Raw genomic sequence first — 144,179 nt, forward strand, 5'->3', positions numbered from 1 at the left:
TAATAGATGCACCTCCATGCTGTGTGGTACAATTGCCATGGCAACTGTACAACACCCAAAGAATATCTTGCACAAGTCCAATTCTAATTAATAGGACCCGTGCAGACTACTCACTGGGCGTCATATGGTTGTCACAGCAGCTGTATCATCCAGCATGCTGGAGCGTCTCTCAGCAATTGATGTCAGTGTCAGTACAACTAGAGGGTCACTTTAACTTCCCGAGCCATAAGGGCGCATTCACACATAATTTTATATATTTGACCTCAAATATGCCAAGACTGAATTTGGCTAATCACTTGAGATTCTTTAACATAAACTGGAGCACAGTTTCAAAGCAACTGTCTCTACTACTGCATACTGATCACACCCAATGCAATGTTAAGGCTTCATGTAATTTTTGCATAAGACCTATTTTTAAACATTTTTTTAGATTTGCCAATTTTAAGGGCATAATCAAAATTCCTTGTGTATTGAGTTCTCAGTTAGGTGAAATGCTTCTTAAGTCTACTTAGAGCTGATACTGACTTCGACCAAACTTTTTTCTCAATGACTCTAGCTATTATTTGGGTTGGCCCGATGCAAAATGCTGTGGAACAGCAAGTTTCGGCAGTTGGCTCCCAATTATGCTCAATCCACAGTCCAATGGAGCATGAGAATAGAGAGAATATATTGTTGTGTGTGTTGATGGTTGGGGTGTGTGTAAAGGAATATATGTGATTTTTGGGGTATTTTGTGACGATTGGTGAGGGTATTTGTTATGTTCTTTTCAGCAGATGCGATGTTTCTTAAACCTAACACAAACAATGAAAAGAGTACTAGACCTGGTAAGCCAACTTTACCTGTGAAAAATGTCCCACAGCTGACTGTGACAAAACCACCCATTCAGTCCCAGCTGATAACAACCGCATCTACTCAGAAGCTTCAAGTTAATGCCATGAGACCGCAACCAGGCAGAGGTAGAGGGCGAACCTCTTGAAATATTGAGCACCAAAAGTCATTGAGATTGGTCATGTGGTTATTGTTATATTACTTTGTAATCTATTTGGCTAATGTTAATAAATAAATTAAAGTAACACGCAGATTTAATTAAATAAAAGTGTTCGAATTTGTCAAAACTTTACTGTGGTCAACCTGTCCTGTCAGCTACCACTTGCCACCCACCACTCTCTGCGTGGGACCCACACAGACCTGCTTAGTTACACTGACCATATAATAAATGAACAGTCCTCATATAGTCCTGTGTCCGACCCTGTGGGACCCAAGAAAGAGAACTATGGGCCTGCAAGGGGGTATAAAGATCATATTACACATTTTCATTACCACACAGCGGCAAACTGCCACTGAGCAGAGAAAGAGATAACATGATCATTATGCTGCATAATGAACAATATGGATAATGGGCAATTACTACATTTATGGGGCTTACATATTTAAAATGGTGGCTCTGCCCAAACAATCATATCTACAGTATGTAACATACAAATAACACATAAATGATCATATCTGATGATGCAACAGTATTCTATTATTCTTTGATTGGTCAAATACATTTTTTACTTTGAGAGATTAATTCTGACCTTTATAAATGTAATATGTCAATGACTGCTATAAATGTCATCCCATATTTTGCTAATGATTCCTTTTAACTTTGCAGCTCAGAGGCAAATTTTGCGCTCCTGAGGGTTTAATCATTTTGTAAGAATGTGTTCTTGTCGATCTACCAAATATGTAGTATATATCTATTTCACACAGCCATAATTAAAGGAAAATCTCCACTGAGGATCACGTCCCCGTTTCTAGTCAGAAGAAAAACGCCTTTTCTGCCTAAGAAACCGGTTGCCTTGCCCATCGTCACTGATACCACTGCTGTTTCATTATTCAAAAAACCTACATTAAACATCTAGCAGAATGTTCCTGGTACATTGCATAGCATGAATCCAAGAATGCACTGGCTGTCAATATCTTCTGCTGTTGCCACTGAATCTTCTCTGTAGATAATGTAAACCATTTGCCAACCATCTCTGCCGTTCCCTGCAGTGAGCTGGAGTTTGCACACATCCCGTGACATGATGGTACTACATAGGGCACAGTCTACAGCCATTCCTGTCCTTTTCCTGTATCTGTGCCTATCCAGCATCCTACTTAAAGTGACCCTCCGGTCTCAGAACAAAATTATAAATGTGATAGGGTATATGGAGTAATATTATCTGGTGCCCTCCAGTTACCCTCCTCTGCGTTTTAGGGTCTCGACAGTGTTGTCTCAAAATGGCCACATCGCTTCTCAGAGTCTAAGACACTCCTTCTTTTCACATGAGTAGCTCTGGCCAATCCGAGAGCAGTAAGAGTGTCTTAGATTCGTAGTCTAAGAAGCAATGCAGCTATTTTGGGACACCACAGAGGGGACCCTAAAAAAGCAGATACACGGCAGAGGGGGGCAACCGGAGGGCACCAGGTAATATTACTCCATATACTCCATATTTAAAATGTTGTCCCAGGACTGGAGTGAAACTTTAATTATTTGGAATGATCTTTATAGCTATAGCTTCTCATGATATGATATATCATCTTTGTGATGTCTGGATATGTTGTTACCAGAGCAAAGGCCATTGATTTCCACAGTTAAGTGTTTAATAGGTTATTTAGTTGATTAAGAGATTTAGTCATAAATATAAATAAAGAATATATAAAGAATTTTCAGGTAAGTTTCAAACAAAACCAATTCTAGATTGCATGACAATGCTTGTGAGTTCAAAGTACTGGGTGGTACTTCTAAAACTACTGTTGCCTATAGTCAGAGATTATATGGTTTGTGGGTTCGGCTAGTGTTTGAGGGTAAAATCCCTCTTCTATTTTAATTTTGCAGCTAAAAACATAAATTCTGCGTTCATGTTGACCTTAATATATGTGAAATGTATGAACTGCAAGTACTATCCTATGAACTTAAAATTCAGAAGTGCATAGGAGGTCTCGGCCACCAGAGGTGTAAAATGAGCACGAAAATATGCAAAAACAGTTTTGCACGCAGACAAATAAACAGAACAATTGTTCCTCAAACCTAGCACTCAGCACCTCGGGAGTCTTACTACATTACTGGAACATTGGCAAAAAATATATTTTCCCACTGCAAGCAATCGGATATATCACTAATGCTGTCTAGTAAGTAGATTTTTCTGCTGGATATCATATATGACCCACTCAATGTACTCAAAGTAGCAATTATATTTAGTATTTGTCTGAGAAAGTATCCCTATGAGAGGAGTATTATTACATTTACAGACTATAATACCAATAAATAAATAAATAGGAAAACTCATGAAAATCTAAAAAAAACAACTTACTGGAATAAATCCAAAAAGACAAAAGCATTTGCTTTATTGGTGTTCAGAATCCAGTTGAGTTGTCAGTTACAACAGCAATTAATATTCTTGGCAAATATAAATCTTCCGCTTATATCTACTGGAGAAGTAAATTAATTTCCAAGACCTACAATTATCATTATATTATTATAGCAAGTTGATTTTTTACTGTACCATTTAACATAGAACAACACTTTCATTTCTAGGTAAAAGTAAACTACATGGAACATACGTACAACACGTGATGATTGTTTTTTGATTTTTTTTTCTTATTTAAATGGACAAGAAAGATCTGGCTTATAAGATGTTACTCCACATGAACATATTAATGATATTTTTAACTGTCGGGGAAAGGTACATCACATATTTAGGAGTTCTTCTGTGGGATCTTCATGGTAACTGTTTTTACTTCAGTGTAATCATGGAGGCCATATTCACCCCTAGGAAGAGATAACATTCACATTTATAACACAATACATTGATAACAAATGAAGCGGGAGATTTCAATGGCAGTATCAATATTTAAAATTTACATTTAAATGAATGTTTTTTTTATTTTAGTTCCGAATATATATGTTTACTGTACATTTCGGGTAAGAAATTTTTCAGCACATTCTTCATTAATATCAAGTGTATAAAATATATTTTTTAAGTGGCAAGTCTGCTTTTACGTGTAGAATTCAACGTCATTTTTCAATTGTTGGGCAAGCATTTGATTCCAGTAAAATGAATGGACTTTTTATATATATATATATATATATATATATATATATATATATATATATATATATATATATATATATATATATATATATATATATATGTATATATATCTATATATATATAGATATATATAGTGACCTAAAGATGCATTCACCACACACTAGTTTTGGTGCTTCTTGGTCGCTCCCATTTTATTGCATCAGCCACATGTTACAGCGCACATAATCTTAAACATTCTTGTCCACACAATGCAGTAAAGAATCATGTGGTTTGGAGGTAAAGTGGTTTTAGATTTTTTTTGCTGGGCTTTTTTTCAGACTATTGACCTTTAAAGGGGACAAAGGATGGAAGCAAATCTGCACATAAAAACAAGTATTTCCACGTTGTACATGGGGTACTGCGATCACAGCTGCAATAAGCTCAACATTGCAGAAACTGTGTGAACCAGATACCCACTTTAATTATAGCATTGGTGACTATTCTGCCACTAGTGCCCAATCTGACATTTGTATTATCACCATATCGAATGTATTTATCCTTCAAAATCAATGAAAGATAATAATGGTTGTAGAGATTGACCTTGTTGTGTTTAATGCTAATTCTAGCTCTGGCCTAAGGTAAAGATGAAAATTATACCGTATTGACTGGATGTTCAAAATACCATATACTATTTTTTGAATCAAAACATAAACGACGACTAAAGTGCATTGGAATATGTTGGTTCTATATAAAGATTATTACTATTATTATTATTATTATTATTATTATTATTAATAAAGCATATTCACCATATACACTTAATCTATAAAAAAAAAGTAAAATTGTGCCTTTGTAAATACAAAGTTACTTAACTATTTATGTACATTGTATCTACATGTAAAATGGACTAAACTATAAAATAGTTTTCAAATATAAGCAGATGCTTAAATGGTATAGCAACATTTTAATAACTAAGACTTTACCTACAAGTATGCTAATTTGTTTATAAATGACCTTGTAGAGGGTTTACGGAGTATAATTTCAGTATTTTCAGATGATACTAAGCTCTGTAAAGTAATCAACACAGAGGAGGATAATGTAATACTACAGAGGGATTTGGGGAAGCTGGAGGTTTGGGCAGAGAAATGGCAGATTAAGTTTAATGTGGATAAATGTAAGGTTATGCACTTGGGCCGAGGAAACAAATTTTACAATTATGTATTAAATAGCCAAACACTGAGTAAGGCCTCATGCACACAAATGTATTTTTTTCCTCTCGTAAATACTGGCGTAAATACAGGTCCTTTGTCACATGTATTCGACCCGTATTCCACCCGTATTTACGGACCCGTTTTCTCTGTACTAATTAGCAGCCCCTTCTCTCTATCACTGATGGATAGAGAGAAGTGCAGCCCTTTCGGGCAGAGTTTCCGCAGCGATTGAAAGTAAAAGAAGTTCATAAGTACCGTTGTCTTGTTGACGCGTCCCTATTTTGACTTCCAGTCCGACCTCCCTGTATGACGCGGCAGTCCATGTGACCGTTGCAGCCTGTGATTGGCCTGTGATTTGCTGCAGCGGTCACATGGGATGAAACGTCATTTCGGGAGGCCGGACTGGAGGAAGAAGCAGGGAGTCCTGGGTAAGTTAACTTTTAATACTATTAACTCCACCTGTAGTCACTGTACCGGGTGCTGAAAGAGTTACTGCCAATCAGTTAACTCTTTCAGCACCCTGGACAGTGACTATCCCCTGACGTCGCCTAGCAACGCTCCCGTAATTACGGGTGCACACACATAGCCACCCGTAATTACGGGAGCCCCATAGACTTCTATGGGCCTGCCCGTGCCGTAATTACGGCCTCAAATAGGACATGTTTCATATTTTTCAACGCCTTGGGCACCTTCTCGTAAGCAAACAGGAAGGTACCCGTGGCCAATAGAAGTCTATGGGCCTGTAATTACGGACCATAATTACGGGCGTTTTTACGTTTGTGTGCATGGGGCCTGAGACTATGGAATTTTCTGCCACAGTATGGTGTGATGGTTGATTCATTGATCATGTTCAAGAAGGGCCTGAATGCATTCTTGAAAAATATAATATTACAATTTCTGGGTACTAGATTCTTTCTGGAGATTAGATATTGATCCAGGAATTTATTATTAAAGAACATTTTTGGTATCGGGATGGAACTTATTTCCCTAATATGGGGCGACTGGCTTCCACCTTTATAGGTTTTTTTTTTGCCTTCTACTGGATTTACACGGCGGGATTATAGGTTAGGCTTAATGGACCTGTATCTTCCTTACCAACTATGTAACTATGAAATATGGGATAAATAGCTGCTGGGTTCTGTAGTCTATATAAGGACAAGTGATCTTTAGCATCATTATCATAGTGCTCGTTTGTGTCTATTATTACATTTTAAAAATCTCACAATAGATTTTGTATTATTATTCTAATACTATTATTATTTAGAATGTTAGCAACAAAAATTAATTCACTCAGTCTATTTATAAACCAGCATTTAATGACTTACATTTCACGTCCATTTCCTGACATCTTAAACCCTCCAAATGGGCACTGAGGGGACATTGCACTATAGCAATTTATCCTGTAAAATAAAATGATATATATAAAAAAAATATTAGAGTTACCATAATTTTCTTATAAAATTTTATGTAGTTTTGATACTATAAAATGCCAGATAATCATTCAGGTCACAATTACCTTTTACCACATCAATGAACAGCGCCTATACATGCACCAACTGTGAATGTTGACTTTGTTCATTATAGCGGGATTGCAGTGCTGCTGTTTAGAGAGGTCTCTGAGAAAGCAATAATATGGCTCCAATAGCAAAGCACGAAACATCCTCTAAAGTCTTTATATACTCTCTATTAGAAAGACTGTCTGCCAACTTTTTTTGCATATAAGGGTATGCCAAGCCAATAGAGGGAGGTTCTCCACTAATCACTCAACTCTTTAAGACAGAGCCAAGATCCATTTTTCGCGTGCCACTTTGTTCTGAAAGACCATTGTTGTACAGAGAAATAAATGGCTACCCATTGATTTTATTGGGCACCATACAATGCTTTGGTATTCTTGTAGGGCTATTTTCCACAAGTGGTTAATTTGAGCACACATGATACAAGTTTACATGAGTACAGTTAGTCTATAAAAATATCTTTAAATATGCTAGCCTTGGTTCAGTTATCTGATATTGCCAACTTTCAAATCCTCTTCTCTGAAGTTCTGCCACACTGCTTTATATGAAAGCCATGAATTGTCAAGAGATAAAAACATTATCTCTTTGTCCATGTTGTAAAGAATATATTTTCTCTTCTGCGAACATGAAACTCATTTATTAAAACAGATATTTTAATAACGTTTCTTTTCTAAATTGTTATTCTGCATTTGATAAAGGTTTGGAATGGACATCAAAGAACATATTAAGAAATAGGAAAGACTAGACTGGTACATGATCCTTCCTATAAGACGCACATGAATAGTCTACACATTGATAGATCTAACCTTTCCATCACTCATTGCCGCACAACTGAAGACAAAACCTCCGAATGGAGAAAAATTTAACTTTAGAATTCTATTGTTAAATTACAATTTCCAACCCTAAATGTGACAAATGAAAATGTAAGACTTCATAATTCTATGTAAATACCTTGGTACGGAAGATATACTAAGCTGTAAAATAAAAACTGGTATTTGCAGTTCTTTTGCCACCAGGTACGTAAGTATCTCGGTTTAAAAATCTAGAACTGCACTGTAATGTCAGGATAGGGAGATAGACAGGTGAGCCCTAATCTACACGCCACTCAGTCCCTGCCTACTTGCACAGCCCGTCCTAGGCGACGGCGTACAACTGGGCGACGGTCCCTACGCTCAATATATGCACGACAGACAAACAAGACAAGGGTACACAAAAGCAAGGGAAGTGTGGCAGTTGCCCACGGCAACACCGTGAGCAACAGAGTAGTGGACGAGCCGAGTAAAACCAGGAGTGTACGTGGTAACAAATGCAGAGCAGGAGAATAGTCAGTCAAGCCAGGGTCAAAATGAAGCAGAGGTCAATGGTAACAGCAGAGCCAGGAAACAAGAGAATCACAGGCAAAGGACAAGCAGCAAATGAAGGTATAAGTAGACCAAGGGCGGGAGCTAGAACCGTCTGGCCAGGCTGCGATAGGCTCTCCCACTCCTCAGCCTACTAGCCTGAGTGGTAGCAGATCGAGTCACTCTAGCAGACCTAGGAACAGATGCAGGCTGATTAACCACAGGCGTCGACACAGAAGGTGTGTCAGGCAAATCCTTTACATGCACATACTTGGATTTGTACAGTGAACCTCAAAGCCTAACCAACTGGTGGGGACTAGTAAATCTCGAAGTTAGGTCACCGGGCTGTTTTCACATTTACACAGAAGTTAAAAATTGCCTCCTTATAGGTGTGTGTTTTAATGTAAAGGGAGAGGATCAGCATGCCATGTAAGAACAAAGCATAAAATGCATGGCAGTAAAGTAAATGCAATACGTAACTGGCTGCTATCTTTATTAGGGACACATCGAGGCATCTCAAAAAGGGGCATGCAAAAAGTTTGCCATAATGTCCTCCATGTGCCACATGTACCTGTCCCTGGCCCCTGGTAGATCACCTAACTTAGGCTCCAGAATCATATACTAAAAAAAGACTGGCCTAACCAGTGCAATGGCCTTTGGATGTATGACACAAATAGTTGTGGTGACCAGATGCCAAGCTTAAAGTGAATGACCACCTTTATACAATGTTGTTAATGTCATTTTAGATTCAAAGTTCTATGGTGATTAATTTCCTAACAAATTAGTAGTTGGAGCTTCAATTTTCTGATTCAGAGCTCCCAATCCCCTGCGCAGATATACATTTAAAACATAAAATTTTGTTTGCTTACATTGGTTACTAAGGGGGAATTAGGAGCTAACTACATGCTGTGCTATTATTAAAAGGGTTGTCTTATTAATCATTTTCATACCAAAAGTCCTGAAATTATAGTGATACCTATTTTTAAAGTAATTTGCCATGTATTAGCATAAAAAAAAAATATGATCTCTTTCATAATTTTTCTTCCCTGTGTCTCCCTTGGTGCTGCTGCTAATCTGTACTGCTGGGGGAGGAAAACTGAGCAGAATCAGCCTCCTTCCCACTCTGTCAGCTGACAATATAGTCCCTTCTTAGGGCCCTTATACAATGGCCAATTATCGGGCAAACCAGCTTTCACAGCGTTCACTGTCCAATCCAGCTTTACAATCCTAACAAGCGGAGAAGAAGGAGTCTCCGCAGCTATACTGCCATAGGCTCTGCTCTGTCCCTAACAAGCAGGGCAGAAAATAATTTATTTTGGCTGCTCTGCAGTGAACAGAGGATCAATATGCAGAGTCATGGATGTGGGGAGAGTATGCGTGTCCACCAGCACTCAGCTCATTATGTGAACATGGACATTGCTATGCATTTTGAACACCAGGTAGTGCCATACTATAAGTATAAGTAAATGTCATAAAACTGCACTGGATTGTTTTTGTTTTTTTAATAGATTTAAATACAATATTTGTTGATAATTTTATTGCTTTATTAAAAAAAACAGCAATATTCTTTGTGGGATAAACCCTTAGGCCCCATGCACACGACCGTATATTTCATCCGTCCGTAAATACTGTCCGTAAATATGGATCTGTAGTCATCCGTAAATCATCGCCATATGCGGAAGGGTGTCCAGAATTACGGTCCATAATGCATCCGTATTTACGGATCCACAAAAAAACAGGAAGGAAGCTAGGCTAATCCCCTGGTGTCGCATAGAAAGGCTTCCGTAATTACAGATTCACATCCGTAGTCGTCCGTAATTACGGAAGCTCCCATAGACTTCTATGGGGAGTCGGTGCCGTAATTACGGACGAAAAAGGACATGTTCTATCATTTCTACGGCATGTACACCCATCCGTAAAATTACGAAAAAGTGTCCGTAGCCCATAGAAATTAATGGATTCATAATTACAGTCCGTAATTACGGATTAAAAATACGGTCGTGTGCATAAGGCCTTAACCTGTTGCCGACACATTACGTCTATGCCCAATGGACCATAAATAAAAAGTGAACACCACTAGAATGAAAAAAGGGGTAAAATACAATCATCACGAGACAAAATCGTATACAAAAAAGCGACAACTCAAGAAAAGAGAGCACACCCACAAGAATATCTAAAAAAACACAATGGCTTTATTATATAACACAAAAAATATATGTACGTACATGTACAGATGTAGCCATTTTTATCTTGACTTTAAACGCATTAAATACACTGTGTCAAGAAACTTTAACTTGACTTTTTCAATGGCCTTTGTTGTGTGATATCACGCTGCAGCAAGTTATCAGAGTCAAGATAAACTTGGCTACAGTTGTACACCCACAAAGCACACATACAAGGATAAAAACACAATTAAAATGAACGGTACTCAGAGGGGGTCATTAACAATAATGTGACCCTCTAGTGATGAGCACCATTATAAGTTATGAGCACTGGATGTCATTGCACAGTATGCAGTGTATGGAGCCTGGAAGCAGTTGGCTCCGTACATTGCATAGCGGCCGTGCTGCAGAACTGCAGCTCTGTTCCTATTCACTTGAATAGGAGCAGAGCTGCAGCTCGGCCGTTATTGCATAACTGGAGCCATCTGCTTCCGGCATGGACGTCCGATGCCCGGAGGCAGCCGGAGCGGCTGATCGGTGCGGGGTACGGGTGTCAGAACCCCACAGATCATATACTGATGACCTATCCGGTAGATAGATCTTCAGTTATCTAGTTGTCCGGTAGTGGACAACCCCTTTAGGGGTAAAGTTCAATGTATAATAGTGTGCAGTAAGCCCATAAGTACCCTCTAGTGGTGACTGCATGAATGCACAATTCTATACTTTAAATCTACTGTATGTTTAGGCAGGAGATTTGGTGCTCTATGTAAGAAAAGCAGCTCTCTCACGACATAGATTTATTATTAAATTAATCAGCACAGAATTTTGAACCTATTTAGATTTAAAAAATAAATAAATGGTGAACTCACTTTAAACAAAATACCAACGTCAATAAAACGCCAATAAAAAAAATTGAAGTTTGGTTTAAAGGGGTATTCCCATCTCAGCAATGACATTTCTTATAGTCCCTAATGCAAAATGAAGAAAATATGCAAATACCTTCATTGTTTTTCTGCAGCGTTCTCAGAATATTCTTCCCTGGTCCCTTATGTTGTATATTTCAGGTTTCCATTGGAAACAGCCACTGCCACAGTCCTGCAGTGGTGGCCGCATTTGCGCAGGGGCATCTGAACATATCCCTCTGAGCCTGGCCAGGTTCTCGGGAGCATGCTTATTTTGAGCATGCTCAGTACCTTCTGAGCTGGCTGTCTTTCTGCATCACTCTAGAGTTGAAAAAGACGGCTCTGGCACACGCTCACTAGTGTTTGAGCCACGCTCTACTCAGCAGATACCTTTAACCCAGAGTAAAGCAGAACCTTTAAAAGGACTATCACAGTGTGCTTGTTATCTCTACATGTAAATAGAGAGATTTCAGTGTGTACTTTGCGGCACGCTGTTTCATTGGCATCATTCCCCTACTATGATAAACTGTGCGGTACAGTTACGGGGACAGCAGCCAGCAGTGTTACACTAGGTGAATGTGAACAATGAAACATAGCATCGCTCTGTGTGTCAAACTCTCCCGATTCTGGAGTCAGCAGTACATTTCATCACGAAAGCCTTGGAGACACAGAGCGGTGCTAAGTTTCATTGTTCGCCTTCACCTATTATGTAACACCGTTGGCTCATGCAGTATGAAATATATATATACGGTAACACAGGACTAGAAATGTAAGGAAGGAAAGGTAAGGAGGGGTAAACAGCAACCTCTCCTACCATTTACTTATGTAGCAGATAGTGTGTGGTACTAGTGTTTGTCTATAGACAAGTAGAAAAAAACAAAAAACACCCGGCGCACATCGTGCATCATCTCTTGTTTAAAGTGACAAAGGGTCAGGCGTAGGCGGTTGTGCTTACCTTGTGGTGCTGTGCTAGGAGCACAACACCCAGAAGTGCCTGTATGGTCTCAAAGGACTGCAGCTGGTAAATCCGTGGAGGGTCTGTTAGGGCTCCCTCAGTAGATCGAGATAAATGGAGAAAAAAGTGGATAAAATTCTCCAGCGCTGTCCAAATGTTGTGGAATTGAAGGATTCAATCCAAGGCAAGAAGTTTAAATAAGATATATGCTTAATGGATAAGAATGCTACGCGTTACAAGATTGGACCGATCTCTTCATCAGGCAAAGAAACTTACAACTGTATGTTTCTTTGCCTGATGAAGAGATCGGTCCGATCTCGTAACGCGCAGCATTCTTATCCATTAAACATATATCTTATTTAAACTTCTTGCCTTGGATTGAATCCTTCAATTCCACAACATTTGGACAGCGCTGGAGAATTTGATCCACTTTTTTCTCCATTTATCTCGTACTAGTGATTGTGTCTTTTTCACCCACAGCAAAGGGGCAGCCAGTCAGAAGAGCCTGAAGATCACGCCAGTGTGTACCGCAGCACAGAAAGCCTGATAACAGTGAGTATGGCTGAGCTTCGGCGCTGTACATCCATGTCTTTTTATTAAACATAGAGGAGGATGGACCGTGGCTACTGGTGCTGGCCATCGAGTTAGAGAGAATTGGAATCTACCGAGCGTTGGAGGAGGGCGGCAGCAGAAGCAGACATAAAATGAATCCCCCCAAAGTAAAATTTCTGGGTGTGCGCATGATGCACACTATGGATGTAGCTACGTTGATCTTAACTTGCTGCAGCTTGATATCCCACAACAAAAGCCATTGAAAAAGTCAAGTTAAAGTTTCTTGACACTGGGTATTTAATGCGATAAAAGTCAAGATAGAGATGACTACATCTGGACATCCTGCTTCATTGCCATCTCAGTTACTAAAGTGTCCATATAGTAACATTAGATACTATATTTAATAAACTACCAATTTTATTATATAGAGGCATTATATAAGGCGAAGTTGAAATTTTATACAGGTGCCTGCGACCTATCATTACAGCTACTTGCTGCCTGCCGCTATGTGAGTAAGCCATGCTGTGCGGGCATCATATCTCCATCACCCGCCCACATCCTGCAGAGTGTGTCCGCACCAGCACAGCGGAGACAGCAGGAAGACAAGAATCCCAAAGTGTCTAACAGTGACTACAGCGACCCCACCAATGACCCCCCATAGAACTATAGCTAGAACTAGAACTTCAACCAAGCACCCGGTATGAGAAAGACTCTCCAACTACAACGCCCAGCAAATTCAGATAGCTGCAAACTTTCTGTGCATGCTAGGAATCGTAGTTTTGAACACTACAACACCCAGCATGTCCTGAAGATCTATAGCTCCCAGGATATGCTGGGAGTTGTAGTTTACCAACAACTGAACAGGTAACCACTTTAGCCGCTGGCGCCATAAAAAGGTGTACTGATGAGTCATGAGGGCATGCTGGTATTGTACTTTTCCTAAAAGTTTGTGAGCCACATTGTATGCCACTAGGAAGCCTAGTTCACTTTTTTACTGTGTTAGCCACAACTCCCAGCATACCCTAAGAGCTGCATACCTTTAGGCCATTCTAGGAGTTGCAAATCTCCTAAAAGTTTGTGATCTACAAGTATATTGTGGACACAGATACAATTGAATCCAGGATGGAGCCTGGTTGCCACCCCGTTTCTCCCTGGTTCTGTGTATAAGCTGTTTGATACCAGAATCAATTTCACTGGTGATCCCTAGGCACCCCTGTCCAACACTGATAAAAAAAAAAAAAATTACATCACTTTACATTTACTGTGTAGGCAAACAATTGAAATTGCGAGATGAGAATAACCCTTTAAGTTTGCCTCAAATGACAGTAAAAGGTCATATAAAATGCTAGCTTAATACGCATTCTCAAACCAGAGCGCAGTCAGGACACTCAGGAAATCTCCATAATGAAATTAGATGGGTGTGCAAGAACCAAATAAGAGGGAATGAATGACATTGGGGGCTGTCATAAGGTTGGTTTTATATGAAAGAGTATAATTGGCTGATATCACTGTACTTCAATGAAGGCTGGAGATTGCGGAAAGACCTATTGATATCAATGGTTAACAAATATATCTGCTTGCAGCTTCAGTCAACTCATGGCTCTGGGAAAATATGTGACCTTCTAACATCACTATCAAGCAAACAATTCAGGTTCGATAATAGTCAAATAAAACTAAAGGCAACAATTTCATAAACTATTTAAACTTGATTATAGTTTTTTTCCAACTAGAAAAAAGGAAAATGTTTCGGTGTAGCCATTCCAAAAGTACATCATTTCTTATTTAACACTGGATTTTATGACAAGCCCCAGTAATAAACATGATGGTTAATTGTGAGCTATGTATGTACAAATGTGTCCACCCTTACCTTTGCTTGAATTAGGTTTAGGACCAACTTCTCATGAAACCACTTTAATCTAAGGCTGGATTCACACGAGCATGTTCGGTCCGTAAAGGACGGAACGTATTTCGGCCGCAAGTCCCGGACCGAACACACATTGCAGGGAGCCGGGCTCCTAGCATCATAGTTATGTATGATGCTAGGAATCACTGCCTCTCCGTGGAACTACTGTCCCGTACTGAAAACATGATTACAGTACGGGACAGTTGTCCCGCAGCGGGGAAGGGACTCCTAGCGTCATACATAACTATGATGCTAGGAGCCTGGCTCCCTGCAGTGTGTTCGGTCCGGGACTTGCGGCCAAAATACGTTCCGTCCTTTACGGACCGAACATGCTCATCTGAATCCAGCCTAATATTGCAACATGCTAGCAAAACCCTTAACAAGCTGCATTTCACATCACAACCACTGGGTGGTCACACATAGACACATCTCGTGACAGAGTATCGCAAAATCATGTTTATTTTTAAAGCTACTCATCTCTCCTCACACATCTCAGGATATGTTTAGATATGAGGCAAGGTAAGGAAGGACACAGCTGTATTGTAATGCACATTAAATGAAAAATTATCTCTGCATTTAGAATCACAAGGTGCTCCAGATCATGCAGACTGGCAAACCTTTATTGCAGTTTCTAAACACATGACCGGGAAAATGCTAAGATGTGTACAGATGTAGAAACATGTAAAAGGATGTCTTCCTTTCCCTCAGAAGAAACCCACTCGGGAAAAAGAAGTCTCAATACATCACCTACTGCAAATCGTTTTGTGTATGAGTTTTGGTACCATGTAAGGGTAATTTGAAAAAAATAAAAAAATCATATATACATGGATGTACAGTTCAGTAAAAAGAAAAATCATCAGGTTTGTCCGACATTACTCTAATATGCATGGCCAGCTTAACAAAGTAAAGAACTGCATGCCAACCAGTGCACCAGCTAGAGGGCAGAGCCCAGGATATCAAACAAGAAAGGGAGCAAGCCTTACTGGCCTGGACAAGGGGGTTGGAGCAGCATGAACCAGCACCAGGAGTGCGATCCCTTTTTAATTTTTTGGTATGAAGTTCTCTTTTTTGTGTACACCCCTGTTGTCTATAGTACATGTCCATTATCATGATCTGCTATCACTGTACACAAATGAAGGTTGGATATTGAATAAAAAAAATAAGATATCAGTTCAGACATCAAAGTTCAGATCTGTAGACAGTTTCTAACTTATCAACTCTTATGCGTCAGGGAAAATATGTGCCCTGCTAATAAACCATTAAATAAACAATTTGGGTTCATTTTGGTTCCCACTGCTCAATGCCACATGAAACTAAAGATAAGAAATTTGTAAACACAACTTCTATTGTGTAGTTAGAACATTACAGAGTAGGCAATGCTTTACTTTACTGTTATCAAGAACGTCTCTTTTTACACTGTATTTGGATACAAGTCTTAGTACTACAAAAAATGGTTAATGATACATATACAGAAGACAGACATTAAATTAGATTGCATCCTCCACCAAAAATCGAATGGCTACGAGAAGTTTTACAGTAGTAGCACCTCTGCACAGAGACTATGTGTAAGAACACTGCAAGAGATATAGTAAACCAAGTATAGTATGTCATATTTAGATATAGGTACATTGTAATACTAAGACTAAAAAATTATTTTATGATAAATGCAAGGTTTTTGTGTATGTTTTCATTAAATTGTGTGTGCCCATTTTCCATGTCACAGTGACTTCCTTTATTAAGACATACTAGGATTAAGATTAATAGCACTAATAATACTCATATTCTATTAGCTGTATGAACTAGGTAATAAGTAAATCAGTTAAACCATCACTAAAATTAACACACAGAATAGTGTTTTAATGGTAGTGTGAACAGGGCCTAAACGGTCACAACAGGTTAATGTGAGTTATTTACTCCTATACTTTTGTCTTATTTAAATAGCAGGGCAACACGTTAGCTATTGTGATCCTCCATTTTTATCCTATTCCAACTGTGTACCATGTTGCTGGAAAGATCTTCCTACAATGAGTCTCCCGGATTTTTACTTGACCTGAATACTATGCATACACTTCCAAAATTGCTATCCTATGCAAATACAAATGTAGGTATATTCAGTATCTTAGTGTTCTACCTTTTTCCAGTCATTGATAATTGTACCTTGATCTCTTACATGCAAAATGTATTACTTACCAGACAGTTCCTGCTTGAAGAGCGGCAGAAACGGTCATTGCTTTGTCAAGATCTTTGGTGAAAACTCCAGCAGCCAATCCATATGTGGTGTTGTTTGCCCTCTTAATGACTTCATCGATAGTTTTAAACTTCATAACTTGCTGAACAGGCCCAAATATCTATTGACAAAAAAATACATAATATAAATATATCACTTTCTGTAACTTCCGTTCACTTAATAGAGATCAACTGTGTGTGTGCAGCCTGGATCAATGGTGGTCCCAGCAGCAGAACCCCGCAGATTTGTGTCCTATTGATTTGTCATAAAACATTTCATGGGAAAGCTACTTCAACTGTGATAACAATGGTTACTACCAGTTCTTTTCTTTGTTCATTGATGCTTCCCTATAAAACAGATCCATGTGTACTGTTCATGTTTATCCCATCTGCAAGGATCTTTATCCTTATTATCTCATTAACCATGATACTGCAATATCTATAAATCAAGTTATTGTTTATAAAGCCTATAGGTCTGCATTTTACATTTTTTTTATCCTGATCTTGAACTTCAGGATATATTCCTTTTTTTTTTTAGAATTGACTCATATAGACACTCCATTGTAAATAGAAGCTGGTCTGGCAATCAGCTGGTCGCCACAGTTCTGGCTTCTCTATCCCGTGAAGCAGGATTTGGCCATTTAATTGGCTTCTGTAGGGAAAATGTAGTATTAAATGGCAGCCATTCCCCTCTTTGTTAGCTGCTCTCCAGTCTCTCTCATAGAGGGGAGACTTTCCTCCATCATGTCCATATACCCTAATAGGGCATATGGAAAGCGTTTGTCTTAGGCCCTGTTCACATCAGCGTCAAGCTTCCATTCATGAGTTCAGTTCAAACTTTCCGTCAGAGGAACTCCAAACTGAAACCATAACTTCCGTTTGCATTACCATTGATTTCAATGGTAATTCTTCCGTTGCAGTTCGTTTCCATTTGTTTCTTGTTCTGTAAGGTTTCCGTTTTTTCACAGAAACAATAACGTAGTTGACTACGCTATTGTTTTCGTGAAAACAATGGAAACCTTACAGAACGGAAACCAATTGAAACGGAAGAATTACCATTGAAATAAATTGTAATTCAAATGGAAGTTATGGTTTTCGTTTGGCTTTTCATTCATCGGTTCCTCCGATGTAAAGGATCGAACAGAACATATGAACGAAAGTCCAACACTAATGTGAACACACCCTTACTGAGACAACCTCTTTAAAAACCATCATGTTCTTTAGCACAGATGAAAACACTTTTTTTTAGGAGGAGCCTCCACCATTCTGAAATGATATAACAAGACAATAAATTGTGGAAGGAGAAACGAGGCTCAGCATTTGAAAAACTTTTAGAAAGAAAGAGAAGATTCACCCTTATTTACTGAGATACATACCTCTTCTTTGGCAATGCGCATCTCATCCTTAACATCTGAGAAGACAGTAGGCTCGATGTAGAACCCTTTATTGCCCCATGGGCAACCCCCACATTCCAATTTAGCTCCATCCTTCTTTCCACTTTCAATTAACTCAAGAATTCGGTCATATTGCTCCTTGTCAATCTAAAATGTAGAATTATGAAGAACGCCTATTATTTTTACAAAACATTTTCATTGTGACAAAGTATTAGAATCTGAGAAAGTGATCACAATGTAGCATACAAAGGATTTCATAGGTTTGAAAATGTTTTTTTGCTAGAAGCAGCAATAATATAATACTCCCACATGCCTTTATTGTTTAATTGATCTGGATTTTTGAGAAGTGTTTTGACGTTTATGTAAATTTCATAAAAGTATTATTGATAACACCTAACATTTAGTGGAGGACAATAAAAAGCTGAAACACAGTTTAACCAGTATCGTGGACTGGACCAAATTTGTGACAAGGCCAATAAAAGGCTCTTTACACAGGATCACTTTTCAAACTGCAGACAAACTATTGATGGTCTGAAAAGTTATGTAGAAAGGATCTGATGGTAATTTCCATGAGAAAGATCCTCCTAAACGCTCTCTAGGGTTTCTTTTAACCATGGTTACAGGGGTGTAGCTATAGCGGTGCAGAAGAAGCAGTCACCCCTACCAGTATTCAAGATGGCACATGGTTTGTGGGTGACCCCGTTACAGATTTTGCAATGGCGTCCAGATACTTTACGATACGCCACTGCATGGTTGTTAAAACATTTTGGGCCACTGGTAAGGATTACAGGTACAACAATAAGATGTCCTTTTATAGACTACTTGAACATGTTGGAGTATATAATTCTTAGGCAGTTACCTTCCATTACAAAGAAGATTTCTAGGCTTAATAAAAATTTAACTTTGAGCTCACCTTTTAATCCTCTGCCTTCCATACTATAGTATTTTGGAAGTAACTCTTGCTAAATAGTATTATTATTATTTCCATCAATAAAAATACTTACATATATGTTTATACTTGCATGCACATTATATACACTAGCAACAATTTAAAGTAATATATTTTAATGTATTATCAATAAATTGTATTAACATCAGGATTTCTGGTCATGACATTCACTCTATAATCACACAACACCTATGGTGAGTACATTAATTCCACTTTATCACAATAGTTAACAGAGCATATCATTATTTTTCATCACAATCTCAGGTTTCTTTTTTTTTTTCTTTTTTTAACTTGTTTATCCTGTAACTTGAGCCAAATTCCATAATGCAGAATCGAGACCCAAGATAATGAGAATGGCTATAAAAGATTTACGCTTGACTGAAATACAAGTGAAATTACTCCCTTGAAGAAATTGGTAGGCCTTGTGCTTTTCTTCTACCGTTTATGTCATGCATAGTGAATTCCTCCCAGGCTTTATCAGGATGTGTGTTGTCTAATTGTATCTACACAATGTAATTAATGACAAGGTAATACAACACTATGTTCTATTGCATTTTAATTCACAGCAGAATGTTAGAAAGAAAATATGAGCGGTATAATGTTTCATTTCAAGAAGGATTTATCAGTAAAATATTTCAAATATGATGTTATTTAGTTCTTCCTCACACAAAAAGCACTCTGCCATACAAGAGAGCATTCAATAGCTGAACTAGTAAGGATACCCGTGTTCAGAGATACAGAGCCCCTGTATTGAACCCCGAGTGGGGTCTCAGAATTAGTTTTGAATGTTTCCTGCAGAAGAAAGTAAATTTAACAAATAGGGCCACAAAATGTATAGACAATCTCTGATCAACAGATATTCTGGAATTTGATGCCCTAATGACAGCTTTAGCTCTAATTTGGGAGCACATGATATACATTAAAGAACACGTCCTAGTCAGCTGATTGGCCAAAAAGAATCATTTAAACATGTGACCAGGGGCGTCGCTAGGGTCTTAAAAGATCAGGGGCCCAAGCCCCGAGACATATATTTACCCCCCCCCCCTATTTATTTGTATTTTATTTTACATATATATCGGAGGTAGCATATCTATAAGACTAAGGCTCCTATAGCTACACCGCTGGATAGAATTGGATACATTGTCTCAGCAGACAGTATCATACATGATAGGCTTAGATACATGGCCCCAGCAGACAGTATCATACATGATAGGCTTAGATACATGGCCCCAGCAGACAGTATCACACATGATAGGCTTAGATACATGGCCCAGCAGACAGTATCACGCATGATAGACTTAGACACAGTGCCCCAGCAGTCAGTATCACACATGATAGACTTAGTACAAGGATAGTTACTGCTGGGGCCCTGTATCTAACATATGTCCACCCCCCAAAAAAATATGTGTACGTGTATGTATATGTGTGCATATGTATGTGTGTGTAAATATAAATAGATGAGACAGCATATCTGTTGCACTCTGACCTTATAGCTATGGATAGGATTAGATACAGCGGCTCAGCAGACAGTATCACACATGATTGGATTAGATATAGGGCCCAGCTCGCTGACATTGCGGCTCTAGTGCTGGACCCAGGAAAGGTAAGATAATAATTGTTTTGCTTTTTTATGTGTTACAATTTTTTTTTGTGTTTGTGTTTTTTTACAGGTTCGTTCATTGGACTACGTCGGATTCCAGGACTACTTCGATTGCGGCTTTTTTTATTCTCAATAAAATGTTTAATGAGGGTTGTGTGGGTTTTTTTATTTCAATAAAATATATTTTTTTATGTACTTGTATTTTAAAAAAAACGTTATTACTACTGCCTTATTAATAGCTGTGGGCTTATTGACAACGTCCATTACTAAGGCGGGGCTTAGTGTTAGCCAGTGCAGAGGCTAACACTAACCCCCATTATTACCCAGGTACCCACTGCTACCAGGGGTGCCGGGAAGAGCTGGTTACAATCCAGTACCCGATCATCTGTAGTGATGGCCGGTAAATGGGGCGGCCGCAGGCTAGTGTTATTAGGCTGGGAATGGCCAAAAACAGTGGCCCTTCCCACCCTGGTAATGCTAGGTTGCTGCTGTTATGTTGTATCTGGCTGGTTATGAAAAATGGGGGGGGGGGGATGTCGTTTTTTCCAATAATTTATTTAAAGAACCAGCCAGAGACAACAAAGCAGCAGCAGCCTAGCATTACCAGGGTGGGAAGGGCCACTGTTATTGACCTTTCCCAGCCTAATAATACTAGCCTGTGGACACCCCAGTGCCCGAACATTGCTACAGATGGTTAGGTACTGGATCGTACCCGGCTCTTCCCAGTACCCCAGGTGGCGGTAGTAATAAAGTTTAAAAGAAAATACAAATACACAGATAAAATATTTTATTAAAATAAACCCCCCCCCCCCCCCACAATCCTCATTAACTATTTTATTGAAAATTTAAAAAGCTGTCATCGAAGTAGTCCTCGAATCCGACGTAGTCCAACGACCGAAACTGTAAAAAAACACAAACACAAAAAAAAACATTAATAACACATGTGGTAAGCTTAGATACAGGGCCCATATGTGATACTGTCTGTTGTACCATGTATCTAAACCTACCACAAGGTAGGCTTAGATACAGGGCCCCAAAATACAGTAATCTTATAATGTATAAGATTACTGTCTGCTGGGGCCCTGTATCTAAGCCTACTATGTGGTAAGCTTAGATACATGGCCCATCAGACAGTATCAGACATGGGCCATGTATGTAAGAATCCCATGTGGTAGGCTTAGATTCAGGGTCCATGTGTGACACGGTCTGTTAGACCCTGTATCTAAGCTTACCACAAGGTAGGCTTAGATACAGGACCACAGCAGACAGTAATCTTATACTGTATAAGATTACTGTCTGCTCGGGCCCTGTATCTAAGACTAAAGCGTGGAAGGCAGCTCATCAATTAGTTGTAAAAAAAATGTAATTGCACCATTTAGTGTACCATTTAATGTACAGAATTTTTTTATTCCTGGGGTGGAATGGAAAAAAACAGCAATACCTCCATGTTTTTTGGGTTTGCCTTTACGGCGATCACCGTGCGCTTAATGTTAACTTTATTCTGTGGGTTGATATGATTACGGTTATACCAAATTTTTACCACTTTTACAAAATAAAATAATGCGTCGCTATTTGTCACCATATTCAGAGACACACAATTTTCTTAGCTTTGCGTCTGTGGAGCTGAACTGTGTGAGGATTTGTTTTTTCAAGTTAATCTGTCGTTTTTAATGGAGGTGAAAAGATGGAAAAACAACAGTTCTGGCATATTTTTTTTCATGGTGTTCACTGTGCGAGAACCGTAATGTTATTTTGCTATAGTTCCAAGTTTTACAGACTTGACAATACCAATTATGTTTATTTTACTTTTGGGGAAAATGGCAAATGTTTTAAAAAAAAGAAAAAAAAAAGCGGCTTAGGACAGAACTGCTCTAATGTTATTGCAGCACAGGCTTCAGCTGCAGCCTAGTAGGAGGAACCAGGGGATCTCTGTAAGGGTATGTTCACACGCAGTGAGCAAAAACGTCTTAAAATACCTAGCTGTTTTCAGGCGAAAACAGCTCCTGATTTTCAGACATTTTTGTAGCAACTCGCGTTTTTCGCTGCGTTTTTTACGGCCGTTATTGGAGCTGTTTTTCAATGGAGTCAATGAAAAACGCCTCCAAAAACGTCCCAAGAAGTGTCCTTCACTTCTTTTGATGAGCCGTCATTTTACGCGCCGTATTTTGACAGCGACGCGTAAAATAAAGGCTCGTGGGAACAGAACATCATAATTCCCATTGAAAGCAATGGGCAGATGTTCGTAGGCGTATTAGGGGCGTTTTTTCAGGCGTAAAACGCCCGATTTATGTCTGAAAACACTGCGTGTGAACATACCCTAACGGCACCATTTAGGTACATTAAACTTTGGGGGCCTGTAGAGTTTCTTAACACTTGATAAAATCTGAAATCTTAAGTAAATAAAGGTTATTCCCTTTTAAAAGTTTTGGAATTTTTTAATATTAGAATAAAGAATGTAAAAAGTCTATTAGTGTTAACTGTTTAATAGTCCGCTGTCTCTCTCTAAGGGGGGATGTTTTATTGTATAATATTAAAATTGTACTGGATACATTAGTTGCGTTAATTATTACACAGGAAATTATTTTGTTTTTAGCAGCCATTAGTTCAGGACCTCAAAACCTTCTGACCCTCCAAAAAAGCAACATAATTATGTGTTGTTTATGAAGAACAATTTACTTCCTAATTCTTTATCTTACAAAACAATAGCCCACATTTACAAAACAGTTCACACCAGATTTAGGTAAAAACTGTAAACAAAAAAAATAAATTGCAAACTGTGAAATGCAACAAATTTGTTGTAAAATTTGCAACTTTTCTTGTGGCTCATCAAATTTAGTAAGTGATGGAAAATATGTGTGGTTTCCAATGAGATGTAAGTAGTTGAGGCCAAATTCATTAAGAAGACTAGTTGAAAACAGCACAAATTTTGGCCAACTCTAGGCCTATTCATTGACAAAAATTACAAGAATTCAGAAGATTTTGCATAAGAAAATAAGCCTCGTGCATCTAGGAACTAAAGGGGGCATCTTATCTGTTGTAACAATTCTAAAGGGGGCTTTAGATCTTTTTGTTGTGGAAAATGATAGTACGCCTAGACACCTAATAGAAAGGGGACCAAAAAAGTGCATCTATATTTCTCACTCTGTGCTGCTTGTTAAAATCCCATGAACAACAGACTCAACGTTGTACTGTATAATCTCTTTCTGCTAAGATATGGGTTTTTTTTTTCGTAAAAAGATGTACACATCAGAATTCAATTTAGTAGCAGCCCGAGCGGTATGTTTAATCATGTGTCTAGGCCAAGGACTGAAAACAACACCTTGGAGTCTTGCCAAGAACTAGACTAGTTATTTTCTTGCGCATTTTGATCCTTAAGCATAGAAAGCCTGGGAACCTGGCAAATTCACATAGCACTAATACAGCAGCTCTCACTTGAATGTATAATTATAATACTCTGTGGTATCATTATACACAGCACTCTTTTATTAAGGTACACAAGTGAATAATTCTGGTTTTACTGGGAAACTAAATGTGGGATATTTGACAGCGCACGTCTTCAAAAAAAACAAACATACTAAACTACAAAAAATCCTACCGTTCCCCATAATGGTATATAATAATACATGGAAACAAAAAAGTGTCCGGAAGGTTCAGTCAGATAAATTCCTTAGATGAAACAAACTATAAAGATAAGAAATTTCAATGTCTATAGCATTGTGTGTCATAATCCTTTAGTTTATGACTAATTATGACCTTTACCTAATTACGTAGTTACATTTTTTTTTACCTGTGGTCCTTGCTGTGTTGCAGGTGAGAGGGGATCCCCTAGAACTCGTTTTTTGGCTTTCTCAACACTTCTGCGCACAAATTCTTCATAAATTGGTTCTTCCACAAATATTCTAGATCCAGCTATACAACACTGTCCTTGATGATAGAACAGCCCATTGTGGGCCTGCTCTATTGCAACGTCCACTGGGAGAAAAAATATATAACAAATATTATTTGAGAAATAGATGAAGTTTAGAATACATGGCTGAAAGGTTCATGAGTGAATGTTTTAGCAATGACAGTAAAAAAGCTGAAGGGGGTTTCTGATAATAATCAAACATATCTTAAGATTCACATCTGTAGCGTTCAAGGATATTGAGAAATATGGTTTCTGTACTAAAGGCCCTTTTATACTGCCAATGATCGTGCAAACAAGCGTTCATATGAATGCTCCTTCCTGATCATTGCCCTGTTTAAATAGGGACACGATCAGCTGATGAACGAGTATTAAAGACAACTATCAGAAATTATGGAAATAAACTTGAAAATATCTTAAAGAAGACCTCCAGTGGAAACACAATTTTCCATGTGTGCACCCCCCACCTGACTGTATACCACACTCTACACTTCTTTTATGTATACTCTACTTAGTTTTTGAACTGCTGCCTCGTCTGTGCTTTAAAAAAAGCCTCCATCTTGACTCTTAGATTTCCCCAGCTTTCTCTTCCTCTCTGCTTTACTATCAATCCCACGATGCTTCAGCACAGCATCACATGACCAACTAAAGACCATACCATTCCTGCATGCTGGGGGACACTGTGATTATCATTCTCTGCAATATTCTCCTAAATAAAGCTGAGAAGCCATAAGTATACAGACGGGGAGGCTGCACTATATTCTTCTACATTATACGTCTGTGTGACAGGAACCTGTCTGAGTATCAGTGGTGGCTAATGATAGAAGTTTTTGTCCCCCCCCCCCTTGTATATAACTAGTATGGTACCGGAACTGCTGAAGCCAGTGAAGGGTGACAAATAGATCTCCATAGAATCAAGTAGAGAAAGCGTGTCACCAAGCCTGATTTACACTGCTGCTAAGCAACCTTCCCAGTCTGATATATAGCGATAGAAGCAGCAAGAAAAATAACAGGTGATGGACTGACACAAAGTTTCATTTTGGCCAGTGTCCCTTTAACCCCTTAATGACCAGGCCGTTTTGCGCGTTAATGACCAAGGATTATTTTTATTTTTTTCACGGTCGCATTCCAAGGGTTGTAACTTTTTTTTTTTTCTGTCGACATAGCCATTTAAGGGCTTGTTTTTTTGCGAAACGAGTTGTGTTTTTCAATTGCACCATGTTTGGATGCATATAATATATCAATTAACTTTTATTAACTTTATTTCAGGAGAGTGTTGAAAATAAGCAGCTATTCCAGCATTGATTTTCACGTTATAAATTTACGCCATTTACTATGCAGCGCAAATAACACGTTATCTTTATTCTAAGGGTTGGCTTGATTACGGGGATACCAATTATATAAAGGTTTTATGTGTTTTCCTATGTTTGCACAATAAAAACCCTTTTTAAAAAATTACTTGTTTTTGCATCGCCGCATTCCAAGAGCCGTAACTTTTTTATTTTTCCGTCAATGTGGCCGTTTGTGGGCTTGATTTTTGCTGGGCAAGGTGTGGTTTTTATTAGTACTATTTTGGGGTACATGGGACTTATTGATTAACTTTTATTTTATTTTTATATGGAGGGAATGGGAGAGAAAAAGGAATTTTGACGTTTTTTTTGTATGCCGTTCATCCGGCCGTTTAATTAATGTCTTTATTTTCTTGTTCGAGTCGTTACGATCGCGGCAATACCATATATGTGTATGTGTTATTTGTTTTGGCACTTTTACTAAATAAAAACACTTTTTGGGGGAAAAAAAGTGGTTTTATTTTATTTTTACTGTAATCGTTTTTGTTTTTTTTCATAAACTTTATTTGACTATTTTCCTGTTTTTCTCTGTCACACTAGGGGACTTCACTTTGCGATCTTTTGATCACAGATATAATGCTTTGGTATACTTAGTATATCAAAGCATTATTGTCTGTCAGGATAGAACTGACAGGTAATTTATGGCCTAATAGACAGTTGCTAAAGGCATACCTGGGGGTCTTGGTTAGGCCCCCGGCTGCAATAGAAACCAAATGGCGCCCAGCGATTTCTTTGCGGGGACGCCAATGGGGTGACAGAGGGAGCTCCCTCCCTCTGTCAAACACATTAGATGCCGCTGCCGCTATTGACAGCGGCATCTAATGTGTTAAACTGCCGGAATCAGAGAGCACTTCAATTCCGGCAGTTGGGGCAGGAGCCAGACTGTGTATAACAGCCATGCTCCTGCCGCTGATTGCGTGGATAGAGTGGCAGTACCCACGCAATCAGAGGATGGATATATCCGTCCTTATGTGGGAACTAGCTCCTGTATAGGACCGATATATATCCGTCCTTCGTTGTAAAGGGGTGATTTTTAAGAAATTGCTACAATGATATAGAATTATGGGAATTAATCTAGGGGAACTGGATGTAATAAAGGATACAGGGCCCATGCTTGTGTCTTTCTGCAGGATAGCCGTGGCTATGAGAATTCCCTTACCAAGCAGTGCAAAGTTATAAGGCCTCATGCACATGGCCACATTATGGACTTGTAATATGTCCTACATAGCCTGCTATAGGTCCATACTGCACCTTAATGTGCCTTTGATTTTTATGCACAAGAAGTCAGCGTTCTTTGTCTCATGGATTCATACTAAATGTATGTGAGAAAAAAATTGTGACACTGTATCCTCTCATAGCATTTTACACAAATATTCTTCTCGAGAAGCATTGCTTCAAGGGGAGAATGCTATGCCTCAAGGCTGCACATGGTGAGTTCTCTCTAATATGAGGGAAACAAGCATGTTGGATTTCAACATTTCCCATCCTATGTTCCTCCTGGACATAACAAGTGCCAGAACAGGAAAAATGCTTTGAAGGCTATGGTCACACTAGCCTATGGCTTTAGTTCATAACAGAAACCACAACACTTTGCCGGATCTGCCGTATGACAGATACCACCGGCTCCTGAAGGACGTCATTGGCGCAATGGGGTAATTGGGTTACGGCAATGTGTCCGTCATTTTGACGGAACCAACAGCACTGCATTCAATGCTATTCTTCCTTTAAATTTAATAGAATCTGCAATGGAAGCTCCGATGCATATGTGAACAGAGCCTTAGTCTCCCTTGCCAGCCCTCCACTACCTAGAAACCATATATTTTGGAATTGTGTTATTTTGTACAATTAAGTGTAGCAGTGATTAAAATTAAGATTCTATACAAAGGCATACAGAGGTACAAATCTGACATTAAAAAAAATTGTGTCATGCTCCTATGCCGTATGTAAGGAAAGTATTCTCATCTAGAAGCATTGCTTCTAGGAAAGAATATCTCTCTAAAAGAAAAGAGTACAACAAGCCCGTAGGGCAGTGCACGGAGGCTGAACGGCCTCTGTGCACTCTGGTATAGGCTCAATGCACTGGGCTCAGCAGTGTGTATGAGCCTTATGGCTGTCCCTGTCTAAATCTTTTGCGACAGCAGCCTTTTACAGGTTTAATTCAGGCGCAGCCCTAATTTATTGATGATGATTGCAATAAATACTAACGGTAACAATAATTTAGTGATACTAACAGTCTGCATCAGCAAAAATGATATTTGGACTTTTTCCTCCAAGCTCCAGTGTAACTCTTTTGAGGTTACTCTTTCCAGCAGCTTCTTTTATTAGCTTTCCAACCTGGATACATACAAGAAAATAAATACATTCAGTGATATGTATAGACGTTTTTTCATCAAATTTAATGAAACTCAATCCCCAAAACAGCCTCTGTTCACATACATCTTTCGGCTCGAATGGCCATTTCTATTTTAAACCGTTCATGTACCAATGTTTTTAAAGGGTAAACTAGACCATTTTTTTCCAAGTGTGAAGTGATTAAAAAACTTTGGTTGAAAAACAGGCTATGCACCAGACATGCCACCTAGTCACCTGTGTAGGATATCATTATTAAAGTGACGATCCTCTTACAGGGCATTATTTCTCTGGCTTCTTCCAGGAGGAACTCCAAATCCTATTAACTATAGACACTCATAAGCCAGTATTGTTTCATTTTTATTGCTCTAAAAAAGATGTCCAAAAAGAAGGTTTAAATTGTAACTATTCAGGCAGTATATCACCTACTTGACCTATTGGATCTGGATCTTGCAGACAAGCGTATTTTACATCCGTATTCCATCCGTTTTTGTAGACCGTAATAATCAATGAGGCTATTCACATAGGTGTAAAAAAAATACTTGCATAACACAGCAAGCAGTACTTTTATCCGTATTGCAGGTGGAAAACGCCCATTGACGTTTATAGAGAGTGATTCAAATACGGATGTATCCATATTTAATCCGTATGTCATGTCATCAGTATTTCATCCGTATTGCATCTGTATTTCACAGTGACTGTCTTATTTCCTTTTTCCTAATACGGATCTGTAATACTGATGAAATACTGATGCAATATCTTCCGTAATACGTCCATATTAAAGTTCTGTGTTACGGACGTTTACAAATGCAATGTTCACATCCGAGTGTAGAACCGACAGCATATGGACTTAATACCCACTATAGTCAATCAGCTCATTCACATGACTAGTTTTCCGCACAGATCATCGGTCTGTGCAGAAAAACTTGCAGTGTGCACTACTTTGGTGCGATTCTCGCAATTGGCTTGCCCATTCAAGTCAATGGGTCCTTGAAAAAATTAGGCAGCACAACTTTAATGTAAAACCGTCAGTGTTTCACAGATGAAACACAGACTAGTTTTGCAACACTTGTCTGATTAGAGCTTTAGACTGGGTTCACACATCGCGGTCAAATGCGTTTTTGTTTTTTTGCTCCTTTTTGTTTGCCCGATTTTGCAGGAAATGGTGCGGTTTTGCTGTGTTTCACGGCAAAAAAAATAATTTGCATTTTGATCGCAATATGTAATCACAGTCTCTCATCTTTTCTCCAATAGCCCTTCATACTGCGCACCCACTAGGAAACCAGGAGCTTTTTTTCTCCCACCATTGCATGTGCATGGGTTTGACCCTGTGCTTTAGTACATGAAGTCCTTAAAGAGGCTCTGTCACCAGATTATCAAATCCCTATCTCCTATTGAATGTGATCGGCGCCGCAATGTAGATAACAGCAAAGTTTTTTAGTTTTTTTTTAAACGATCATTTTTGCCCAAGTTATGAGCAATTTTATATATATGCAAATGAGTTTTTCAATGGACAACTGGGCGTGTTTTCTCGTTTTACCAACTGGGCGTGTATTGTGTTTTTACCAACTGGGCGTTGTGAATAGAAGTGTATGACGCTGACAAATCAGCATCATACACTTCTCATCGTTCCCACCCAGCTTCTTTCACTGCAGACACACAGCGTGACGTCACCCACAGGTCCTTCAACCTTGGCGTCGGAGAGAGAAGATACATGGGCAAAAATGATCGTTTTTAAAAAAACAGAAAACTTTGCTGTTATCTACATTGCAGCGCCCATCACATTCAATAGGAGATAGGGATTTGATAATCTGGTGACAGAGCCTCTTTAAGGTTCTGTATTATTGAGGCACCTTAGAAGCAATGCTGCTATGGGAGAATAAATGCGTAAAACCGCAAGCAATAAAAAATGTCTACATGTGCTTCCGTGTAAAATAATTTTGCATAATTAATAACTATGTGTCGGTATATAACACATAATAGTATATTCAGCAGTCTCAGCATAGAATTAACTATAAATCTAGTTCAGTAGTTCTTCGCTAGATGCTTTGCCAGTAAGATTTTCTCACAGTATGTGAGATAAGAGTAATACCTGAGTTGATCCAGTGAATGCAACTTTATCAATTTCCATGTGATGTGATATAGCTGCTCCGGCTGTGGGTCCATATCCAGGAACTATATTCACTACTCCTGGTGGAATACCTGCCTACAAAGTAGAAAAGCAATGGAACATGTTATATTTCGCATCACAGTATGTGGCAATATTACAAACTATGATAGGGGATATAAAATGTAGACATATCTATATAATACCTATTCATAAAATAAAGTAATTGAATTCAAATGTCATATTGCTAAAAATAATCAGAATCTATGCACATTGCTGATGAGGACTGAAAGTCAGGAACAGATCTGCCCACAGATGGATGTCTCAAATTTTCTAATGCATTGTTCTTAGGCACCCTCTGGAGTAAGACATTGACATACAGGGTAGTCAAGCATATAGCACTTTAGAGATAGTTTTATTCCTTTTGGAGGGGAGCTTTTCACTTATTGTTGTTGTTGCCTGCTGGACCTCTATTTAAGAAGAGTCATTATTCTAGTAAGTCTGAATTTAGAATATCTTAGGCTATATTCCCGCTTTGCATTGTGGCTTGGTTTAGAGCAGTGCCACATACGCAGAGTAAAAAAAAAAAAAATATGTGATGGACAAAGCTGCTCTCCTATCCCTTCCTGCACAATGACCTCTGCACAGGTCACAGAGCATGCCTACTAAACTCTCCTATAGAAGTCAATGGGTCCTCTCCTGTTCACAGGCTCCTATGGTCCATGTGGCTGCTGTAAAGCATATTTCTAAATGCTGTTAAAATCCACTTAGGCCAGATCCTGCCTCCATAAACATGTACAGAAAATAGAATTAAAAAAATCTACAATAAAAAAAAACGAGATAAAAGAAAAAGATTATGTTTCACTATCTGATTTTAATTAGTGCAAAAAAAAAATATAGGTGATGCAGTTAGATCCAGAATTATTTGGACAATGACACAATCTTCATGATTTGGGCTTTGCTGCCACCACATTGGATTTGAGATGAAACAACTGAGATGCAATTGAAGTGTAGACTTTCAGGTTTAATTCAAGAGGTTGAAGAAAAATATCCTGTGAAACGTTTAGGAATTGCAACCATTTTTCTACACAGCCTCCTCATTTCAGGGGCTCAAAAGTAATTGGACAAATTAACATCATAAATAAAATGTTTGTTTTAATACTTTGTAGAGAATCCTTTGCAGGCAATGACTGCCTGGGGTCTGGAACCCATGGAGATCACCAAACGCTGGGTTTCCTCCTTTGTGATGCTTTGCCGGGCCTTTACTGCAGCGTCTTCAGTTGTTGCTTGTTTGTGGGTCTTTCTTCCTTAAGTTTTGTCTTAAGCAAGTGAAATGCAGCTCGATCGGGTTGAGATCTGGTGATTGACTTGGTCATTGCAGAATATTAAATTTCTTTGCCTTAAAAAACTCCTGGGTTGCTTTCGCAGTATCTTTTGGGTCATTGTTCATCTGTACTGTGAAGCAATGTCCAATCAACCTTGCTGCATTTGGTTGAATCTGAGCAGAAAGTATATCCCTGAACACTTCAGAATTCATCCGGCTGCTTCTGTCTTCAGTCACATCATCAATAAATACTAGGGACCCAGTGCCTTTGGCAGCCATGCATGGCCATGCCATCACACTGCCTCCACCATGTTTTACAGAGGATGTGGTGTGCTTTGGATCATGAGCCGTTCCAAACCTTCTCCATACTTTCTTCCTCCCATCATTCTGGTACAGGTGGATCTTAGTTTTATCTGTCCAAAGAATGCTGTTCCAGAACTGGGCTGGCTTTTTTACATGTTATTTGGCAAAGTCTAATCTGGCCTTTCTATTTTTGAGGCTTATTAATGGTTTGCACCTTGTGGGGAAGCCTCTGTATTTGCTCTTATGAAGTCTTCTCTTTATGGTAGACTTAGATACTGATACACCTACTTACAGGAGAGTGTTCTTCACTTGGGTAGATGTTGTGAAGTGGTTTTTCTTCACCATGGAAAGGATTCTGCGATCATCCACCACTGTTGTCTTCCGTGGACGTCCAGGCCTTTTGGAGTTCACGAGATCACCAGTGCGCTCTTTTTTTTCAAGAATGTACCAAACTGTCGATTTGGCCACTCCTAACATTTGTGCTCTCTCTGATGGATTTCTTCATTTTTTTCAGCCTAACGATGGTCTGTTTCACTTGCATTGAGAGCTCCTTTGACCTCATGTTGTGGGTTCACAGCAACAGATTCCAAATGCAAATGCCACACCTGGAATCAACTCCAGACCTTTTACCTGCTTAATTGATGATGGATTAATGAGGTAATAGCCCATTAAATTTCTTTTGAGATTATTGTCCAATTACCTTTGATCCCTTGAAAAAGAGGCAGCTACATATTAAAGAGCTCTAATTCCTCAAATTAGGATGTGAATACCCTCAAATTAAAGCTGAGCATCTGCACTTTAAGCCCATATTGATTATATAACTGTTTATTCAATATGTTTTGGTAAACAGCTAAAATGCCAAAACTTGTGTCATTGTCAAAATAATTCTGGACCTAAACTGTATATTTACTTTAAGCTGTATTAAGAAACCAAGTTGTAATTTTCTACAGATTTGTAACTGAGTTTGATACTGTACATTTAGAAGAAGCAGAAATAGGCAGCTACAATGTAATGTATAGTTCTACTCCTGTTTGGAAACGAAAACACACACTTAGGCCTCATGCACACGACCGTATTTTTTCCCACCCATAAATACTGGCGTAAATACGGGTCCGGTGTCACACGTATTCCACCCGTTTTGCACCAGTATTTACGAACCCGTGCTCGTAAATATGGGTCCGGTGTCACACGTATTCCACCCGTATTTACGAGCACGTTTTTGGCGGCAAAATAGCACTGCACTAATCGGCAGCCCCTTCTCTCTATCAGTGCAGGATAGAGAGAAGGGACAGCCTTTTCTGTAATAAAAGTTAAAGAAATTCATACTTACCCGGCCGTTGTCTTGGTGACGTGTCCCTCTCTTCACATCCAGCCCGACATCCCTGGATGACGCGGCAGTCCATGTGACCGCTGCAGCCTGTGATTGACCTGTGATTGGCTGCAGCGGTCACATGGCCTGAAACGTCATCCAGGACGTCGGGCCGGATGTCGAGAGGGACGCGTCACCAAGGCAACGGGCGGGAGACCGGACTGGAGGAAGCAGGAAGTTGTCGGTAAGTATGAACGTCTTTTATTTTTATTTTTTACAGGTTTATACTGATCGGTAGTCACTGTCCAGGGTGCTGAAAGAGTTACTGCCGATCAGTTAACTCTTTCAGCTCCCTGGACAGTGACTATTTACTGACGTCGCTTAGCAACGCTGCCGTGATGACGGGTGCACACATGTAGCCACCCGTCATTACGAGAGCTCCTTAGACTTCTATGGACTGTCCGTGCCGTTATTACGGCCCGAAATAGGACATGTTCTATCTTTTTCAACGGCACGGGCACCTTCCCGTGAGAAAACGGGAAGGCACCCGTCGCCAATAGAAGTCTATGAGCCCGTTATTAGGGGTCGTAATTACGACCCGTAATAACGGGAGTTTTTACGGTCGTGTGCATGAGGCCTTACTCCATTCTGTTTGCTTTTGTACAAGTAACACACACCTCTTTTATTAGCGATCCCATGTACAGAGCAGTCAGCGGTGTTTGTTCGGCTGGCTTGATGACAACTGTATTGCCACAGCAGAGTGCAGGTGCGATTTTCCAAGCAAACATTACAAGTGGAAAATTCCACTATGAAAAAAAAGATATTTTATATTATTATTATTATTATTACAGGTAAAAATTATTATTTTTTAGAGCATGTTAAGATTAACAAATCCTATATTAATAATACTCTCACACAGTTGAATAATTCTGCCGTGAGGAACAATCTACCCATGTATTTATAACAAATATAGTCAAGAATAATAGGCTATAGATTATAGGCTTGACTGTTGATGCTTGAAATGCCATGAATGACCATTATTTTTATCATTTTTTATTCCATATAGTCTTATGTATGTTTTACATGCAAGGTGGATCTAGACTTTGTATGCAGTTTTGCATGTTGTTGGAATTCCGGCTTGATACGTGACATTATTATTATTAGCCAGTGATGAGACAAACTCTTTTGGCACCTGAATCACAGCTGTTAAATTTTGTATCTAGTGGTCTTGTGCCACCCAGTGGTTTAGTGGTCATTATTTTAGTGCCTCAGTCCTAGGTTATAAGTGGTTTAGTGACCCAGCCTGTAATGGCGGAAGGAGGTGAAGGGAACAAGTGAGCCCTAATCTACCCACCGCCCTGTCCCTGCCTACTTGCAACGACCCGCCCTAGGCGACGGGGTACAACTGGGCGGCGGTCCCTACGCTGTCTAAGTGCAAGGGGGTACAAACAGGGAACACGCAAGGGAATACAGTAGCCCACGGAACGCCGCGAGGAAACGGAGCGGGAAAGAGCCAGTCAGGATCAGGAAGTAGTGGAGTATACAAACGGGAGCACGGAGCAGAAGCAAGCCAGGGGCAGAGCAACGCAGGATAAACGGAACTGAAGCAAGGCAGAAGCACGGCAGAAGCAGGCTGGAGCAAGGCAGCAGTGGGGCCAGGAATCCAAGAGAATAACAAGCAAGGAGGAAGAGAAAACGGCAGGTATAAATGGACAGGGGGCGGAGCTAACTCTGACTGACCAGGCCGCGATAGGCTCTCCCACTCCTGAGCCTGCCACCCTGATTGGTGGGAGCAGGTGTCAGTCTCAGAGGTCTGGCCTCAGGTGTCGACTGATTAATCCTGGGAGTATACCCAGACATAGTGCCTGGCAGATCCTTTACAGTACTCCCCCCTTTATGAGGGGCCACCGGACCCTTACTAAGAGGACCCGGTTTAGTGGGGAAGAGAAGGTGGAACCTCCTGATCAATACCCCAGCGTGAACATCTCGAGCAGGAACCCAAGTCCTCTCCTCCGGCCCGTATCCTCTCCAATGGACCAGGTACTGGAGGGAGCCCTGGATCATCCTACTGTCCACAATCTTGGCCACCTCGAATTCCACCCCCTCAGGGGTGAGAACGGGAACAGGAGGTTTCCTCGAGGGGGACCAGGACGGGGAGCAGCGTTTCAGGAGGGAGGCGTGGAAGACGTCGTGTATACGAAAGGATGGGGGCAGCTCCAGACGGAAGGATACAGGGTTGAGGACTTCAATGACCTTATAAGGTCCAATAAATCGGGGAGCAAACTTCCTGGACGGGACCTTAAGGCGCAAGTTCCTCGACGACAACCACACAAGATCCCCGACGACAAACCGGGGGTTAGCAGAACGTCTACAATCAGCCTGAATCTTTTGTACGCTCTGGGACGCCTCTAGGTTCTTCTGAACCTGGGCCCAGACTGTGCACAGTTCCCGATGAACGTCCTCTACCTCGGGATTATTGGAACCACCAGGGGAAACGGAGGAGAACCTAGGATTAAACCCGAAATTACAGAAAAACGGGGAGACCCCTGACGAGTTACTGACCCGGTTATTCAGGGAAAATTCGGCGAGGGGAAGGAATGAGACCCAATCAAATTGACAGTCAGAAATGAAACACCTTAAATATTGTTCCAGGGATTGGTTAGTCCTTTCCGTTTGGCCATTAGTTTCGGGATGGAAGGCGGAGGAGAAGGACAGATCAATCTCCAATTTTTTACAAAAAGCTCTCCAAAATAAGGAAACAAATTGTACCCCTCTGTCCGAAACGATATTGACTGGGGCCCCATGGAGACGCAAAATGTGTTTCACAAACAAAGAAGCTAACGTCTTGGCGTTAGGTAGTTTCTTAAGGGGCACAAAGTGGCACATCTTGCTGAAGCGGTCTACTACCACCCACACCACCGACTTGCCCTGAGATGGAGGCAAATCGGTGATAAAATCCATGGAGATATGGGTCCAAGGTCTCTGGGGAATGGGCAAGGAACGTAGTAAGCCCGCAGGTCGGGACCTAGGGGTCTTGGACCTAGCACAGACCTCACAAGCGGCGACGTAAGCCCTAACGTCTTTAGGCAACCCAGGCCACTAATAGTTTCTGGTAATGAGGAGTTTGGTACCCAAGATGCCAGGATGACCAGATAGAGCGGAGTCATGGTTTTCCCTGAGCACCCTTAGCCGGTATTGCAGGGGGACAAACAGTTTGTCCCCAGGGAGGTTCCCGGGAGCTGAACCTTGATCAGCCGCGATGTCAGAGGCTAAGTCAGAATCAGTGGCAGAAACAATTATACCAGGGGGTAAAATACAAGCAGGATCCTTCTCAGAAGGAGGATTAGCCATGAAACTACGTGACAGAGCATCAGCCTTAATATTTTTGGACCCAGCCCTATAGGTAACCAAGAAATTAAATCTGGTAAAGAATAGTGCCCAACGAGCTTGTCTAGGATTAAGCCTCCGGGCAGATTCTAGGAAAACCAGATTCTTGTGGTCAGTAAGGACCGTTACCTGGTGTCTGGCCCCCTCCAAGAAGTGACGCCACTCTTCAAAAGCCCATTTAATGGCTAAAAGTTCGCGGTTGCCAATATCATAGTTACACTCCGTGGACGAAAACTTCCTAGAGAAGTAAGCACAGGGGCGGAGATGGGTGAGGGAGCTGGTACCCTGGGACAAGACGGCACCCACTCCCACCTCGGACGCGTCAACCTCCACAATAAATGGCTCCCTTTGGTTGGGCTGAACCAGCACGGGGGCCGAGATAAAGCACTTCTTGAGGGTCTCAAAAGCCTGGACGGCCTCAGGGGGCCAATGGAGGACATCAGCACCCTTGCGAGTGAGGTCCGTAAGAGGCTTAGCGACGACCGAGAAGTTGGCAATAAATCTCCTGTAATAGTTAGCGAATCCCAAAAAACACTGTAGCGCCTTCAGGGAGGCAGGTTGGACCCATTCCGCCACAGCCTGAACCTTGGCAGGGTCCATGCGGAATTCATGAGGAGTGAGGATTTGACCTAAAAATGGTATTTCCTGTACCCCAAACACACATTTTTCGGTCTTCGCAAACAGATTATTTTCCCGAAGGACCTGGAGGACCTTCCTGACATGCTCCACGTGCGAGGACCAGTCCTTGGAAAACACCAGTATGTCATCAAGGTACACTACAAGAAAATTACCCAGGTAATCTCTCAGGATTTCATTAATAAAATTCTGGAAGACGGCAGGGGCATTACACAACCCAAAGGGCATGACTAGGTATTCGAAATGACCTTCGGGCGTGTTGAACGCAGTTTTCCACTCATCCCCCTCTTTGATGCGGATAAGGTTATACGCCCCCCGTAGATCGAACTTAGAGAACCATTGGGCCCCCTGAACCTGATTAAAAAGATCCGGAATCAAAGGCAGGGGATACTGGTTCCTTACTGTGACCTTATTCAAGTTCCGATAATCAATGCACGGCCTAAGACCACCATCCTTCTTCCCCACGAAGAAGAAGCCAGCACCTACAGGAGAAGTCGAGGGGCGAATGAAACCCTTGGCCAGGCATTCTTGGATATACTCCCTCATAGCTTTACGTTCAGGACATGAAAGATTAAATATCCTCCCCTTAGGAAGCTTGGCATCAGGCACCAAATCGATGGCGCAATCGTAATCTCTATGAGGGGGCAACACCTCGGAGGCCTCCTTAGAAAACACATCAGCGAAGTCCTGAACAAACTCAGGAAGCGTGTTTACCTCCTCCCGGGGAGAAATAGAGTTAACCGAAAGACATGACATCAGGCATTCACTACCCCATTTGGTGAGATCCCCAGTATTCCAATCAAACGTGGGATTATGCAGCTGCAACCAGGGAAGACCTAATACCAGATCGGACGATAATCCCTGCATCACCAGTACAGAGCACTGCTCCAAATGCATGGAGCCAACACGGAGTTCAAAAACAGGAGTATGCTGAGTAAAATAACCATTAGCAAGAGGAGTGGAGTCGATACCCACTACGGGGATAGGATAAGGTAAATCAATAAAAGGCATCTCTAGAGACATAGCAAATTCCACAGACATGATATTAGCAGATGAGCCCGAATCCACGAAGGCACTGCCAGTGGCAGACCGGCCAGCAAACGAGACCTGAAAGGGAAGCAAAAACTTATTGCGTTTAGTATTAACGGGAAATACCTGTGCGCCCAAGTGACCTCCCCGATGATCACTTAGGCGCGGAAGTTTTCCGGCTGCTTATTCTTGCGCCTGGGACAGGTGTTCAGTAGATGCTTGTCGTCCCCACAATAGAAGCAGAGACCATTCTTCCTGCGAAACTCTCTACGTTGTCGAGGGGACATGGAGGCCCCGAGTTGCATAGGTACCTCCGAGTCCTCCGTGGAAGAGCGAGGAGACGGGACCTCGGGGGGAATCGCAGGGCAGTCAGAGGGGAAAACATTGAAACGTTCAAGCTGACGTTCCCTGAGACGTCGGTCAAGTCGTACTGCTAGGGCCATAATCTGGTCTAGGGAGTCAGAAGAGGGGTAGCTAACCAGCAGATCCTTCAGGGCGTCAGATAATCCTAACCTAAACTGGCACTTTAGGGCCGGGTTGTTCCACCGGGAAGCTACGCACCACTTTCTAAAATCAGCACAGTATTCCTCAACAGGTCTCCTACCCTGACGTAAGGTCACCAGCTGACTCTCGGCTAAGGCAGTCCTGTCAGTCTCGTCGTAAATGAGACCGAGGGCAGAGAAAAACCGATCAACGGAGGAAAGTTCAGGGGCGTCAGGAGCCAAGGAGAAGGCCCACTCTTGGGGCCCTTCCTGGAGTCGGGATATAATGATACCCACCCGCTGGTTCTCGGAACCTGAGGAGTGAGGTCTTAGGCGGAAATAAAGTCTGCAACTCTCCCGGAAGGAGAGAAAAGTCTTACGGTCCCCTGAGAACCGGTCAGGTAACTGGAGGTTGGGTTCTAAAGGTGAGGTGAGGGGTACTACAAAGGCAGCGTCAGACTGATTGACCCTCTGAGCCAGGGCCTGGACCTGTAGGGAGAGGCCCTGCATCTGCTGGGTTAGGGTCTCAAGGGGGTCCATTATAGAGTCAGCGTAGAAGAAATGGTAGACTAGGTAAGGGCTTGTTATTATGTAATGGCGGAAGGAGGTGAAGGGAACAAGTGAGCCCTAATCTACCCACCGCCCTGTCCCTGCCTACTTGCAACGACCCGCCCTAGGCGACGGGGTACAACTGGGCGGCGGTCCCTACGCTGTCTAAGTGCAAGGGGGTACAAACAGGGAACACGCAAGGGAATACAGTAGCCCACGGAACGCCGCGAGGAAACGGAGCGGGAAAGAGCCAGTCAGGATCAGGAAGTAGTGGAGTATACAAACGGGAGCACGGAGCAGAAGCAAGCCAGGGGCAGAGCAACGCAGGATAAACGGAACTGAAGCAAGGCAGAAGCACGGCAGAAGCAGGCTGGAGCAAGGCAGCAGTGGGGCCAGGAATCCAAGAGAATAACAAGCAAGGAGGAAGAGAAAACGGCAGGTATAAATGGACAGGGGGCGGAGCTAACTCTGACTGACCAGGCCGCGATAGGCTCTCCCACTCCTGAGCCTGCCACCCTGATTGGTGGGAGCAGGTGTCAGTCTCAGAGGTCTGGCCTCAGGTGTCGACTGATTAATCCTGGGAGTATACCCAGACATAGTGCCTGGCAGATCCTTTACACAGCCATCCAGTAGTTTAGTGTCCCATACAGTTCCTGCTGTTCAGTGCTTTGGTTCTACTATTTTAAGGTGTATTGGTTTGATTGCCCACTCCTTGATACCTAGTGATGCTTATTTATGTGCTAATCTAACCTACTGTACCCTGCAAACTAGAAGTCTTATGCAGCCAGCTGAGAAGTAGATCTAATAAAACTGCCTGTTCCTGCCCCAATCTTTGTATCAGACATTAGTAAATGGGTAGCAAGGAAGTAACACATGACTGCGGGGTCAGACTCATTTTTTCTAAAATCAGTCAAAGTAAGCAATTTAAAATTCTGGATCTGACAAGTGAAGTCTAAAATGTCTTAAATATTATAGATATTTGGGATCCTTTTGTATGCATTTGACAAGAATTTTACAATAAAGTCTGTTGATTGTATTACTTACAGGGATGATTTGACCACATACTCCAACAGGTTCATGTCTTGTGAAAGTAAAGTAATCTCCATCTATAAGTAAAAGAAGTGATAGCCTGCTATTGAAAATGATCTTTATTGTGAAAAAGATTACACAGCGTTAAAAAAACACTTACCCATAGGTATTGTGCGGCCATGGTTTTTGTCTGCCCAGCCTGCACAGTAGCGGAGGGACTTAATAGCTCCTGGTAAGTCTCCAAAGTAGGATGCCGTAAAAGCTTTTCCTGCATCAATAGATTCCATAGTCTGAAAAAAGTACAAAGCTTCAGTTTATTATAGTCAAATATATAAATGTATCATAAAGAACATTTGCTAATAAAATAATATTTACTTTTTATCCCATGAAAATCACTTACACTTAGAATCAAGGTGTCACGTTCCATAAGGTCAGCTAACTTATGCAGGAGTTTGCCCCTCTCAGAAGCATCCATTCTGCGCCATGGTGACCCCAGCTGGAATGCTTCTCTTGCTGCTTTCACAGCTTTATCTACATCTTCCTAGGAGCAAAGAAGCATCAAGTTAGAAAGCAGAAAACTTTACAGCTTTGTTCTACTTAGAACATGAAAATTTATATGTGACCGTATATGTCAGGGACTCAGGAATACAAGATGCAGTATGACGATTTATTTCATAGGGTTATCACTAGAGATGAGCGAACTTATGAAAAGTTTGGTTCGGCTGGTTCGCCGAATTTCATGAAAAAGTTCGATTCGGACCGAACTAGTTCTGACCGAACCTGTAATACAGGAAAGCCCCTAAAAATCGTCTATAACACTGTTTAAAAGCCCTAGAAGCCCTGTATAACACTCTTAGGTCACCCATGAGTGTATCCAAGTACTTTTTAGCTGTCTTTAAGGCAAAGTTAGTGTCAACGTTCCGCCAACATGTATGGCTATAGGAAAACGGATGGGACACGGTGATAACTAACAGAAACCACTGCACTTGTGCATGTTGTATGCTTAATGCATTGTTAAAAAAGGTACAAAAATTAACCATTTGCCTGCCAGGGTTCATACATATAAGGTGGTAAAAGAAGAAGCAATGGCTTTTGACAAGCCCTTAAAAAATTTACCCTTTATGGTGGCAGATGCCTGCCGGGGTTCATCCATACATGGATGTAAAAGCAACAAGCAATGGCTTTTCACAAGCCCTCCAAAAATATACCCTTTTTATTGGCAGATGCCTGCCGGGGTTCAGCAGACGGCAGTGGAGGTGTATTGGTGGTAGTAGAGGTAGCCAACGGACAGCAAGGATGGTAGTAGTAGTAGTAGTAGTAGTAGTAGTAGTAGTAGTAGCAGCAGCACATTAAAACAGACTGAACAGTCACAGGACAAAGCCCTGTGGTGGGGCAGGCCTCAGGCCTGCTTGTAGCAGACGGCAGTGGAGGTGTATTGGTGGTAGTAGAGGTAGCCAACGGACAGCAAGGGTGGTGGTAGTAGTAGTAGCAGCACATTAAAAGAGACTGGACAGTCACAGGAGGACAAAGCCCTGTGGTGGGGCAGGCCTCAGGCCTGCTTGTAGCAGACGGCAGTGGAGGTGTATTGGTGGTAGTAGAGGTAGCCAACGGACAGCAAGGGTGGTGGTAGTAGTAGTAGCAGCACATTAAAAGAGACGGGACAGTCACAGGAGGACAAAGCCCTGTGGTGGGGCAGGCCTCAGGCCTGCTTGTAGCAGACGGCAGTGGAGGTGTATTGGTGGTAGTAGAGGTAGCCAACGGACAGCAAGGGTGGTAGTAGTAGTAGTAGTAGTAGCAGCACATTAAAAGAGACTGGACATTCACAGGACAAAGCCCTGTGGTGGGGCAGGCCTCAGGCCTGCTTGTAGCAGACGGCAGTGGAGGTGTATTGGTGGTAGTAGAGGTAGCCAACGGACAGCAAGGGTGGTGGTAGTAGTAGTAGCAGCACATTAAAAGAGACTGGACAGTCACAGGAGGGCAAAGCCCTGTGGTGGGGCAGGCCTGCTTGTAGCAGACAGCACTGGAGGTGTATTGGTGGTAGTAAAGGTAGCCAACGGACAGCAAGGGTGGTGGTAGTAGTAGTAGCAGCACATTAAAAGAGACTGGACAGTCACAGGAGGACAAAGCCCTGTGGTGGGGCAAGCCTCAGGCCTGCTTGTAGCAGACGGCAGTGGAGGTGTATTGGTGGTAGTAGAGGTAGCCAGCGGACAGCAAGGGTGGTAGTAGTAGTAGTAGTAGCAGCACATTAAAAGAGACTGGACAGTCACAGGACAAAGCCCTGTGGTGGGGCAGGTCTCAGGCCTGCTTGTAGCAGACAGCAGTGGAGGTGTATTGGTGGTAGTAGAGGTAGCCAACGGACAGCAAGGGTGGTGGTAGTAGTAGTAGCAGCACATTAAAAGAGACTGGACAGTCACAGGAGGACAAAGCCCTGTGGTGGGGCAGGCCTCAGGCCTGCTTGTAGCAGACGGCAGTGGAGGTGTATTGGTGGTAGTAGAGGTAGCCAGCGGACAGCAAGGGTGGTAGTAGTAGTAGTAGTAGTAGTAGTAGTGGTAGCAGCACATTAAAAGAGACTGGACAGTCACAGAACAAAGCCCTGTGGTGGGGCAGGCCTCAGGCCTGCTTGTAGCAGACGGCAGTGGAGGTGTATTGGTGGTAGTAGAGGTAGCCAACAGACAGCACGGGTGGTGGTAGTAGTAGTAGTAGCAGCAGCACATTAAAAGAGACTGGACAGTCACAGGACAAAGCCCTGTGGTGGGGCAGGCCTCAGGCCTGCTTGTAGCAGACGGCAGTGGAGGTGTATTGGTGGTAGTAGAGGTAGCCAACGGACAGCAAGGGTGGTGGTAGTAGTAGTAGCAGCACATTAAAAGAGACTGGACAGTCACAGGAGGACAAAGCCCTGTGGTGGGGCAGGCCTCAGGCCTGCTTGTAGCAGACGGCAGTGGAGGTGTATTGGTGGTAGTAGAGGAAGCCAGCGGACAGCAAGGGTGGTAGTAGTAGTAGTAGTAGTAGCAGCACATTAAAAGAGACTGGACAGTCAAAGGACAAAGCCCTGTGGTGGGGCAGGCCTGCTTGTAGCAGACGGCACTGGGGGTGGATTGGTGGTAGAAGTAGTAGCAGCACCAACAGCGGCACATTAAAAAAAGAGTGGACAGGACAGAATCCCGTAGTAGCAGGTGGCAGTAGCAGGTGGCAGCGGCAGCAGCAGCAGCAATGTCAGATCTGATCAGTGGCATCAGGCACAGGGGCTTTAAAATCCTCACCGATCCACGCTTGATTCATGTTCAGAAACGTGAGATTTTCCAAGATGTTGGCGGACAATCTTGTTCGCTTAGGGGTGACAAAGCCCCCTGCCGCACTGAATACCCTCTCTGACGCTACACTGGAGGGTGGACAAGACAGTACACCCATGGCAAACTGGGCCAGTTCTTGCCAATGATCCAATCTGCTGACCCAGAAGTCCAAGGGGTCTGGGATCAGGATTTCTGACGGAGAAAGGGCACAGTCCAGGTACGAGTGAACCTGGTTGTTTAGGTGCTGGACCTGGTGATGGTGAACATCCCTTTGGTGACTACGATGTGTGTTAGGTCGGGGTATTGGATGTAAAAATGTTGTCATCATATTTTCCAAACTGAATTGGCTGCTGCTGCCGCCTATTGCAGAGGTAGCTCTGCCAGAGGCGGTGGAACGATGAGACAGTGGGGAGCGGAGAGTGGCCCCCCGGTCAGACATGCTTGCAGCAGGTGTTTGCCGTTTGAAAGCCGTGACAAGCTGGCTGCATAGCTTCTCTCGATAATAAGCCAATTTTGCCTCCCTCTCGGAAGGCGCAAAAAACTCCCCCATTCTGGCTTTATACCGAGGGTCTAAAAGTGTGGCTATCCAGTACTCATCTCTTTGCTTCATGCTAACAATACGACAGTCAGCGCGCAAGTAACGAAGCATACAGCTCGCCATCCTGGCCAGCGTTTCAGAGGGCCGGGTTGGTTCCATCTCCGCCCCATACTGCCATGGTTGTCCATCATCAAGGTCGTCGTTAGACTCGTCATCACCATCACTGTCATGTTGTGCGGCTGCCTCGTCCCCTATCCCTTCCTGTGATTCCATCTCCAAATCCAGCTCCTCTTCAGGTCCTGTTTCCTCATCCTCATCCTCCTCCTCCTCCTCCTCAACATCCATAGCCAGATGTGATCCTTCCTCCATCCTTTGCTGAATCATCGCTGTGAGCGTTTGCTCCATAATGAATATCAGCGGCATAACATCGTTCATTCCGCTAGCGTCACGGCTCACAAATCGTGTGGCCTCTACAAAGGTCCTCAAAACGCGACATGCGTCTCTAACCAGCTGCCAGTGCCTGAGCTCGAAATTACACTGGCTCCAAACGCTGCCCGTCTGCTGCATCAGGAAATCATTCACGGCTTTTCGCTGTTCGTACAGACGGTCCAACATGTGCAGGGTGGAATTCCAGAGTGTTGGAACGTCGCAAATCAGGCTGTGTTCTGGGAGATTGTTTTGACGCTGCAAGTCCAGGAGGGCGTGCTTAAATGCATACGAACGTCTAAAGCGAACGCAAACCCTCCTGGACATGGCCAGCACACCCTTCAAACCAACATATGACTTTAAGAAGTGTGTTATGACCAGATTGATCACATGTGCCATGCAAGGAGCGTGTGTCAGGTGACCTAGACGCAGTGCAGCCACAACGTTCTTCCCGTTATCAGAGACAACATTGCCCAGTGTGAGTTTCAGAGTAGACAGCCAGCGTGCGATTTCCTCCTTGATGCAGAGCAGCAGCTCCTGCCCTGTGTGGCTTTTCTCGCCCAGGCTCAGCAGGTGTAAGACAGCGTTGTGGCGCTTCACCTTGCACCTATGAAAAGAGGAGGGAGGAGGAGTGGAAGATACGCTGTGTCCTGTCGGGGACGGGAAGACCTCCATTGAGGAGGGCAAGGAGGAGGAGGAGGAGTAGGAGGAGGAGGATGGTAGGCGCCTGGTGTCCGGAGTTGAACCAGAAAGATACAAGCGTGGAGGTGGTAATGCCTGGCATTTCTGCGGTGGTGCATCGGACTGCAAAATAGTGACCCAGTGGGACGTGAAAGACATGTACTGTCCCTGCCCATAGTTGCTGCTCCACGTGTCGACGGTGGCATGTACCCTGCTGCACACGGATAATTGCAAGGACTGGCCCACCTTTTCCTCCACGTGCTTGTGCAAGGCAGGGACAGCTGTTTTGGAGAAGTAATGTCGGCTAGGTATTCGCCACCTAGGCTGAGCGCACGCCATCAATTGCTTGAAGCCGGCGGAGTCGACCAGGTGGTACGGCAGCGACTGCACCACCAACAACTTAGCCAGGTGTGAATTAAGCCGCACGACAAGTGGATGACTGGGTATATAGTGTTGCTTATTGGACAATGATTCCGTAATGGATAACTGATGGGACGTAGGAGGAGCACTAGATGACAGTGATGATGATGATGACAACGACATGGTGGATAAGGCCTGGCTACTACTTAGATGACAGGGACTCGAAGCAGCAGCAGCAGCGGCAGAGGGGTCTTCATTAGATGTAAATGATGATGGTGGGGCATGTCGATTGTCCCACATGGCCTTGTGATGCCGCTCCATGTGTTTACGCAGAGTGGTAGTTCCTACATTGCTGCCCTGCCCACGCCTTACTTTCTGCTTGCAGATACGGCACTGTGCCATGTTTTCGTCCTCCGGGAAGGTACAGAAAAATTGCCACATGGCAGAGTACCGTAAAGAGGTAGTACCTCGTCCACCTCCACCACCCGAGCTTGCCCCTTGTCTGGCAGGCTTTTTTCGGGAGCCTACACCAGTAGCATCAGTGTCGCCGTCACCTGCTCCTGAGCTGACCCTACCGCTGCAACGTTTTGCAGATTGACTTCTGCCGTTACCTCGGCTTGCCTCTTTATCACCGCCACTACTACCCTCCTCCTCTGACGCCGTCATCACCTCGTCACCTGGTTCCCACGTCCTGTCTAAAACAACATCATCATAGTCCTCCTCATCATCCCCGCCACTTCTGTCACTGTGTTGTGAATGTGATGTGACATCATGGCAGGCTCCATGCCCCCCCTCATTACTACGTCTGCCACCACGGCTACCACCAACACCCCCACTACCACAGCTATGCGTCTCGGACACCGCTTCCACCTCCACCACCGCCGCAACACACTCCGTTGGCTGACTCGCGGAAAACAAATCATCATCACTATGTTGTTCAGTATCTTCCTTCGCACCCGAGGAGATGTCTCTTAGGACTCTCAGGAAAGATGGCTTCCCGCTAGGAAGGGGGAGTGCAGACATAGATGATGGAATGGAAACGCTAGAAATACCCATATTACTACTGTCACTGTGCCAAGGAACTGTAGAGGATCTGGAATCCAACGAAACCTGGATTGAAGCCAGATCGTCAGAGTCTTCCTGCTGAGATGACCGCGAGCCAGCCAACCAGTCCACAATGGCCGTATTGTCTAAAGTAACCCGCCCACCGGAGGAGATGGACAAATCTGGCTTGCTGATACTGCTACTACTACCAGCAGGCACATGGCTGCTGCTACTAGTGGAACTGGGCACATGTCTTGTGCCACAAATGCTGGTACTGGGTCTGGCACAAACAGATCCAACATTTGGACTGGAAGAGGACACGGCATGGGTGTTTTTTCCTCTACCCCTTCCTTTCACAACCTTTTTTTACCAGACATTTCACTGCTGGAGTGCAGCAAGTTGAATCAAAACCCCGGGGATGAGCCCCTTCTAAAAGCATATTCACACACTGGCTTGGCAAATGGCAATGAGAATTTCTATCAGCCACTGTGCACTGACTCAGGGAATGCTGGCCCTGGGCGTTGTAGTATTACAAAGGCTGCCTCAGCTGCCTGTATTGCAAGTTGGATGCAACGGGGATGAGCCCCTTCTAAAAGCGTATTCACACGCTGGCTTGGCAAATGGCAATGAATGAGAAGTTCTATCTACCACTGCGCACTGACTCAGGGAATGCTGGCCCTGGGCGTTGTAGTACTACAAAGGCTGCCTCAGCTGCCTGTATTGCAAGTTGGATGCAAAGGGGATGAGCCCCTTCTAAAAGCGTATTCACACACTGGCTTGGCAAATGGCAATGAATGAGAATTTCTATCAGCCACGCCGCGGTGCACTCAGGGAATGCTGGGCGTTGTAGTACTACAAAGGCTGCCTGTATTGCGAGTTGGATTGTTATGTTAACGGGGATGAGCCCCTTCTAAAAGCTTATTCACACACTGGCTTGGCAAATGGCAATGAATGAGAATTTCTATCAGCCACGCCGCGGTGCACTCAGGGAATGCTGGGCATTGTAGTACTACAAAGGCTGCCTGTATTGCAAGTTGGATTGTTATGTTAACGGGGATCAGCCCCTTCTAAAAGCGTATTCTCACACTGGCTTGGCAAATGGCAATGAATGAGAATTTCTATCAGCCACGCCGCGGTGCACTCAGGGAATGCTGGGCGTTGTAGTACTACAAAGGCTGCCTGTATTGCGAGTTGGATTGTTATGTTAACGGGGATGAGCCCCTTCTAAAAGCTTATTCACACACTGGCTTGGCAAATGGCAATGAATGAGAATTTCTATCAGCCACGCCGCGGTGCACTCAGGGAATGCTGGGCATTGTAGTACTTCAAAGGCTGCCTGTATTGCAAGTTGGATTGTTATGTTAACGGTGATGAGCCCCTTCTAAAAGCTTATTCACACACTGGCTTGGCAAATGGCAATGAATGAGAATTTCTATCAGCCACGGTGCACTCACGGAATGCTGGGCGTTGTAGTACTACAAAGGCTGCCTGTATTGCAAGTTGGATTGTTATTTTAACGGGGATGAGCCCCTTCTAAAAGCGTATTCACACACTGGCTTGGCAAATGGCAATGAATGAGAATTTCTATCGCCACTGTGCACTGACTCAGGGAATGCTGGCCCTGGGCGTTGTAGTACTACAAAGGCTGTTTCAGCTGCCTGTATTGCAAGTTGGATTGTTATGTTAACGGGGATGAGCCCCTTCTAAATGCTTATTCACATACTGGCTTGGCAAATGGCAATGAATGAGAATTTCTATCAGCCACTGAGCACTGACTCAGGGAATGCTGGCCCTGGGCGTTGTAGTACTACAAAGGCTGCCTCAGCTGCCTGTATTGCAAGTTGGATTGTTATGTTAACGGCCGGGGATGAGCCCCTTCTAAAAGCTTATTCACACACTGGCTTGGCAAATGGCAATGAATGAGAATTTCTATCAGCCACTGTGCACTGACTCAGGGAATGCTGGCCCTGGGCGTTGTAGTACTATAAAGGCTGCCTCAGCTGCCTGTATTGCAAGTTGGATTGTTATGTTAACGGGGATGAGTCCCTTCTAAAAGCAAATTCACACACTGGCTTGGCAAATGGCAATGAATGAGAATTTCTATCAGCCACGCCGCGGTGCACTCAGGGAATGCTGGGCGTTGTAGTACTACAAAGGCTGCCTGTATTGCAAGTTGGATTGTTATGTTAATGGTGATGAGCCCCTTCTAAAAGCTTATTCACACACTGGCTTGGCAAATGGCAATGAATGAGAATTTCTATCAGCCACGGTGCGCAAGGGAATGCTGGGTGTTGTAGTACTACAAAGGCTGCCTGTATTGCAAGTTGGATTGTTATGTTAACGGGGATGAGCCCCTTCTAAAAGCTTATTCACACACTGGCTTGGCAAATGGCAATGAATGAGAATTTCTATCAGCCACTGTACACTGACTCAGGGAATGCTGGCCCTGGGCGTTGTAGTACTACAAAGGCTGCCTCAGCTGCCTGTATTGCAAGTTGGATTGTTATGTTAACGGGGATGAGCCCCTTCTAAAAGCTTATTCACACACTAGCTTGGCAAATGGCAATGAATGAGAATTTCTATCAGCCACGCCGCGGTGCACTCAGGGAATGCTGGGCGTTGTAGTACTACAAAGGCTACCTCTATTGCAAGTTGGATTGTTATGTTAACGGTGATGAGCCCCTTCTAAAAGCTTATAGACACACTGGCTTGGCAAATGGCAATGAATGAGAATTTCTATCAGCCACGCCGCAGTGCACTCAGAGAATGCTGGGTGTTGTAGTACTACAAAGGCTGCCTGTATTGCAAGTTGGATTGTTATGTTAACGGGGATGAGCCCCTTCTAAAAGCGGATTCACACACTGGCTTGGCAAATGGCAATGAATGAGAATTTCTATCAGCCACGCCGCGGTGCACTCAGGGAATGCTGGGCGTTGTAGTACTACAAAGGCTGCCTGTATTGCAAGTTGGATTGTTATGTTAGCGGGGATGAGCCCCTTCTAAAAGCTTATTCACACACTGGCTTGGCAAATGGCAATGAATGAGAATTTCTATCAGCCACGCCGCGGTGCACTTAGGGAATGCTGGGCGTTGTAGTACTACAATGGCTGCCTGTATTGCAAGTTGGATTGTTATGTTAACGGGCATGAGCCCCTTCTAAAAGGGTATTCACACACTGGCTTGGCAAATGGCAATGAATGAGAATTTCTATCAGCCACGCCGAAGTGCACTGAGGGAATGCTGGGCGTTGTAGTTCTACAAAGGCTGCCTGTATTGCAAGTTGGATTGTTATGTTAACGGGGATGAGCCCCTTCTAAAAGCTTATTCACACACTGGCTTGGCAAATAGCAATGAATGAGAATTTCTATCAGCCACTGTGCACTCAGGGAATGCTGGGCGTTGTAGTACTACAAAGGCTGCCTGTATTGCAAGTTGGATTGTTAGGTTAACCCATGCAACGGGGATGAGCCCCTTCTAAAAGCTTATTCACACACTGGCTTGGCAAATGGAGAATTTGTATTGCAATTTGGATGTTGAGAGTAGACTCCCGCTGTAGTGGATGAGCCCCTTCGATTGCTGGATTCCTGGCTTTTAGATTCCTAAAGCTTTCCCTAACTGCACAGAGATGCTATCCCTACAGCTCCTGTCTCTAAAATGGCTGCTGAGCTCCGTGCATAGACTTTTATTGCAGGCTTGAGCCCGCCCCTATGCTGCCTCCCGATTGGCTGGGAGAGCCGTTTGCAAGGCATTATGGGGTAGCCTGGTATCAAGTGATATTGTGAAATCCTCCATTTTACATCTAACATGTGGCAGGCGCCAAAATGTAGCCGGGTTCGGTCAAAACGGGTTCGGCCGAACCCGGTGAAGTTCGGATTCGCTGCGAACCGAACTTTTCCCGATGTTCGGACCGAAAAGGGTTCGGTTGTCCCGTTTCACTCATCTCTAGTTATCACGCTGAAAAGCTGGCGTGGGTCACTGATGATTTTATTCAGAAAATAGTGACTCTGGGTTAAGGAATCAAACATATAAAATCACCAATGACCAGCAGTGACCACCAGCTCTCCAGTGCAAAAAAACCATCAGTGTCCTCGTCCCCTGCAAGTGTGACATTGCGGAATAAATTAAATGAAACAGTCTTCTTTGCTTCAGTACCTCAAGATGGCTCAGGCAGGATTGTATTTGATCAAAAAAGTATAAAACACTGTTCGATACATTGATATGCTCTATAAAATGTTATTAAAATGTGAACATACTTATACTGATCCTAAATTATAGTCTGTATTAACCTAGAGCTGTACTGACAATTCTGTAGGCTGCTGTTGGAAATAATAGACAGACCCCTTAACAGTTAATCTGAGCTTCTAGAATGTAGGTGCACAGTTCATTTTTACATTGTAGTAAAAGCCACCCTTTCTAGAAGGCACAAGCGTTAAGCCAGCAAGGAATGCTGGGAGATTTCAGCTCTAAAGCCACCTGAATTGAGAATGTAGCTTTGTTACTCAACTTTATAGGGTATTATGTTCCCACAAAGGATTTTCTCAGGAATCAGTGGCAGAAATTCAGAGCTGATAGTCTGATTTCTGCCACGAATTTGGAGTTTAATCTACTGCAGATCCGCTAGCGGATTAGCCCTATTTAATGGGGCTAATCCACATGTGGCTATCCAATGTGCCAATTTTTTTTCACAATGGTGATTTAAAATTTGTGCCTTTTGAAGTTCGGTGAGGATTTCCTATTGCAATGAATGCGACAACGTTTTTTGCCAGATTTCACGCAGATTTTAGTGTGGAATATGCAGGGCCGGCCTTAGGATAGATCGCGCCCCGAGCAAAATTATCTTTCGGCGCCCCACCCCATCATAAAAAAAATACCCCATAAAAAAGTATAATGCCCTATATAGTGCCCCACACAGTATAATGCCCCTTTAGTGCCCCCCATACAGTATAATAATAATATTTAATAATACAATATATTATAACCCCTTCAAGGACACAGTATTTTGTCCTCTAATTGTGCCCACACACTATTATGCCCCCTAAGTGCCACACAAAGTATATTGCCCCCTGTAGTACCCCTACACAGTATAATGCCCCGCTCCCCTGGCTGCCACACCACCCTTATAGATAGTGCCCCCCTGTAGATTGTGCCATACATCCTCCTTGTAGACAGTGCCATAATACCCCACCTCCTTCTTGAAGATTGTGCCATACAGTCCCCCCTCCCCATTGTAGACAGTGCCCCCCCCAAAAAAAATTGTACTCACCTAGGCCCCGTTCCCACGACAAACTGAGCTGCTCCACGACGGGATCCTTGCATAGGCCAGCGTGATCCTGTAGCCTAATACAGATTTCCCCAACCTTTTCGGACTTGAGGCACCACTGGAAAAATAAAATGTCCTTAGGGCACCCCTAGCAAAAATAGTTTCGAGAAAGACAGAAAACTGCTAAAAACAAGCACTACACACGTAGGGTTTGTTCACACAGAGTATTTTGTAGGGCAAAAAAAATATGCCTTAAAATTCCTTCAGGAATTTTGAATTGACACTGTTGTTTGCCCTTTTTTTTTTTGCGTTTCTTTTAAGCCGTTGAAGCCAATCAAAAAACGCAGGCAAAAAGCACTTCAAACGAGCGCCACAGGTATTTTCTGCCTCCTATTAATTTCAATTGGAGCTCAGAGGTGGAAACCACTTGAAGACTTTCAGCCCCCCACTCACAGTGAAATAACCATCAGCCCACCACTTACAGTAAAATGACCATCAGCCCGCCACTCACTGTAAAATGACCATCAGCACCCTAATCACAGTAAAATGACTATCAGCCTCCCACTCACAGTAAAATTACCATCTTGCCCGCCACTCACAGTAAAATTACCATCAGCCCGCCACTCTCACTAAAATAACCATCAGCCCATCACTGACAGTAAAATGACCATCAGCCCCCCACTCACAGTAAAATGACCATCAGCCCCCCACTCACAGTAAAATGACCATCAGCCCCCCCACTCACAGTAAAATGGCCATCAGCCCAGCACTCACAGTAAAATGACCATTAGCCCGCCACTCTCACTAAAATTACCATCAGCCCACCACTCACAGATTCCCCCTGTAGATAGTGCCAAACAGCGCCCTTGTAGGTAGTGCCACACAGCCCACTGTAGAGAGTGCCACACAGCCCCCTGTAGATAATGCCACACAGCCCCCTTGTAGGTAGTGCCACACAGCCCCTTGTAGATAGTGCCATACAGCCCCTTGTAGGTAGTGCCACACAGCCCCTAGTCGGTAGTGCCACACAGCCCACTGGTAGGTAGGGCCACACAGCCCCCTGGCAGGTAGTGCCACACAGCCGACAGCCTCCTTGGAGATAGCACCCCCCTTCCTGTAGATAGCGCCACTGTAGCTCCCTGAAGGAGTAAAATCCCCCTGTGGCCAGGGATTGATGTCTCTGTCCATATATGGACAGTGACATCAGGGGCAACTCCTGAAGCGGAATCCCCGTCCACATCGTTGCTGACGCTGTGACCGGGGATTCCACTCCATGAGAAGCCCCTGTCGTCTGTGTCCATTTATGGACAGTGACGCCACTGGCTTCTCCTGGAGTGGAATCCCCGGTCACAGGATCGGGGATTCCACTCCAGGAGAAGCCCCTGACATCTCTGTCCATTTATGGACAGTGACGTCAAGGGCTTCTCCTGGAGTGGAATTCCCAGTCACAGAGTCGGTAACGCTGTGGACGGGGATTCCGCTTCAGGAGTTGCCTCTGATGTCACTGTCCATATATGGACAGAGACATCAAGTGCTCCGTTCAGGACCGGAATCCCCGGCCACACGTGGATTCCGCTCCTTCAGGAAGCTACAATGGCGCTAGCAGAGAGCAGAGCAGGAAGATCCCTCCCTGACCTGCTATAGTGACGTCGCATCCAGACGGGCAACCTTATGTACGGTGTCGCCGCTAGCGGCCACTACAAGCGGTGGCGACGCCACTGAGTGAAGCACCTGGGCGGAAAAGCGGCTGCTGCATCACCAGGCCCGGGCACTTCTGAAACAAGCAGGGGAAGGGAGCCAACGCAGCGCCCCCTTCCACCTGCTGAAGTGATGCACCCTGTGCAATGGCACAGGTCGCACACACCTAAGGCCGGCCCTGGGAATATGCACAGACTTCCCGTTAAAATCTGCATGCAAATGTGAACATTGCTTTAAGGTACCCACACACATGGCAAATGTTGGTACAGATTTACCCTTGTTTGTTAAAAGGGCGAAATCCGCTGTGAACATCTGTAACAGAATGATTTGAAAATCTGCAGCACGCTCTGATATCCGTGCAGAAAATGTTTTGTAGCACGTGGATGAGATTTATTCAAATGTAATCTAATATGTAACTTTACATAAAAGCTGTAATGACAGGGATAGGGAAACAGACAAGTGAGCCCTAATCTACCCGCCACTCAGTCCCTGCCTACCTGCAACGACCCGCCCTAGGCGACGGGGTACAAGTGGGCGACGGTCCCTACACTCAGTAAGTGCACGACAGACAACCAGACAAGGAAACACAGAACAAAGGGAAACGGGGCAGTTGCCCACGGCAACACCATGAGCAACAAGAGAAGTAAACGAGCCGAGTCAAACCAGGAGTGTACGAGGTACCAAACGCAGAGCAGAAGAGTAGTCAGTAAGCCAGGGTCATATGAAGCAGGGTCAAATAGTACAGAAGCTGCAGCAGGGCCAGGAAACCAACAGAGAAGATTCACAAGCAAGGAGGAACAGGAAAGGCAGGTATAAATAGACAGAGGGCGGGAGCTAGCTCCGTCTGGCAACACTGTGATAGGCTCTCCTTTCCTAAGCCTGCCATCCTGAGTGGTGGAAGATGGAGTCAGTCTCACAGATATAGAAGCAGGTGCAGACTGATTACCTATGGGCGTGGATACAGAAGCTGTGCCTGGCAGATGCTTAACAGTACCCCCCTTTTATGAGGGGCCACCGGACCCTTTCTAGATGGACCTGGTTTATTGGGGAAACGAAGGTGGAACCTCCTGACCAATACCCCAGCGTGAACATCCCGGGCGGGTACCCAAGTCCTCTCCTCAGGCCCGTATCCTCTCCAATGGACCAGGTACTGGAGGGAGCCTTGGACCATCTTGCTGTCCACAATCTTGGCCACTTCGAATTCTACCCCCTCAGGGGTGAGAACGGGGACAGGAGGTTTCCTCGAGGGAGCCAAGGACGGGGAGCAGCGTTTAAGGAGGGAGGCATGAAACACGTCGTGTACTCGAAAAGATGGGGGCAATTCCAGTCAGAAGGAGACAGGGTTAAGGACTTCAATGACCTTGTACGGCCCTATAAACCGGGGAGCAAACTTCTTGGACGGGACTTTAAGGCGCAAGTTCTTAGACGATAGCCACACCAGATCCCCGACCATAAACAAGGGGTTAGTAGAACGTCTTCTATCTGCCTGAGTTTTTTGTATGCTCTGTGACGCCTCTAGGTTCTTCTGAACCTGGGCCCAGACTGTGCACAGTTCCCGATGAACGACCTCTACCTCGGGATTGTTGGAACTACCAGCTGAAACGGAGGAGAACCGTGGATTAAACCCAAAATTACAGAAAAAGGGGGAGACCCCTGACGAGTTACTGACCCGGTTATTAAGGGAAAATTCGGCGAGGGGAATGAATGAGACCCAATCATATTGACAGTCAGAGATAAAACACCTTAAATATTGTTCTAGAGACTGATTAGTCCTCTTGGTTTGGCCATTTGTTTCAGGATGGAAGGCAGAGGAGAAGGACAGATCAATCTCCAACTTTTTACAGAAGGCTCTCCAAAACAAAAAAACAAATTGTACCCCTCTGTCAGAAACAATATTGACAGGGACCCCATGGAGACGCAGGATGTGTTTGACAAACAAGGTAGCTAACGTCTTAGCATTGGGTAGTTTTTTGAGGGGCACAAAGTGGCACATCTTACTGAAGCGGTCTACTACAACCCACACCACCGACTTGCCTTGAGATGGAGGCAAATCGGTGATAAAATCCATGGAGATATGGGTCCAAGGTCTCTGGGGAATGGGCAAAGAACATAGTAAGCACGCTGGTCGGGACCTGGGAGTCTTGGACCTAGCACAAACCTCACAAGCGGCGACGTAGGCCTTAACGTCTTTAGGCAACCCTGGCCACCAATAGTTTCTGGCAATGAGGTGCTTGGTACCCAGGATGCCTGGATGACCAGATAGTGCGGAGTCATGATTTTCCCTAAGTACCCTTAGTCGGAATTGCAGGGGAACAAAACAGGTTGTTCCCAGGAAGGTTCCCGGGAGCTGAACCTTGATCAGCAGCAATTTCAGAGACTAAATCAGAATCAATAGAGGAAATTATTATACCTGGAGGCAAAATACAAGCAGGATCTTCCTCCGAAGGAGGGCTGGCCATGAAGCTACGCGACAGTGCATAAGCCTTAATATTTTTAGACCCAGCCCTATAGGTAACCAAAAAATTGAATCTGGTAAAAAATAACGCCCATCGAGCTTGTCTCGGGTTTAGCCTCCGGGCCGATTCTAGAAAAACCAGATTCTTGTGGTCGGTAAGGACCGTTACCTGGTGCCTAGCCCCCTCCAGGAAGTGGCGCCACTCTTCAAATGCCCATTTAATGGCTAAGAGTTCGCGGTTGCCAATATCATAGTTACTCTCAGTAGGCGAAAACTTCCTGGAGAAGTAGGCACAGGGACGGAGATGGGTGAGGGACCTGGTACCCTGGGACAAGACAGCCCCCACTCCCACCTCGGATGTGTCAACCTCCACGATAAATGGCTCCATTTGGTTGGTCTGAACCAGCACCGGGGCCGAGATAAAGCACTTCTTAAGGGCCTCAAAAGCCTGGACAGCCTCAGGAGGCCAGTGGAGGAGATCAGCACCCTTGCGAGTGAGGCCCATAAGAGGCTTAGCGATGACCAAGAAGTTAGCAATAAATCTCCTGTAATAATTAGCGAACCCCAAGAAGCACTGTAACGCCTTCAGGGAGGCAGGTTGGACCCATTCCGCCACAGCCTGGACCTTGGCAGGGTCTATGCGGAATTCATGAGGAGTGAGGATTTGACCCGAAAATGGTATCTCTTGCACCCCAAACACACATTTTTCGGTCTTCGCAAACAGTTTGTTTTCCCGAAGGACCTGGAGCACCTTCCTGACATGCTCAATGTGGGAGGACCAGTCCTTGGAAAACACAAGTATGTCATCAAGGTACACTACAAGAAATACCCCCAGGTAATCTCTTAAAATCTCATTTATGAAATTCTGGAAGACCGCGGGAGCATTACACAACCCAAAGGGCATGACGAGGTATTCGAAATGACCTTCGGGCGTGTTAAACGCAGTCTTCCACTCATCCCCCTCTTTGATGCGGAAAAGGTTATATGCCCCCCGTAGATCAAACTTAGAGAACCATTGGGCCCCCTGAACCTGATTGAAGAGATCAGGAATCAAAGGAAGGGGATACTGGTTCCTTACAGTGACCTTATTCAAGTTACGGTAGTCAATGCATGGCCTAAGACCACCATCCTTCTTCCCTACGAAGAAGAAGCCAGCACCTACTGGAGAAGTAGAGGGGCGAATGTAACCCTTGGCCAGGCATTCCTGGATATACTCTCTGATGGCTTCAAGTTCGGGACAAGAGAGATTAAATATCCTACCCTTAGGGAGTTTAGCTCCTGGTACCAAATCGATAGCGCAATCGTATTCTCTATGAGGAGGTAACACTTCGGAGGCCTCCTTAGAGAAAACATCAGCGAAGTCCTGAACAAACTCAGGTAGCGTGTTCACCTCCTCAGGGGGAGAAATAGAATTAACAGAAAAACATGACGTCAAGCATTCATTACCCCATTTGGTAAGATCCCCAGTATTCCAGTCAAACGTGGGATTATGCAACTGCAACCAGGGAAGGCCTAAAACCAAATCGGACGATAATCCCTGCATCAACAATACAGAGCACTGCTCCCAATGCATGGAGCCAACAAGGAGTTCAAAAACAGGGGTATGCTGTGTAAAATAACCATTAGCAAGAGGAGTGGAGTCGATACCCACTACCGGGACAGGTTTAGGCAAATCAATCAAAGGCATAGCTAGAGACATAGCAAATTCCACAGACATGATATTAGCAGACGACCCTGAATCCACGAAGGCACTGCCGGTAGCAGACCTACCACCAAAAGAGACCTGAAAGGGAAGCAAGATTTTATTACGTTTCATATTTACGGGAAATACCTGTGCGCCCAAGTGACCTCCCCGATGATCACTTAGGCGCGGAAGTTTTCCGGCTGCTTATTCTTACGCCTAGGACAGGTATTCACTTGATGCTTGTCATCCCCACAATAGAAGCAGAGACCATTCTTCCTGCGGAACTCTCTACGTTGTTGGGGGGACACGGAGGCCCCGAGTTGCATGGGTACCTCCGAGTCTTCCGTGGAAGAACGAAGCAACGGAACCTCGGGAGGCATCATGGGGGAGTCAGAGGAGACAACACATAAACGTTCACGTTGTCGTTCCCTGAGATGTCGGTCAAGTCGTACCGCTAAAGCCATAGGGAGTCAGAAGAGGGATAGCTAACTAGCAGGTCTTTCAGGGCATTCGACAGACCCAACCTAAACTGGCACCTTAAGGCAGGGTCATTCCACCTCAACAGGTCTCTTACCCTGACGTAAGGTCACCAGCTGACTCTCGGCAAAGGCAGTCCTGTCAGTCTCGTCATAAATGAGTCCGAGAGCAGAAAAGAAAAGATCAACGGATGAAAGTTCAGGGGCGTCAGGAGCCAAGGAGAAGGCCCATTCTTGGGGCCCTTCCTGGAGCCGGGACATAATTATACCCACCCGCTGGCTCTCAGAACCTGAGGAGTGGGGCTTTAAACGAAAATAGAGCCTACAACTCTCCCAAAAGGAGAGAAAAGTCTTCCGTTCCCCTGAGAACCGGTCAGGCAACTTGAGGTGGGGTTCAAGAGGTGAGGTGAGGGGCACTACCATGGTAGCATCAGGCTGGTTGACCCTCTGAGCCAGGGCCTGGACCTGTAGGGAGAGACCCTGCATTTGCTGAACCAGGGTCTCAAGGGGGTGAATAGTGGTGTGAGGGACCAGGGTAGAGTAGGTATATGGGCTTGTGAATATGTAATGACAGGGATAGGGAAACAGACAAGTGAGCCCTAATTTACCCGCCACTCAGCCCCTGCCTACTTGCAATGACCCGCCCTAGGCGACGGGGTACAACTGGGCGACGGTCCCTACACTCAGTAAGTGCACGACAGACAACCAGACAAGGAAACACAGAACAAAGGGAAACGGGGCAGTTGCCCACGGCAACACCGTGAGCAACAAGAGAAGTAAACGAGCCGAGTCAAACCAGGAGTGTACGAGGTACCAAACGCAGAGCAGAAGAGTAGTCAGTAAGCCAGGGTCATATGAAGCAGGGTCAAATAGTACAGAAGCTGCAGCAGGGCCAGGAAACCAACAGAGAAGATTCACAAGCAAGGAGGAACAGGAAAGGCAGGTATAAATAGACAGAGGGCGGGAGCTAGCTCCGTCTGGCCAGACTCCCACTCCTAAGCCTGCCATCCTGAGTGGTGGAAGATGGAGTCAGTCTCACAGACATAGAAGCAGGTGCAGACTGATTACCTATGGGTTTGGATACAGAAACTGTGCCTGGCAGATCCTTAACAAAAGCTTTTTATTTTTTTAACCACTGTATATTCATTGGTAGAAATGCTCATGCTCACTGCTTCCATATCTATGAGCATTCCTCCAGCCTATAGAAAACTATAACTCCCAACATGCCTTCAGGCTGTCAGGCCATCCTGGGAGTAGTTTTGCAACAGCTGGAGAGCCATAGGTTGGAGACCACTGATCTATAGGTTCCTTGCCGCTACCCAAATGAAAGTACATGTAATGTCCGTGGCTGCGGGCTGTCAGCTCCGTTCCCCCCCTGAGAGCCGCAGCCACGAGTCGGCAAGCGCTGGCCCCAGCCTCCTCCTCAGGAGACGCCAGCGCTCGCGTTCACTCACCTCAGCCGGATCCCGTAGGGTGTATGCGCACGCTCGTGCCTGCTCTTAAAGGGTCATCGCGCGCACCGGACCTTGTTGATGAAGTGACCCGTGAGTACCGTGGACTATAAGAGGGGTCCAGCCCCCTAGTTCCATGCCTGAGCGTTGTTGTGTTCCCTAGTTTGTCTATGTGATGGCCTCCTAGTGTGTACCTGTTCCTGTTCCATTTCCTGTTTCCTGTTCCTGTACCTGTTCCAGTTCCTATTCCTTGCATTTCCATACCATCCTGGTCGAGCACTGTGCTGTGCCAAAGTCGTGTCGTGCTGTATCCACGTCTGACCTGCTTCACCTCGCCTGACGTCTACCTGCTGCCTAGTCCAAGCCGAGCCTGCCCTGCTGCTGTCTGAGCTGCCACAGGTACCTATACGAACTATAGACTTTCACCTGCTCCCTGTTGGCCAGCTGCCTTACCGCCAAGGCGGTACGGCCCAGTGGGTCCACAGACCCTTCGTGACAGTACAGACTGAAAGCTGAAATGATCTCAGGATGAATTGCAGAGAGATATCTCCCCGTTTAAGTCAAATGAAGATAAAACATGGATTTGTACTGTACTTTAGCCTGCATTGTCTTATATGGTGGGAATATAGGTTCATTTTTAGAAAAACTGTCTCAAACCAATTATAGTTCTAGGGATTGGGTCTCTTATTCTGCTTTGATAAATATAAAGATTCTGTCAGCCTGTGCCAGATAGAGCAAGCAGAAAATAGAGTTTTACTATATACACTAATTTCATAGAAATTATTGAGACAGGTCATCTTTGAGATCCATGTAGTGCAATTTAAAAACAATATAACAAACATTCATTCACTTGGAATTGTGTATTAAAGCCTATGTACACCATTGAAAATTTGTTTTTGTTGTTGTTTTTTTAAATAAAAATATGTATCAGTGTGATTGCTGCAACTTTCTAATTGGTTTTTATTAAAAATTATTATTACTTTTTGAGATACAGCTGCTTTGTATCCTGTATATAGAGCAGGTGTATTGTGCGCGGAGACCTGAATCCGTCAGGTCAGCGGGACTGACAGGTTAAGTGAAAGTGGTCCTGCGTGTCTCTGACACGCAGGATCCACCTGTTATCCATCACACATAATTTAACGGATTCAGGTCTCAGCGCACGATACAGCTGCTCTGTATACAGGACACAAAGCAGCTGTATCTAAGAAATTACAAATAATTTTTAATAAAAAGTAATTAGAAAGTTGCACCAAATATACTGATACACATTTTTATGATTGATATATATATATATATATATATATATATATATATATATATATATATATATATATATTATTTTCAAAGGTGTACATAACCTTTAACTTTAAAATAGATTCAATATGTTCCTTACCTTATCTCCTTCTTCTATCTCACATATCTTGTCTCCAGTGGCCGGGTTGAAGACAGGGAATTTCTTACCACTGACTGAATTATGCCATTCATTGTTTATAAAGATCTGAGGGGAAAAAAAGCAATTCCATATAATACACTGCAATACAGTGTTTGCTCTATAATTTTCTGTACTATCTCTGAGAGTTAGAACATGTTGCAGGACAATATGGGTACCACTGTAATTATGAATATGCAAAGTATACCTTATAGTTTAGAAGAACAAGACAAACCTTTTCTTTGGCTGGAATTTTAATAGTGTATGTTTTAGTCTATACTTGCATAAACATATTTGAGCTGCATAGTGTACATTATACTGTATTTGTTCCATTAGAATCCAGTATGTGAGTGAATGCCTAAGGTTGGCAATAAGTTATTGTAATTGACATGACATGCCAATAATCTAATGGAGATAGCCCAATTGTACCCTATGTGTTTAGCAGCCACTTATGTTCTTCCAACATAAGCTCAGCTAGATCAAACATGCCTGACTATGGGAAAGTAAGGGAATCGTAATGACACCTTCCTTATGCAGCTGCATTATGGTATATGAATGAGCCATTTAAAGCCAATGACAGGATTGGATCCTGTCGTATGAGATCAATAATGCCTTTTCCATTACAACTTTGGGAAAGGCTTACCTGATCTAACAGAAGTTATCTAATCTCCTAATTGGCCTAAATATACAGCTACCTCACAGAGCCTATGTGTATGCCAAGATTAAAAAATTTAAAATTGGGGGCTCAAAAAATTGTTTTCATTTTTTTAAATTTAAGTTTAGGGAAGTACCGTATTTATTGTGAAATATACATGTCCGTTAATCTTCACATAAATGCCTGGGACAGCTAGGTGATAATTCCATGTAATTGCATTCCTTGGTAGTGGAAATGTAATTGGACAGGGTGTTAAAAACTCTAACAATTTATGTGAAGTCTTTTTGGTGAGTGATTATTGAAAAAAACAGTGCTTGGCTGTGATACTGAAGGAGTCCTGCCAGAACTCACATATTCCCCTCAGATGTGAGTAGGCCGGGTTACTCGGGCTCATTATGCAGCCTCCATGCTGTGATCATCTGTATATGGCCACATATTGACTCTCCCATGCATGGCAAGTTACTTATTGATTTCAAAGGAAATTGCTTGAAAAACCACGGGAAGCGCTGCCTTGATTAGTGAGAAATGCCGGGTCACAGACTTAAGTTACATTTCCTTCTAGTATTTTCAGTGCGTTCAGAAATAATGTGTATGACACAGTGAAGCGAGTTGTACAGTAGTTCAGACTGGATATCAAGCACACACTGTGCTCATTTCATTCCACACTCCGCTACCGGACCTCGAAGCTGACCTGCCTTGGCCATGCAAATGAAGGGCCGTCACTTTGCTTAGACAGAGGCATCTCTGTTTGCTGGTCCCAGTATGTGAATTACAGTATTGTCTAGACTCGTCTATCGTCCATGGTCTACATGTTTTCTGACTATATATACCACAACGTTCCGTGTCTTGTATCCAATCCGCAGCTTGGACCCTCTGTAGCAGTCTGAATTGTATGTATAATCATAATTATAACATATGCTATTTGTAAGCATTGGAAAGTGCACCCGAGTGGTTGGAAATTTATCAGGGTCTCAAGACAATGAAAATGTAGCTATGGCCAAAGTTAGTAGAATACATTGTATTGTGGAATATATCCGTTCCCCTTTATAGAGCTCCCCCATGGCTCTCACAGATGTGATCCACCAGTAATTGTAAAGTATGGGATTCAGCAACACAGCTCCTAACATGCAAAGTCAGTATTAGTAAGTATTGGTATTTTCCTTCTAAACTGGCAGTGAGCCCCCTTGCCTACAGCCTCTGTGTAGTGGTACAATTGGCACATACGGTATGTCTGCCCCTGATTTTGTACATTCAACTCTAAGTCACTATCTACAGTAAATAAATTATGGACAGTTGTCAATTCTATTCTGAATCCATGATTTTAAAGAGAAACCCCAAAACACGTTCATAAGTAAAAGCAAAAGTATTTTTGCAATATATGGTTAATTGCTAAATGACCTCATTATTTCCAGCCCCTTTAGGTCATGTTTGACCATAAAGACTGGCAGAAGAAAACTGCTGGTATCCAAGTGAATAACAAATATTAGAGGTCCACTTTGTACCAGGTACTGCGGAGTTCCTGTAGACATCGGCCATGTAGAGGACAAATCATTGGCTGACTCCACACCCGTATTTGTGCGGAATTATATTATGCCAGCCAATAGGAGCTATGTACAATATAAACCTGCGGAGCAAATTTTGGTGGCCTGTACTGCCTTAACCAAGCTGAACTGATTTTTACACTTATAGCAGTGGCTCCACATGAGCAAAATATCATTTTATATTTATACATTATACTTCTGTGCGCCAAGACGGTACAAATCTGTCTCGCTGTATCATGTTTATGCAAGTGAGATCTTTGATTCAAGGAAAGCTCTATATCTAGAAGACTCAAATATAGAGCTAATGTTAGTCAATGCAACTGTTCGTATTAGAAGTCGCATTCTCCCCATAGGGGTTAAACGAGTTTATCTCTATTTGTATCTCAAAGGTCAATGAAGTTTGTAAATATACATGCTGCAAATGAATAGCACTTGATGATTCGGAGTAAACTGCAGTAACTAGGGTGGCAGTTATCGCTCCACCATTTTGGTAAGAAATATTTAATATAGAGAAAATCTCCATCAGCGTTACTCCACCCATTAAAGATATACTGTTTTACTGTGTGGAAATATCATAGTTGCCAACTGTTCTGCTCTTCCTGGGACAGACTAAAATCTGGCCTTCTGCTGTGCCAGGGATTCAACAGAGAGGCACCACCCATCAAACTCCCATGTGACTACTTCTTCCGCGCCTCTCCCTTCCTTTTGCTCTGTCATTGACTCTTATCTTTCCCACTGTTGAAAATGGGAATGTAACTGTGTCAAGAAATTCTCATGTAAGATGGTTTGGTGTAAAGAGGTCTCGTAAACTTCCTGCTTGGTGCATCGGAAACAGCCGTATCCACAAGGGCTCCGAGAGCAGTGAGTTTCCCACCAATGTTTGTTGTATGAATTAACATAGCCTTGCCTCCTCATATGGCCACTTGTGACATGGGAACACCTCCATCCAATCATCAAGAGACAGCCCCTGAATACAATTCCCTATGTAGAATACTCAAAGGGCTCAAACACATTGTCAGTTCTAGGTTCTTTAAAGGTAATAACAGGTGACAGGAAAACAAATGTCATACACATAGCCGTATTTGGGATCCATTGTATGTGGATCCCAAATATGGCTTCCATAAAATTCTATGGGCCCATACTGTACTTCCGCTCTTATCCCTTAAAAGCATTGTCTCATTGATGCACTCTATGGTGGCACAAAATGTAGCGACAGGTTTGTGTTGGGGGCCCAAAATGCTGCCTGTGCCCACGGTATGGGACTAGCTCATTAAGGCCTGTCCTGTAAAGTAAGTCAAGAATTCATTCGTGGCCGATCAATAAGAAGTGTGACGTACATTGTGTGACTTTAATATGGAGTTTGACAGCTGTTCGGTAGGGTTCTGTTGTACCCACTAGCTTAAAGTTATTAAGCATCTTATAGTTGTCCTAATATATAGATTCATTCTGGAGACAATTTCAAACTTTTTTTGAAAAATATATAGAAATTCTCAAATATTAACGTTTTATGCTACTAAAATCTATCATCTGAGTTGTTGTTATGTTATAGAACATAATTCGCAATTAGTAAACAAATGTAACTCCTCAATATCCTGTCAGTGTTTGATTTGGGTGCTCTTTAAGGACAGTTTTGGTGATGCTCAGGTGCTAGCTCTGGTCATGCTCAGGTGCTAGCTCTGGTGATGCTCGGGTGCTAGCTCTGGTGATGCTCGGGTGCTAGCTCTGGTCAAGCTCAGGTGCTAGCTCTGGCCATGCTCAGGTGCTAGCTCTGGTCATGCTCGGGTGCTAGCTCTGGTGATGCTCGGGTGCTAGCTCTGGTCATGCTCAGGTGCTAGCTCTGGTCATGCTCAGCTGCTAGCTCTGGTCATGCTCAGGTGCTAGCTCTGGTGATGCTCATGTGCTAGCTCTGGTGATGCTCAGGTGCTAGTTCTGGTGATGCTCATGTGCTAGCTCTGGTCATGCTCAGGTGCTAGCTCTGGTCATGCTCAGGTGCTAGCTCTGGTCATGCTCAGGTGTTATTTCTGGTGATGCTCAGGTGCTAGCTCTGGTGATGCTCATGTGTTAGCTCTGGTGATTCTCAGGTGCTAGCTGTGGTGATGCTCAGGTGCTAGCTCTGGTGATGCTCAGGTGCTAGCTCTGGTCATGCTCAGGTGCTAGCTCTGGTCATGCTCAGGTGCTAGCTCTGGTGATGCTCAGGTGCTAGTTCTGGTGATGCTCAGCATTGGTTTTGCATAAAAGGAAAGGCATCTCGGCATTCCCAGCCCAGGTTAAGCTTGCCATACACTAGGGATTTTGAATGGCTGAAAAGCCCAATTTATACATATTCTGCAGACTGTCATTGTCATTATGTGACACAAACAAGCGTGATGGATGGCTGATATCTGTGGAAAAGTTGCTGCGTTTAATTTTTTGGGTTGTTGTCGTGTGCAGTCTTAAAAAAATCATTCATGCCAAATAAAAGATATGCATCTCGTAAATAGAAGCCTGAAACCAGGCAACAGATCAAAGCAGAGATCGATCCTCAATTTTAACTTCATAGACCAACAATGAATGACAAGCCATTTAGAAAACATCGATCTGGAATCCCTAAAAATATAGCAAGCTTTAGCCAGAGTCGAAGTACCCCCATTTATGCACCTTTATCCCTCTAATCTATCTATCTATCTATCTATCTATCTATCTATCTATCTATCTATCTATCCTACTCATATCTATCTATCTCATATCTATCTATCTATCTATCTATCTATCTATCTATCTCATATCTATCTATCTATCTATCTATCTATCTATCTATCTATCTATCTATCTATCTATCTATCTATCTATCTATCTCATATCTATCTATCTATCTATCTATCTATCTATCTATCTATCTATCTATCTATCTATCTATCTCATATCTATCTATCTATCTATCTATCTATCTATCTATCTATCTATCTATCTATCTATCTATCTATCTATCTATCTATCTATCTATCTATCTATCTATCTATCTATCTATCATACAAGGTACTAATGCTAAGCAGCATCAGGACGTTGTATACTAAAGCGCATACGACGACTTCATTCTGGCTGCGGTCAGGACCTGTGTGTAAGAGATGTAAGTAAATGCATGTTTTTTCTTTTATTCTGGTCTGGGGTCTGACTTAGGGGTCTGATCTGAGGTCTGATTAATTTAGGAGTCTGGGGTCTGATTTAGGAGTCTGATCTCAGGTCTGAACTAATTTAGGTGTCTGGTCTGAATTAATTAAGGGGTCGGGTCTGGGGATTCAAAGAAATTTGGGGTCTGTTCTGGGGTGTGAATTGACTTATGCTTCTGGGGTCAGATTTAGGAGTGTGATCTGGTGTTTGAATTAATCTAGAGGTCTGATTAATTTAGGGGTCTGGTCTAGGGTCTGAAATTATTTTACGGTTTTGTCCTGGGTCTGATTTATGGGTCTAAATAAATTTTAAAGGCTAGGTACACCTTTGAAATCTTTTTTTTTTTTTTAAATAATCAATCAGTATGATGTGCAACTTCAAAATACTTTTTATTAAATATTATTTTTACTTTTTGAGATACAGCTGCTCTGTAACCTGTATACAGAGCAGCTGTATCATGCACTGAGACCTGAATCTGTCAGGTCAGCGGGTCCGACGGGTTCCTGTGTGTTTCTAACATGCAAGATCGAGCTGCTATTGATCACATCTAAGTTCATAATTTAGATGTGATAGATTACTGGTAGATCCAGTGTGTCAGAGACACGCAGGACCGGCTGTCACTGAACCTGTCAGTCCTGCTGACCTGACAGATTCAGGTCTTAGCGCACAATACAGCTTCTATGTATCCAGGATACAGAGCAGCTGCCTCTCAAAAAGTAAAAATCATTTATAATAAAAAGCATTTTGAAAGTTGCACCAATCATACTGATAGACATTTTTGTTAAAAAATGTCAAAGGTGTACAAAGCCTTCAAGCCACTGTCTGGCTGTCATAAAATCTAAAACTATTCGAATGGAGAAGACCTCATAATATCTTCATGTCCATTTATTGCATTGTAGAAAGTGAAGGGAACTGTCTGGATGAATTTTGAGCTACACTATTAGAGGACACTTGATATTGTGTGCCTAAGGCTGCCACACCTAGACTCTGTAAATGAAGACCTTCGTCCTGCACAGTTCACCAGGGCTATAAATTAAATCCTTGAAAAGATTCTTCTACTGCACAGTTCAGAGGTTCAGATCAAACAGAGTCCCCAAAGTGGCATTATCGTTATGAATGAAAAATCCCAAGGAATTCTCAAGGTGGATACTTCAATATTATTCTTCTACAAACTGAAAACATGACCTCCAGTTAAGAGACAATTCCAGCAATATGTATTATATAGATGTTACAAGTATTAAACATAGAATCTTTTATTTGTAATCTGTATCGCAGTCGTTTTTTTCATTATTTTACAACTGAAACACTCGTCAGCAAAGGGGCATAAAGAGATATTTCCAATGGAATCCCATTTGTATCCTAAGAGATGATGGGGCACATTTACTAATAGTATTTTAGGTTTAAACAGCTTAGAATTAGACTAGATGCACCAAATTTATCACAGTGGCTATTGCTGGATGATGAATTTCATGCACCTTTAGACACTTCTGTCTAACTTTATACCACCTCTTGGCTGGCTTATTTTGGTCCCCTTTTTTTTTTTTGCCAAAATGTAAGATGCGCCGCTTTTTCTGCTGAGGCATGCCCCCTTTTCAGGCATGTCGCAAACATCTGTTCTTTTTGCACACTTCATTGATAAATGTATCTAAACTGATTTGTATCTAAAATGATTTGCGCCTTAAAGAAGGTGCAACGGAGGCCAGTATTCTGGCACAGCACCAATAGTAAATCTGCCCCGTTGTGCATTTACATTGGCCCATGCTTATTTTTCTTGGACCCATGTAAAGTAAATGCTATGATTGTAAAGGTTACTACTAACGTTTGAGGGAAGTTTTGAAGCAGGAACGATAAGTATTTTGACTCATGGAACAGATTGTCATCGTTCGGAACTGATCAGTTTTAGCATTACGCACATTAAGGCCTTATCCAGAAGGCCGTGTTCTATCCGTGAGATAAAGACCGTATATCGGGCGCATTTCCCAGAACGAACACAGTTCTGAGAGCCATACTCCTAGCATCATAGTCATCCATGACGCTGTGAGTCACTGCCTCGCTTTAGGACTACCGTCCTGTATTGAAATCATGATTATAGCATGGGACGGTATTCCCGCATGGAGGCAGGGACTCCTAATATCACAGATAACTATGATGCTAGGAGTAAGTCTCCCTAAACTGTGTTCAGTACTGGAAATGCGGCCGACATACGGTCCATATCTCACAGACCGATCACGGCAAGTGTGAATAAAGCCTAACACTTGTAAAATCACTTGGATCAGGGAGCTGAGATATGAACATTTGTTTGGCATGGCCTTCAAACTGAGACCTTGTGGTCACTGATGGTCACTGGTGCTTTCCTTTCCTAACAAATAGCAGCTCTATAGGGTCACAAATCTAGATTTGACTCCTAGAGGACCACTATTTTGTTAGGAAAAGAAGGTCTTGGACAACAACATCTCTCTTGTGTGCGTCACCCTGCCAAATAAATCCTTAAATCTCAGCTTCCTGGACCCCTGTAAGGGGGCAAAGTTGGCACATTGGGGTTAATTGCCACTATACTTGAATTTTAATCTATTCAATGGAATTAGGCTTCATAAGTTAGAGGTGCTTATTTATTGTATGCTGAAAAAGTTATGCATCTTTCTAATATACTTTTTGCTTCAATTTCTCATTATTTTATAGATCTCTGCCTCCTGCCAGTGTATTAAAACATTTTTTGAACATTCATGGGCATCAATGCAGTTTTTGTTATTTTCAGCTGACACAGCTGCATGGCACCTTGGGGTTTTACTACAGTTTTGGCACGATTATCGGAAAAAACGGTGCAAAAACAGCGGATTTTGGAAATGGCTGCACTAAAACCACGACATGTGTCTTACCCTAAGGCCTGATTCACACGAATGTGTTAAACGTCCGTGGGACGGCCGTTGCAACAGCGGCCATCCCACGGACCTATGTTATTCAATGTGGCCATTCACATAGCCGTTGTTTCAACGGACCGTGTGAAGGGTCAGTGTGAAAATAGGACATGTCCGTTCTTTTCACGCGTCACGCATCCCTCCATAGACTCTCAACTATGGGGGATGCGTGACATCGCGTCCCGCAGCGCTGAGCACGGATGCACCTCGGACGTGAATGCGCAGCGTTCGTGTGAATCAGGCCTTAGGGCACTTTCACACAGCAGTATTCTGGTCAGTATTTTACATCAGTATTTGGGACTCAAAACTAGTAGAACCTACAGAGAGAAGGATAATGGAAAGATTTGCACCTCTTCCATGTTTTGTTCCCCTCTTGGTTTTGGCTTCCAAATACTGAAGCAAAATACTGACCAGAATACTCCTGTGTGAAAGTGGCCTTATTTAAGTGAGATGGCAGGAGCAGTAGAGTTTGTGCACCCTGTTTGTGCTCTAGGACAAAGAATAAATAGGGAGTTGGAATAAGCAGCGTACCACAAATGTAGTTGCTCAGCTTTCTACATGTTTGCTGATCCATGCACTGAAGTCGTTTTTAAGATCACACTGCGTTACATTTAGCCAGAAACTAATTTCACCAAACAGGTCGGACGTTCCCGGACCTGCATTCCTGTACTATCTCACCGAGTCTAAAGTACACAAGGTCAATAGTTAATTTGCATTGAAATATTCTGCAGGGTAAGGCTGCGTTCACATCTGGGTCCTGACAGAGGTTTCCGTTTCCATCCCCATTGATTTCAATGGTGACGGATCCGGTGCAAATGGTTTCCGTCATTTTGACGTAATCAATAGCACAGTTGACTACAGTATTCATTCTGTCAAAACTACGGAACCCTTGCACAACGGAGACAAACGGAAACCATTTGCACCGGATCCGTCATCATTGAAATCAATAGTGATGGAAACGGAAACCTATGGTTTCAGTTTGTGTCAGTCAGGGCTCCGTTCTGACAGAAAATTTTGACGGAACGGAGCCCTGACGCAGATGTGAACGCAGCCTAAAACGTATATATTAGTGAGTATAGTTATTTGGAGCCGGAGAATATATTTTTCTTATATTATCTGTATTCTATTTGCAACACTCACTTTATACAGATGCAGCAGAGCTGAACTTCTCATTTCACTCATTGGTTTACCTGTAAAACCACAGGTAACATTATTACCTTATGTTGTGCCAGATGACAAACTTAGCTCTGTTAGCTCTGCTACGCCTGTATCTCGTGAGTCAGTTATAAGGTTTTATATAGCATCTTGGCCTGCTAACAAGTCAATGTGTCCCAGTGTGAACTTGGAGGCAGCTTGCAAGTGTGTGAATGTTTTGTAAAGTGTTATTTCTAGTTTGCGTATGTTTAAAAAGGTCACTTACATAACCGCCTCTACACTAGATGGCTTAACCTCTTCATTGCTGGATTATAGATATTTGCAAAGGAATATATAGCTAGATTCAGAGTACTGGAAAAGCTAAAAAAAACAACTTTTTTTATAAATCTAATCTAATTATTAAAACAACAATAATGAAAGCAAGAATAAAGCATAAACTGTCCAAAGAACAAAGTCAGAGCATTAAATAACAGATTATTTCTTACCTTGGTGTATTTGATTTCCAAGTCGCTGAGAGGAGTAGGAATACTAAACTGGGCACATTTCTCGCCAGATTTTCCCTTGTTTTCGGATGACATGTTAACCTTATTTACTGCAACACAGGTGAAACAAAGTAGAGTATTAGTCAGGCTGAGGGGTTTTATCCTGACTGGGGACTTGGCTTTCGTTTTTTGTCTTTTAGTCCAGATTGGTTACATGAGTATTTGCATATAAAGCTGGGATTGGACAAACCTATTCAAGACTACTCCAAGAAGCACCACCCCTAATATGCTTTCACTTTGGTTGACATTTACAGGGATGTGCTTTCTATGCTATCTATCTATCTATCTATCTATCTATCTATCTATCTATCTATCTATCTATCTATCTATCTATCTACCTCATATCTATCTATCTATCTATCTATCTCATATCTATCTATCTATCTATCTATCTATCTATCTATCTATCTATCTATCTATCTCATATCTATCTATCTATCTCATATCTATCTATCTATCTATCTATCTATCTATCTATCTATCTATCTATCTATCTATCTATCTACCTCATATCTATCTATCTATCTATCTATCTATCTATCTATCTATCTATCTATCTCATATCTATCTATCTATCTATCTATCTATCTATCTATCTATCTATCTATCTATCTATCTATCTATCTATCTATCTATCTATCTATCTATCTATCTATCTCATATCTATCGGTCTGTCTATCTATCTATTTATTTATCTATCTATCTCTCATATCTATCTATCTCTCATATCTATCTATCTATCTATCTATCTATCTATCTATCTATCTATCTATCTATCTATCTATCTATCTATCTATCTATCTATCTATCTATCTATCATCTATCTATCTATCTATCTATCTATCTATCTATCTATCTATCTATCTATCTCATATCTATCTATCTCATATCTATCTATCTATGTATTTATCTATCTATCTATCTATCTATCTATCTATCTATCTATCTATCTATCTATCTATCTATCTATCTATCTATCTATCTATCTATCTATCTATCTATCTATCTATCTATCTATCTATCTATCTCATATCAATTCAATTCAAAGAAGCTTTATTGGCAGGACCAAATACATATTAACATTGCCAAAGCAAGTAAGAAGTAAGGGAATGAGGGATAGGGACTGAGGGATTGGGGGATAGGGACACATCTAGGGTCGGGGTTATACAAGTCCATGGCATATCATGTCTCTCTCAGTCTATGGCATTCAGTGACATATTGTGCCGCTATGCCCACTGTGTTTTCCTCTTCACCCAGCAGGATGTAGAGTTTCTCTTCCTCTTCCATGGAGCTGAAGTCCGGTAAGAGATCAGAGAGTCTCCTGAAGTGAGTGTCCCTCACTGCTGAGTATTTGGAGCAGTGTAGCAGGAAGTGGGCCTCATCCTCCACGGCCTCCCGGTTGCACTGTTGGCACAGTCGGCTCTCCCTGGGCTTGTACGTCTGTCTGTGGCGCCCAGATTCGATGAGCAGGTTGTGGGCGCTCAGTCTGTAGCGGCTCAGGATCTGTCTGTCTCTGGGGTTTGGCAGTTTCTCCAGATATTGCGCCAGTTTATATTCTCGCTGTAGACTCTGGTATATTGTCAGTTTCTGGGATGTCTTTATGTCGTTCCTCCAGTCACTGATATACTCCTCTTGGCCCTCATTTATTGTCTTCTTGATTTCGGCTTTTGTTAGGCCGCGCTGAGTGGCATTTTCTTCAGGCCGGGTCAGGGTGAGATGTTCTGGGGGGCCTGGTTTACCTGGGACCCCTTGGTGTAGCAAGGCTTTATGGTGATAGGAACTTTGCCTGCTGCTATGTAGATGGGCCCAGAATGATAGCGCCCTCTTCTGGATTGTGAGGTGTAGTGGGAATCTGCCCAGTTCGGCTCGACATGCACTATCTATCTATCTATCTATCTATCTATCTATCTATCTATCTATCTATCTATCTATCCTACTCATATCTATCTATCTATCTATCTATCTATCTATCTATCTATCTATCTATCTATCTATCTATCTATCTATCTATCTATCTATCTATCTATCTAGCTATCTATCTATCTATCTATCTATCGCCTGAACTCATACCAAAAGGACATTATTTTGGCATATATCGGTCCCATTATACCCTATGGACACATTTGGTGTATAAGTTGGGAGCATACACTGAGGTATACACTGAACATAGGGAAAGTTGAGATGTGAACAGCGCCTTAGATAAATGCTTCTCTAAAGCCCTGTGTTAACCCTTGTCAAGTGTATTATGTATTTGGATACATGAAATGCAGTACATGAATGAACTAATTCTTCCTGTGCTGGGTTTCTAAACATCTTCCTGTGCTGGGTATATAAACACTCTAAGGGATTCTTGCAGACTATAAGTTTAGTGGAAACCTTCTAATGGGGATGTTTTCTTCTTAGATCTCTTCTTTGAGAATACAGCAGTGAACATCACACCACCAACATTGTATGGCGGTTCTGTGAGAAAAATCGCCTGGAGGCAGCTGCTCGTGTTGAAATCTGACAGCACAACAACTATGCAATCAGGCCAGATAATTATACTATAAGTGAGAATAATGGAGTCATATTATATTCATTGTTTAGAAGTCTGGGCCTTTATTAAATGAGGCAATGTCGTACATCTCATGTCATTTGTAAAAAAAAGACATAAAGCATATTAAAAAATATATATATTTGCAAAGGAATATGCTTCTAGATTCAGAGCCCTTTTACATGGGCCAATGATCGGGCGAATGAGCACTCCTCGTTCCCGATCATTGCCCTGTGTAAACGGCAGCGATAAACCGACAAACTGACGCTAGTCGTATCTTTTATGCAGACATAAAAATGGTAACTTGCCAGCAGCACTTCTCTCCGTGGAAACCGGAGATGTGCTGCCAACAATATTTAAATGTATGAGGACGAACGATCGCATTAACCATCGTTCACCCCTATACATTCCGATTATTGCTCCGTTTATGTGGAGCAATTGTGCGCCGATCGATATGCTGTATTGTTGATCGGCACCCGTTTACCAGGCAGAAAGTCTGCCTGTATAAAGTGACCTCAAGGTCTAATATTTATTTTATATAAATCTAACCTGAAATAATAAAACTATATAAATATTTTTATGAAAAACACCAGCACATAAATGGCTTAATAGTCTGTAGAAACATGCATTACTTACAGTAATGATCATAATTGCACTAAATCGCCATATCTCTCAATCTATGACTAATATGCCCCAATGTTCTAATTCTAGAGTTTGTAAACATTTCCTCAAACCATCTAAGTATAAAATATTTCTCTTTTTTTTTTTGCACAAACTATGTTGATTCACAAAAACAATGCAGGAGATGATGTAGATGTATGAGTGTACAGGTTGCGAACATTTACAATAACACAATCAGCAACCCACACTTACAATTATAGGACATTGAGTGTATACTGTGCGCAGGCTGCATACATATTCCAATGACATGAACAAACCTTCTCAAACTAAGTGAGTATCGCAAACAACCTCTCCAAGCTGGCCATACAATGGGATCGAGAGATCTAAATACCTTGGTCCTAATGAACAGGCACTTGGCAATTTTACGAGCTGCTTTAACGACTATAATTTTGTACGATTTTTATAAGACCTTTTAAAACGAATGCATAAAAAGGTATTAAATATGACAATGTACACTAGAGTGCAAAAGTTACGGGAAAAAAGTTTGAAAGAATTTAATCTGTTCACATTACAGTTCAGTTTTTCCCTTTCAATCAGAGGATTCAGTGGTTTTGATGGCAAGATTAGTGTAGTCTGTGTCATTATTCTTGCTATCAAAAATACAGACACCTCAACGAAATCCTGATGGACTCCATCATACATCACTGGGATGCGTCAGTATTCACTGGGAAATTGGCAAAGAGAATCTGTCATAGCTTCCATGGCTCCATCATTATCGGAAGCCATGGCACTAGTGTGAACATAGCCTAATACTTTTGTTTTATCATTGTACCATTAAATAGGCTAGAAATTATAGTCCATACGTTAATTTCTATCTCTTATGGCCTCATTCACCAATGAATCCTCTATTTGCAGCAATTACAGCTTTGCAGATGTTTGGCTTTCTAGGGAGTTTCTCAAGATATTCAGGGAAAATGTCAGCCGTTGTCTCCCTTAGCTCTTCTCAGAGATATGACTGACTTGCAAACCACTTTTCGCTGACCTTATGATAAAAGTGTTGACAATAGACCCAGTCCATCAAGACAGTACTCGTGCTCCGTGGTTCTTCGCTAATTCGTTTTTAACATAGCTCAGAAGTGTGCTGTAAATTCTGCTGACAACAGGGGTATTCATAATGTTGACAGAAAGTGTAAAAACTTTTTTGATGCGACAACTGGCGAGACTTTTGGGTTTCAAAAAATGCTGCAGACATATGTTAGCAGGAAGTCATTGGGGATAAATAGAACGCATTACAAACATTGCATTTTTCCAGGTTTTTTGTCTTTTATCTTGCGTTTTTTGGCTCAGTGGAATTTTTGCAAAATCGCAGCAAATCGTAGCAATTAGCCCGCCACTCTCACTAAAATGACCATCAGCCCGCCACTCACAGATTCCCCCTGTAGATAGTGCCCCACAGCCCCTTTGTAGGTAGTGCCACACAGCCCCCCGTAGATAGTGCCACACAGCACTTTGTAGGTAGTGCCACACAGCCCCCTGTAGGTAGTGCCACACAGCCCCCTGTAGGTAGTGCCAAACAGCCCCCAGTAGATAGTGCCACACAGCCCCTTGTAGGTAGTGCCACACAGCCCCCTGTAGGTAGTGCCATACATCCTCCTTGCAGGTAGTGCCACACAGCACCCTGTAGGTAGTACCACACAGCCCCCTTGTAGGTAGTGCCACACAGTCCCCTGGTAGGTAGTGCCACACAGCCCCCTTGTAGGTAGTGCCACACAGCCCCCCGTAGATAGTGCCACACAGCACTTTGTATGTAGTGCCACACAGCCCCCTGTAGGTAGTGCCACACAGCCCCCTGTAGGTAGTGCCACACAGCCCCCTGTAGGTAGTGCCACACAGCCCCCTTGCAGGTAGTGCCAAACAGCCCCCAGTAGATAGTGCCACACAGCCCCTTGTAGGTAGTGCCACACAGCCCCCTGTAGGTAGTGCCATACATCCTCCTTGCAGGTAGTGCCACACAGCACCCTGTAGGTAGTACCACACAGCCCCCTTGTAGGTAGTGCCACACAGTCCCCTGGTAGGTAGTGCCACACAGCCCCCTTGTAGGTAGTGCCACACAGCCCCCTTGTAGGTAGTGCCACACAGCCCCCTTGTAGGTAGTGTCACACAGCCCACAGCCCCCTTGTAGATAGCACCCCCCTTCCTGTAGATAGTGCCACTGTAGTGCCCTGAAGAGCGCAATCCCCTGTGGCCGGGGATTCCGCTCCTTGAGAGCTCTGCTTGATGTCTCTGTCCATATATGGACAGTGACATCAGGGGCAACTCCTGAAGCGGAATCCCAGTCCACAGCATTGCCGACGCTGTGACCGGGGATTCCACTCGAGGAGAAGCCCCTGTCGTCTGTGTCAATTTATGGACAGTGACGTCACTGGCTTCTCCTGGAGTGGAATCCCCATCACAGAGTTGGCAATGCTGTGGATTCCGCTTCAGGAGTTGCCCCTGATGTCACTGTCCATATATGGACAGAGATATCAAGCGCTCCATGCAGGAGCGGAATCCCCCCGGACACACGGGGATTCTGCTCCTTCAGGGAGCTGCAGTGGCGCTAATAGATAGCAGAGCAGGGAGATACCCCCTGCCCCTGCTTAAGTGGCATCGCTACTGCTGTAGCAGCCGCAGCAGCTGGTAGGGGTGCCGCCAGCCATGGGGGGGCCCGTCCCGACAGGCGGTACGGGCGCCCTCATGCCCGGTGTCACCGCTAGCAGCCGCTATGGCTGCTACAGCGGTAACGACGCCACTGAGTGAAGAAGCGCCCGGACGGAAAAGCGGCTGCTGAGTCGCCGGGCCTGGGCGCTTCTGAAACAAGCAGGGGAAGGGAGGCAGCGCAGCACCCCCTTCCACCTGCTGGAGTGATGCACCCTGTGCAATGGCACAGGTTGCACACCCCGAAGGCCGTCTCTGTTATAGGACACAGTGTTTATTTGTTGCAACACCTTGAAGGGACCAAGGAACCTGGGAGCGAATTAGTGTGAAGGGATCTTCAGACGAATGTTCCTTGAAGAGAGCCAGACCTTGACTATGGGGAGAAGCTGAGGAGGAACCCTTCTCTTCTTATTGGCATACGCTTTCATGCGATCAACTGCCTGAAGAATCACAGACTTGGTTTGCTGCCAGATGTGAAGAAAACTCCCAAATGAAGAATTAGCTGCAGGCACTTGAGACAGTTGGCACCGGAAGAGCAGCTCATCGGTGCTGACTGTATACAATGTAGAATGGAGAGGAAGCAGTAGACTTACTTGTATGGATATGGCAAGAGCATTCCACCCAAGGCAGAAGCTGTACCCAATTGTCATGTTGGACAGAGACATAATGACGGAGATAATTCTCTAGTATTTGGTTGATCCTTTCCACTTGACCGTTAGACTGTGGGTGATAGGCAGAAGAGAAGTCCAGCTTCACATCCAAAAGATTACACAGGGCCCTCCAGAATTTAGACGTGAACTGTACACCTCGGTCAGAAACAATATAAGGAGGTAGTCCGTGTAGACGAAAGATGTGTTGAATGAACAGATCTGCCAGACAAGGAGTTGAGGGAAGGCCCGTTAGAGCTGGGGCATAGCTAGGGGGGGCAGGTGGGGCATGTGCGCTGGGTGCAACTCTAAGGTAGCGAAAGGCCGGGCACCGCAGAGCAGCTGTACCAAACAACTGATCGCTTTTGACAGGCGCCCTGTATGCCGGGCAGCTGCAGCAGCGATCAGCATTAGGAGGAGGCAGGAGATCTTGCGGCGGCGTTCTGACTGTGGTCAGTGTCAGCCCGTGAGTGGATCAGTCTAGTCATCTGACCTCACGTCAGTGACATGAGGTCAGGTGACAAGTCAGGTGATTGGACTGGTCCACTCCCGGACCGGCACCGACCCCAGTCAGAACGCCGCGGCAAGACCTCCTGCCTCCTCCTAATGGCGAGTCAGGCAGAGCAGAGAATGGTAGCGGTAGGTTACCGCTACTGCTCTCTGCTCTGGCGGCAGTATGGCACTAAGTACAAGGGGAGGGGGGTTCAGTGGCACAAGTACAAGGGGAGGGAGATTCAGTGGCACTATGTACAAAGGGGAGGGTGGTTTGGTGGCACTAAGTACAAGGGGGGAAGTGGGGTTGTGTGGCACTAAGTACAAGGAGGGAGCAGGTTTGTGTGGCACAAAGTACAAGGGGGAGGGGGGTTGTGTGGCACTAAGTACAAGGGGGAGGGGGGTTGTGTGGCACTAAGTATAAGGGGAGGATGGATGTGTAGCACTATGTACGAGGTGGGGGCAGTGTGGCACTAAGTACGAGGGGGAGCAGTGTGGCACTAAGTACGAGGGGGGACAGTGTGGCACTAAGTACAAGGGGGGCAGTGTGACACTAAGTACAAGGGGGGCAGTGTGGCACTAAGTACAAGGGAGGGCTGTGCATAATATCTACAAGAGGGGGCTGTGTGTGGCGCTATCTACAGGTGGGCTGTGTGTGGCGCTATCTACAAGAGGGGGCTGTGTGTGGCACATTCTATGGGGGGCTGTTTGTGGCGCTATCTACAAGGGGGCTGTGTGTGGCGCTATCTATGGGGGGCTGTGTGTGGAGCTATCAACAGGGGGCTTTATGTAGCACTACCTACGGGAGGCCTGTGTGTGGTGCTATTTACAGGGGGTGCTGTGTGTGGCGCTATCTACAAGGGGGCTGTGTGTAACACTATCTTCAGGGGGGATGTGTGTGGCGCTGTATAGGGGGGCTGTGTGTGGCACTATATACAGGAGGCTGTGTGTGGCACTATCTGCAGGGGGCTATGTGTATCTTCAAGGAGGTCAGGCGGGGCATGTGCCTCGGGCACAACTCTGAGGTAGGGAAGGAGGGGCACCACAGAGCAGCCGTACCAAACAGCTGATTGCTGCTGACAGGCGCCCCGTATGCCGGGCGGCTGCAGCAGAAATCAGCGTTAGGAGAAGTCAGGAGGTCTTGCGGAGGCGTTCTGACTAGGGTCGGTGCCAGCCTGGGAGTGGAACAGTCTAGTCACCTGACCTGACGTCAGTGACATGAGGTCAGGTAACAGGTCAGGTGACTGGACTGGTCCATTCCCGGGCCGGCACCGACCCCAGTCAGAACTCTGCGGCAAGACCGCCTGCCTCCTCGTAAGGGTGAGTCACGTCAGACAGAGCGGAGAGTCGTAGCGGTAGGCTACCACTACCGCTCTCTGCTCTGGCGGCAGTGTGGCACTAAGTACAAGGGGGAGGGGGCTCAGTGGCACGAAGTACAAGCGGGGAGGGGATGTGTGGCACTAAGTACAAGGGGAGGATAGTTCTGTTTCATTATGTACAACTGACTCTGCCTCAGAGGTCCAGTCCTTAGTGTTCAATCCCTTTCTGGTAAGAGCTGAAATGGGAGCGGTAAGAGACGAGAAATTTGGGATGAACTGACGATAAAAACTATCGAATACAAGAAATCTCTGTATAGCTCGGAGACCCTGAGGACGTGGCCACTCCAAGACGGACTTCACCTTTTCCGGATCCATTTGAAGACCACAATCAGAGACAATATAGCCCAGGAAGGGCAAGGACCTCTTTTCAAATACGCACTTCTTCAGTTTTGCTTATAATTTATTTCCCCTTAGCCGCAACAAGACTTGGCGTACATGCTTCCGATGCGTCGTAAGATCAGGTGAGTAGATCAAGATGTTGTCCAGATACACCCCCACACAGACATACGGAAGATCACGGAATATGTTTTTCACGAATTCTTGGAACACAGCTGGAGCATTACACTGTTCAAAGGGCATGACAAGATACTCTATTGATCATCTCGGGTTTTAAATTCGATTTTCCATTCGTCACCCTTGCGTATACGAATAATGTTATAGGCCCCGCTTACAACCAGCTTAGTGAAAACCTTGGCTCCATGAATCCTGTCGAAGAACCCAGAGATAAGCGCCAAGGGGTACTTGTTTTTTTCCGTGACTTGGTTTAACCCACGGTAATCTATGCACGGTCAGAGTGACCCATCATTTTTTTCCACAAAGAAGAATCCGGCTCCGGCTGGTAAAGAACACTTCCTGATGAATCCTCTCAACAGGATCTCCTCTACATACTCTGACATGGCCTGGGTTTTAGACAAGGAAAGCGGGTAGATCCGTCCACGAGGGAGTGAGCAACTCTATAGGACAGTCATATAGATGATGAGGAGGAAGGACCTCTGCCTCCTTCTTGCTGAAGACACCAGCATAGCTGGCATACTGTGGAGGCAATCCAGAGAGTGACTGAGGTAGTGGAGAAAGGACGGGACGAACCTGAGGCAGGCAGCGTTGCAGACATCGGGGTCCCTACCTCTCCAGAATTCCAATCAAGGACAGGGGCGTGTTGGCGGAGCCATGGCAATCCCAGAGGGAGAGGGTCAATAGCTTTAGTTAAGACATAGAAGGAAATTAGCTCAGAATGAAGAACTCCTATCTGTAGTCTTGGTTGCTTAGTAATAGACAATTTAGTGCTTGAGAGATTCACCTAGGATTGTCTCTCCAATCAAACCTAGGTGCTGGAGTTTCCCGGGTTTTGCGGACATTGGCGCACAAAATGTCCCTTGTGGCCACAGTACAGACAGTACAGACATAATCTAGACGATCCTTTGCGTTGCCGTTCCTCGTCAGACAAGCAGGGTCTATCCACCTGCATAGGCTCCTCCGGAGGTGCAGCAGAACAAGGCAGTAGCCACCTTTGAAATTTTGGTGCCAGTTGACAAGATCTTCTCTCCCGATGGAATTCTAGAGTGCGTTCTTGGATCCTCATATCGATCCAGGTTGCCAGAAGTATTAGGGCATCCAAGGTAGCAGGAAGCTCTCGAGCTGCCAGTTAATCCTTTATCTAAAGAACAAGGCCCTGACAGAAAGTCGCCACCAAGGACTTATTATTCCAAGCCAGCTCCGCTCCCAGCGTACGGAAGGAGATGGTGTACTCCTCTACAATTGGCTCCCCTTGATTGAGGGTCAGCAGTGAGGCAGCTGCAGAGGATGTTCGACCCGGTTCCTCGAACACTGTATGGAAAGTCTCTAGAAACAGTGGTAGATCAGAGAATTCCAGCCCTTCTCGTGCCAAGATGGGGTTCGCCCATGCCAGGGCTTTACCAAAGAGGAGAGAAATAATAAATGCTACCTGATGGGCAAGAGATGGGCAAGAGATGGGCACGTAACATAAAGTGGATCGTACATTGATTGCTAAAGTCTCTACAGGCCTTAGGATCCCTGTTGTAACGAGGTGGTAGAGGCAGCGAAATTGTAGATCCAGGGTAGGCAGGAGGGGTAACAGGTAGCGGAACAGCAGAATCAGCCAGAGGACATGCAGTAGGTTGATCCAAACAGGAGATTATCGAGTTTACTGCCTGTTGAAGCTGATCCTGGCATGCTGGGACGTCATGCATGTCCGTTTGCATAATCTGGACCGCCATCTTGGGTTGACCAGCGGGATCCATGGCCTGAGTGTACAGTGACGGCTATGGGGGATGTGGACCCATTAGGCCGCTCCGTCGTAGCGAAGTAGCAGCTGGGCAAACAAAAGTCAATAACAGTCTATAGGGCAAGAGTGGATAGATGATTTGGCAAACACTCAGTGTGGCAGAAACTAGGTGTAGTAACACGTGGCGTAGCAGACACTTGGCACAGATGACACGGCACAGATAACACTTTCGACTGCGACACTAGATAACACACTGGAACAAATACAATTATTAAAAACAGGATAAAGGAAACGGGAACAATGTATACAGGATACAACTAAGGGACCATTTGCAAAGAATATCATGGGTAGAAACAACATTTAGGCAAAGAGAGGAAGGGCAGAGCCCTTTTTTAAAGTCCAGGGTGTAAAGGGATTGGCTGGGGAACTTTGCACAGGTGCGCGTACATCCCTTAATGGACGGGCGTGAGCGCACGTACCCTATAGGACACATAGGGGAGCGGCAGCCACTGTGCCAGTGTCTCTTGGGAGGGACGCGGCTGCCAGTAAGTTAGACATGCCGGTGGTCAGCGACTGGGCTCAACACCAACACATATTTGCCGTCTGTATTCCCTCTTTAAATATTTTACCAAAAACTAGAGCAGAATTTGACAGAAAAATCAACTGGAGGGAACAGAGAATCCAAATATGGCAGGGCAAAAAAAACTATACTGGTGGAGTTAAGGGCTTAATCTGAGTTTGCCATAATGTGGACGGTTAACCACAAATGTTGTATTCTATAAAATAAAAGACACACTCATCTATCACTGCATCATTGACTCACTGTTGAGACAGTACATGGACAGCTGCTACTTTTCATCTTTCTTCCTTGAACTAACAGTAAAATAAGTTTAGGGAGTAAACAGGAAATTATTATAATAATAATAGTAATAATAATAATAAAAACATATAATTATTTGCATAACATTTTCTCTTTGACAAAACTGAATCTTTTCAGATTGCTGGATCACTTGAATCACTGACTGCTATCAGGGAAAGCTTTAGCACAGTGGCAGAAAGAGCACTAGGAGTATAGAGAAGGACGCAACAACTAGTATGAGTATGTGCTTCAGATGAAGCTAGCAATTAACAAAAGTGTTGACAATTTATGTGGTTTTTAGTACCGGCAAATGTTTAATATATTTTCTTAAATGTTTAACGATTTATGCTTTTCTAAGGTCTAGTTCACACAGAGTTTTTTCACTGGCAGATTTTTAATTGCCAGCGTTTTTGCATGCTTCCCCCCCCCCCCTTTTTTTGCCTGAGGCTGTTGGATCTAATGCAAAAACTGTCGCCAAAAACGCTCAAAATGAGTGCTGTGGGTTCTTTCTGCCTCCCATTGATTTCAAAAATAGGTCAGAGGCGGAAACCACTCAGAAAAGAGCATGGCACTTTTCTTCTCCGCCTCTGTCTCACATTGAAATCAATGGGGGCTGATTTGGAAAGTTTTTTGGGGCTGATTCCGACGTGGTTTTCATGTCAAAATCAGCGCCAAAAATCTGTGAACTGACCCTTACATTTGCTCTGTAATTTTTTTTACTCATTATGATCATGATATACCACTAAAAGAAGCGATTGACATTTGGTTATAACACGCTTGTGTATATACATTTAGGTCCAGAATTATTTGGACAGTGACACAAGTTTTGGCATTTTAGCTGTTTACCAAAACATATTGAATATACAGTTATATAATCAATATGGGCTTAAAGTGCAGACTCTCAGCTTTAATTTGAGGGTATTCACATCCTAATTTGAGGAAAAGTTTAGGAATTACAGCTCTTTAATATGTAGCTGCCTCTTTTTCAAGGGACCAAAGGTAATTGGACAAATATCTCAAAAGCTATTTAATGGGCTACATGGGCTATTCCCTCATTAATCCATCATCAATTAAGCAGGTAAAAGGTCTGATGTTGATTCCAGGTGTGGCATTTGCATTTGGAAGCTGTTGCGGTGAACCCACAACATGAGGTCAAAGGAGCTGCAAGGGAAACAAACCATCATTAGGCTGAAAAAAATGAAAAAATCCATCAGAGGGATAGCACAAATGTTATGAGTGGCCAAATCAACAGTTTGGTACATTCTTGAAAAAACAACTAGTGATCTCGTGAACTCCAAAAGGCCTGGACGTCCACGGAAGACAACAGTGGTGAATGATCGCAGAATCCTTTCCATGGTGAAGAAAAACCCCTTCACAACATGTACCTAAGTGAGGAACACTCTCCTGGAAGTAGGTGTACGAGTATCGGAGTCTACCATAAAGAGAAGACTTCATGAGAGCAAATACAGAGGGTTCACGAAGGTGCAAACCAGTAATCAGCCTCAAAAATAGTAAGGCCAGATTAGACTTTGCCAAACTACATCTAAAGAAGCCAGCCCAGTTCGGGAACAGCATGAAACTAAGATCAACCTGTACCAGAATGATGGGAGGAAGAAAGTATGGAGAAGGCTTGTAATGGCTCATGATCCAAAACACACCACATCCTCTGTAAAACATGGTGGAGGCAGTGTGATGGCATGCCCATGCATGTCTGCCAAAGGCCATGATGATGTGAAAGAAGACAGAAGCAGCCGGATGAATTCTGAAGTGTTCAGGGATATACTTTCTGCTCAGATTCAACCAAATGCAGCAAGGTTGATTGGACGTTGCTTCACAATACAGATGGACAATGACCCAAAACATACTGCGAAAGCAACCCAGGAGTTTTTTAAGGCTAAGAAGTGAAATATTCTGCAATGGACAAGTCAACCTCCAGATCTCAATCCGATGGAGCATGCATTTGACTTGCTTAAGACAAAACTTAAGGCAGAAAGACCCACAAACAAGCAACAACTGAAGACAGTGGCAGTAAAGGCCTGGCAAAGCATCACAAAGGAGGAAACCCAGCGTTTGGTGATGTCCATGGGTTCTATACTTCAGGCAGTCATTGCCTGCAAAGGATTCTCTACAAAGTGTTAAAAAAAAACACATTTTATTTATGTTAATGTTAATTTGTCCAATTACTTTTGAGCCCCTGAAATGAGGAGGCTGTGTAGAAAAATGGTTGTACTTCCTAAACGTTTCACAGGATATTTTTGTTCAACCCCTTGAATTAAACCGGAAAGTCTACACTTCAATTGCACCTCAGTTATTTCATTTCATATCCAATGTGGTGGCATGCGCTGGCCCCAGCCTCCTCCTCAGGAGAAGCCACCGCTCGCGTCTACTCACCAATGCCGGATCTCGTAGGGTGCGCGCACACGCTCGTGCCCGCTCTTAAAGGGGCAGTGCGCGCACCGGAACTCGTTTCTGAACTTTGACCTGTGAGTACTCTGGACTATAAGAGGGGTCCAGCCCCCTAGTTCTATGCCTGAGCTTTGTTGTTGTATCCCTAGTCTGTCTTGCAAATGGCCTCCTAGTGTTTCCTGCTCCCAGTGTTTCCGGTTTCCTGTTCCTGTATCCTGATCTAGTGCCGTGCTTGCTGTAGCCGTGCTGTGCTGTATTCTACGCCTGACCTGCTTCTCCACACCTGACGTCCACCTGCTGCCAAGTTCCTGCCTAGCCTGCCTTGCTACTGTCTTAGCTGCCACAGGTACCCTATACGAACTATAGACTTTGACCTGCGTCCTCTTTGGCAGCTGCCATACCACCAAGGCGGTACGGCCCAGTGGGTCCACGAACCCCTCGTGACAGTAAGCTCAGGCCATGGACCCCGCTGGTCGATCCAAGACCATGATGACGTCACAAGAGATGCGGGCGGATTTGCTGGATCTCCAGTCTCGACAGGACCAACTCCTCCAAGCTTTGAACACTCTCGTTCGTCAGCAGGAAGCAAGAGCTGCCGTTCCTCCTACTATACTTCCTGGCATTGTTGATCCTCAGACTACACCTCCTGGCAGTGTCGACCTGCGTTTGTCTTTGCCACTTCCGGACCACTATGATGGAGACGCAGGTTCCTGTCGTGGATTTTTGAACCAGTGCCAGATCCATTTCATCCTGTGTTCCAGGACATTTTCATCTGACGGTGCAAGGGTCGCTTTCGTCATCTCTCTCCTCACTGGCAAGGCTCTTGCATGGGCGAACCCTATCTGGGAGAGACAAGGACCTGAGACCCGTGACTTCCAAGCCTTTCTCCGGACTTTTTGCATGGTGTTTGAGAAGCCTGGACGGGCCTCAGCTGCAGCGGCTGCCTTGATAAAACTACGCCAAGGAGACACATCCGTAAGTGAGTACACCATCCACTTCCGCACCCTGGTGGGAGAACTGTTGTGGAACAATGAGGCTCTGATGGCTGCATTGTGGAATGGACTGTCTCCTAGATTAAGGATGAACTTGCCGCTCAAGACCTGCCATCTACCTTGGATGATCCTTCTGTCCACCTGGATTGATATGCGGATCCAAGAATGCCTCCAAGAGGTTCGTCAGGAGGGAGACCATCCTAGTCTGGGACCTACTTTGCAGTCCTCAGATGTCAATCCTCCTAAGGAGTCTGTGATGATGGACCTGGGTAAGCTATCCACCCAGGAGAGACAACGCAGACGCACTTCGGGACTTTGTCTTTATTGTGGCCTCGGTGGCCATCTTGTGCGCCTGTGTCCCCTAAAGCCCCAAAGCCTAGGGTTGCTAGGAGTGAAAACCCTGGGTAAAAAAGGACTTTCATCCAAATTGTCCATACCAGCGACCATAGTGCCCGGCGAGAGAATGCATCAGGTCTCTGTGTATCTGGACTCGGGATCCGCTGCTAATTTCATCCGTAGAGACCTGGTGGACCTTCTACCAGCCCTATGGAGAGCCCGTTAACAATTGCTTCTGTAGATGGTCTACCCCTGCCAAACCCAGTTATTGCTGTGACCAAACCACTGAAGTTCCAAGTAGGGGCCCTCCACTCCGAACTGCTGTCGTTCTATGTCCTACCCAGAGCCGTTGATCCTGTGTTGCTGGGCCTGCCTTGGCTCCAATTGCATGCCCCAGTCCTGGACTGGAACTCTGGAGAGGTTCTCTAGTGGAGCCACGAGTGTCACAATCGTTGCCTGGGCCAGATTCGCTTGGCTCAGTCTCCTCTTCCTCAGTCAGTGGCAGGATTGCCGAGACATTTTGCTTCATTTGCGGACGTTTTCAGCAAGAAAGAGGCGGAAACACTGCCCCCACATCGGGCGTATGACTGTCCTATCGAGCTGGTTCTTGGTGCTTCCCTTTTCCGTGGCAGGGTATATCCTCTCTCTGCCAGAAACTCTGTCTATGTCCGCCTATGTTAGAGAGAACTTGGAGCGGGGCTTCATACGCAAGTCTTCCTCCCCGGTAGGAGCCGGATTCTTATTCTTCAAAAAGAAGGATGGTTCTCTTCATCCCTGTATAGACTACCGGGGTCTCAACCAGATCACGGTGAAAAATAAGTATCCATTGCCATTGATCTCAGAATTTTTTGACCGTATACGTGGTGCCAAGATCTTTTCCAAGTTAGACCTGTGGGGGGCTTACAACCTAATCCGGATTCGCCAGGGTGACGAATGGAAGACGGCATTTAACACCCGGGATGGATACTATGAATATCTAGTAATGCCCTTCGGCCTGTGTAATGCTCCCGCGGTCTTCCAGGAGTTTATGAATGACATTTTCTGTGACCTCCTCTATGTTTGTGTAGTAGTCTATCTTGATGACATCTTAATTTTTTCTCCAGATCCTGTGACTCATCGGAAACATGTCCGTCAAGTCTTGCTGCAGTTAAGGGAGAATCATCTGTACGCCAAATTGGAAAAGTGTGTATTTGAGAGAGATGCTCTACCCTTCCTGGGCTACATCATTTCGAATAGAGGTCTCAAGTTGGATCCTGAAAAGGTAAAGTCCGTCCTGGAATGGCCACGTCCTCAAGGCTTGAGGGCCATACAGCGCTTTCTGGGATTCGCCAATTTTTACAGACAGTTCATCCCAAACTTCTCTTCACTAACATCTCCTATCTCTAACCTCACCAAGAAGGGAATGAATGCCAAGGTGTGGACTCCTGAGGCAGAGTCCGTATTCAATACCCTGAAGAGTGCCTTCACGTCAGCCTCTATCCTCCATCATCCAGATGTTTCCCTACAGTTCTCGTTGGAGGTGGACGCGTCCTCTGTCGGTGCTGGTGCACTCCTGTTCCAGAGAGGTTCCAAGGTCAAGTCTAGGGTATGTAGATATTTCTCTAAGCTCTTCTCTTCCGCAGAACGCAACTACTCGATTGGTGATCGAGAGTTACTGGCCATCAAATTCCTACCTCCAGACAGCCCAACGGCTGCATCCTCGTCAGGCCAGGTGGTCACTGTTCTTTGCCAGGTTCCAGTTCGAGCTCCATTATCGCCCGGTTGACAAGAATGTGAGGGCCGATGCCTTATCCAGGTCTTTTGAGACGGAGGACACTATGGAGATGCCCCAGAACAATATCGACCCGTCCTGTATTGTTTCAGTTAATCCATTGCAAGTTGGGGACATCCCTCCAGGGAGAACTTTTGTGCGCATGGCTGACCGAAGGAGAGTCCTTTGCTGGGGACATGCCTCAAGACTGGCAGGTCATGCGGGGATCCGTAAGACCCGGAATTTGATTGCCCGTCATTTCTGGTGGCCCACGCTGCCCAAAGATGTTATGGACTTTGTTTCCTCCTGCTCTGTGTGTGCAGCTAACAAGGTTGCTCACTCCAGACCCGCTGATCTGCTCCAGCCATTGCCTGTGCCCGATGCTCCCTGGCAGCATATAGCTATGGACTTTATTACGGACCTGCCTCTCTCTGCCGGATGCAGCACTGTCTGGGTGGTCGTGGATCGATTTTCAAAAATGGCCCACTTCGTTCCTCTGACCGGTTTTCCGTCTGCTCCTCAACTGGCCAAACTGTTTATCCAACACATCTTCCGCCTGCACGGCTTGCCGCAGCATATTGTCTCTGATCTGGGGGTTCAGTTCACCTCGAGGTTCTGGAGAGCCCTCTGCGGACTCTGTGAAGTTGAACTTTTCCTCGGCCTACCATCCTCTGTCCAATGGACAGGTCGAGAGGATCAATCAAATCTTGGAGAACTACCTGCGTCACTTCGTCTCTAGGCAACATGATGACTGGGTACAGTTGCTTCCGTGGGCTGAATTCTCCTACAACAAACATACCAGCGAGTCCACAAGGAACACTCCGTTCTTCATAGTCCTTGACCAACACCCACGAATACCTTTCCCGGTTCCTGATTCATCCAAGGTACCAGCTGCTGACGCAGACTTTAGGGACTTTCTGCAAATTTGGTGGCAGACTCGATCCTCCATCCTGCTGGCAGTTGATCGTATGAAACGGAGGGCGGACACAAGGAGAAGAGAACCACCTCAGTTTCTTTCTGGCACAAAGGTCTGGCTGTCCTCCAGGAACATTCGACTAAGAGTACCGTCATGCAAGTTTGCTCCCAGGTTCCTCGGTCCATTCGAGATCCTACAACAAATCAACCCTGTCGCCTATAAGCTTCGGCTTCCTCCTACCCTCAAGATCCCCAACTCCTTCCGTGTATCCCTCCTGAAGTCAGTGGTCCTGAACCGCTACACCAAGACTCCTAGCCCTGTGGTTGTCGCCAGCGGCCCTTCAGACACCTTTGAGGTTCAAGAGATCCTGGACACCAAATGAGTGAGAGGAAAGACCTTTTATTTGGTGGATTGGAAGGGATTTGGTCCTGAAGAGAGGTCTTGGGAGCCAGAGGAGAAACTCAATGCCCCTGCTCTTCTGAAAAAGTTTCTCTCTCGCTATGGTCCCAGAAGAGGGGGCGTAAGAGGGGGGGATACTGTCATGTCCGTGGCTGCGGGCTGTCAGCTCCGTTCTTCCCCTGACAGCCGCAGCCACGAGTCGGCAAGCGCTGGCCCCAGCCTCCTCCTCAGGAGAAGCCAGTGCTCGCGTCTACTCACCAATGCCGGATCCCGTAGGGTGCGCGCACACTCTCGTGCCTGCTCTTAAAGGACCTCGTTCCTGATCTTTGAGCTGTGAGTACTCTGGACTATAAGAGGGGTCCAGCCCCCTAGTTCTATGCCTGAGCTTTGTTGTTGTATCCCTAGTCTGTCTTGCAAATGGCCCCCTAGTGTTTCCTGCTCCCAGTGTTTCCTGTTACCTGTTCCTGTATCCTGATCTAGTGCCGTGCTTGCAGTAGCCATGCTGTGCTGTATTCTACGCCTGACCTGGTTCTCCACACCTGACGTCCACCTGCTGCCAAGTTCCTGCCTAGCCTGCCTTGCTACTGTCCGAGCTGCCACAGGTACCGTATACGAACTATAGACTTTGACCTGCGTCCTGTTGGCCAGCTGCCATACCGCCAAGGCGGTATGGCCCAGTGGGTCCACGAACCCCTCGTGACAATTGTGGTATTAAAGCCTTTGCACATTACCATCAATTTTTTCTACTTATCTACATCCCATCCCCTAGTTTTGGTATATTTCCTCCCAACTTATCCCAACACTGAGATCCATTCCATAACTGCATCTGGCTACATGTCCTGTTCTCTTCCAAGCCCCTATGTAAATGGTCTGTGACCACCACAGTTCGGTCTGCTTGGAGACGATATTCCGTTGTTACTGAGACAGGAAGTGATTTGATTAACAGATGCAGAAAGACATCATTTGGAGCAGAAGGGTGGCTTAGTGCCCGAAAATCTAGTACCAGATTTTCTTTAAGGCTGTGTTCACACTTCGAAATCAATTTGCGTTTTTTTTGCCACGATTTTCAGAAACTTGTAACAAAAAGCGCAAAATTGACTGCGAAATGTGGAAACAGCCTTACAAACCTTATACTAATGTCATGATCTCATGCTGCAATTTACAATTGCTTCGCAAGTAGAAAAAGGCGGAGACAGTATTGCTAAACAGTTCAAACAATGACCCCTTAATCCATGTGTTTTTAACTTTAAATTGATTCATTTAGATATTCAGCATTCCAAGTTTTTTTCATGCATGTGCAAATTCAGTATAGTTTAGAAGCAATAGTAAAATGTGATTGTTTTTAACATATAAAGCATAACTAATGCTATTGCCATATTCTACTAAAAGAAATCTAAATGGGTGAATGAAAATGTATCTACATGGATCACATTAATAACAAATTAGTTTTTGAATGGGGCCAAATTATGAAAGTAGTTTAAGGAGGTTCTGCCACCTCTACTGCCATATTTGTTTTAGTAAATATTTGTATAACAATTCTGAAGCTTCTTTTAATAGAACTCTGCATTGTGACATTCCTCTGTTATTCCTCCTGGTAATGTAGCAATAAGTTGACAACTTGGTATTACCATTCCCCTTGTCAATAGGTAGTGAACCTACAAAGTATGACACTGTGTGCACTGATTGGATAGTGTCAAAGTGTGTAGAGGTTCCCCATTGACAAAGGGATCGGTAACTGCGAGTTGTCGAGTTATTTATACATTTCCATGCAGAATAACAGAGAAACTGCACCGTTTTAAGGAAAGATGCTCCGGAACAGTTTTTTTTTCTAAAGGGGGGGGGGATACAAGTATTTACTTAAACAGACATGTCAGGAGAGATGACAGGTTCTTTCAAAAGACTATGAATATATTCCTTTTATATGGACAGGCTCGATATGAACAACAGTGCCTTTAGTCATGTCCCAATGGGGCTTCAATTGTCTTCACCACTTACAAGCAAGCAACGTAATTTGCTTCCGAGTTCATTTGAACTGTCCCGCCATTCGCAGTCTGCATGTACTAAATGTGCACAGATCTACACTTGAAATGATAAGTAGTATCCAGCACTAGTTGCTCACAATGTTTTTAATCTGATGAAATTAATATTACTGTTTTTAACATTCTGGACGAGTACTAGAAACTACAAATTTTTTCAAGTCCAGGTCTAATCACTTAGCCGTAGTGTCCTCTCTTCCGTGCAACGTCAACTATGTAAAGCAGATTTGTGGCCGCTAAGCTGACAAACTCTCTCTCTTCTTATCTGAACTAATTCCCCCTACTACAGCGATGATTATTTTTCAGTAAAATAACGCTGCACTTGTCTGTGGCTCTGGGAGTTTGAACCAGGCTGCTGTAAGTTACGGTCACGTGTGGGTGGGCTATAAGCCTGCCTACCAACCCGGATATGGCTGCACAATACAAGGAGCTGCCGGGGGACTTTAAACAGTGTAAGTTTGGCAAAAATGAGCACTTTAAGAATCATCTATAGCCAAATTTTTCATTTTCTCAACAAATAAAGGAAAAAAAGAACCAGAACATTTGTAAAGCAACTTCTTTGGAGTACGGAAATACCCCATATGTGGTTATAAACTGCTGTTTGGACACACGGCAAGGATCAGAATAGAAGGAGCGCTATTTCGCTTTTGGAGTACATATGTTGCTGGATTGATTTCTTGGAACCATGTCGCTTTTGCAAAGCCCCTAAGGTACCAGTACAGTAGCTTTAGCTCAAAATTTTTCATTTTCTCAACAAATAAAGGAAAAAAAATACCACAAAGTATGTAAAGCAATTTCTCCTGAGTAAGGCAATACCCCATATGTGGTCATAAACTGCTGTTTGGGCACACAGTAGGGCTCAGAAGGGAAGCTTTTGGAGTACAGATTTTGCTGGATTGGTTTCTGGTCGCTATGTCGCATTTGCAATATATATTGGCACACTGTGACTTTTTAACTTTAGATAACATATACAAATATACATATTACAAGAAAAATATATAAACAGTTCAATGCAAGAGCAAATTATTACATTGATACTTACCACTTTGTAAAGATAGCATTTTTTCGAGTTAGAGGATGGTTCCACTGTCAGAACAATTCTGTTGAAAGATAAATTAATAAAATATGTACGAAATAAATTAAACTACTTTTTGTTATGGTACACTGACACACTTATCAATTATACTAAACCTTATAGAAGGTTACTTTGGGATTATTTGAACAGAGTTTATATAATGTATATTGTGCAGTAATACAGTCCCCTAGAGAAAATCTCTACAATCAGCTCGTCCATGGATGAGGTTTGCTGTTTATAGCTCAATATGTAAATACCTTGACCTGGATATTTTTGCTATATGCAATCGGAACTCCAACTGGAATAACTTCTGGACACCAAAGGCCTAAGGGCTCATTCACACAAGCGTAATACTTGTCCGTGCCCTGTCCGTTGAAATAACTGACAGCACATGGACCCATTCATTTCAATGGGGCTATTCAGACATGCGTGATTTTTCACACAGCGAATGTCCGCTGCGTGAAACACACTGCATGTCCTATATTGGTGCGTTTTTGCACACCTAGTCGCCCATTGAAGTTTATGGGTACGTGAAAACCATGGATAGCACATGGACGACATCCGTGTGCTGTCCGTGTTTCATACATCAGTTACATAGAAAAGCAGAGAAATAATTTTTTTTATTTTTAAAAAATTGCTTGCACAGACGTGAAAAACGCATGTCACACGCAAAACACACTGATGCCCATACGCAACACACACGGACATGAAATGTAGGAAAAATGCTGCATTTTTTACGCGCGCCAATCAGATACGCTCGTCTGAATGTAGCCTATGGTGCCCCTTTTTGTACTCTTCTACTCATCACTTTATGATATGGTGTAGTACTAATGCCAAGAGCCTGTAGTAACATGAGTTCCATCCTGTTATCATGTTAAGGCATCATTTACACGCGCGTAATATACGCGCGTGCTTTTCACTCGTGTCGTACGCACCTATATTAGTCTATGGGGGCATGCAGACAGTCCGTGAGTTTTGCGCAGCGTGAGTCCGCTGCGTAAAACTCACGACATGTTCTATATTTCTGCGTTTTTCGCGTATCACGCACCCATTGAAGTCAATTCGCGCAAGACCTGTCAAACTCTGAATGTAAACAGAAAAGCACCACGTGCTTTTCTGTTTACAAACATCCAAACGGAGTGTCATAATGATGGCGGCTGCGCGAAAATCACGCAGCTGCGCATCATACGCTGATGACACACGGAGCTGTTAAGTGCCTTTTGCGCACGCAAAACGCAGCGTTTTTGCGTGTGCAAAATGCACACACTCGTGTAAATCAGGCCTTAGGCTCGGAACAGTTGAATTTCTTCTCTGCTACTTCTTGGTCTATACTTCTTTGCCTTTTACTTGCCAGAAAAATACAGCGCAGGTTGTGCATGACAGAAGAGAGATAGCTAGCTCCAGCTGCCAGCCACCCCGGTCTAGCAGTCACCTACTGTAGCATCAACCAGCAGACAATCTAGCAAGTTACATGTCATTCCAACAGGATGTTCATCTCATGTCAACAGCCACAGCTTGTGCCAGGAATCCTTGTTCAAACACTGCTGAATATCACCTATCGTGTGCTTTTTTTTGCATTATATTTTTTAGTCTTCATAAAACTGTATTTAACCCCTTTCCGCTGCAGCCATTTTTCATATTTTCATTTTTTCCTCCCCACCATCCAAAAGCCAGAATTTTTTTTTTTGTCAATAGTCCTATGAGGGCTTGATTTTTGCAGGACGAATTGTAGTTTTTCATGGCACCATTTATTGTACCCAAAAATTTACTAGGAAACTGTAAAAAAAAAATTGTTGGGTAGAAAATGATAAAAAACAGCGATTCCTCTATTGTTTATTGTGCGTAGTTGTTACGGCATTCACCGTGCAATTAAAACAACATTTTAACGATTTTGGCAATACCAAATTTATATATATATTTTTTTATTTTACTACTTTTACAAGGAAAAAACTAACTGTAAAAATGTAAATTTATTTTGTGCTACCAAATTCTGAGAGCCATAACTTTTTTATTTTTCCATCGATTGAGCGGCAGTAGGGCATATTTTTTGCTGTAGTTTTTAATGGTACCATTTTGGGGTACATGCAAGGTTTTGATCACTTTTTTCGGCATAATGATATATTGTAGTAGTTCAAACTTTTATGGACGTGGCGATACCACTTAAGTTTATTTTTACTTTTTCTACAATAATGCTTTAGGAGGGATATGGGAAAAGGCGGGTTTTTTGAACTTTTAATATTTTTTTGTAAATAAAAAAAACCTTTATTTAACAGATTTTTACTAGTCCCTGTAGAGGATTTGAACCAGCGATCATTGGATCTCTTGCACTATATACTGCAATACTAATGTATTGTAGTATATAGTATATATATGTAGTATATCTAATGTATTGCAGTATATCGTCTTTCTGACAGGCTTCTATTAGGCCCTGCCAAAGGCAGGGCTTAATTAGAGCACGAAGATGGCAGACCTGGGGGCCTCCATTAGGCTCCCATAAAAACCATCGGCAGCCCACGATCGCATCATGGGGGGGCGATGGGCTGTTAGAGGGGGTCGTCCTCTTTCTAACTATTTAAATGCTGCGGTTGCTATTTAATGGGTTAAACGAGCGGGATCGCGCTCGAGCACAATCCTGCTCATTACAGTACAGTGTTGGCTGTAACACACAGCCGACATCTGCTTTGTATGAGCCCGTTCCATACTTTCCCTACCTGGCTAGGACGTAAGTATATACGTCTTCTGTTTTAAAATGCTAAATGAAATCCAAGATCATAAAATATAGGTTATTAACTGTGTTTTTTTGGACTTTAATATTAATGGCACAGACCATCAATTTTTAGTAGACCACACCAAGAATCAATGCTGATAAGCAAAATAAAGGGGCTGTGGCATTCCAGCAAGCAGGACGTCCCCTTTATTGTGTACACAGGCAACGTGGTATGCATACGTTGCGGCTGCGATTGGAACTGCAGCTCAGTCCCATTTGCGTGGCAGCCCCTTTATTCTGCTGAATGGTGCCTGGCCCAGGAGTCGGACCCCAACCAATAAAATATTGATAACCTATCCGAAGGATAATCAATATTTATAAATCAAAATTATATTTGGTTCCATATTATAGAATGGTTTTAGCTATTTAACATAATTTACAATGGAAAATTGTAATAATCTTCTCTTGTCATTTCCAGATTACTTCGTCTCTAAACAGTGATTGCGGCTTGATGGCTTTTGACAGAAAGTCAATGATTAATGATCCCCTAAAAAAAAAAAAAAGTTTACTTTTTAAAGTAAATTTCATTGGTACTTTCTAAAGGTCAACATGCACAAAATAACTGCACTCACTGCATCAAATTGAAAAACATATTTTAATATTCCATTGCCGATGAGCAAGTACAGAAGCTGTACAGACCTTGTACTTCACACAACCTTCCAAAGGGCGCTCTGTCAATTCCATGTGTTTTCTATAATCTAATCGCTCACATCCCCCATTTCAACTACAGCAAACCTGGGCAAACCTTTAGAAGTAAACTCAAATCACCATTTATTTTCATCGTTTTGTCAATTAATAAGTAATTTGTGTGATATGTGCCAGATAATATTGTTAATGATTAAGCAGCATTGTTACTTCAGCACTTCACCCGAGGAGTCTTTTATACAAACTGCAATACTTTTAGCACACACGGCACGGATTTCTATTTTAAAATGACTGTATTAAGAATCTGTGTATCATTGATCCAAAAAACTTTGCCCATAAAAATGGGCCCATACTAGACAACCATGTGCCCTCAATTTTAAACAAAATGGGAGTTTTTTTCTCATGGATTTTGTATTTTCTCCATCACATATCATATTATGGAGATATTGTACCCTATAAATATTGTTTCTAGGACATAATATGGTGGAGCATGTGGAGTGCAATATGACAACATGCAGTTTGGTACAGTTCTGTGTACATTAGGGGTAAGGCCAGTTTTATATTTTTAATTGGTATTAAAGATCTTTTCTTGTCAGTGACTAGTTCAGCAGGTATACAAATATAGAAATGTATGTGCATTATATACCGCAAATAGTTACATAGGTTCAAATATTAAACATATGTCCATTTAGTTCTACCTTTTTATAGTTATAAACCCCATTTGATCTAGAGGAAAGCAAATAAGGAAAAAAATAATAATCTCGTCTATAAGGTTTGTCTATCACTGGATAGACCTGTAAGATATATCTGTAGTCCACTCTTGATAATAAATAGGAATGTGAGACATCTCCAGAAAGAACAGTGGGTGAAAGGTAATGTGAAGTGTAAGTGTTTATAATCAGACGAACAAATGCAGCAGAGTTTAAAGGAGAAATCAATATTAAAAACTAGGCCGATAAGGGAGTCCCTATTGTAGGAGAGTAGTTTTACAGTCATTTAAAAACTCAAATATTGAGTTTTAATAATTCTTTATGATCATGGAAACATTACGGAAAGCTGTTATGCCATAGATATAGGTTGACTGAGCAGCAAGCAAAGACTTTTGAAAACTGCCTTGTCAGATCATAGAGAGGGATCTCCACTATCCAATTAAAAAGTGTAAAAGGGTGGGGGGAGAGCCCCAAACTCTTAGGCTATGTGTAACGTCTATGGTCGCGGCCCGTCATTCTAACTTACCCTCCGACGGCCGCGGCTATAGGCACGTGAGTTCCCTGCAGCGTCTGCCCTCTTGATCAGTGCCTGAGCATTGTTGAGTACCTAAAGTTTGACTTGCAAATGGTCTCCCAGTGTTTTCCAGTTCCCAGTGTTACCCGTTCCTGCTGCCTGTACCCTGTATCCTGTGCTACCGTGCCTCTGTGCCGTTAAGAGTCAAAGATAAGTTGTGTCTTCCGCTGCATCTACTGCGTCTACTGCCTGAGCCTTATCTTCAGTCTGAATAACCGCTATTGTCTGCATTGCCACAGGTACCCTTTCTGGACTATAGACTTTGTACTGTACCTGTTTGGCCAGCTACTATCCCGCTACGCGGTATGGCCCAGTGGGTCCACACCCCGCACCGTGACACTATGTTCCCACAGGGTGGATACGACGTGAAAAAGCATGCAGCGTATCCGCCCAGTGTGCCGCAAGAAATTCTGGCTGAAAAACCACAAAAAATTGTGGTGCGGTTTTCTGTTGCGGAAAACTGCACAGGAAAAGAAAAAGGAAACTTACCATGGTGATGTGTCCCTTCGACGTCCTGACGTCAGGTGCTCTGCAGCCCTGAGATGATGTTGTATTCCATGTGACCACTGCAGCGGTCACATGGATGAAACATTATCCTAGGAGGCCGGCCTGTAGGATCAAATACAGACTTCTGGGTAACTCACATTTTTTGTGGCGGAATTGCTGCGATTCTCCCTCAAAAAACGCAACGATGGGGAAATCCCGCAACACATAAGCAGCGTTTACGCAAATACAATTGACATGCTGTGGAATATAACTCTGCACCGCATGTTAATTTCTGAAAATTTTTTCCGCTCAGCATTTACCCAGCGTGTGGCTGAGATTTGTTGCTGCTACTGTAATATGCTGTGGATTTTCCTCAACGAAATCCGTTGCAGAAAATATGCAGTCTTTACGCTACGTGTGAACTGATCCTTAAAGGGGTGGTGTGTATTTTATATATTTGTATATTGCCAGAATATGGCTCATTTATTGATGCACTGTGCCTTTAATTGCTGTGATTTTTGTGCTGTTTTCCTCCCCGGGTGGTGTTCCCTAAAAAGAGTGGTCTGTTATAATTATGTGTGCTGTTATTTTTTACTCTGTTACATCCCTTTTATTTATGGTAGGTGCTGTAGATTATGGCTGGCTCACTGGTGTTCTAAATTTATTTGGTGGCGGAATAAACAACCAGGATGCCATCTTGGTTAATGTTTTGCAATGCCACAACAGTGCCAGGACATCGCAGCGTGGCATCCTGATGCTAGGGGCAGTGCTTTTTGTTTTAAACTGCTGCTATTCCCACCAACAGTGTTCAGCGTGGCAAGTGCTGAGGAGTGGAACCACTGAAAGAGAGAAAGAGTTGCTGAGAAAGCTGCTGAAACTGTGAGTGGTGCAACAGCACAAGCTGGTGGAGCGTAGTGTGTGGGTCCTGGAGCGGATTGTGAGTGACGGGCAGGAGCCTCCCCATGTAGGTGCAGTGGCATTTGAGCTGTAATCGGTGGGTGAGGGGCAGGAGCATCCCCACATGAGACAGTGGAGCAGACCAGCCAAGTAGCAAGTACAGCCTGTTGCGACCTAGTAGGCCTGATTATACTGGGCATCGTCTGCATCAGAGACGAGTGCCCTTGACTCTGTCAAACGAAAGAGTGAGGCAGCCAGCCATCAACTGCCAGCCTGAACCACAACTGTAAGAGACTGTGTTTCTCCTAGGGAGAAGTGTTTACTTGCCTGTTGTGGCAGGATGTGCTGTTAACACCAACTTAGTAAAGTTCCTGTTGCCACGAGACTGTCAGTATGTAGGGACAAATACCTTTGACAAAGGGAATCGTAACACACATTTGTCAATGCTCACGCAGAAAGGTGGGGTTGACTATAGACATAATGTGGCGGTGGAGAAGGGGGGGCCCAAGTTTGGGGAACAGCCCAGGGTCTATGGTCTACTTAATGCGGTACTGGATGTAAGGTAAGTTCAGGTAGATACACTGCTCACTAAGTATACAGAAGGAAATAAGAGAAAAACAGACTTATGAAGTGACCCAATACTAGAGTACAGTGTGGCCGGGAAAGAGAGATCTTCACACTTGGCACTGTGTGTACTAAGTGAATGGTAGCAGCCAGCAGTGACCCATGTAATCATCACCTCCTACCACTGTTGATAACGGTGCTGTAGTCATTGTGTGGCCAACCATTGTCACCTCCTTCCATCTTCTGTTCAGTTTGAAGTATAACAGTTTATAAGGAGAAAAGAAAAGATATCCTGAGTGGGGTTTTTTTTTTATGACGTAGCAGTGGTGGTGATTGTGAACAGTGAGGAGTCATTTTTATATACCTGTAATAGTATTCATCAGTGACTCTTTACTTTGAATTAAAATGTAAAATTCACATAGTAGTTGAAATAGTTCAGTTTTTAAAGACTATGGTAATGAATTACTAAGGTGACTAAAAAAATGTATATGCACGTTTGCCACTTTATGGGTAGCATTGTAGAAATGTCATGGGTGCATATTACCGTTTTCCTTATTTTATGATTACTTCGTATAAACCTTGTGTTTCCTTTGTGTAAGATTTAAAAAAAACAAAAAAAAACAAGTTACCCTTATCCTTTTAAACTTTTACAAACGTATGCCTCTTTCTTAATCTTTCTAAATCTGCTATGCAATGAGCAGTGCTGCTTAACTCATTTATTTTGTCCAAGAACCTGAGAACTGTATGAAATCCGATAACATGATTAAATTCACTGATAATCTGATAACATGATGCCATTTACTGATAATGAAAAATTCTGCTGGCTTAGGATTTCTAGGGTTATATCAGGAGCAGGTCATTTTAATGTCATGTGTATATTAGCCACAATAATAAAGTCTAAACATTGCCAGAGATAACACTAAATACTTTTAAGCAAATAAATGTGAGAAGGGATATGATTAAATATTTATTCTGCAATCTAAATACTTGTAAATGTGGATCTTTGTCACATAGCCCATGCACCTTTTTTCAATAAACCTCAAGATCTCAAGATGGCAATTTCTTTGATTGACAATGTAGGGGGCAAATAGTATCAAAAGTATTTAAAAAGCAAATGCCATATATATGTAGTCACAGGTAGGAAGTCAGACGAGCACTGGAGCAAGGCACAGTACTCAAGAATTTATTCAGCTCCCATGTGGTCTATTGTTGCCTAAAGCAAGAAAAACAAAATGGTGACTAGTAGAACATTATTGGCTATTTGTGCAGAACCAGCAACCACCAGTGGTCAAATGTAAAAAGAAAACTTTTTTTTATTTCTGATAAGGGGCATACCGTGAGATCCATCTGGTGGGGATTGAGTCTTTAGGTGAATGCTCACTGGCAAAAGTATGCAAAATAGCCCTCCTCCAGAAGGCAGGAAAACTCTCTCTATCTAATTGTTAAGTGCATTTAGGTGGCAAAGGAGGTCAAATGACATTAAAAGTTTTCTAAGCATATTAGTGTCGATAAAGATAAAGTGTGGCACTATCTACATGGGCACTGTGTGTGGCAATATCTACATAGGCACTGCGACACTATCTACAGGTGCCTGTGTGTGGCACTATGTACAGGCGGCAGTGTGGCCCTATCTACATGGGCACTGTTACATGGGACAGCTGCAAAGTCAGAGGACTTGCCGTACCGGTTGAGAATCACTGCTTTCAGGAGAGACACATGGAAGGAGTTGGGAATTTTGAGGGTAGGAGGCAGACGTAGTTTGATGGACACAGGGTTGATTTGTCGTAAGACTTCAAAGGGACTGAAAAACCTGGGAGCAAATTTGTAGGAAGGAATTTTTAAGCGAATATTCTTAGAGGACAACCAGACTTTAGCTCCGGGGAGAATTGAGGAGGCGGCCTTCTCTTCCTATCAGCGTATTTCTTTATCCCCACCACCGTCTGCAAGATCGCTGACTTGGTTTGCTGCCAGATCTGGAGAAAGCTTCCGTAGGAAACATTGGCTGTGGAAACTTCGGAGGCAGCAGGCACACGAGGATGTTGGCTGTAAACTGTGAAAAAAGGGAAAGTAGTAGTGGATTCACTCGTACGATTATTATATGAGAATTCGGCCCACGGGACAAGATGTACCCAGTTGTCTCACAACCGCCAATGGAATAGTTCCTTTCCGCTGCAGACAAGAGTTTCGCGAAAAAGCCACAAGAGACAGCTTTTACCTTTTGAGATTTTTTTGAAGAGGAGTGCTCCAGCACCAATGGGAGAGGCGTCAACCTACTACGAGAACTGTCGGGAGACATCTGGATGGTGTAGAACTGAGGTAGAAGTGAAGGACCTTTTAAGCTCTGTATATGCAGATTCAACTTCAGGTGTCCAATTCTTTGCATTTGCTCCCTTTTTGGTGAGGGCAGAGATGTGAGCAGTAAGCAAAGAAAAATTAGGGATAAATTGTCGGTAGAAATCCGGAAAACCCAGAAACCAAGGGGTTTTGATATTTTCTACTCAACAAAGTAGAATCTGGCTCCAGCTGGAGAAGTTGACTTTCTAATAAACCCCTCTTGAGATTCTCCTTAACATACTGTATTTCGATATGGCTTGGCTTACGGGCAGAGAGAGAGGATATACCTGTCCATGAGGAGGTGAAGCCCCAGAAAGCAGTCTGACAGGACAGCCATAAGGATGATGCGAATTCAGGGTCTGAGCCTCTTTCTTGCTGAATACATCTGCATAACAGGAATACTGCGGACGTAGACCAGGAAACGACTGAGGTAATGGAGGTCGGACAAGATGAACCAGAGGCAAACAGTTGTGTTGACACCGGGGTCCCCACTGAAGAATTTCTCTGGAATTCCAGTCAAGAATCGGGGTGTGTTTGTGAAGCCAGGGTAGTCCCAGTAGGACTGGGTTAATAGCCTCAGGAAGAACATAGAAGGCTATCTGTGCTAAGTGTAGAACACCCACTTGTAACCTCAATGGTTTAGTGATGGAGGGAATTGGATCTGGCAACGGATGACCATTCACGGAAGCTACTGCTATAGGATTCTCCAGAGGAATCGTGGGAAAGTGGAGACGGTCTACTAAGGTTTGGTGTATGAAGTTCCCGGCTGCTCAAGAATCCAAATAAGCTGAGACTGAATGTGATGTTTCACCAGCGAAGATAGACACTGAAATTGAGAGTCTAAGAGAAAAATTTGCAGAAAGCGTCGGTTTACCTAGGGTAGTCTCTTCTAGCAACCCTAGGTGCTGGAGTTTCCCGGCTTCTGAGTACACTGTTGCACAAAATGACCCTTGCATCCAGAGCACAGTCATAAATTAGCCGAGCGTCTGTTTTGCCACTCTTAGTCCGACAGTCTGACTCTGTCAACCTGCATAGGCTCTTCGGAAGCGGTAGTAGAAGAAGGTAGCAGAGGTCTTTGAAAGTTGGGCGCCAGTCTATGAGTCTTTCTCTCTCGGAGGGCTTCTTGAGAGTGCTCCCAGAATCTCAGGTCAATGCGTGTAACCAGCTCAATCCAGACCTGCCAGTTCATCTTTAATCCTACTGGCTATTCCTTGCCAGAAGGTTGCCACCGGGGTCTCATTATTCCAGGCAAGCTCCGCTGAGAGAGCACGGAATTGGATTGCATATTCTCCAACAGTCGAATTTCCTTGGTGAAGGTACAGAAAGGAAGCAGTGGCTGTGGACGTATGACCTGGTTCTTCAAAGACAGTGCGGAAGGTGTCCAAGAAGAGCTGCAAATTAGTGGACTCTGGTCCTTCACGTTCCTAGATGGGTTCGCCCATGCCAAGGACTTGCTAGACAACAGGGAGATGATGAATGCTATCTCCGTCTGGTCAGAAGGGGGCAGGTGGGCATGCATCTTGAAGTGGATCTTGCACTGATTCAGAAAGCCTCCACTGGCTTTGGAATCTTCATCATAGCAGGGTGGAATCGGAAATTGAATTCCGGCTCCGGAGCTGACTGGAGCTACGGCTGGCTGAGGAGTAGATGGAGCTACAGCTTGTGGAGCTGCCAGAGTAGGAATAGGAGTGATATCCAGGCGATTGGCTACGGTGTTAACAGCCTGCATTAGCTGATCCTGGCATAATCAGAGTTCTCGCATATCATCTTGCATGACTTGAACAGCAGTCTTGGGTTTGCCAGCGGGGTCCATGGCCTGCGGAAACTGTATCAACTAGCAGGTTTGTGGACACACTGGGCTACTCCGCCGTATTGTCGTAGGGCCACCTCTAACGGCATTGTCTAAGCAGCCTCCCTGGTCTTCACCCTTTAACCCCTCTACAGGGATCTGGTCTTCACTGCGGGGAGACTGCCAGGTCGCTACTTCTTGAGGTGGTCCCGGCAGAGTAGCTGCTGGCCAAACAGAAGCTAGGCAGACACAGACAGATGGTACCTTGGTGGTAGCAGGATAAAGGATGGTGACGGATTACTGGAAGCCGACTGGTGACGGATTACTGGAAGCAGGCTAGTGCCAGATTACTGAAAGCATGCTGGTGTTGGATTACTGGAAGCATGCTGGTGCTGGATTACTGGAAGCATCCACAGGGTACTGACAGGTAATGGACTCAGGGTACAGGATACCAACAGATAACGGACTCAGGATACACGATACCAACAGGTAACGGACAGGATACAGAACACAAGTAGATGATACCTTGGTGGTAGCAGGATACAGGCTGGTGCCGGATTACTGGAAGCATCTTTAAGTGACATAATCTTTAACCCCTTAAGGACATGGCCAATTTTGGGCTTTCATGATGCAGTGATTTTTTTTGTTTGTTCATTCATCGCCGCCTACCAGGTGCTGTAAGTTTTTTCATTTCCTTGTTTTTTTCTGGATGAATTGTATAGGAGAGAATGGGAACAGCAACGCTGCCATTGAAAGAAATTTGATTGCACAGCAAATAACGGATTAATAATACACTTCCTCAGGCGCAGCACAGTCGTAGTTGGTCAAACCACAGATAAGTCACAAATATATAATAAAAACGAGGCGCAATCTGCAAACTTATCTTGGGTTTCTAATTATGACACAGTGAGATGAAAATTCTTGTATAAACAAGTGTTATCTTGTTTGATATGATAAGTTGTATGGTAATTCTAAAAGTCATGGGTTACCATTGGAGACTCCACCAAAATCTTGGTCCATGTAAACAGAAAAACACCTTAACCTCTTAACGCCGAAAGACGGATATATCCGTCCTCAGCAGCTGCTAGTTCGCGCAGGAGGATGGATATATCCGTCCTGTAATCGTGCGGGTACTGTCACTGTACCCACGCGATCAGCGGCAGGAGCACGGCTGTTCTACACAGCCTGGCTCCTGCTGCAACTGCCGGAATCGAAGCGTGCTCCGATTCCGGCAGTTTAACCCATTAAATGCCGCTGTCAATAGTGACAGCGGCATCTAATGTGTTTGACAGAGGGAGGGAGCTCCCTCTGTCACCCCATCGGCGCCCCCGCAAAGAAATCGCGGGTCGCCGTCGGGTTTCCATGGCAGCGGGAGTCTAACAAAGACCCCAGGTCTGTCTTCAGCATCTGCCTGTTAGGCGATGCCGGAGGCATGACCTAACAGATTGCCTGAAAATCAATGCTGGAATAGCTGCTTATTTTCAATACTCTCCTAAAATAAAGTTAATAAAAGTTAATCAATATATTATAAGCTTCTAAAAATGGTACAATTACAAAATACAACTCGTCCCACAAAAAACAAAGCCCTGGAATGCGACCGTGAAAAAACAAAAAATAATCCTTGGTCATTAACGTGCAAAATGGCCTGGTCATTAAGGGGTTAAACACAGAGGAGCTTGTTTTTTTAATTATATTTATAAAATTTCAGTTTAAAAAAGGCATACCGCTTCGATCATTTGATTGCATGTCTAATAACCAGCGCCTGATAGAACCTATTCACTTATAATGGAGTCTGTCAGGTTCCATCGTGGTGTCGTTGTGATAGAAAAAAATAGCACTGCAAATCTGACGGAATCTGCAAGGACAGCTTAGACGCAGATGTGAACACAGGCTTCTGCTGCCCTTGGCCTAATGGATATGTACCAATATGTACCTGAGGGCCTTTGTTAGGCCGCCATGGTAACCCATCAGCACCTTGTGTTTACATCACGGTAGTGTTCACAGACTAAAATATTTAAAATGAAGGATGCCCTAAAGCTTTTAATCCATTGTCAATGCTTTTGCATCAAGTGGTAACTTTTTTTTAGCCCTGATATCTTCTTCAATGGCTTTGTTTTGTACATGTTTAGGATAGCAGTGAAGGCATGAAGGGTGGCATTACCAGCACTTTTCCCAAAAAGTTCAATACGGATCTTCCCGGAAAAAATATCTCCTGTAAGCTGCAAAATCCAAGAGGTACTTCCTTTTTTTTGTTAATTTAGGATGTAAATATTCATTGCTATTCAAATAGCCCATGAACAGTAGCATGAACTCTACATTCCCCCCACACAAAGGACAAGGACATTGTGATTTGTATATAGCACCCATATTTGGTATAGATTCAATTAATATGACATTCCCTAAATGAGGTATATAGCAGTACCAAACTAAGCACTCTTGGTATGCCTACATAAAGAGAGCCTTGTACAAGGAGGCTGAATGGAGGCACACAGAATCCCTTCGGCACCGTAATACAGAGCCATAGGCAGTCTGTATGCCGCTGTACGGTGCCTCTGCATGGTGCCATATTACAGAAATATGCTCTCCTGGAAGTAAAACGGCGTCCGATGATTATATGGAATTTGACAGAAAAAGCTCTGTATGTCTCCATATGAAATTGGATGCATGCAAAGGTACAGTAGAGCCTTAAGCCATAATATGTTATTGTGCATCAGGACTTAGCGAAAGGGTTGTCTCTATTCATGCCCATTCAACCACCAGTACTAGAATCTAATCTTGAATATTTTTTATTAAAATAGCACTGGCTACTATAACAAGTACAAGGAAGTAAAGCTGCATGAACCTGTTTGCACTATCTAGTACCATAGCTCCAAACCTTCAGGTCTCTTAATTCCTACTTTCTTTCTATGTAGAAAAGTATCGACACACAGTAAAAACAAAATTATTAGACTGAAATCTAAGCAATTGTGCCTATTTTTTTGCACCTATTTGATGCAAACAATAACAAAGTTTCTCTGCAAAGAAAATCTTATTTAGTAGTTAAAAACATAGCTTGCTCAAAACCATATATCCAAAAGTCTGTGGCGATTACAATTGTTGAAGAAACCGGCATACAGCCTAGTCACTACAACAGCGTTTACAAATAAATACATGGTAAAAATATATAGACTAGAGAGAACTGCCCGCCTGGAAAATCAGATTCTGAAAAATCAGTTCACCCAGAAGATTGCAATGTGTATGCACTGAACGGCACTGAATATCTAATCTTTCATTGTGTATGAGAGATTGCCTCCGGTACTCCTAGATTCACTAGATACATCTGATGCCCCCACCCTCCTTTTCTATGATATTTCTAATTACTTTATAAAACACTGAAAAAAAGGACAGCATGAAAGGTAAATATCAAATACAAATACCTATGCTTTTTTCTTACAAAATCTACATTTGCATTTTGGGGAATTGTGTTTACAGCAATTCCAAAAATATATATCCATCAAATGAGAAAAGGGAGTAATTCTGGTTTTGAACAGGACAACGGCGGGGAAGTAATGCATGCACCGCTGGAATACAATGCGATGTTTACGACATGCTGACCTGTATTTGGCCTAGGACACAGCAGACACATACTTTCGTAAAAGTCATTCTTTAACCCCTTAAGAATTAAGTTTTGGACAGGGGACAGTTTTTCGATTTCGCTTTCTGTCAGACATCACTTTTTTCTTTTAATGTCTACATAGATATTGAAGAGCTAGGCTTTTATGCAATGAATTGTACACGTTGGGCTTCATATAAGTTATTGTATAATTTATATGATATTCTCATAATTGCAGAATGCATAATATAATACATTTGTTTTGATGCAATATATTATTTACCTAGGTGTGATAACTTTATTGTACGACTATGGAGATACAACAATTGTATATTTCTTTTTTTTACTGGTTATTGAGTTCTGTTAAATTAAAACATATTTATTTTAAAAATGTTATTTTTTTTATTATCATTACATTTATTGAACAATTTTTTATTTCTTTTTTAGCCCAACAAGTCTATATGACATGAGACATATATTCTTGCCTGTAAAATGAAGAGCCATCCAGTACTTAGGTTTTGCCCCAACAGGCATTATCACTGGACAGCCCTAGGGTCCTTCCGGTTGCCAGTATAAATCTTTTTTTTCTCTGAGCCCGGTTATAAGTGAGGGAGGGTGATTGTTAACCTCCATAATATACCTGTAATGTATTTAAGGTATTTTGTAGGAAGGGCACAATATTCAGTAGTATGTTTACCATAATTGACCCTACAATTATTATTATTAATAATAATAATAATAATAATAATAATAATAAATAATATTTTTTTATGTAAATGTCCACTTTACAAAATCCCACAGTTTTAGATGGTTGTCTTCCTAAGCTTGTAAATTAATGTATAAAGATAAAGAATATTATTATAATTATTTAAACAATTCTGCTTAAAATAGCACTCTAACTTAAAAACCGCTGAATGAAAAAAAAAATAAGCTAAACACCTTGTGTAAATGCATACTTACCAATAGAAAACTTTTCCTATAATTTGGTAAACTTCAATTGAGCCATGATTCTAGCTTTTAGCAAATTGATTGTCCTATGTTTTATTTTAAATATGTTTAATTTATTTTTCTAATGTACATATTACACAAGTCAGATTAGTATGTAAATGAATTTACAAGTTTTACTTTGTTGAATTAGAAGAGATAAATTCTTCTATTGAACAGAAAATAAATAGATTGTGTTCACCAAGCCTTTACTGTGCAGTTCAGTGTATAACAACAATGAAAGCCTAAACTCAGTCAAAGATAATCCTTGTGGAAGTCTTTACTAATTGAAAATCCCTCTACAATTAACATTGCTGTGTCATCAAATAAGTCCTTGTTAATAATAGTGTAGGTTTGACGTGTAGTTTAAAAAAAAAACACATGACTGTACAGATCTTTTGACATTATGGTTCATTTCTATATGATTTAAGCTAATGGCAAAATTCATGAGTTTAGAACCATTTTTTAACAGGATCCAAGATTCACCACATCTTACAACCGAGGCTGGGACTACATAGAGACATCTTGTAGCGCTACTTTCCAATTTTAACTATTGAGTGACAGCTGTAGTCCACAGGAGTGCACTATGTTGCTGCAACTCAACGTATTCCTCTGATCTGCAGCTCGATTAAAATTGAAAAGTTACGCTACAAAATGTCTCTGTAGCCTCAGCTTTAGGGGAAGAAACTAATGAAAAAAAGGGATATGGGCTTCACCTTTAGAAGAAGTGTAGCAAAACCTTCATTAATGCTATATTCCCTCTGCAATGACATATCCCAGGTAAACTAGGTTATTTACCTTTTTCTGTGGGGATGCTGGTAAGAGTAACCCAACCCTACTAAATTACATATCTTGTAGTATTATTATTATTTTTTTTTTAAAGTATGATTATAAAACTTCTGTTGAAATATTTTAAAAAATATAAAAAAATCTGAATTTACTTGAGTTTATCAATAGAACTCTATATAAATGTTAGTCATAGTAGAAAACTTTGTTACACTGAGATAACATACCAAGAGTTAATTGGGTATAGGGTCAAGAACAGGGTTTTGGAAAAGATTTTGGTGTTTGGCTTTGCAAGCAAGTTAAAACTAAATTATTCTGATCGATTTATACTGTGACGTGCTATACAGGACACAAGCATAAATGTTTATCATTTTATAAATTTCAAGGAGGAATTATACGGATTTAATTATTGTATTGTCCATTTTGCTAGTGCTTTGTACACAGAACAGAACATTCTATGTACTCACCATGTACTGCCAGTTTTGGGAAGAAGTCTCCAGGGGACATAAAACTATTTCTTAGCATCTCCTGGTATTTTTCTGATTAGGTTTAAAAAGCAGTTGAAAACAAACAGTATTTGCTTTGTAAGCACTGTTTTTGAACAATAGCTTTAGTGTTTCCTTCTACAAATGTGTAATTTACTTGTTACCTGGAACAATCTATCTATCTATCTATCTATCTATCTATCTATCTATCTATCTATCTATCTATCTATCTATCTATCTATCTATCTATCTCATATCTATCTATCTATCTATCTATCTATCTATCTATCTATCTATCTATCTATCTATCTATCTATCTATCTATCTATCTATATATCTCATGTCTATCTATCTATCTATCTATCTATCTATCTATCTATCTATCTATCTATCTATCTATCTATCTATCTATCTATCTATCTATCTATCTATCTATCTCATATCTAGCTATCTCATATCTATCTATCTATCTATCTATCTATCTATCTATCTATCTATCTATCTATCTATCTATCTATCTATCTATCTATCTATCTATCTATCTATCTATCTATCTATCTATCTATCTATCTCATATCTATCTATCTATCTATCTATCTATCTATCTATCTATCTATCTATCTATCTCATATCTATCTATCTATCTATCTATCTATCTATCTATCTATCTATCTATCTATCTATCTATCTATCTATCTATCTATCTATCTATCTATCTATCTATCTATCTATCTATCTATCTATCTATCTATCTCATATCTATCTATCTATCTATCTATCTATCTATCTATCTATCTATCTATCTATCTATCTATCTATCTCTGTATTTCATTTCTGTTTATATGTCCATCTATTTCATATCTATTTATTTGTTTAATATTTATCTATTTATATATATATCTGGCTATTTATTCAAACCACATGGAAACTATAGTCAAGCATTTACTTGCATGCTTCTTTGCTTATTTGTCTTATTTTCTTCTAAATGTGAAAAGAGCAACAATATGCAATTTAAAATAATAATTAGATAATTGCAAACTAATAATTGATTGAAAATGTTATGTTTTACAATATTCAAATACAGCAAGAAACTGCAGTCTTACGTCTCTCTAACAATTATGCTTGCAGACCCATCTACACAATTAACTTACAAGACATGGTTACATAAATAGAAGAGTCTAAATATAGCTTTATGGATAAAATTACACATAATATATCTACATTCATATATAATTGAAGGAAAAGGAAGTTCAAAATATTTACCTTGAACATATGGTGATCAGGTAAATGTGTTCATCTGGAGAGAACTGACTATGTAACATGCTTTTCATGACATACTGGGGTTGATTCTCATGATCCAGTTGTGAAAGGAGCAATTTATTCAGCAAAGCAAGAGTAGCCAGCAGAAGTTGTGGCACGTACCACTCATCCTGTTAACCATGAAATATGTATTGTCATCTTGACATGTTCACCATTTCTCTTCTTCCATCACCTTCATGCCAATCCACTGCTTTTCTTTTGCAAATTGAGTTGAAAAAATAGTTACCTAGGAAATTTTGGAAGTCACTGGTAATCATTCTGTTATTAGGAAAACTGATTGAAACTTTAAAGACAGGGTACTTTAGATGAAGTAAGCCCCAGAAACTGTTTGTCTTGGACAATTAGTAAACCAGATGAAGCTGAAACATACGTAACAAAAGAAGCTCTTGAGAAGCCGCAGACGTCTTAGAAAGTGTTTAAATATTAGACATCTATTTAATGCTAAATATTTTTTGGTCAAAAAAGATAAATCTTATATAGGAATGATACCTTGTCTAAACAGCAAATTTATAATTGTAAGTGTTCAGGACATGAGAGGCATGTTCACAAATTGAGAAAATAACACAACATTTAAAGATGTGAGTACATAATTGTTTACTAGATACTGAGTATAAGAGCATGTTCAGACGTAGCCGCAGTGGAAATCCGCAGCAGCCTTTTTTTCTTTTTGGTTTCTATAGCTTTTTAGGTAGCTTAGTTTGGAAGTTGCGGAAAACAACTGTGCAGAATTTAGGCGGCGGTGCAGAATTTACACTCCGCAGCGTGCACAGTCTGTCACGGAGAAGCAACAGATTTTCACTGCAGATTTCCGTCTTTGTAATGAAAAGGTTGAAATCTGTGGCACGTCCACTGTGATATCCCCCACATCTGAATTAACTGTCAAATATGCAAATTTTACTGCAGATTCATTGCAGCAGGAATTTTCCGTTACATCTGAACGTGGCCTAACGGTATATTTTGTTAATTATAGGGATTGTCCAGGAATAGGAAAAACAGCCTGTTGTTTTTCTCCATAAACAGTGCCTCTCTTGTCCTTTGCTGTGTGTGTGGTATTACAGCTCATCCCCATTCTCGGTGCATTATGCATGGCGGTTGCAGCTGGGCAGGATGCTGGACAGCACATTCTCAGTAGTGCGGTATTTAACCTGACCAATCAAAACTGTAAGGGCATGGCCAGACGTGGCGTCTTTCTGCCGACACTGTCCGCATCAATGCCGCACATAATCTGCATTGCAGATTCTGTTGCGGCTTTGCCTAAAATGTGCAGTAAATTGATGCGGATTAGCCGTTGCGTATTCAGGTGAAGAGTACTTCCTGCTGTCTTTTAAAACATTTCATCTCAGTCTGGCTATAGACCTCGAAACACATAGGTCCAGCCAGAATGAAGAAATATCCTGTTTGTAAAACCAATACGCAACTCAACACACATAACATCTGTGGATTTCATTGTGGAATTTTGAAACTCCATTGAAGTCAATGGAGAAATTCCGCAATAAGTCCGCAACAAGTCCGCTATACGTTCGCAACAGTCAGTGTATGCTGCGGACACGAAATTCCGCACCGCAGCCTATGGTCCGCAGCGGAGTTTTCCGCCACGTGTGCACAAACCTAACTAAAAAGGTGTGGAAACCAATGGAGAAAATGTCCGCTGCGGATTTCCGCAGCGGAATTCCAGAGCAATTCCGCCACGTCTGGCCATGCCCTAACACACACTATTTTAAATAAGCTACATTTAACACTATGTCAACATGTTCAGTTGTTACAACTTGCTCCCTATACCACAGTTTCCTAGTAAGGGACCTCTGACTTTTTCTGACTGTTCTCCTCTTTAATTGGAGACATGGACAATTTTTGTTTTTTTTGTCCTCGCATTCCAAAAGCCATAACTTTTTTATTTTGCCATCGAGACAGTTGTATGAGGGCTTATGTTTTGCAGGGCGAGTTGTAGTTTATAATGGTATCATAAAATGTACCATACAATATATAAAACTGTGGGTTTATTGGTACAGTTTTGGGGAATATGCGACTTTTTGAACACTTTTTATTCTATTATTTTGGGGATCAAAAAACAGCAATTTTGGGGTTTTACATTTATTTTTATTACAGCGTTTACCATGCTGTGCGTGTTAAATAGCATTATATTAGTTCCGGCTGTTACGAATGCGGCTATACCAGTTGTGTTACTTTTTATATTACTTTAGGGGGAAAATGGGAAAAATGAGTTTTTTTAACTTTTAATATTTTTTTGTACATTAAGAGAAACTTTGTTTAACTGAGTTTTACTTCTTCTTTATTAGTCCCCTTAGGGGACTTGAACCAGCGATCGTTGGATTGCTCGCACAATATACTGCAATCCTAACGTATTGCAGTATATCGTGTTCTTTACCAGCTCCTATTAAGCCCTGATTCTGGCAGGGCCCAATAAGAGCACAAAGATGAGTTATTTGGGGCCTTCATTAGGCCCCCAGGCTGCTATAACAACCATCGACACCGTGTGATTGCATGGCGGGGGGCCGATGGGCTGCCGGAGGGGGGCGTCTTCTCCTCATAACGGCTTAGATGCCGCGGACAATATTGACCGCGGCATCTAAGTGATTACACGGGCAGAGTCAGAGTTATGTCCGATTCCGTCCGTTGCAGTGATGTGTCGGTGGTAACACATGAGCCAACAACCGCTCAGTATGAAGCACGGTCACTTCGAGAGCATGCTCCATATTTCACCTTGGCGACTGTCATGTACATGTACGTGGCATGTTGGCAAGGGGTTAACAATCCAGCCATGTTATCATCTTGCGGTTGATTTTTCCAATTCCTTTTCCTGTCATCTGTATACCACATTGACCTTTTATGCTAACCCTTATTCTGTCCAGAGACCAATCCTGTGTCTAAGAGAATTTGTTCTTCATTGATTTGAACTGCCTCTAGGGGGTATTTCGTTTTATATTTTTTAATTATTTATATATATAATAGGAAATTATAAAAATTTCAAATATATACAGTATGTATTTAACATTCTGGTCACATACCTTTCTTATATCAGTACAGTAGGCCCCCTGTCTCTGCTCAGTAAAATGGTATAGCTCAGGGGCGTCTCTAGCACTGGGCCTTTGGGGCTCAAGTCCCGGATCTTTGGCCCGATGCCCGGGTCGCAGCGGTCACAATTGCGACCGAGCCGCGGCACTGCATCTGTAAAAGTAACTATAGTAACTGGGGCCTATGTAATCAAATACATGGGCCCCTGTTACTACAGTAACGACACATACTTACCCATCTTCCTTCCCGAGCGCAGCGGAAGTCTTGACGTCTTCTCGCGTCATGACGTCAGGAAGCTGTGCCCCGCGGATCACGTCACAACGCTAGATGGTGTTGGGACATTAACTGGGAGAGAAAATAGAGAAATAGAGTGACCCTAGTAGCTGGCTGGCAATGGAAATTCAAAGGGAAACTATTGTGCCAAAGCACACTAAACGCCCTGGTTTCCAGCTACCAAATTGGTAATGTAGAGTTAAACAAAAATTTAACTTTTATTGGCTCAAATAAAAACGTTTCCAAATGCGACATACAACACATATGTTTAAAAGTAGCAAGTGTTAGCTAGCAGGATGTAGTACGTAGAGATCCGTAAATACAATATATTAAGTAGGTGCATACATGTATCGGTGCAACAACCAGCGACTGTAGTACGCTGTGCCAATACCAATAAGCTAGAGAATTTGCAGTACAACTGCTAGCCTAACAAAGAAATTAAAAGCCAAGCAGCCCCCCCGACATGTTTCGCTACACGCGTAGTGTCCTCAGGGGTATAATGGGACATCCGCTGCACACGGAACCGGAGAGGAGGTAAGTGTAACGCTAGGGTCTGCTGGGGTGCTGTATCTAAGCCTGCCTTGAGGTAGGCTTAGATACAGGGTCTTAGAGACAGTATCCCACATGGACCCTGTAGCTAAGCCTTCCACGTTAGGCTTAGATACAGGGCCCCAGCAGACAGTAATCTTATACAGTATAATGTTACTGTCTGCTGGGGTCCTGTATCTAATGAATTGAGGGTAGGAGAGGGGGATAGGGACAAGTACAGTGAAGGAAATAAGTATTTGATCCCTTGCTGATTTTGTAAGTTTGCCCACTGTCAAAGACATGAACAGTCTAGAATTTTTAGGCTAGCTTAATTTTACCAGTGAGAGATAGATTATATAAAAAGAAAAACAGAAAATCAGATAGTCAAAATTATATATATTTATTTGCATTGTGCACAGAGAAATAAGTATGTCTTCTCTGCTAAGGGCACAGGACTACTTCACCGCATCAATGGGAGAATGGATGGAGCCTAAAAATTCTAGACTGTTCATGTCTTTGACAGTGGGCAAACTTACAAAATCAGCAAGGGTTCAAATACTTATTTCCTTCACTGTATGTGGTTTATTAATAAATAACTTTTATTAGTTTATTAAAATAAAACAAATTGGATTAAGATGCCTGAAGTGCAATAGGGTATGTGTGAGTGACCCCCAACCTCACATACCCTAGGGCCAATTGGATGGTTTGCCAATTTATGTAAAACTGCAATATTGGTTAAACTGCTATCTGTACGGGTAAGCTGCCTGTCATATATGGGGACCTAAGGGGATTGTTCCTATGTGGTATCACACTGCAATGATTTATAACAGAATATAGATAATTCTCATACAGGGCTGATTTGTTTAATGCCTAGAGCCTTGTGTCTACTGCAGCAATGCCACAGTAAAATGACTGGGACGATGCTGCAGAACGATCGTACAGTATAAACTTTATGATAAACAGTGTGGTTATGACTACAGACTCTGACTGAGTTAGCAGGGTGTGAGCGCAGCTGGCTCTACCTGGCTCGTGGTAGAGAGCGAGACAAACCTGCGGGGAATCCCAGAGGGTTGTCCTCTAATCAGGTGAGCCAATTCGGAAACGTCCCTGGTTGTAGGCAGGAAGACGAGACAGAGAGGGAACGTCCCATCAGGGAAACAGGCAGCCGTGCGATTAGTGAGCGCAGAGTCTCGCTCAGCTGTCAGAGCGAGGCACCGCGAGTTATCATGCAATTCTCGCGGGATCTCGCTAGCGTACTAGCAGAGCGGCTGACAGCTCCGATCGGAAGGCAGATTCAACAGTAGGTAAGCATAGATTGCAGATTGAATATAGAGGCCAATAAGTTGCACCCAGGTAATTTTAAAAAGAGACTATGCATCCAACGTGTGTTTCGCCAGCATTCTGGCTTCTTCTAGGGTCTGCGGGGGTGCTGTAACTAAGCCTGCCTTGTGGTAGGCTTAGATACAGGGTCTAACAGACAATATCCCACATGGACCCTGTATCTAAGCCTTCCACGATAGGATAAGATACAGAGCCCCAGCAGACAGTAATCCTATACAGTATAATGTTACTGTCTACTGGGGTCCGGTATCTAAATATGCTTTGGGGTAGGCTTAGATACAGAGTTTAACAGACCGTATCACACATGGACCCTGTATCTAAGCCTTCCACGTCATTTCAATATTTCATTGAAATAAAAAAAAATCACACAACGCTCATTAACCATTTTATTGAGAATAAAAAAAAGCCGTCATCGAAGTAGTCCTCGAATCCGACGTAGTCCAACCACCGAACCTTTAAAAAAACACAACAAAAAAATTAGTAACTCATAAAAAAGCAAAACAATTATTATTCTACCTTTCTTGGGTACAGCGCTGGAGCCGCAATGTCAGCGACCGGGGCCCTATATCTAATCCTATCATGTGTGATACTGTCTGCTTAGCCACTGTATCTAATTCTATCCCTAGCTATAGAGTCAGAGTGCTACAGATATGCTGTCTCATATATATATATATATATATATATATATATATATATATATACACATGTACACATACATACATATATACATTTTTTGGGGGGGTTGAACATATGTTAGTAAAATGATACTTACTGCTGGGCCATGTATCTAAGTCTATCATGTGTGATACTGTCTGCTGGGCCATGTATCTAAGCCTATCATGTGTGATACTGTCTGCTGGGCCATGTATCTAAGCCTATCATGTGTGAACACCCCAACGCGCGTTTCGCACCTAGCTTAATCAGGTGCTTCGAAGCCAGGTGCGAAACACGCGTTGGGGTGTTCTGACAGTGTTGTGGCAGTGGAATGGCTCATGGTGGGTTCTGGTATGCGTGTCATGAGGTTTTAATGGTTTCCCTATGATTGTAACCATACATATTTTGTGGTCATACTTCAGGTAATAGGCTGTGTAATATTGGTACAGGTATATTCATACCCATGGTACATACTTCATATTTAATGATATAGTATGCATAGTACCACCATTGTTTGCCCTGCCTTATATTCAACACTGTCTATTTCTTTGTACTGTTTGTACATTGTTTTTATGGGTGTTCATTTTTAAAGTGTCCTAATTAAAATCTAACCTTTGTTAGCTCATAATAAAAAAATTAAGGCGAAATAACAAAGGCATACAACAAAGTATAACTAGTATATATTAAACAAATACAACACATGCAATCCAGTTTGTACAGTGTCAATCAATAACAGGGACAAGTGTTTGATATTGTACAGATGGGACTAGATTGTGTTGTATCTCAAATATACCAGTCGCTTCTTGTTGTTATGGATGCTGATGCTTTCAGCTGGATAGATTTATAATAGGACACTTAGGAATAGTCTAAGATTTCTCTACCTCTTAGGTACAAATATGCTTAGAGACTCTATAGGGATGTAATCTTTGACAAGGATTTGTGGATGCCTTCTGATACTATGCCCTTCTCACCCATGGTTATACTACTGTTTGTGTCCTTCTCCATATTCCTTCCAGGTGGTTGTTTCTGTAAAAAAAAAAATTATTATCAGTTTTTGACTGCTAATTAACTGTTGACTAAGAATTTCCTGAGTAATCGAGGGTCTCACGCTGCCATATATCACCTCCTCCTACATCTTCTATAATTGTGACTGATTCCTGCCATTGTGGGAAGTAGCACTGACACCCCAGACTATGGAGACACATAGCAATGTTTTAGTGTAAGAACTTCTCCAGAAAAGTGTAAAGTACTTGGAAGAGATGAGGAGGCACTGGGCTGAGAGTGCAGGCTGCAAGTGGCAGAGTTAGAATCAGAATCAACTTCTTTCTGGGAGTACCCTGTACCAGAAATCCACTAGACTTTTCCGAGGGGACTCCATTCGAGTAATAGTCATAGAAACATTCTACCTGTCTATGGGCAATTCTGCCCTTACCCCAATTGCTAATGCTCTTATTCCCGGCCTCAAAGTGTCTTTCAGCAACTGGTTAACTGATGTTTACAAAGCTGAAAGTGCCTGATCCGGGGGGTCTCTTTGGAATGAGATTACACAATTACATGTACATCACAACGGGAGAGGGGGAGTATAAAGCAGGTTCACGAGCTGAGCCTGCTCCATAAAGAGTGGGTTTTAGCTGTATATTACAGCTGTCACCTCTCTCTAATGGGTCAGATTGGAGATAACTCCGATTTTGGCCATTTAGCCGCTTAGATGCCGTGGTCAATAGCAACCATGGCATCTAAGCAGTTAGACAGAGGGGGGCCCTCTCTGCCATCTCCACTCCCGTGACACCAGGTCGCAGGGTAGCGATGTGTTGTAATGACAGCCAGTGGCCTATTAAAGGCCCCCAGGTCTGCCGTATTAGTCTTCTTATTAAGCCCTGCCAGAGGCAGGACTTAATATGAGACAGTTACAATACATTGCAATACATAAGTATTGCAGTGTATTGTACAAGCAGTCAAACAATCGCATGCCCTAGTACCCATTATACCAAAACAATTTACTAAAATAAAAACAAAAACTTTTTCCATGTTTTATGTAAAATAATGTATACAAAAAGATTAACATAACTGGTATCATAGCAATTTGAACTATTAAAATTTAACAAAAAGCAAACTAAAATAAATCAGAATTGCTGTTTTTTTGGTTACCTTGCCTCCCCAAAAAATGGACTACAAGTGATCAAAAAGTTGCATGTATCCCTGAATCGCACCATTTGAAAGAGGTGGGATGCTGAGAAAAGTTGTTTTTTAGACTTTTTTTAAACTTTTGTTTGACTTTATCTTCTCTCTCTCTATCTCACAACCGCTCCGAACGCCTCGCTATCTCCAACAGAGGCGTTCAGGGCGGGAGCAGCAGGATGTGAGGTCAGAGAGAGGAAGTGAAGTGACCGATCGCCACTATTGGACAGTTACACACTAACTGACCAATAGTGGTGATCGTGGAGGCGGGACCATCGCGTCAGGTCCCGGCGTATTGAGCTGTGATAGCCTGCTGTCGGAAACAGCAGCTGTCACAGCTTGTGCACGCGCCGAATAATGCACTATTGTGTTGCAATGTATACTAGCCTGTGTGTTGCCTCTAATAGGCAAATAATTATGCCATATCATAGGCACACAGATATGGCAAGCCTTAGGACCTTAGTTTGGTCCCTAGCTGCCATAGCTTTGGCACCTCGCAATCGCGTCATGAGAGCACTGGTGTCACAGAGGGAAAGCCCTCCCTTTGTAAAATCACTCAAGTGCCATCACTGCGACTTAAAAGTACAACACAGGGCATTAAAGCACTGATGCCTGTGCCATATATATATACAGCAGCGTATCGTGAAGTAGTGAACATATTTGGATATTTAGAGGAGCAAAATTACTCAAGGACAATTTTCGCAATGTATTCATTCTGCAAAATGTTACCAATGGTGACTAAAAAGAGGAGTTTCAGAGCAGCAGAGGAAATATAAAATATATGTTTAACCGCCCTAATGCATGCAAATAAGACTTTAGAAAAATTAAATAAGAAATGTGTATGTTCAGTCAAAGGTGTATACAAGTATATGACCTTAAATGAGTTTTTGTATAGACAGTTAAATACTTCAAGACTTCTATCTAAATATAAAATACTTCAAGACTTCCATCTAAATATGAAGCATTTTAACTATCTAAAGTGTAAAAAAAAATCAGACTGATTAACTTGTCTCCCCATTACTGTTTATTCTTGTCTAACTTTCCAAGACGCAAGAAGGAGATCTGACAGGTAACTGAGAAGTAAAATATTGTCTGCTTGTTTTATCATTGCTTTACTTAGTCTAATGAGGTCAGCTTTTCACTAGCCACTGTAGAAAGGAAATGAAGCGATGGGACGATTCAGGGTAAAGGAGGTGCTATGTGACAAGCTTAGGTGTGATCTGATTGAGTTCTAACAATTAGAGACATTGAGAGAAAAATTAGAAAGGGACAAATCAGAGTAAAACAGAAAAGCTGTAACTGAAATGAAAATTTGAATTAAAAAAATTAACTAATTTGGAACCGCAGATAGAACAAAATAAAACAGAGAAAACAGTCTTTGCATGATGACTTGCAAAAACCTTTAGCACATTAAAAATTAATGATTAGCTCTGGAGTTTGTTTTAGTTACATTCAGAAGCATTTTACAATTTCAGCAATCTAGCGATTCTTTTTAAGAATCACAAAAAAAATCAATTAACCGGCATGTCTGCTGAGGTATGAACTACGAATACAGGACCTTCTCAATGAATTAGAATATCATCAAAAAGTTAATTTATTTCAGTAATTCAATTCAAAAAGTGAAACTCATATATTATATAGATTCATTACACACAGGGTGATCTATTTCCAGCATTTTTGTCTTTTAACCCCTTCAGGACACAGCCTGTTTTGGCCTTCAGGACGCAGCCAATTTTTTCAAATCTGACATGTTTCACTCTATGTGGTAATAACTTCGGAATGCTTTTACCTATCCAAGCGATTCTGAGATTGTTTTCTCGTGACACATTGGACTTTATGTTACTGGCAAAATTTGCTCAATACATTAAGTATTTAATTGTGAAAAACACAAAAATGTAGCGAAAAATTGCAAAAATTAGCATTTTTCTAAATTTATATGTATCTGCTTGTAAGACAGATGGTAATACCACACAAAATTGTTGCTAATTAACATCCCCCACATGTCTACTTTAGATTGGCATTGTTTTTTGAACATCCTTTTATTTTTCTATGACATCACAAGGCATAGAACTTTAGCAGCAATTTCTCACATTTTCAAGAAAATTTCAAAAGGCTATTTTTACAGGGGCCAGTTCAGTTGTGAAGTGGATTTTAGGGCCTTATATATTAGAAACCCTCGATAAGTCACCCCATTTTAAAAACTTCACCCCTCAAACTATTCAAAACAGCATTTAGAAAGTTTCTTAACCCTTTAGATGTTTCACAGGAATTAAGGCAAAGTAGATGTGAAATTTTAAAATTTCTTTTTTTTTTTGCAGAAATTTATTTTTCATCAATTTTTTTTGTAACAGAAAGTTTTACCAGAGAAACGCAACTCAATATCTATTGCCCAGATTCTGCAGTTTTTAGAAATACCCCACATGTGGCCCTAGTGCACTTATTGACTGCAGCACCAGCCTCAGAAGCAAAGGAGCACCTAGAGGATTTTGGGGCCTACTTTTTTATTAGAAAATATTTTAGGCACCATGTCGCGTCTGAAAGGCTCTTGCGGCGCCAAAACAGTGGAAATCCCCCAAAAGTGACCCCATTTCGGAAACTATACCCCTTGAGGAAATTATCTAGGGGTATAGTGAGCATTTTGAACCCGCAGGTTTTTTGGAGAAATTATTGGAAGTAGGCCGTGAAAATGAAAATCTACATTCTTTCAAAGAAAATGTAGGTTTAGCTAATTTTTTCTAATTTCCACAAGGGCTAAAAGGAGAAAATGCACCATTACATTTGTAAAGCAATTTCTCCCGAGTAAAACAGTACCCCACATGTGGTAATAAACGGTTGTTTGGACACACGGCAGGGCTTAGAAGGGAAAGAGCGACATTTGGTTTTTGCAGCTCAAATTTAGCAGGAATGGTTTGCGGAGACCACGTCGCATTTGCAAAGCCCCTAAGGGACCAAAACAGTGAAAACACCAAAAAAGTGACTCCATTTAGGAAACTACACCCCTTGAAGAATCCATCTAGGGGTGTAGTGAGCATTTTGAACCCACAGGGGTTTCATAGATTTTATTAGAATTGGGCAGTGAAGATAAAAAAAATACTTTTTTTCCAATAAGACGTAGCTTTAGCTCAAAATTTTTCATTTTCTCAACAAATAAAGGAATAAAAAAAAAACAACATTTGTAAAGCAACTTCTCTGGAGTACGGCAATACCCCATTTGTGGTCATAAACTGCTGTTTGGGCACACGGCAAGGATCTGAAGAGAAGGAGCGCCATTTGGCTTTTGGAGCACAGATTTTGCTGGATTGGTTTCTTGACACCATGTCACTATTGCAAAGCTCCTAAGGTGTCAGTACAGTGGAAACTCCCCAAAAGTGATTCCATTCACAAAACTACACCCCTTGAGGAATTCATCTAGGGGTGTAGTGAGCATTTCATAGATTTTATTAGAATTGGGCAGTGAAAATTAAAAAAAATCCTTTTTCTTCAATAAGACGTAGTTTTAGCTGAAAATGTTTCATTTTCTCAACAAATAAATGAAAAAAAGCACCACAACACTTGTAAAGCAACTTCTCCTGTGTACGGCAATACCACATATGTGGTCATAAACTGCTGTTTGGGCACACAGTAGGGCTCAGAAGGGAAGGAGCGCCATTTGGCTTTTGGAGTACAGATTTTGCTGGATTGGTTTCTGGGCGCTATGTCGCATTTGCAAAGTCCCTGTGGGACCAAAACAGTGGATCCCCCCCAGAAGTGACCCCATTTTGGAAACTACACCCCTCAAGGTATTCACTTAGGGGTGTAGTGAGCATATTAACACCACAGGTGATTGGCAGAAATTGGTGTGCACTCGATGTTGCAGAGTGAAAATGGGATTTTTTTTCTATAGATATGCCAATATGTGGCGCCCAGCTTGTGCCACTGGAGACACGCACCCCAAAAATTGTTAAAAGGGTTCTCCCGGGTATGGCGATGCCATATATGTGGAAGTAAACTGCTGTTTGGGCACACTGTAGGGTTCAGAAGGGAGGTAGTGCCATTTGGCTTTTGGAGTGTGGATTTTGCTTGTAGTAGTCTTGTATTGAGTCTTACTGGTGATTCCGTTTATAATGTGGGGGTACATGTAAGCCGGGCGGAGTATATAAGGGGCATAGTCAGGTGGTATAATAATGGGGTAAACAAAAACAATAAAATAATCCATAGATTTGTGTTACGCTGTGACACAATCCTTTCTGCACAGGCCGGTGTCGCACTGATAAACTGTGTCCTTTCTTATCCCCCTTTTGGTCCACACTCCGCACCTTTGCAGTTTGAGGAATTTTGCTGGGAAAGTGTTGTCCTGGTATAATACGGGCACCCTCGCTTTCAGCAGATATGTTTGGGCCCTTCCTGGTTCCCTAATTTTAGGGGCTTGTTAATTCGCCACTTGAAACAGAAGAAATGTTTCCCTCGGGCCGGCACAACTGCATATTTTTATTTCCTGGCTTATTGGAGCCTTAACTAATTTTATTTTTTCATAGACGTAGTGGTATGAGGGCTGTTTTTTTTGCGGGACGAGCTGTAGCTTTTATTGGTACCATTTTGGGGTACATGCAACTTTTTGATCACATGTTATCCTTTTTTTTTTGGGAGGCAAGGTGACCAAAAAACAGCAATTCTGACATTATTTTTTTAATTCTTTTTATACAGCGTTCACCACGCGTTATAAATTACACGTTACCTTTATTCTGCGGGTCAGTCCAATTCCGGTGATACCTAATTTATAGAACTTTTTTATGTTTTACAACTTTTTGCACAATAAAATAACCTTTGTAAAGAGAATGGATTTTTTCTGTCGCCAAGTTGTGAGAGCCATAACGGTTTTCATTTTTTCGTTGACGGAGCTGTATGAGGGCTTATTTTTAGCGAGACGAGTTATAGTTTTTATAGGTACCATTTTTGGGTACATGCGACTTTTTGATCACTTTTTATTTCAATTTTTGGAAGACAAAGTGACCAAAAAATAGCAATTATGTCAGTATTTTTTAGTTTTTTTTTTACGGCGTTCACTGTGCGGAATAAATAACATATTATTTTTATAGTTACGGTCGTTACGGTCGCAGCGATACCAAATATGTATGGCTTTATTATTTTTTTCAATAATAAATGACTTGATAAAGGAAAAAGGGCGATTGTGTTTTGTGTTATTATTTGAAACTTTTATTGTATTTTTACAACTTTTATTTTTACTTTTTTTACACTTTTTTTTTACACTTTTCTTTAGTCCCACTAGGGGACTTGAAGGTCCAACTGTTTGTTTGATGTTCTAATACATTGCACTACCCATGTAGTGCAATGTATTAGAACTGTCAGTTGTTCACTGACAGCAAGCCGATCAGGCTCCGCCTCCGGGCGGGGCCTAATCGGCTAACATAATGGCAGATAGGAAGCCTTTGTTAGGCTTCCATTTGCCATAGCAATCGCCCCCCCCCCCCCGCAGCAATCGGCCCCCGCAATCGCGTAGCGGGGTGCCGATGTTGCTATAAGAACTTAAATGCGGTGGTCACTATTGACTGCCGCAATTAAGGGGTTAATCGGTTCGGATCACCGCTGTGATCCGACCCGATGTTTTCCCCCAGTACTAAGGCTGCTAGTAGCAGCCTGTACTGGGAGATGCCGGGCTGCAGGGAGCGTCTGTGTGCTCTGTTAGGAGCACACGTGGATTAACGGGCTGCAGGCACAACGACCAGCTTTGCAACCCGTTAATCTACGTGGGGTGGTCGTGAAGGGGTTAATGTTGAGGATTATGGTTTACAGTTAATGAAAACCCCAAATTTAGTCTCTCAGTAAATTAGAACATTATATAAGCCCAATTTCAAAAATGATTTTTAATATCGAAATGTTGGCATACTGAAAAGTATGTACAGTATATGCACTCAATACTGGGTCGGGGCTCCTTTTGCATGAATTACTGCATCAATGCGGCTGCGTGGACTCTGGACTTGATATAACACAGTGGACCAACACCAGCAGGTAACATCAAACCATCACTGACTGTGGAAACATCACACTGGACCGCAAGCAACTTGTATTGATGCCTCTCCACTCTTCCTCCAGACTCTGGGACCTTGATTTCCAAATGAAATGCAAAATTGACTTTCATCTGAAAACAGGACTTTGGACCACTGAGCAACAGACCAGTCCTTTTTCTCCTTAGCCCAGGTAAGACGCTTCTGACGTTGTCTCTGGGTCATGAGTGGCTTGACACAAGGAATTCGACAGTTGTAGCCCATGTCCTGGATACGTCTGTGTGTGGTAGCTCTTGAAGCACTGACTCCAGCCGCAGTCCACTCCTTGTGGATCTCCCCCAGATTCTTAAATGGCCTTTTCTTGACAATCCTTTCAAGGCTGCGGTTATCCCTGTTGCTTGTGCACCTTTTTCTACCACACTTTTTCCTTCCTCTCAACTTTCCATTAATATGCTTGGATACAGCACTCTGTGAACAGCCAGCTTCTTTGGCAATGTCCTTTTGTGGCTTACCCTCCTTATGGAGGGTGTCAATGACTGTATTCTGGACAACTGTCAAGTCAGCAGTCTTCCCCATGATTGTGTAGCCTACCGAACCAGACTGTTGGACCAGTTAAAGGCTTACCAGATGTTAGCAGATGTTTTGTGTTGATTAGCTGATTAGAGTGTGACACCATGAGTCTACAATCTTCAACTTTTACCCAATATTCTAATTTTGTGAGAGACTAAATTCTCGGTTTTCATAATCTTCAACATTAAAAGAAAAAAATTCTGGAAATAGATCACTCTGTGTGTCGACACCATATATGAGTTTCACTTTTTGAATTGAATTATTGAAATAATTTAACTTTTTGATGATATTCTAATTAATTGAGAAGGACCTGTATTTAGGACCTGTATTTAGGCTGGGGACCACATTTGGTTACCATGTTGGTAAAATGTACCAAAACAAGCACAATGGAGTTCAGTTGTTAATTAGTATTTGTATAACTTCCCCAATGTATAGAACAATGGTTTAGGTCAACACTAATGGTTATGAAATACTTAAAGATTAGCAATATATGTAATGCAAAGACCAACTACAAGGCAGAAATAAATAAAACAAACTACCACAAGACCCATTCCTGCCACAGGGATAAATTCAGCATAAAACAAATATAACTAAGCTGGCCATACACTTTAGATAGCTGTTGGTCAAACAATCATTCGACCGACAGCTATTCCTCCCGACCTTCCCATACCCATGCACGCTCGACTCGACTGAGAGTGCATATGTTCCAACCAACAACCAAATCCTTCTTTCCTCCAACACCTGCCATCTGTGGAGGTTTGGGACACCGCCATACATACAGTATTAGATGTTCTGCTGGTCCCGCTGAAATCGGCTGGTTTTGCTGATATTCATTTTATGTGCATGGCCAGCTTTTGCGTTAGGAGTTAATAATTTATTAATTTTTTTTTACCAATGGTATATTACAGAGGGAGAAATACATTTCTGTATTGGTTGTACTTATGGGAGATGTTAATACATTATAAGTGCCCTATCTCCTACATAAGGAGATCGGCGCTATAATGTAGGTGACAGCAGTGCTGTTTATTTAGAAAAACTATCTATTTTTACCATGTTAGGAGCAATTTTAGCATTATGCTAATTCGTTTCTTAATGCCCAAGTGGGCGTTGTACAGAGCAGTGTATGACGCTGACCAATGAGCGTCATGCACTTCTCTCCATTCATATAGTCAGCGCATAGTGACAGAGCAAAGCGTAATCTCGCTGTAACCTGTCATTTACAGCGTGATCTCGCGAGATTATGCTTGCTCTGCTGTAAGTACCACAGAAACGTTAACGAAGTGCCGGGGTTGTGAATAGACATCCTGTCCTGGCTGGAACGAATGTATATTCACTGTCTAAACACTTCAGTAACGTTAATATGTCAGTATAAGACAGCACATAGTGAATAACGCAGGGTCACTATGCGCTGACTAAATGAATGGAGAGAAGTGTATGACGCTGATTGGTCAGCCTCATACACTCCTCTGTACAACGCCCACTTGGTCTAGAGTAAAAACACGCCCAGTTGGGCATTAAGAAACTAATTAGCATAAAGCTAAAATCGCTCCTAACGTGATAAAAATAGATCGTTTTTCTAAATAAAAATCACTGCTGTCACCTACATTACAGCGCCCATCTCCTTATGTAGGAGATAGAGCACTTATAATGTGGTGACAGAGCCTCTTCAAGTCTAAGCCCACAATTAAATTCCAGATGCTATTGAAATCGCTATTGGATAGAGGGAGGACTTTGGGAATTTTAGAAAAGAAAGAATGTGAGTTTTTATAACATAAGTCCCCAAGGATTCCTGTTATTTATTACCTGCCTAAGGACATAAAATCATGAATTACCCGCCCCCCCCCCCCCCCCCAGGCCAATTGTGGCTGGAATAAAACTATTAACCACTAATTGAGGGGAGGATATAAAGCACTTCATTCAGAAATATATCAGGAAAATGGCATCCTATTAAAAGGTTTCAAGTGAAGTGCTACAGAGACAAGAACAAGTGGAATGTCGTTCTGATCTATTACTTTGTACAGCCGATGTGGCCTCTTTATATACAATAATACTTCTTAACAGAGGAATTGGGGCCATAAATAAAATCTTAGGTAGAGACGCATCCTTATGTGTGGAACAAAAATAATTTTTATTGGAAGGTATTCAATATGTATTGAATGTGTAACAGGTTGAGGGGGTTGTCTCCCAAGAGAGATATATCCCTAGACGCCTATTAAGGGGTTAACATAGGGTCTTCCCTCCACATAGGTGGTGGGTAATTAACTAAGAGAAAAACACTGCTGGGAGAGTGTGTGAAGTGAAGAGCATTAGTGTGGAGACTGGTCTGCTGCTGTCCAGACCTGATATACAGGGGGTGAGAGCTAACCCCTGCAAAGAGCTGGACTGTGTGAGTTCTACCTGGACTTCTGTTACGCGAAACATTTCTTTCTGTTCTAACCTTTGTGTATGCTGATGAGACAAGCTACCGTTGTATTTATTGGGTTTCCCTGATTGAAAGAGAAATAAAGCTTCTAAAGTCCTGTTTAAATGAGAATACTGCGCTGAAAGGGTCTCTTTGCCGATCTACATATCCCAAACTGCTACACATGGTGGAGAATGCAGGCATACTGTCTGCGCTAGTTCTTGGTTGCTAGGAGCAATGACAGAAAGAAACACTTTCAGGAGCCAGCAGTGAATAGATGTCCTTGGTGAAAGCTGCTACCCTGATGTCCAGATCATCCGCCAACATGGAGGAGTTAATCCAGCACCTGGTACAGGCTCATGCTGAGGCCGTGCAGGCCCAACAACAAACAAAAAATCTGCTCATGCAGCAACTGGCAGCATTGCAACTGGCTGGGACTGACAGGCCTCTTCTCAGACCGTTGCCCAGAGCAACCCCAAGAAAGTGGTGCAGAGGGCAATGCAACGGATGGTGGAAGGAGAGGATGTTGAGGCCTACCTTTCCCTGTTTGAACGTACTGCAGAAAGGGAACATTTGCTGGAGTCTTAGTGGGCTGAAGTCCTGGCGCCGTTACTAGCAGGTGAGCCGCTAAAAGCTTATTGTGACTTATCTGAAGAAAATGTAAAGGACTATGTGTTGCTTAAAGTCGAGATACTTGCATGCCTGGGTGTTTCTTTGATGTTTCATGCCCAAAGGATACACTAGTGGCAATATGATGCCAATAAGCCTCCCAGGTCCCAGGTGCATGACCTGAGGAATCTTATCGATAAATGGCTTGAACTAGAGAGGTTGTCTCCGTGGGAGATGGTGGATCGGATCATCATTGAACGCCTGTTTTGTGCACTCTCCAGGGATTTACAATACTGGGTGATGCAAGATGATTCCCAGACCTCTGAGCAAATGATCTCTGCCCTGGAAAGACATACAGTGAGGGAGAGACGTACTTGGAAAAAGGCAGAATTTCACTTACCACGGAAGTATACTCAGGTGGACCCAGTACAAGGGAGCGTACTGGAGAATCCTAGGAGTGCAAGGTTTGCTGCTCCTCAAGTTTGTCCTTCCAATACAGGCCCACAGCTCAGGGTCGTCCCACCCCAACACCTTCCTAGGCTCCGCTGCTGGAGATGTCATGAAGTTGGGCATATTGCAGCCCCATGCCCAGAAGCTTAGGAACCCATGGACTGTACTACGGCAAGGTGCCAGTCACTGTTTGTCCACTCTGTGTGCTCTGCAATGGCACCAGACCCATGGCGGATTTGTGAGGTGTTGGTGAATGGCCAGCAGCTCGTAGCCCTTCTTGACACAGGCAGCACGGTCACCTTACTCCAAGCTACCGTTCCCCATAAGGTGGTGCACCCTGGAAAGAAAATGCGGTACAGTGTGTACATGGAGACACAAAGGAGTACCCTGTTGCCCAGGTCTCTGTGGAAACCTCTAATGGGACTGTTACCTGCAATGTGGGGGTTGTACCTGGACTGATACATTAACTCATTCTCGGCTGTGACTTTCCATCCTTCTGGCTACTGTGGGAAAAGACACTGACAGATAAGGACGAGCCTTCATCTATCTCCTTAAATGATGATAAAGAAGAGGCTGGACGCAGCTGCAGGCTTGAGGGAAGCCGACATGACCGTCCTGGTAGGGAAAGGGTTAATGTTAAGAGGTGAGGGAAAGGTGAAGAAGCTGAAGGAGGGACGGGGAGGAGCTAGGGGGGACGGGGGGGCCGTTACTGCGCTTCCCGCTGTTTCTCGGCATTGAGCCGGAAGCAGCGGGAGGAGTAGTACACAAGAAGCAAAGCTCCCCGTTGCCCGGCTTTTTAGTATGGCAGAGGCCCTGATTTTAGAGCGGCTGCGTGCCGCTGCTGTGCACCACGGTCCCGGATGGCTGGAGGAGACCGTGGCTGCATTAACGCGGATCCCGGACGCCGTTTCGCCACGTCGGGCACGGCGTTCGGGGTCTGTTGTAAGGGACAGGCTCCCCTCCCCCGGCCCCCCTACGAGCATGGCTATGGCGGCGGGGGGGGAGTCGGCAACAACCGCTCCTGCGCTGGGCAGGCAGAGAGCGGTAGCAGGGGTGACGGCGATGCAGGCTGTGTCGACCCGTCCCTCTCGGCGGTCCCGACCTCCAGAGCGCCTGAGTCCGGAGGTAGTCCCGCGGACACGGCGTCGCAGAGGGAGCCCGATCCCGGACGCTGCAGGCCAGGCAGCTGGGAGGACCGCCCCTTCCCAGGCCCTGCGTCCTGGCAGGAATCCCAGGCCGCGACGGGGTCCGGCGGTAAGCAGGGAGTCGCAGGCCGGGCTCCCTGTCACCCCTCCCCCATCAGATGGAAGATGTCAAGAGCAAGGTACGGCCGCCCCGCATGGTGATGTTCCGGCCAGGGGGCAGGCTTCGTCAGGATCGTCTAGACGGACGACTAGATCTGCAGCGACGTCGAGGCAACAGGTCCGGTCGGAAGTCTGGGTCCCGGCGGTCGGGCGGCAGGTTGCCGGCCCATCGGTCAGCGCGTCCTCATCCCCTTTCCGAAGAGGTCGTTGGGAGGGACAGTCGTCGGCGAGAGAAGAACTGGAGGAAGGTGAACTGGACGTCTATCGTCGAGGTCAGGATGGTCCGGCTGACGGGAACACAGCGCCTGTGCAGCCCGGTGAGTGTATAACTCCTTTATTGTCTTATCCAGCGATTTTTATGTCGGGTGTCGGCGGGGGGGCTGCTAGCATAGCATCGGGGGCCGGTAGTGGCGCGGGCGGACGCGACGGAGCGGGTTTGGCAGATTTAGTGGGTTGCTTACGGGAGCTGGTGGGGCGCCTGGATAGGGCCGCGGCGCCGGTAGTAACGGAAGTGTCCCCTGCGGTAGTTTGGGAAGGCCCCAGGGAAGTGGGATCGTTGCAGGCGCGTCCTGTGGTGGCGGTTAGAGAGGCGGTCGCGGTGTCGGTGCAGACTGAGGCACAGAAGGACGGCGATCGAGTGCGCATGGACGATCGTGCTCGGGGGGAGGTGTATGTTTGTTTTGAGGGTCCGTTGGGGGCGCATTTAAAGCAGGAGGTGCGTGATCGGATCTGGAAAGATGAATATGTTGAAATTTTTTCTCTCTTGCCGCTGGCTAAATTCAATTTGGATAAGGGCAAGCGGGATGAGAGTAAAAAGGACGAGGAGGAACGGCGGCGGTATAGGCTTATCCCGCAGACGTTCGTTAATTGGTCGCAGGCGTTCGCCATATTGGCTAGTGTGATAGGGGAAAAGGCGCCGGAAAATTGTTCGGCGTTATTTTGTTATTTTGATGCTATTGGGGAGGCTCATAGGGCGTATGGGGGTCAGGCGTGGCTGCGATATGATGAGCAATTCCGTCAGCGGAAGGCGGTTCGGCCGGCGATTCGGTGGGACCAGAAGGATATTGCTCTCTGGTTACGGGTTACGGTTCCGGTTAGGCAGCCCTTTCCCGGGAGCGGTGGCCAGGGAGGCCAGACTAGTCAGAGTGGACCAAGCGGCGGGGGAAAGGCGGGGTTTTGCTGGCAATTCAATGAAGGCCAGTGTAAGTTCGGGGCCACGTGCAAGTTCAAGCACGTGTGCTCCGAGTGTAATGGTGCATCACACGGGGCGGCAAAATGTCTGCGTAAAAAGAGGTCCGGGAACCAGCACGGGGCTGGTCAAGGGGGTGTCGCCGGTGAGGGTGGAAAGGATGGCCCCTTATCTAAATGAGTATCCGGATAGGGCGGCGGCTAAGTTGCTTTATGAAGGGTTGAGTGTTGGTTTTGTTATTCCTCCGCCTCCTTATGAGGTTCCGGTTACGCGGAGAAATTTAAAATCGGCTTACGTGCATGCGGAAGTCGTGTCGGAAAAGTTGTTAAAAGAAGTTTCGTTGGGGCGCATGTCGGGGCCATTTGTGGAGTCGCCGGTGAAAGATTTAGTTGTGTCCCCTTTGGGTATTGTCCCTAAACGCGAGCCCGGAAAGTTTCGTTTGATTCAACATTTATCGTATCCCAAAGGTTCGTCGGTAAACGACGGGATTGATCACGAGTTGTGTTCCGTAGTTTATACCTCATTCGATAAGGCGGTGGGGTTAGTGCGGGCTGCGGGTCCGGGGGCGCTGCTAGCAAAAACCGACATCGAGGCGGCGTTCAGGTTGTTGCCGGTGCATCCAGAAAGCCAACGGCTGTTGGGCTGTTTTTGGAATGGGGCCTTTTACGTGGATCGGTGCCTTCCGATGGGGTGTTCTCTTTCTTGTGCATACTTCGAGGCGTTTAGTAGCTTCGTGGAGTGGGTAACGAGGGGAGTATCCGGGGTCGATTCGTTGATCCATTACTTAGATGATTTTTTGTGCGTTGGCCCGGGGGGTTCGCCGGTTTGCGGTAACTTGCTTCATGCCCTGCAGAAGGTGGCGAGGGATTTTGGGATCCCTTTGGCGCCGGAAAAAACGGAGGGCCCGGTAGCGACGATTTGTTTCTTGGGAATCGAAATTGACTCGGTGGCAATGGAGTGTCGGCTCCCGGCGGATAAGCTGGGTGCTTTGAGGCTGGAGGTGCGACGGGCTTGTAGAAGGAAGAAAATGTCGTTGAGGGAGCTTCAGTCGCTGCTGGGGAAGTTGAATTTCGCCTGCCGGATTATGCCGATGGGGAGGGTGTTTGGTAGAAGGTTGGCGGCGGCAACGGCGGGAGTGCGGGCGCCGCATCATTTTGTGAGGCTCAAGGAGGAGCACCGAGCTGATCTTCAGGTTTGGGATGACTTCTTGGGCCAGTACAATGGTCGCTCGCTATGGATGGCCCCAGCGCAGGATACGAGTGATCTGAATATTTTCACGGATGCGGCTGGGGCGGGTGGCTTTGGAGCTTACGGGGGAGGTCCGTGGTGCGCAGGTCAATGGCCGGCTAGCTGGGTGTCCAGTGGATTGACGCGGAATCTGGCCCTGCTCGAGCTGTTTCCCATCGTGGTGGCGGCTACCATTTGGGGGGACAGGCTCAGGGATAAGAAGGTCCGTTTTTACTGCGACAACATGGGTGTGGTGCTTGCCATTAATAACATCACGGCGTCCTCTCCTCCGGTAGTTCAATTGTTGCGACATTTAGTGTTGGTGTGTTTGTCGCTGAACGCGTGGGTGGTGGCGGTGCATGTCCCGGGTGTACGGAATTGTGTTGCTGATGCTCTTTCTCGCTCGCAGTGGGACCGGTTTCGGCAATTGGCTCCGGGAGCGGAACGTATTGGTTTGGCGTGTCCGGATCATCTATGGGATCTGGTATCGGTCCCGTAGAGCAGCTGTTACAAAGGTCTTTGGCGGGCACGACGTGGAGGGCTTATGCTGCTTGTTGGAGGCAGTGGGAGGAGTGGGTAAGGGAGTTGGGTGATGTCAATACGGATAGAGACAGGTTGGTGGCACTTTTGTATTGGTTAGGGGATGCCTGGGAGGCGGGGTTTTCAGTAGCGAAGGTGAACCGGTTTGTATCCGCGGTGGCGTTTGGGCTTAAGTTGCGGGGCTTGCGGGATGTATCGAAGGAATTTCTGGTATCGCAGGCTTTGAAGGGGTTGCGCAGAGGTAGGGTGGAGGCGGATAGTAGAAGGCCGGTGTCGTTTGCTTTGCTGGGCTTGTTGGGTGGTTCATTGGCATCGGTATGTCGTTCTTCAGATGAAATGGGTTTGTTTCGGTTGGCTTTCTCGTTGGCGTTCTTCGGAGCATTTAGAATAGGTGAGTTGGTGTCGCCAAGTACTAAACGGGCAGGGGGGCTGAGATCTGGGGAGGTGAGCCTTTTTGCAGATCGGTTGGAGGTATGGTTGCGTAGATCAAAAACTGACCAATTAGGGAAGGGAAAACTGATAGTTTTGTTCGCTCTCCCGGGGTCGGTCATGTGCCCAGTAGAGTGCATGCGTGGTTTTACAAAAAACAGGGGGTCTCCAGATTTGCCTTTGTTATGTCATGTGGACGGGTCGTTCTTGTCCAGGTTTCAGTTTGGAGCTGTTTTTAAAAAATGTTTGACGGCGGTTGGGGTTGCGGCAGGCTCATATTCATCTCATTCCTTCCGGATTGGCGCAGCAACGGAAGCAGGGCGCTGGGGGTTGGATGATGAGGGGGTGAGGCGTATTGGTCGTTGGGAGTCTAAAAGGTTTAAGTCCTATGTCCGCCCCCATATGTTGTAATTTTGTTGTTTATGCTTGCAAATGTATATGGTGGTGCCTAACTGTGTTTTCCGTTTCAGATTCGCCTCCTTGTCTGGTGTGGTTGATGGGTCATTCGTACGTGCACTGGGGGGCTTTGAGGGCGGACGTCCGCCCGGATGGTCGCCAGTTGCGCATTCCGCGACAGGATGCGGTTGTGCATTGGCTGGGGTTTAGAGGTATGTCGTGGAACAGGGTGTTGGCGGAATTCCAGACATATGTGCGGCTTGATAGGGTTCCGGAGGTTTTAGTGTTGCACGTGGGTGGGAATGACTTAGGAGTCCGCCCTTTTCGTGAGTTGGTGCGGGATATCAAACATGATTTGTTGTGTTTGTGGGTATCTTATCCCAAGTTGGTGGTAGTGTGGTCGGACATAGTCCCAAGGAAGCATTGGCGGTTAGCTAGATCGGTGGAGAGAGTCAATAAGGCTCGGATAAAAGTTAACCGGGCGGTGTCCCGTTTTGTGGCAAAGAACGGGGGCATTTGCGTGAGGCATAGGGATTTGGAGTCAGGATTGGGGAATTTCTGGAGGAGTGACGGGGTTCATCTGACCGAGGTTGGCATTGATATTTGGAGCTTGGCTATAGCAGAAGGCATAGAAAGGGCGGTGGTGGTGTGGAGGAACTCACAGGCTTAAGGTGGTCAAGGCCTGTTTCGCGGTGGCGGGGGGAGTCCTTGAGGCCAGTCAGTACAAAATGGTGGGGGGGTCGCATCGGGGGTATGCGTCCCCCAAAAAAGGTACATGGTTGAAGACTTCATCGGGTGTTATCCCTTTGAAGTGGTCTTCTGGTAGAAGGTATGTCACTTGAAGGCTTCATCGGGTGTTATCCCTTTGAAGTGGACTTCTAGTGGTCGGTATATCACTTGAGGGCTTCAACGGGTGTTATCCCCTTGAAGTGGACTTCTAGTGGGTGGAGCCATCTGCAGAGGTGAACGGTGCTTCCGAGCTGGTTTACGGCTGGAGGTAATTAGTGGTTTGCAGATGGCTAATTCGGTGTGTTCTTGAAAGGAACATCTGAAGGGGCTTCAAGGACTTCCTCTGCTCGGGTTAATGTTAACGTTTAATGGTTATTTATGATTCTGACCCATGTTGGGTCATGTGAATTATTAGGAGGAATTCTCTGGTGGATTCCTAACTAGTTATCCGAATGTTTCGGATTTAAATTGTTTTTATAAAACTGTGAAATTAATAAACGGCTGCTGTGGCCATTTCACATCCAACCTCGGTGTCATGTGTCGTTACTAAATGGGGGTGGGGGATAGTATGGTTTAAGGTTAACACACGACTCTACCTAGGCAGGTCAAGAAGAGGCTGGACGCAGCTGCAGGCTTGAGGGAAGCCGACATGACCGTCCTGGTAGGGAAAGGGTTAATGTTAAGAGGTGAGGGAAAGGTGAAGAAGCTGAAGGAGGGACGGGGAGGAGCTAGGGGGGACGGGGGGGCCGTTACTGCGCTTCCCGCTGTTTCTCGGCATTGAGCCGGAAGCAGCGGGAGGAGTAGTACACAAGAAGCAAAGCTCCCACCCTCCCACCCTTGTTTTGTTACTCCTTAGGTCTTCTGTACGTCCGTATATGAGCGTTGTGTTTTATTTTGTGTGTTTATTTAACATGTTTTTCTTTTTTCCGGAGTAGGTTCTGTTGTCATGGCAGCTGGCGGGGGGAGTCCTTGAGGCCAGTCAGTACAAAATGGTGGGGGGGTCGCATCGGGGGTATGCGTCCCCCAAAAAAGGTACATGGTTGAAGACTTCATCGGGTGTTATCCCTTTGAAGTGGTCTTCTGGTAGAAGGTATGTCACTTGAAGGCTTCATCGGGTGTTATCCCTTTGAAGTGGACTTCTAGTGGTCGGTATATCACTTGAGGGCTTCAACGGGTGTTATCCCCTTGAAGTGGACTTCTAGTGGGTGGAGCCATCTGCAGAGGTGAACGGTGCTTCCGAGCTGGTTTACGGCTGGAGGTAATTAGTGGTTTGCAGATGGCTAATTCGGTGTGTTCTTGAAAGGAACATCTGAAGGGGCTTCAAGGACTTCCTCTGCTCGGGTTAATGTTAACGTTTAATGGTTATTTATGATTCTGACCCATGTTGGGTCATGTGAATTATTAGGAGGAATTCTCTGGTGGATTCCTAACTAGTTATCCGAATGTTTCGGATTTAAATTGTTTTTATAAAACTGTGAAATTAATAAACGGCTGCTGTGGCCATTTCACATCCAACCTCGGTGTCATGTGTCGTTACTAAATGGGGGTGGGGGATAGTATGGTTTAAGGTTAACACACGACTCTACCTAGGCAGGTCATGTTATTGCTGATAGCATTGGGAATAAGGTGTTTCCCTTTTGTGTCTTTGATGGTGATGAGCCTGAGGATTCTCTCTCTGAGCAGGAAATCCCTGACTTGGGAATTCCTAGGACAAATTTTGGCCCTGCTCAGTTGAGAGACCTAAGTCTAAAAAAAGCATTTGAAAATGTAAAAATTGTGAATGATGTGGTTAAGGAAGCCTGGGAACAAGAGGTCAGTCCTTATAAAACTGTGGTGGAACATGTGTCCCAGATGTAGGCCATAAGGCCCGTAGTAAAGACAGCACTTGCTCCCAGCACAGGAAGCTCAGTGTAGGGTATAAAATCAACCTGCTAAAATCCGTGAGTTCAGCCCTGTTGACCGCGTGTTAGTGCTCATCCCAATGGTGGAGAGCAAGATTTTAGATAAGTGGCAGGGACCCTTTAAAATTATAGAGAGAATAGGCCTAGTGAATTATAAAGTGTTTCAGCCATCTAAAAGAAAACAATATCAAATTTATCATGTCGACCTGATTAAGCCCTGGAAGGAGAGGGAGTCATTGTCCACAGGGATAGTGCCCAAAAAAGGTGTGACAATGAGATAAACAAAGTGAAAGTGGCGGCTACATTGTCCCAACCCCAAAAACAAAAGGAGTATAAGTTGAAAGTAGAGCACAGGGCCGGGAGAAGACATCAGAATGCAGATGCCCTCAAGGATACACTGCCTGGTAGGAGTAAGTATCCAGTCCTGCGGCCTGGAGCAAAGTGGGGGGAATGTGTAACCTGTTGAGGGGGTTAGTCTGCCAAGGGAGATATATCCCTAGACGCCTATTAAAGGAACAGTGTCACTACCAACTTTTTTTTTAATATGTTATGTGTTTTAGTGTGATAGATCAATAAATTTTATTAATGTATGTTGCTGTGTTGTACTTTTTACGTTTTTACTTCATTTACTTCTCTATGGGGGCTGCCATTTTAGTTTCCATTACTGTGTGTGTCGATCAACGACACATACAGTGATGGAATACGGCACACACATCCCCATAGAGAATGGGAACGGGAGCCGTCCCATCCACTATAGCGTACGCGGTCTATGTGTGAGCGGCGCATGCGCCGCTCACACACAGACCAAAACTGAGGCGTTTGCTAGAGCGAAATCCGGCGCCATGTTCATGTCGACCGGAAGCCGCGGCAGGACTGTGAGATGACGAGTTCCGGCCGCGGCTTCCGGTCATGTGTTCGCAGCGAGGCGAAGGCGCAAGAAGACCAGTCGCAAGAAGTTTGACAGAGAGGAGGTCGCGTCAGGAGCAGGTAAGTTCTGTTCATGTGCGTTTGTGTGAGCAGCCTTTGGCATCATACCAGGGAAGCCTGTGGCATCATAACAGGGAGGCCTGTGGCATCATAACAGGGAGGACTGCGGCATCATAACAGGGAGGACTGCGGCATCATAACAGCGGAGGCCTGCGGCATCATAACAGCGGAGGCCTGCGGCATCATACGAAGGGAGGCCTGTGGCAGCATACAAGCAGAGGCCTGTGGCATCATAACAGGGAGGCCTTGTTGCATCATGTTTGCGGAGGCCTGCGGCATCATAACAGCGGAGGCCTGCGGCATCATACGAAGGGAGGCCTGTGGCATCATACCAGCGGAGGCCTGTGGCATCATATCAAGGGAGGCCTCTGCTAGTATTTACAGTGTGGCAGCATTTACAGTGTGGCAGCATTTACGTTGTGGCAGCATTTTCGTTGTGGCAGCGTTTACGGTGTGGCAGCGTTTACGGTGTGGCAGCGTTTACGGTGTGGCAGCGTTTAGGGTGTGGCAGCGTTTACGGTGTGGCAGCGTTTACGGTGTGGCAGCGTTTAGGGCGTGGCAGCGTTTACGGCGTGGCAGCGTTTACGGCGTGGCAGCGTTTACGGTGTGGCAGCGTGTACGGTGGAGCATCATAGCAGCGGAGGCCTGTGTCATCATACCAGCGGAGGGCTGTGGCAGCATTTACAGTGTGGCAGCATTTACAGTGTGGCAGCATTTACAGTGTGGCAGCATTTACAGTGTGGCAGCATTTATAGTGTGGCAGCATTTATAGTGTGGCAGCATGTACGGTGTGGCTGCATGTACGGTGTGGCTGCATGTACGCTGTGGCTGCATGTACGGTGTAGCATCATAGCAGCGGAGGCCTGTGTCATCATACCAGCGGAGGCCTGTGGCATCATTTACAGTGTGGCATCATTTACAGTGTGGCAGCATTTACAGTGTGGTAGCATTTATAGTGTGGCAGCATTTATAGTGTGGCAGCATGTACGGTGTGGCTGCATGTACGGTGTGGCTACATGTACACTGTGGCTGCATGTACGGTGTAGCATCATAGCAGCGGAGGCCTGTGTCATCATACCAGCGGAGGCCTGTGGCATCATTTACAGTGTGGCATCATTTACAGTGTGGCAGCATTTACAGTGTGGTAGCATTTATAGTGTGGCAGCATTTATAGTGTGGCAGCATTTATAGTGTGGCAGCATGTACGGTGTGGCTGCATGTACGGTGTAGCATCATAGCAGCGGAGGCCTGTGTCATCATACCAGCGGAGGCCTGTGGCATCATTTACAGTGTGGCATCATTTACAGTGTGGCAGCATTTACAGTGTGGTAGCATTTATAGTGTGGCAGCATTTATAGTGTGGCAGCATGTACGGTGTGGCTGCATGTACGGTGTGGCTACATGTACGGTGTGGCTGCATGTACGGTGTGGCTGCATGTACGGTGTGGCATCATACCAGCGGAGACCTGTGTCATCATACCAGCGGAGACCTGTGTCATCATACCAGCGGAGGGCTGTGGCTGCATTTACAGTGTGGCAGCATTTACAGTGTGGCAGCATTTACAGTGTGGCAGCATTTACAGTGTGGTAGCATTTACAGTGTGGCAGCATTTATAGTGTGGCAGCATTTATAGTGTGGCAGCATGTACGGTGTGGCTGCATGTACGGTGTGGCTACATGTACGCTGTGGCAGCATGTACGGTGTAGCATCATAGCAGCGGAGGCCTGTGTCATCATACCAGCGGAGGCCTGTGGCATCATTTACAGTGTGGCATCATTTACAGTGTGGCAGCATTTATAGTGTGGCAGCATTTATAGTGTGGCAGCATGTACGGTGTGGCTGCATGTACGGTGTGGCTACATGTACGCTGTGGCAGCATGTACGGTGTAGCATCATAGCAGCGGAGGCCTGTGTCATCATACCAGCGGAGGCCTGTGGCATCATTTACAGTGTGGCATCATTTACAGTGTGGCAGCATTTACAGTGTGGTAGCATTTATAGTGTGGCAGCATTTATAGTGTGGCAGCATGTACGGTGTGGCTGCATGTACGGTGTGGCTACATGTACGGTGTGGCTGCATGTACGGTGTGGCAACATGTACGGTGTGGCATCATACCAGCGGAGGCCTGTGTCATCATACCAGCGGAGGGCTGTGGCTGCATTTACAGTGTGGCATCATTTACAGTGTGGCAGCATTTACAGTGTGGCAGCATTTATAGTGTGGCAGCATTTATAGTGTGGCAGCATGTACGGTGTGGCTGCATGTACGGTGTGGCTACATGTACGGTGTGGCTGCATGTACGGTGTGGCAACATGTACGGTGTGGCATCATACCAGCGGAGGCCTGTGTCATCATACCAGCGGAGGCCTGTGGCAGCATTTACAGTGTGGCAGCATTTACAGTGTGGCATCAATTACAGTGTGGCTGCATTTACAGTGTGGCAGCATTTACGGTGTGGCAGCATGTACGGTGTGGCAGCATGTACGGTGTGGCTGCATGTACGGTGTGGCATCATACCAGCGGAGACCTGTGTCATCATACCAGCGGAGACCTGTGTCATCATACCAGCGGAGGGCTGTGGCTGCATTTACAGTGTGGCATCATTTACAGTGTGGCAGCATTTACAGTGTGGCAGCATTTACAGTGTGGTAGCATTTACAGTGTGGCAGCATTTATAGTGTGGCAGCATTTATAGTGTGGCAGCATGTACGGTGTGTCAGCATGTACGGTGTGGCTGCATGTACGGTGTGGCTGCATGTACGGTGTGGCTGCATGTACGGTGTAGCATCATAGCAGCGGAGGCCTGTGGCAGCATTTATAGTGTGGCAACATTTACAGGGATATTGTCTGTCATCCGATCAAATGAGCTTGTGTGGCATCCTATACTGGGATATTGGGTGGCATCATATACAGGGATAGTGTGTGGCATCTTATCAAATGAGCTTGTGTGGCATCCTATACAGGGATATTGTGTGGCATCATACCAAGTAAGGTGGTGTGCCATTATATCAAAGAAAGTTGTGTGGCAGCATATGCAGGGAGGCATGTGGCAGCGTATACTGTTTTTTATTTGACGTCTTGGGAGAGATATGTATCAACTTTTGTTTCAAATTGTCAGTTATGGCGCCCAAGAGAAGTCGGAAATCCAGTGATGACAATAAACCAATAGCAAAACGAATACCACCAACATTTACCCCAGAGGAGAAAGCAAAAAGAGCCCAGGAGGTAAGACTTTGTGCAGTTGATGTCTGTGAAATGCTTCACTGTGCTGTTGGATAGCACGCTGACTCTTGCATTTGTGGGGGGGCAAGCACACCCCCATATACTTGTTTGAATGGAAATCAAACCGGTCGAAAAGTTAAATTTGTAAGCCAACTTTTGGTCCTCCATTACATTCCGAATATTGGTTCCTATATTTTTATTGTCTTTTCACTCACCTTCACCGTTGACGTTAGTGGAGCGCACACTATGGAATATACCTATGTTTCGGGTCTCATTTTTAGCTGGAAAAATGTAATTATTAGATGTACATGTACACTCCAAAAGTCAATGATAAATAAGTCAATGTCCATCTGTTCCTTTCTGTACTGTTGTCACAATCTGGATAATCTTAACTTACACTGGATTTTATTGTGCAAATTTTTTTTGGGTTTTTAGAGAGCAATATTAGAGCAGGAACTACGAGCAAGGTGTCCCAAATATCAGGATCCAAATATAATTCTTGTACAACAGCCAATGAGAAAACGGGCAGAACAGAGTGCGAGCCAAACTGCTTCAGCGTCCGTGCAACCGGTGGAATCGTGGTGTCAGTGTGGGAACTGCGTTAATTTGCCGACAGAAGAGGAATGCGTCTGTTGCAAAGTTATACGTAATGTGCTAAACAAAATGGAGGAAGATGAGCCGATTAGTTGCATTACAGAGCATCATACTTTTATTGGCACATGTCTGGACAAGGAACAACTGACCCTATGTGAAAGCTATAGATGTTTTGGTCCAACACGTCAAGCACCGCTAAATAACAGGTAAGGAAATTAGTTTGTGTTCCAGTCAAGTTTCAATGATGGTATTGTGATCCTAACCTTATTGCTCAAAGAAATATTATTATGTGCGCTTTTAGCAGCATGCATGTGTCTAATATGTGTCTGACAAATCTTATGTGGTCCCTGTAACACTAGAAGTAAATTTAGTTCTTGTTCCACGCAGCAATCAAACAATGTCTGTCGCTCCAGCGTTTGTGAGCCGTTATGTATTATTCTAAATAATCTTAGCATGTCAGGGGTGACAGTATACGATTGGGGTCTGTATAGTGTGCAAATATGATTGGCTAAACATTTTTTTTTTCTGATGTGTAGGTCCTTACGGATGGTTGCATACAGAATGTTCACCGTGTGGGTTCACGGTTACCTTGGACGAAAAAACAGGCGTACTATTCCAGCATGTGCAGTTCAGAAAGTCAGATCAATGTTTCCAGAAGAAAATCAAGTATATGTTGGTTTCAAGCTAGCCACTGACAATAATGCTTCTGAAATGGCCGATTTTTGAAATGTGTTTGTTTACTTTACTATGCTATCTTTTTCAATAAAAAAAAAATTAAAATCCAAACGTTTAATGATTATTTATTATAATATATTAACACAGCATAAGTATTGTACATAAGAAAACAAAATATACAGGATATAAACTGCTAGTGTTGATTCTGAGGAAGGCGAAAACCCATTGTTAGTTACGTTTTGTTCTTCATTAGTGAGGGAAATTCCTTCCCGACTCCAAATATGGCAATCAGACTAAATCCCAGAATCAACACCCAATATCCACAGATAGTTTGCTTACAAATTATTACAGTAACAGGCAATATAAATAGTGGCAAATAGTTGTATGCTTTTTTTGTAGAAGGGCAATCACAACATAGTTCAGTACATTAAAAACGTGACTTGTGAGCTAGAACAGTTGATGCTTTATCTGGCCGTGGTTCTGTGGCTATGTTTGGTGGTAGGGTCAATGTACGTGTTTGCCAACTATGTTCAATTTCTTGTTTTGTCAATTTGATCACATTTACAAACATAGGAAAGAGGTGTGAGAAAGACATTGGTACGTACTCTTTCTTTGCAGTCCATTTTTTGCTTAGTTTAGAGAAAACTACATTATACCTCATGCTACCAAGCCGATCCGACTTTGTGGTCTGTCGGTGGACTCTAGATTGTTCCCGTTTTGTATTATGATTATGGGCCAAAACAGCAAGTTTTGTCCGTGCTTCCATTCCGTCTAAAGAAAAATGTATTCTTTTCGGTCTGTATTTTAGAATAAAGCTGTGGAATACCTCGATTTTTCCTGTATGACAGAAAGATGACAAGTGGGGCAAGTCTTTCAATAATTGGTTATCTTTGACAATCTTTTCAAGTGCATGATAGGCTGCCGATGTTGTTGACATCCAATTGTGTTTGCGATCGTCATCAATGTCTAAACATCTGTGATCACATTGTGTCAGAATGTCCCCCGGGAATTCATGTACATTACAAATATGTTGAAGTACAGAGAGCCATTTTTCCCGCAGCACATCCACATTACCGCAACTAGTACTACAGCAGTACCAAAAATGATTGGTTATTGACGTGATCCAATCAACAATTTGGGAACAGTTTTTTTTTTTACTTGCAGCCTTCAGCTTCTTCCGAATGGACTTAGCATAATGCCATATATCAAATTGATGTCCAATCTCGGGGTATTGTTCACGTATTTTTTTGCGTATGGAGACATGACGGTCTGTTGCAAGAACATACACATTGAGCCCATCTTGAATAACACGGTTAAGACAGTTTTGAAAGGCCAAACTTTCCATAGCCACAGAAGATGTGGTTTGTGTAACCTGAACGATTTCAAAGTCAACAATCTTGTCGCTCTTGTAATCCATCAATGTGTACACACAATATTTTGCATTATGCCCAGGGCTATCACATTGTCCGTCACCAAGGAGACACAATGGTGTTTGTTTGATTTCTTTATGAAGTTCCATTTTTTCTTGTTTCCAGTGAATGTCCACCACTGGAAATAATAATTTTCTTTGGTGACGAAAGAAAGTGGAATGTGAAATAAATTGCACCCCAATCGATTTACAAATGTCAGACATCTTGGCATAGTTCCCACCATTAAATAAAATGGAAGCTGCAATCAGAAGATTCCCAACCGGTATCCGATTACACTTCGGTTGACTTTCCCAAAAATAATCATGTCCATTGGGACATTTCCCTTTTAGCGAAAGATAGGTACCTTGCTGGAATTTGACTGTGTTTTCTATTTTGTGGCCACAGAAACACGCGCACTGAGCAACCAGTACATCTAAAGCCGATTCAAAAACCAAAAATTTACGTTCTTTTACTAGCTCTTCATCTGCTGGTTCGGAAAACAAATTTGTTGTCACGTTGTCAAATGATAAACTAGAATCTGGTGGTTCGTAGTCCAGATCTGTTGGATCATTTATGACAGTAGAAGAAACAAAGCTTTCCTCGGGATCCTCAAATATGACTTTGCTTGATGTTTGTCTTTGTAAGCGGGGGGTTGAGAACGTTGATGGGTAAAAATGATCCAACTTCATTGTTATTTGGTTAGCAAAAGAAAGTTCTTCCTCTGGAAACTGGCATCCTGTATCCACTGTGAAGATGTGTGATTGAGTGGTTGCATCTCTTATTCTTTTGAAAGGTGTGTTGGTGGCTCTCGTTGACAATGTCGTATGTCTGGTGTTTGTTGCTGCATTTCTTTCGAAAAATTTCCTCTTGACACCAATTTTTACATGTTTCACTCCCATGACTTTGGACATTGACGTTGGTGGATCGTTTTGCATTGAGGTACCGGTCGAAGC

At 43.6% G+C, this 144,179-nt stretch overlaps 1 protein-coding gene and 1 long non-coding RNA gene across 2 annotated transcripts; one reads left to right on the top strand and one right to left on the bottom strand.

The window, feature by feature from the left end:
• Positions 1 to 3,343: 3,343 nt before the first annotated feature.
• On the bottom strand, positions 3,344 to 71,387 carry ALDH1A1 (aldehyde dehydrogenase 1 family member A1). The gene is made up of 13 exons (XM_075828119.1): positions 71,214 to 71,387; positions 61,280 to 61,384; positions 40,924 to 41,064; positions 40,684 to 40,813; positions 40,539 to 40,600; positions 34,089 to 34,217; positions 30,461 to 30,574; positions 28,251 to 28,353; positions 24,554 to 24,738; positions 18,200 to 18,364; positions 16,788 to 16,945; positions 6,595 to 6,669; positions 3,344 to 3,796 (listed from the first exon to the last, which is right to left on the bottom strand). The coding sequence occupies exons 1-13, from the start codon at positions 71,304 to 71,306 to the stop codon at positions 3,724 to 3,726; spliced, it is 1,533 nt and encodes a 510-aa protein (XP_075684234.1). The 5' UTR covers positions 71,307 to 71,387; the 3' UTR covers positions 3,344 to 3,723.
• A 69,061-nt stretch (positions 71,388 to 140,448) lies between these two features.
• Positions 140,449 to 141,811, top strand: LOC142742410 (uncharacterized). The gene is made up of 3 exons (XR_012881373.1): positions 140,449 to 140,551; positions 140,984 to 141,348; positions 141,679 to 141,811. It is a non-coding gene; the product is annotated as an uncharacterized LOC142742410 (long non-coding RNA).
• Positions 141,812 to 144,179: the final 2,368 nt, after the last annotated feature.

The sequence above is a fragment of the Rhinoderma darwinii genome, chromosome 1, assembly GCF_050947455.1.
Source record: "Rhinoderma darwinii isolate aRhiDar2 chromosome 1, aRhiDar2.hap1, whole genome shotgun sequence".
Classification (NCBI taxonomy): Eukaryota; Metazoa; Chordata; class Amphibia; order Anura; family Rhinodermatidae; genus Rhinoderma; species Rhinoderma darwinii.

Bases quoted from the DNA above. Each gene is read 5' to 3' on its own strand.
- ALDH1A1 (XM_075828119.1), bottom strand. From the start codon at position 71,306: ATGTCATCCGAAAACAAGGGAAAATCTGGCGAGAAATGTGCCCAGTTT. The intron at 61,385-71,213 runs GTAAGAAATAAT...TTTTCCCCTCAG, and splicing joins TGGAAATCAAATACACCAAG to ATCTTTATAAACAATGAATG. The intron at 24,739-28,250 runs GTTAGTATCACT...TTTTTCTCCCAG, and splicing joins CATTTTTGCTGATGCAGACT to TGGACGTTGCAATAGAGCAG.